The sequence below is a fragment of the Homalodisca vitripennis genome, chromosome 4 (genome assembly GCF_021130785.1).
Source record: "Homalodisca vitripennis isolate AUS2020 chromosome 4, UT_GWSS_2.1, whole genome shotgun sequence".
Classification (NCBI taxonomy): Eukaryota; Metazoa; Arthropoda; class Insecta; order Hemiptera; family Cicadellidae; genus Homalodisca; species Homalodisca vitripennis.
This window is the reverse complement of record NC_060210.1, coordinates 56,104,563-56,220,475: the sequence shown is the minus strand read 5'-3', so window position 1 is coordinate 56,220,475 and position 115,913 is coordinate 56,104,563. Positions and strand designations below refer to the sequence as shown.

Sequence of the window (115,913 nt, the reverse complement as noted above, 5' to 3'; positions counted from 1 at the left end):
AAAGTAATGTTAAAATTAACAGTATTAGCTCAACGTTTAGCAATTAATAAAAGCTTAATATGTATGTTCAATTACCTTGTGTGTGTTTTATTAAAATAATGTTACACCAAATATTGTGTATTTAAAAAAGTTACCTGTACATGTTCCTCTTCTATAGTGTCTAATGGAGACAAGCCGGATTCTTGAGAACGGATTGAAACATTTTTGTCTTTTAAAAACAATAACAGTTTGTAGCAAAACCATTTTTTTTTTTTTTTTTAGAATCAGAATCTCTTTATTCACATTATTATTAAGACATGTAATGGCGTCCAATAAAATTTTACAAAGAAATATATCTTCATGTCTCTTGCTTTACAAATTAGGTTTTGTAAGTTCATAATATTCTTTCACGGTGTACAAAGGTCGTTCCATCAACCAGTTCTGGAGACTTCTCTTGAGATTTTTCCCACTGAGCCTTTTCAAATGCTGCGGCAATGCATTGTACATCTTGCATCCTGTGTATGATGGCTTCTTGCTGTACTTGGTAGTGCGGTGCGGAGGGAGAATGAAGTCTGTGGCCCTCCTGGTGTTATGTGAGTGTAAGTTCTCACCTCTTTGATTTGCCATAGTCTGCATCTGTTATCACTGAGAGGACATATATACCTACAATGGTCAGTATTTTTAGAGACTTAAAAGCTCCTTTGCAGCTGTTTTGTGGATTTAGATCTGCTAGAATTCTGATGGCCTTTTTTTGTTGGATGAGAATTTTGTTCAGATTATTTACAGATGTTCCTCCCCACACCGCAACTCCATACCGCAAATGAGACTCAACAAGTGCAAAATAGGCTGTCCTTGCTGCCTCAGGCCCTGCAATCCACTTCATCCTTCTGATCACAAAGATTCCTGTGCTGAGCTTTTTACACAGATTATTTATGTGTGCTGTCCAAGTGAGTCCACAGTCGATAGTTAGACCAAGTAGCTTTGCTTGTTTCTCTTGGAGAGTATCTGTGCTTTCTAACACTGGATCATGCTTCCTACTAAAATTTATGTGCATTGTTTTTGAAGGGTTTATAGCCAAGTTGTTCTGAAGGCAGTACTGAATTGTTTTGTTTGTTGAGCATGATATCTGTGAGTACATTTCTTGTGCATTATCATTTGCCAGAACCAATGTCGTGTCATCAGCATACATAATAGTTTTTATGTTATTGTTGCCAAGGTATATAGGGAGGTCATTTGTAAACAGTACAAAGAGGAAGGGACCCAAAACTGAGCCCTGAGGCACCCCTCTGTTCATCAAATATGGCTTAGATCTGAAAGTTAATTTCTTGCCTTTCTCTGATGTTTGAACCTCGACAATTTGACTGGGCCCTTAGAGATAACTTGCTATCCACTTTTTTGATGTGTCTTGAAAGCCTAGTGTTGACAATTTGTTTACAATCAGGTCATGCCCCAGACAGTCAAAGGCTTTACTGTAGTCTAGTAACACAGCCGAGACATGCTTTTGTTCCTCTAGCCGATCTGTTATGTACTCTACTAGACTTGTAATGGCAGTGACAGTTGACCTTCCCTTTAGAAAACCATGTTGGCTGTCTGTGATCAAGTTTTGACTTTCCAGTTGTAATAACATTCTCTTTAGTGCAATTTTCTCAATTATTTTTGAGAAAGTGGATACAAGCGATATTGGTCGATAGTTTTCTGCCCTTGTTGCTGGGCCCTTTTTGTGCTTGGGGTATACCTTGGCCACCTTTAACAGTGAGGGAAATTGTCCACTGCTAAATGATTTATTTATTATGCTAACCATAGGTGGGGCTAACTGATTTGCACAGTGCTTTACCATCTTTGATGGAACTTCATCAATGCCACAGGAGAGCTTTGGCTTCGTGATCCAATAGTTTCTAACACCTCGTTCTCCTCAGTTAGTGTCAGGCTTAGTGTGTGGTTGCATTGTGAATGTATAATGCCTTCAAAGGTTGTTTCCACATTGTGAAACTGATTCCTGCTTTCCTCCAAAGTTAAATCTGCCACTGTCGAAAAGTAGTTGTTAAGATGCTCAGCGATCAGCATCGGGTTTTCTTCTGTTTTCCCATCTATTTCCAAGTGAAGTGCAGCATTGGAGGAGTGGCTTCCCTGCTTCTCTGCATTTATGATGCTCCACAGTGCTTTAGGTTTGTTATTTGATTTGATTAGGTGTTCATAGGCTGCATCACGTCTCAGATCTCGAAGTTTGAGGTCATAGGTTTTCTTTTTTTTCAGCCATTATTTCTTTATCTCTTGTGGTTCCTGTGAGTTCATACATGTGCAATGATTTAAGAAAATCTTCTCTTAACTTATTCACCTCATCATCATACCGGGTTTTCTGCTTCCCCTTTGGTTTTGTCCTAGCTATTTTGTTTGGGGAGGCCAGGTTTAGGGCATTGATCACAATCTTGTGAAAAGCATTATATGCCAGCTCAACATCATGAGCATTATACACTTCATCCCAGGTTTCTTTTGCAAGTTCATTTTTTAAGTAGTCAAGGTTTTGTTTGTTAAAACTTCTTTTATATGAGCTGCCTTGTTTATTGTAATTTGTTGTTGTAGTTAGGATTCTGCACAACTGCCCAGTATGATCCGACATTCCACCCTGAATAATGTCGAAGCACAATTTGTCCTCCAGTAGATTTGTACAAATGCAATCAATTGATGTTTTGGTTAAGCTTGTTATTCTGGTGGCTGGTAGTGGTAGTCTTCTAATTCCAAAGGTTGACAGTTCCTCTTCAAGTAGGCTGTTTCCAGGATTTGTAGAGTCTAATCTATCTATGTTGATGTCACCCATTAAGATTAGTGGTTTTACATCACTTCTTACAAGGTTAAGTATGTTTGATATGGCCTCTATTGCTTCCTTAGTTTTACTCGATGGTGGACGGTAAATGCCAAGAATTTGGAATGATTGCTTTTTTGAACTTACTTTAGCCAGTGCGGCTTCAAATACAAGTTCTTGACAGTAATCCTTTACGTCAATTTGTTCCACTTCCAAGTCTTGCGTATCCTCAACATAAATGGCAACTCCTCCCAGCTTATGGACATGTCTACTAAATTCAGTTATTAGACTATAGCCCTTTAGGTTTATAAGTTTCAGTTTGTCTGGATCAAGGCCATGTTCAGTTACAATCAGTATTGATGGATTTGCAGACTCGATGAAGTGGTTTAGTCTTTCTACTTTTCTTGATAGGCCTCTCACATTTTGGTGTAGAATGCTAAATTGCTGATTTACTGTGTTTGATATTTCATTCTTGAGTTTAGGAATACTCTGGGTTTGTATGCTTTCTTGTATCTGGTCTTTTTTTGGCCTTCTATTCCTAAGAAATAAGCATCCTGTACGTAGTCAGGGTTGGACGAACTGTAAATAGTTTTGTATTTATTTATGTTTTGCTCAAAAAAAGTGTTCATATGTTTCTCCTGGATTTAGAAGCTTAGCAGTTGAGGGTGGATTTGTGATCAGTTTCTGAGTGTGCACTGTCGCAGTTTTGTCATTTCCAGGAGTTTTTTTGTCAGCTAAGAGCTTAAAAATAGCAGTTTTCCCATTGCAGTTAGAGGGAAAAGATGATCGACCATTTACATCTTTGTATTTGGTTGTTTCCTGAGGAACAATATCAGGAGTTATATTTTTTCATTTTACCATTCCGGGACTTGTTCTTGGCCATTTGAAGTGACACGCTAAAATGGTTCCTTCTAGCAGATGTTTTATTCCTGCTTGAGTTGTGCAAGGAGAGACAGGATGGCTTCATTCTGGGTGATTTTAATTGGCTTTGTGGCTGAGGTATAGGTTGTGTACTGAGGACCTGGGTTTGAAATTGAATTTGCAATGCTTGCATAGACCGTTCAATTTGGTCTTGACGAATTTTTAGCTCAGCCAAACCTACCAGATGAGATGGAGAAGGACTTTGGGTTGTTTTTCCTGAGTCGCATGTTTGTGTTGTTGACTCTGTATATGCCTTGGAATCTGTTGGCAACTCAGACTTTTGGTCCAGTTTTAATTTGTTTACTATTCGTTGTAGGTGCTTAATTTCTTTTTCATAGTTTGAAATTATTGTTTCTTTTTCTCGATCATGTTCCTCAAACATTTGGATAAATTTGTCTTTCTGCAGCCTTTCGTTAGCCAGTTGCTGCTCAATCTCATTGAGAGTATCGACTAGAGTGGAGTTTCTTTGAATTAGAGCTTACATTCCAATTCCTCTATTTTTGCTTCATACTGCATTTCTTTATTGTTTTCTTGTTCAACAATCTGCCGAGTCAGTTGAGAATTTAACAGACATATTTTGCAAGCTATTTTTGATTTGGTTGTTTTCAGCCAATAGGGCATTTCCTACCTCTGCTGCTAAAACGAGAGATGACTCCAAATTATCCTCGTCTTGAAAATTTTTTACTTTTGTGTGTACATCCTCTATTTTTTGTGTTATGTTTAAACTAGATCTGTCATCATTATGGTTGTGTTCTAGTTTAAGTGTGGGGTCTTCTTCTTCAGAATTATTCTGCTTAGTAACTGGGAGCAGACAACATTTTTGGCATTTCTAGGCGGTATAGCTAACTTTACAGAGCTTTTTTAGGTCACCACCTGATATTCCAGCACATTTAGCGTGAAACCAATATTTACAAGGCCCTGTGCAAGCTATTGATGAGTGCTTAGCCCCTATACCATATGTGCCACAAGGGTATTTTGGCATTTTGTTTTAGGGTTGAATGTTAAAATTTTTGGTCAAGAATGATTAAGATGGATTGGGAGAAAGTTTTCCTGCCATCATATACTTATCTATTGTAATGTGCAAAGCAACTACAGTTTAAATTAATATTTAGCAATCTTGGTGCTTCAATATTTTATTTGGTTATAGCAACTTTAGATCAACAACAGCCCCTTCTTCAAAAATAAATAAATATTTCCTCTGTGAAATAATTATTTCATTACATACATTGTTTTCATTAAGAGGACAATATGAGTTGCAAAAAGACAGCTGTTTATTAATATACTTGACAGTACAGCATGTGTAATGCAGACAACAAACAGCTGATAACAAGTAGTTTGGTGAGTTTGAACAGCTGTTATGAGTGGTGGGGGCCAGCAGTTCTCATCAGGAAACTGCTCCAGTCAAATAAGTGATCAGTGCTACAAGAAATATCAGCTTTTAATGTTGGCTTTGTTTGTATATTAAATAGTGAAAACTGTTCAAATATGTACAAATAAATGGTTTTTCAACAAATAGAATATTGTTGCTGTGCCTCTTATAATAGGGATCTGGCTTCAAGGTTGTACTCCAAACCATGTGGTTTTAGCAGGCAAGATAATGAGTATTTAGAAAATTTAAATATTAATTTGTCTGCAGCAAATAGAGTAGTACCTATTTATTCAATGTATCTAGTATACTTCTATGATTAGTTAACATTAGAGTTCAACACCAAATCAAACCTTTGAACTGCTTTTTAAACTGTAAATTGTTGTACTTGAAAATGTAGCACTATCACTCACTTTTTCACTTTTCAATTTCCTACCAACTTCATCCGCACCAGCTCCAGACTTTGCCTTCTTCTCTCTATTGAATTGGAAAATTAAATTTTTAATTTTCTTTTCGACAGCCTCCTGACTGGTGTCGAGCGTGTTTGCTATCTCCAGCCAAGCGTCATGCTTCTGGTTTCTATTTTTATAGTGTTCGTACGAAGGATCCCACACTTCCCTTTTCCCTCTATACATATCAATCAGTAAAGTCACTTGCTCCCTGTTCCACTCCATAGCATTAGAATAATAATATTATAGAATAATATTATTGGACTACAGAATTCACAACAACACTGTACACCGTACTGGTCAGACTGCAAAACAAACTGACAACTTGTTCTACCAACAGAACGCATAAAAAATTATTGGTAGACCTGATGATTTATGTTTCTCAACAATGTTCCTATATCTAAACGTCTTGTGTTTCCGAAACATTCCACAGTGTTTATAAACACCCTTTGATCTTACCGCTTTCTACAGGAAACAAGAAACATGTGGAGAAACACCGAATTTCTGTTCCGAAACATTGTTCCAAGTAGTTATTCTTCGATTTGAGGAACATTGTTCCGAAACACTGTTTATAAACATGCTTTGTTTCCAGTGTAAACGCGGCTTTAGATCAATATACTTTCCTTTCACCAGGGAGTGATCCAAAATTCTAAATGGTGTCTTATTGAAGTTAGCAAAAATTGTAAAATTGAACTATATTGAAGATTCCATTTTTTCTTCTAAAAGCACTTAATTTTCTCTGATTCTTGGAATGTATATATTCTTATGATTGTTACCATTATTATTAAGTTCATCATATTATTATTTCATGTGAACCCAAAAATGCGATGATTTGTTGCATTTAGTACACCATTTTGTTCTCCTACCCTTGCCTTAGGATATTCAAAAGTGTCTACCACTTGTTTTTAAAACACTCTGTATAATGGAAGAGCCATATAGCAAAAGTGTGAATTCCTATCAAATTTAAACATTGATTACATTCGATCTATTAGTGACTTTTGTGGTGAATTTTTTTATTAACAAAAACCAAATAACAATGCCAGTTATGTTTTAACCTGTTTTTAATTAATCTGTACACGTGTTTGTATGTTGTTACTTCCTACCAGTTTGGACAAGCTTATCTTCACAAACTACTGAACTTTTTTGAACAAGTTTGGGAGAAATGATAATCATGTCCTATCACATTTGATTTCTTTCAGTTAATCAGTCAGTTTTGTGCCGTGTCTGTGAAGACATGTATTGTTGTCTGTCAAATATGCCAAATACTAATGATGAAGCTTTCTCGATGTTGATGGTGTTATGTAAATGTTTACAGAATTACACAGCTGCTGCTGCTCTGTATGCCCAAGTTACCTGGACCATACACATAACTCGCGAAAGGTTTTCTAAAGACTTGCTAGTCGTGTCCGACCGACATGTACAACTGGACAAAGGGAAACAGCTCACTAAGGAATGATAAGGTACCTGACATGGGCAGTTCAGCTCAATCCACATGACCAATCTAAAAAAGAGTGGCTGCCAATGCAGGAATTAGCCAATGATCAGTACTCAGGATCCTAAAGGACAATAAAAGGCACCCATACCATATTTCACAACATCAAGAACTGCATAGAAATTACTCCCTTCTAAGAATGAACTTTTGTTTGTAAATCCGTGATAAAATGCACAAAGATGAATATATTTTTTCGCATTTATGGTGTGATGAAGCAACCATCCGGAGCGATGGAGAAGTGAACCGTCACAATATGAGGTTCTGGGTTTTTGAGAATTCCTACGAGATGCAAGAGGTAGACAGCCAAAAGTACTGGACCCTCAATACTTCATGCAGTATTATTGGTAACCAAATTGTTGCCCATTTTTTTCCAAGGACACTCCTGGTATTGCAAGCCCAGCCTAACTTCAATAGTTATTTAGAAGTGATACTGTATCCGCAATAGACACTGTATATTGTGTCCATTCTAGTTAGATTAATAGAGTTTTTGCAACTTGTAGAGTCCTACATGAGTGAACAGTGGTGGGGGAAGGGGAGTGAGAGAGAGAGATGTGGAGAAGGATAAGCATGGACTGACTTCCTTCTCCACATTCCTTACCAACCACTCCTCAGTCGCCACTTTACCACTCTAGGGTATGTGTTACATAACAGCTGTTTTACATACCCAGTAATAATAACAGCTGTTAACAATAAAAATGTGTTAAAATACTTCTTAATTATACTAACATATTAAATAGATGCAATGGACTATTCTTAACATAAACAATAATAATAGTTACTCCATAACAACGAGAATAACAAAAAATAGCGTGATGCTCCAAAACACCAACGCATGGAAGCAAAGCAAGCACTCGGTTCCCACTTTTGTCTTGTAAGGAAAATAGATCGGCCAATGAAAGAGGGGGTGGTGGTAGGCGTGGTCGAGATCCTGCTCCCCACTCCCCCTATACGCAAGAAATCTTTGTGCAGGTCGCTTTAAAAGCGGCTCATCTATAATAAACTTTAATTAATGTGTGAGAAGAAATATTCATGGTTAGAGAGAGTTGTGAATTTAAGCTTTCTCCAAACAGTATCGAAAGATTTTTTTGTTAAATTTGGTGTATCGAAATGAAAATTAAATTTGCAATTGATTTTATTACTAGAATAGTTGCTGTGTCTTGACCGGAGACATAATTTCTATTAGAGTTTATAAATTTGAAAATATCATTGTTAGAATTTAGTATTGCAAGTTCTACTTCTTGAATCATGGATCAATTAACTGAACCTAATTTTCAAGCAGTTCCTTTTGTATTTATGGTGTATTAAATGGGATGGTGCTTCCAGATTTATAGATTAAGAGCCGGATGTAGTGATATGACTTTGGGTTTTTCCTCATAAGATCAATAATAAACCTCATGCACTAATAGGCCCCTATTCTTGATCGTAACGTCAAGGGCGTTGACTCACTTGGAATATCTAATACTCATCCAAACGCTTTCTATTTTTTCTTATTCTTTCTTCTCATATAAAGTTTATACATTTTTAATATTTAAAATATATACAAAAAACTGTGATTTTTCCAAAGTAACCAATACAAATATCCAAAAGACTAAAAGTGTTTGGATGCTAATTAACTATATCTTGAAAATAAGACATCTCTCATAATTCCACAACTAAAAGTTAGATCATGAAAATACATGAGGTTTAAAATTGTTCTTTTGTATTTTTTAACACTATTTGATAATTTAGGTATGAGAATTGTATTATTAATCTGCATTAATAATACAAATGCAGACTGCTCGGAGGCAACTTTTTGACCCACAACTCCTGATCTTAATATACATATAATTTTTAGTGATGCCCTTTACACGAACATAATAAATTATAAGACATCCCAAATGAGCTTAGGGTAGAACTAAGCACACCATGTGTCGTAACAGGCTTCGCTTAGGTTGCATGCAAAATTTTAAACCTGTAGCTAATTCCATTCTCAAGATGTTCTGCGGATAGATAAACAGAAAGACCATAAGAAAAGTTGACAAGAAAATGACGCCTCTTAGAACTTGTTCCTGTAGAAATTAACTTTCATGCATAATTTAAGTCAACTTATGAAATCTTACTCAACATATTTTACCACATCATACATTCACATTTTTATTCATTAAATTGGGTTTCATATTAGTGTTTAAATAATAAAAGTGTACACACCATAAAACTATTTATGTGTAGGGATTGTTAGCCTACATGTGTTAATAAGTCACATGTTTGAATCTGTTATGGGTGTACTTAGTTTGTTTGCAATTTTATTTATTCTGCTATTTTCTCGTTCCCATCTTGATGTACAAATTTTCGCTAGTGCTCAGTCAAATCCTGTGAAATGACATGCACCATCTTTGAACTCAATGTTTCTCAAATGAAGCTTCAAGCACAATTTCAAGTCTAGATCAGTTCTGACATGCATTAAAAAAAACCTTAATGATAGGAAAAGAACTGCTGTATTTGTAGTGTAGCCAGCACAAACGCTAGAGGGAAAAGAAGAAAATCAACATTTTTGTGCAGAAAATGCAAAAAGGTTTACATCTGAAGTGTAACTTTTCATCACTGCTAAGTTGTTTTTTTGTTTTAAATGTTATTCCACTTAGAAACACTAGACAACTTTCAAAATGTATAACTGACAGTTTAGTTTTACTTGTGTGTTTGTTAATTTTATCTGTTTTTCATTAACTTTATAGTTTGTGTAAAATCATTAACTGGTTTTAACACTTAGAAAATTGTGCCAGTTGTTAGATTTCTAAAAAATGCCACAATTTTTAATTTGCAAACATTTTACCATTAATTTTCAATAATGTGTTTGTGATTTAGTGGACATTTCAGTGAATTTATTGATTAGAGCCCAGCTATTTTTTCATCACCATAAGAAGGTTCCAATAAAAAAACCCAAAACCTTTTTCATATACGTTATTTTTTGAATAAAAATATTTTAATTTGAGACAGGCTATTTTTAGTACTTTATTTCAATAGATTGAATTTTGATCTATAATTAGGTAAAATCATTAAATTTGTTTAAAAAATAACATAGATACAAATTATTTACCAACACATTGCAAAAAGGAAGAAAATCTCTGGCACTGGCAGGTACACATTTATAATAAATGCTTGGCATTGGTAGAGTACAACTTGAAAAATACCTATGGCACTAAAAGGGTTAATATATACAGTGTTTGACAAAAGTTTATTCAGAAAAATGTATACAGGTTTCTTGATTTTTTATTTCTCATTAACTTAGTTTTCATCAAGCATTTTACATCTCAGCAACTTGCAAGGCTATCAGAAACTTGAGTAAAATGTTTCAAAAATAAAAATATGTACTTCAGGATGTAGCACAGGATTTTGACGAAGTCCTGGAACGCTGGTCTTCTATATACTGTTCAAAATTAGGCTTCCAAATTACTTGTGAAAGTTCATTTTCATTTACTTTCTGATTGATACAATATACCTGAATGAGCTGGTCTGTCTCGAGACTCAACATTGGTACATTCTAATTATATATTTTATACACAATTTATCAGTTTGTACTATTTATGCTCTCTCTTTACTTGGTGACAATACTGTACTGATCTCCAACATAGCGATATTGAAACTGTAAAAGGTGCTTCGTTGGCCACAAAGTTAAGTTATAAATTCTAAGTTAAATCAAGGCAAGCACAAATTTACTTTATTAACAAAATATCCGTTCTCAAAACCAAATGTGCTTTGCTAATTTATTAAGGTATTTTCTAGTTCTCTCCTCCAAATCTTCCAGAATTATTTTAAGAATCAGTACCGATTCCCCCTGGTATAATGAAAACCGTTAAATACAATATGAAATAAAAGTACCCACTATTTCAAACTTCTGGTTATAACTTTCATAGAAAACCTAAAACATTTATCAGGTGCAGTACACTTTAACATTGGTCAAAGATTACTTCAAAAGAGATTCATGCCATATCTTCCAAAACATTTTGTAAATAATGTTTGTTTATCAAATGTGTTTTTCCTTATATTGTAAGTTTTCATGCACAAATAATTCCATTGAGACGAGCCCAACAAGGTGAATTTCAACTGTTTCTTGTAAATACTTTTTTAACTTTCCGTGCTGTATGATGTAATTTGATCCAAAATTAAATAACAAATTTATAGAAATCAAGATGGTGGAGAGGAATGGCACTTCATTGCAAGCACAGCAAACAAAACAAAACTCGTTAAATATCATTCTTATGGTTTCGTAATAAATTTCTTTCTTAGAAAGAATTTATTGATTTCATGAAAAACTCAGTTGTTTTTATGCTATGTAAATCGGTTCCTGCCACCCAGAGTAAAAACTTAAATATAATAATAAAAATAATATTTCACTATTACTACAGACTTCCTTTGTCTAGGCAAGAGTATTAAAATAAAATTGGGAATATGAAAATGACAATTAAACTGCTTCCCAACTGTTGCACTATAACACTAGTATAGCTGGCTGGGAATATAGCAACAGGTCTAGTTGTTTTAAATGATGTCTTTTGTTTTTTTTTATATATATATTCTAGTCTTTTAACCTGAATAAAATGTTGTTTTTATACATGATTGTACAACTTTGATGCTATTCTTGTACATATTACAGAATAAAGTAGTTTGACTATTGACTAAATTGACACAATTATTTACTCAATATGCATAAACTAAGACTTGTACAGTTTATTTAATAGATTCATACATATTCTTATATATAAGAGGTTCAAACTAACATGATATTATAATAGGTTATGAACGATCAATACGAGGAATAAGTACAAAATAATACTTATTCGGATTTTCCGGCAACAATCTAGTTTGATAAGAAATCAGTACGCAATAATATCATTTAGGATCCAGAGGTTTGTGGAAAAGCTGTATACTTATATTATTTTAGATTAAAAATACTAATTACAACATCCAAGATTCCTGATGTGACCCTAATAGTCATCCAACGATCAACCTGAATAACCTGATACTCTTCCTGAAGTAAAAGAAATTTATTGACACACATACAATTACTGTAGGTCTCGTTAATGATGCAAAGCACTGTGCAGTCAGGCTTGAAATATGACACTCAGTAATAGTGGAAAAACAAACATGATACAACATTAATATTCAACATCCTCACAGGTAATGAATTCCTTTGTGGAATAAAATTCCTTTTTTTTAACCAGTCGTACAATTTTTGTTTGAACCTTTTTATTGGCAAAGCCTTTAAAGTACAGCAGAGCTTTTATATAGTTGAGCTACTGGTAGTTGTGACTCACAAAATTTCCCGTCTAATGTAAGTTGTGATTAGATTCTCATTATATCTAGTGTCATTTCCCTTACATAGACTACATTTTGAAAAAATAAACACAGGCAAGAGTCAAAATCTAGAAAGTAGCAAAAGTACGTCAACAAGATGACTGGGTAGATGTCCAGAAATTACTCTAATGACCTTTTTTGCGAAACAAAGACTCTCCAAAGATGAACTCCATAATTTAATGGTTATGGAACAAATCATAAAAGTTTATACAAGTTGACACAAAACTTGAGCTTTCTTAGCAGAAATATCACTCTTTTTAATTGTCAGTTTTTCACAAATATTGTCAGAATGAATACTACAATTTAGTTTAGTACCAAGAAAACATCTCATAATTTTAGAAATTTAAGCAAGCATTCATTTTCATTATTTATTTGACTTCTTAATGTTTACAGATTAATTTGTAAAAAATGAGAGGTAAAAATTACATTTATTAAGTTTCTACCTTGTTTTATGAAAAAGTAATATAGACAACTAAATCCATACACATAATATAACATATTTATTGATTATTTGGTAGTTGGTATAAATAGAGTACAAAAAAAAGATAGAGGGTAGTTAAATAAAATGTCAACATATTTAGGAAGTGTGAATACATTTATTTAGATAGAACCATACATTGTATAACAATAACATAAATAACATCAACAACAACAAAAAATACAACCAAGAAGGAGTATTGACCAATATTGTACAGTGAATTTGTTTTAAACTTGTTGGTGTTCTCGGAAATTGATTCCCAAATAGCACCACATTACAAGTTTTCAATCGTAATATATTAGTTATTTGGAATTTGACAATTAATTGTGTGAGCAAATATTAAACAAAATAATAATACAAAGATAATATAAAGGTAAACAATTTGTTTTTTAAGCATTTTAACTCTTATCTGATTATTTAAATTTTGTATTCTCAAAACACGTACTTTCATTAATTTCTTAGCTTCTTTTAAAATCCATCAGTTGATTAATTTGATTTATTACTATGCAAGATATTTTTAGATTGTACAATTTTTAAATATTTCTTTAATCTCTTTGGGTATAGAATGGTAATATATTACAACCACAAATCATAACTGGTGCCATGCATGGATTGCCAAATATTCATTTAAAATTCTCTACAGTTCTTAACTATCTACTTCAAGATAGCTGAGTGGTTTGAGGCACTAGCCTCCTGGACACGGAGCATGGAGACTGGTGGGCTAATGTATCAAGGACAAACGTGAAGGTGTGGTGCTAACTGTTAGAAGAATATATAAAAACTGAAGTCAGACCCGTCATCTTAGTTTCCAGTGTTAAAAAGTATGAAGTGTTCAGGAATCATTTTCCCTGATTTCTACATGATATTTTAATACACTACATGTTAGGTATATTCGCAAATTTAAAAACATTTTTAATTTTAAAAGGTCAGTATATTCTGTAACTTAGCGCAAATAGTTTCAAATAAGTGATAAAATTGTAAATTTTTATTTATTTTTGTTTCAATTTTTATTTATTGCTCAGAATAATGTTACTAATAAAAAAATTGTAGGTAAAGAATTAAATAAGCTTCCTTATTCTGGCTAATTGATACTTATCATGCTTAGTTTTGACAAAATCTTGTATTATGATGCCTTTATAATCAGGATGAGCATGCTATTTTATTACTCTGTGGTTCACTATTTTGATACGATCTTGAAGACGAATGGAATTTCAGAATCAAGTATATTACAATTTTTACAATCAGGTATTTTTTGTTTCAACTTCAAAGGCAAATCTTTTCAATAAATGAGACATGACCTTTATTTGTATTTTATAAATATAGGATACAAGATATGGAAGTCATACTATCACTAAGCTGAGCAAGTTTCAGAAGTGGCATCTGAAACTAAATACTCGGTTTTTAGTGTAAATATTATAAACATGTACAAGATGGTATCAACTGTATATGTTCTACAAATCCTAAATTGTCAACAAAATTATCACTTTCAATTAACAAATTTTAAATGTTTAGTAGAATGATGCAGTTTCTAAAATAAATAACGTAAACAATTGTTATATTTAGAGACCACTATTTATGCTTATGTTGACAAGTAGTTTATTTAATTTTTAAAACCACAATAGTGGATAAAGGTATATCAAGTTTTCAAATCTTGAAGATAAAAACAGAAGAACATTAACTATACAATTTTTTGGAATAAAACCAATTGTGTATAAACGTGAAAAAATTCTTGTACTGTTTCTTTAAATATGATGAATAAAAATGAATATGAATGCTAATACAGACTTTTTACAATCTACACTAACTGTTACAATTTGCAGATTTTAAATTAAAAAAGAAAAAAAAACTTCTTACAGTACTTGACTTGTCATTTAAAATAGAGGAAGATAAAACTTACTAGTGGGTCAGATTGTTGAACTTTTGTACTATTTTCTGGTTCCACTAAATAATTCTGTTTCTTTCTTGTACGGTTTTTCAATTGTGTCAGCTAATTTTTTTATAACACCTTGCAGGAGATTCATGCGAAGGGACATTTTCTAATCTATACAATATAAAGTTCTGGAATGTTTCAAACATTAAGTTTACAAAAGAGGGGCTTATCACAAATCCCGAGGTCACTGCACGGTAGCTGCAGCAATGTTAGGAAGAACAGGCTCGACACAGTGTAGGTACAGGTTGGCGCAGGGAGTGTGGAACGTGTGCGCGCCGAACGTGACGGGAGAAGGTCCGGTGTCGCTACGGCACACCCCACAGACAGCCCCCACCGTCTCTGGTAACTGGGAACACAATAAGGGTTCAAATCTCCAATACTAATTTACTATTAAGTATTGTACACAATATTTGAGTTATAAACAGTATTAACCCTTCAAGTGTCAAAGTCTGGGTACCAGATGTGTAAAAAGCATAAAATCCCAACAATCCCGGATGTTTCAAATGAAACTAAAAATATAAACTTTTATAACTTTACACGCATTTTATATCAATTCACATAAAAAATAAATGTTCTTTGTCAGTCCTGTTAAACAGTATATGTCACAACAGACCTGACCAATCGACAATTGGTCCACAAATTTGTTGTAAAAACAAACACTATATTAATTTTATTTTTAGGGATTTTTTCATAAAAATAAGTTGATATGTTGAAAATAACTTTTGTTATATTTATGTGAGCCTTGACCCTCAAAATTTCCAAACAAAATATTAAGATAAGATTTCATTTTATATATGTTTAATTTTTTTACGTTTTAACCCCCTTAACAGCTTTATTTGATCTAATTCATCACCGACTTATGATGGAAGAAGGGCTGCTGACGAGTTAATCTATTGTGCAACAATGACTCGGTTGGTGGTGATTTAACTAGCATAAAAATAGCAAAATAAATAGCTGTAGTTTACTGTTTTGCTGCTAGATGGTGTGGGCATGCTGGTTGGCTTATATTGAGACTGTTATGCAATATTACACACTACTATAGGTGAACTGGTAATAAAGAAACCTGCGCAGAAGCAAATATTTAAGCAGCACAGCGCAGTAGGGGCCCCCCTCGCGCCATATTGTTTATACTGCAGTTACTTACTTGGACCGTTCAATTCGAACGAGTCAGTCAGTTGAACGAGTGATCCGGATCGGAGTGTTTCAAAAGACCCATTCACTTTGAAAGTTTTGTTCAATTTGGCCTGGCAACTGAATAAATTTGATACTTTTTTCCAAATCAGGTGAAATGAAAATGGTTTATTTTCTTAAAAATAGTACAATAAAACACATATACACGTTTTGCAACAAATGTAAGCTAATATATACAATGTCTGAAATCATGTATCAGAGTGTAACAAAAAGGGTACTTATACGTAGTTAATTATTTCTTATTATAATAAACCTTTCATTAATTGTATTTAATTAAATTCAAAATTGAAATAAGAAGAGTAGTATAACCGGGATGAGCCTACATGGGCCTAGGACTTGTGCGTAGGCTCTGGTCGTGAATATTGGAACTCAAAACTAATAATAGAACAAATGATTTTATAAGTAAAAAATAGTAGTTTAGTAATTTTTGATATTAATGGTTTTAGAATTTATTTTTAATCCGGCTGGATGGCAATGGCAACAGTGACCACGCAGGCAATTGATGAGTCACGTTGATAATGATACGTAACCGAGTATAAATCTAGTTTTGCTGCACTGTCGTATGAAGTATTAGTTATGGTAATTATAGTGAAGGACAGACCGAATAACAATAAATAACGAGGAAGGGTTAGAAGTTCAGCTATAACAAGGGACTATAAGTCTATATACTTCTTCGCCATCTAACGATAGTAACCCATCCTTCACGTGTTTTTAAACCAGTAAAGATTAGGTAATTGCAACGCAAAAGCGAAGTTGTAACTCAAACACACGTTACGGTACAAAACTTGAGAAATATAATACAAATGTGTTACGCTGAATGATTTTTTTTTTTTTTTAATATAGAAACTGTAATGCCGACTTGATGCGAGTATCGTGTGTTATGAGTATAAGTTCTCAACGCTAAAAGAGTATGAAAATTAATGTATAAGTATCCTTTGACAAACCCTTTAGGATTATTTTACCCTCAAGGGATGACTGGTCAGAGGGGAAGAAACCTCTCCCACCAGCGGAGCTCGAATGGTACACAGACGGCTCCAAAACAAAAAGCGGCACAGGCGCTGGAATTCTGGGAGTGAGACCATGTAGGGAGCTGGTGGTTCCTATGGGTCCGTATCCGACAGTCTTTCAAGCGGAGGTCGCAGCCATTATGGAATGTGCTTGTGAGAATCTTCGTCTGCGATATAGGGGCAAGACGATTAACATTTTCACGGACAGTCAGGCAGCGCTGATGGCGCTGGATTCTTGTGCAATCAAATCCAAACTTGTTTGGGATTGCTATCAGACCGTTTCCTCCCTTGCTAGAATCAACAATGTAACCGTTTGTTGGGTTCCTGGTCATGAGGGGATTCTTGGGAATGAAAGAGCTGATGCCCTGGCCAACCAGGGCTCAGCAAAAATCGTGACGGGCCCTCAACCATTCTGCGGTGTTCCAAGGTGTGAATCCTCTAGGGTTGTCTCGAAATGGATTCGCGCGGAGCATGAGAGAAGGTGGAGGTTGCATCCGGGTTTGAGAGTGAGCAGAATGGTATTACAGTCACCTTCCTCCAAGGTGGCTTCGGACTTTCTCTCATTAAACAGACCAATGTCCTCTAAGGTCATGTAAATGGAAAGTGTAAATGTTTTGATTTATGATATTCAAGAATCTAACGACGCGAGATACACCATTTGGAAAATAGTGGCCACCAGCACCAGTAGAGCTTTTGTAAAAAAGTGTTGTATGTTATTTCTTCTTTCAGGAAACAGAAAAAAATGAACTATGAGAAAAACAGAATTTTTTAAAGTCTCTAAATGTACACTAATTGAACAGAGGCACAATTTTCTTCAGTGCATGTTTTGATCAAGATAAGAAATGTATGTTTCACACCCGCCGGACAGTCACACCCGCCAGACAATCACCGGACAGTCACACCCGCCGGACAGTCACACCGGACAGTCACACCCGCCGGACAGTCACACCCGCCAGACAGTCACCGGACAGTCACACCCGCCGGACAGTCACACCCGCCAGACAATCACCGGACAGTCACACCCGCCGGACAGTCACACCCGCCAGACAATCACCGGACAGTCACACCCGCCGGACAGTCACACCCGCCAGACAATCACCGGACAGTCACACCCGCCGGACAGTCACACCCGCCAGACAATCACCGCCAGTCACATCACCGGACAGTCACACCCGCCAGACAATCACCGGACAGTCACACCCGCCGGACAGTCACACCCGCCAGACAGTCACCAGACAGACACACCCACTGGACCTTGACTCAGTGACGTTCTCAATCTTGAACCTTTGGGCTCGAAAATATAAATTCAAACGTGTTGGTACTTCATCAGTTCAGCGCTAATGAAGTATAAACTTTACAAGAAATTAAAAGGTATTGAACAATTTAAAAGGTTTAAAGAATTAGACATATTTTCTAACGCTAGAATGAAATACTAGTGCGTAAAAGGGTTTGAGGATTAACGTTGTTCTTATAGAGCGAAGCTCAAGATCATTTTTACCTTAGGTAAAGATCAAATCTTTACCTTAGGTTAGTAAATTTAACAATGGAGTAATAAACTTTCCTGCTTTCCTCAATAATTTGAATTATCCTTATATTATGTGATTGTTCGAATAGTTACTTCATTTTCCGAGAAAACTTCACGTTGATTTGTTTTGGTAAGATACAAAATGCTTTACTATCAGCAATCTAGTAAAGATTTCTGAAGAGCCTCATTGAAGGTGACGGCATGAATGTGAAATGACGGATAGGGCCCAGAAGGTGCCTTACCATCCTGATATATAAGTTTGATAAGTTTTCCACTTAGAAATAATATAGTTCTATTAAATGTTGTTCTATTGTGACATATATTTTACTCGTATATTATATTTTATACCACGACTAGCTGACCCAGCGAACTTTGTTCCGCCTTAAAGGCAATATCACATGATCACAATTTGTACTTTTTAAATTAGGATAATTGTAAATAAAAAAATATAATTATTCAATGATTCTTTATTTTCCATTTATTGTAGCACCTTGTGATAAACCATTTTTTGTTTTTTTTTATTAGGCGCGAAAAAAATAACGCGGAAGGTCTTCCGACCTGTGAACATGCCACATATAATGGACCATGGGAAAAACATGGATGTTCGAGATTAAGACCACAAACTTTAAACGATTGGCCTTGTGACTTATTTACAGTCATGGCGAATGCAAGACGGATCAGAAATTGAAGTCGTTTAAATTGAAATGGCATGTCGGTTGGGATCATCGGGATACTCGGAATGACAACTTCCTCACCTTTGAATTTTCCTTTGAGTATTGTGGCGTAAATAAAATTGTTCATCAATTTACTTACCACCAAATGTGTTCCGTTGCACAGTTTTGGCTGGTTTAAGTTTTTAAGCATGATTACAACAACCAAACTTTAGTTGTAAATTGTGCTGTGGTAAGCCAGGTACATCCAAGGAGTTTAAAAATTCAATTGGATAGTTGGTGGCATCACCTTCATTTGCTACACAGTCAATAGATTTGATAGAATGCAGTGTACCAATGATCTCATTCTGAATTATGTAGTTTAAGTCATCTACATCTTTATTCTTAGCTACCAAAATTGCTCGCTCACTCAACCATTCATTATTTTTGAGGTTAGTAATGATGTTTGGGAATACTTTGTTAATGAGTTCGTCTTTCGATGAGACAAAGTTATAGAAATTCGGAGGAAATGAAATCAATCCGCTCGATTCGTCGACAGGTACTCGACGATTACCGATAGTCAGCAATTGCTCAGAGAAATCTTCAGCAGATGTATCGTTCAACAATGCAACTCTCATGTTTGTTGTCAGCTGAAGTTTCTTAACATAGATTCGATGATTTGAGGCAAGCGTTTATCTCGTCGGCAGCAGTCGATCTGGGAATTATTGGCAATGTTTGGCGGAAATCGCCAGGCAGTAAAATCATTGAGCCTCCAAAACATCTCGAGTCATTACGTAGATCTTGCAATGTTCGGTAGAGTGCTTCCAATGCACGTTTATGCGCGATTGTGCATTCGTCCCAGATGATGATCTTCGATTCTGATAAAACTTTGGCCATAGCGGAGTGCCATATTGCATGTTGGTTTTTCAATATATTCCAGATTTAACGGCAATTTTAATGCAGAATGTGTCGTACGACATCCTTTTAGTAATGTGGCTGCTATTCCAGAAGAAGCAACTGCAACCGCAGTGTTGGATCTTGCACGAACAGTGGCTAAAATTACTGACATGAGGAATGTCTTACCAGTTCCACCAGGGGCATCCAGGAAATAGAAACCACCATTTCCATCATCAGTTGCCTTCATTAATGTATCATAAACTTCCATTTGTTGGGGATTCATCAGGGGTACATTCGTTTGAACTTCTAAATCTAATTCCTGGTGATCATATTTACGTTTCCGTTCCAATTCTCGATTAAATGCGTCATTCATTTCACAATTTGGCACTGGCATTCCTAACCTGACTAATAAACTACCGCATATGAGATAGCACATGTCTTCAATCAAAAGCAAGGCCCTATTATGTATCTCCTAATTCATTTCAAGATTGGGATTTCTTGAATTGACACGAATTTGATGTAAAATATCTTCTGCCATATTATCCTTGTATTTGTGCCATAGGTTAGATGGGTTCGATGGAAAGCATGTCGAAATGATGATAGCAAATAATGTAATCTGACTTGGAGATGCAGAGATAATTGCTTTCAATTGTAAAAAATTAAAATTTGAATTGTATTATCTGGATAGTAAAGTCTATGTTTAACAGTGATTGCAGAAACAGTTGAAACAAAATTTGCTGTTTCTCTTAAGCTTACTCTATGCTTTCAAACTATAAGTGTAAAGAAATGTAAAATAGTAATTAAATGATATAAACATATGTTTCTTTTGTCGCATTATACATGTTTACAAAGAACAGCTGATTAAATTTGAAAAGGCTCTTTCACTTAATAACATATGTTTGCTGCAATGCATTTCTTACGGGTATTTCTGTAACTTTTAGAGACCAGTGGGGCGGAATCCTGAATCGGGAACGGGATAAAAAGTATCCTATGTTCTTATCCCAGTTCTTAGCTACCTCCCTACCAATTTTCAGCCAAATCGGATCAGGCGTTCTTGACTTATAAATAGTGTAACTAACACGACTTTCTTTTATATATATAGATAAAGGGCCTATACCTTTTTATTTGCATTTTTCCAAGATATCCATGTTTATAATTGGAGAATTGCTTGAGAACAGGAATAAGTTTAGTGACGTTGCATTTTTTTTAGGAACATTAAGACAAGAAAACCCCAAACGATTTCAAGAACTATCTTGGACTCTCTGAAAGTAATCTTTGTCGCTTTGTTAGTTTAGTGTAGTGCCTCAATTAAGAATCTATTCACTCGCTCAATGCAGCCGATAAGCGATGAAGAGGATCGTGTAGAACCTTTAATGTTTAACATCTTCACTGCGGCTCAATACTGAGTAACCTTGAGTAATCTGACTCTACTTACGGCGTCTGCCGCACACTCACCTCCTCCTTGCGGTCAAACTGTTAAAAACTCTTACGTAAAGGTGTACATACAAATTTAGTATATGATTTAACTTAGCCTTCTGTATTTATAAAACATATTATTGAGTCGCATTAATTATGATAATATTGAAAAAGTAAACTAATATTCTTTGTATAACAAGTAGCTGTATTTTAATATCGAATGCCCTCTGCAAAATAATATTTTATTTCATTGGGTAAATAATTATTTAATGTAATATTTATCTAATGCTGTTTAATTAATAACCTATTTTCATATTCTTTAATAATTTGGCAATTACACGAATTTCAGTTCACATTATACTAATGTGCGTAGTATAAGTAGGCCTATAATTTTAAAAAGTGCATTTTACACTCACGTGGAAATTTTGCTCTAAAGTAACGCTGACACTAAGAGTAACTATAACAATTTAATTAAAGTAACTAAATCTCGTATTATTTTTACTACTCCATACTTAGTATAACTGGAGTTATGCCCCTTATACTACGGGCCATACTAAAGGTAGAATTTGAAAAAAGAATAAACGGTATTCATTCTGATATGTCATTTCAAAATCAACAATTGGGCAATTTTGTAACCATAGAAATAGCTTAGTAAAAAATCATTAAAATTTAAAAAGTTGTTTAAGAAACATGTCTGGATAAATTTATGTTACAATCTTATAAAATTCCTGATGTGCCCCATGTTCTGATGTGAATAACAGAGAATGAGAAGAAATATAAATTCCAAAAGCCGTAGTACCGGCAGTTTCTTAAATTTGCTACTTCTGCAAACTGAAAATTAATATAAAGAGAAAAAAACGGAAATGCAAAATAGAATCAAAAACCCCAGGGAATGTACTAAAACAGCCAACAACAAATCTCTGCACTTACCACAATTCAACACAAGACCAAACTTAATGCTACATTCCTGCTTCACAATCTGAACTACTCATCAGTTTAGAAGTTAAACCAAGGATACTCACCAGCACGTGCCAAAATTACAATTGATCATTTAGTCTGGAATTTCATTGTGAACACTTAGCAGATACCTAAATTCCAGTTTGCAGCCGCTGCAACATTGTTCATCCAGTGTGAAGGTCCGATGTGGATACTTACCAGATACCTAAATTCCGGTTTGCAGCCGCTGCACCATTGCTCATCCAGTGTGAAGGTCCGATGTGGATACTTACCAGATACCTAAATTCCGGTTTGCAGCCGCTGCACCATTGCTCATCCAGTGTGAAGGTCCGATGTGGATTCTTACCAGGAACCTAAATTCCAGTTTGCAGCCGCTGCACCATTGTTCATCCAGTGTGAAGGTCCGATGTGGATACTTACCAGGAATCTAAATTCCAGTTTGCAGCCGTTGCACCATTGCTCATCCAGTGTGAAGGTCCGATGTGGATACTTACCAGGAACCTAAATTTCAATTTGCAGCCGCTGCACCATTGTTCATCCAGTGTGAAGGTCCGATGTGGATACTTACCAGGAACCTAAATTCCACTTTGCAGCCGCTGCACCATTGTTCATCCAGTGTGAAGGTCTGATGTGGAAACTTACCAGATACCTAAATTCCGGTTTGCAGCCGCTGCACCATTGCTCATTCAGTGTGAAGGTCCGATGTGGAAACTTACCAGATACCTAAATTCCAGTTTTCAGCCGCTGCACCATTGCTCTTTCAGTGTAAAGGTCCGATGTGGATACTTACCAGGAACCTAAATTCCAGTTTCAGCCGCTGCACCATGTTCATCCAGTGTGAAGGTCCGATGTGGATACTTACCAGGAACCTAAATTCCAGTTTGCAGCCGCTGCACCAGTGCTCATCCAGTGTGAAGGTCCGATGTGGATACTTACCAGGAACCTAAATTCCAGTTTGCAGCCGCTGCACCATTGTTCATCCAGTGTGAAGGTCCGATGTGGATACTTACCAGATACCTAAATTCCGGTTTGCAGCCGCTGCACCATTGCTCATCCAGTGTGAAGGTCCAATGTGGATACTTACCAGATACCTAAATTCCAGTTTGCAGCCGCTGCACCATTGCTCATCCTGTGTGAAGGTCCGATGTGGATACTTACCAGGTACCTAAATTCCAGTTTGCAGCCGCTGCACCATTGCTCTTTCAGTGTGAAGGTCCGATGTGGATACTTACCAGATACCAAAATTCTAGTTTGCAGCCGCTGCACTATTACTCTCCAGTCTGAAGTGCCATTGGCTGTCAATTTCAAATCTGATAATAAATACCATCTAATATGAAAATCCGCAAAGTCCAGTTCTAAGTTACATTGTGGATGCTCACCAGTTGCCAAAATTCTCATTGTAAGCTACAGCACTCTTGGCCGTCCGCTCAACAATTTTATATCGAACACTTTACAGTTGAACACAATTCACTGGGGTTGCTGATTAATGGTTTCAAGTTGACTGTATTCCGTCTCCAGCTCTTCATAATTGTAATGTTTACTATTGTCATATAATTTATAATGTAAAAATAAAAACTGTTCTTCTAAATCCCACTATTTACTTGTCTAGATTATAAAAAATATCTTAAAATTGATTAAGTATAACTATAATCCTCTCTCTTTATTATCAAATCACAGTGTAGTTTATTATATGAATATTATTACTTATTCGTTAAGTATTAATTAGGTTTAATTTATTTATTTAGTATGAACTTTTAGTGTGGACCACTATTAGGTACGGGTCCACGAAAGGACCTACAGCAGGGGTTCAGTGACGCACAAAAGAATTATATATATATATATATATATATATATATATATATATATATATGTATAATTATAATACAAATAATAATACATAATGAATAATAATAATACAAATAATACAACCAATAATTATATATATAAATATATATATATATATTATAATAATAATATAATATTATATATATATATATATATATATATATATATATATATATATATATATATATATACAGATATATTTATATGATTCTGCAGCATTTATTACTGACTGTCCTTACGTCTTGTACGTGTGGGTGCACATCTTGTAAAATCTTGGGTGCCCAATTCTAGAATTTCGGCCCGACCAGCCTCTGTGCCGTCAGCGTGCTAAACGAGCACCTATCTATCCTATATTTTAAAAACAAAATAAAAGATGAAATGTTGTTTGGACACAAATAAAACAGCTAGATGTTTAAATTAAACCTGTATTTTACAGGTACAATAATGGCACATTCAATTGAAGAAAATGCCGGACTGATCAGCTGGGCCAACTGAACTAAAGTCAACTCCGTATCCTGTTCAATGAGAAGGCTCTACATTTTTTAGGAAGCCTATGAATAAATGAAAAGATTTACTAAATACACGGATCCTTTCTTGAACCTTTCAAGAACGTAAATTTCTTATAAGTAACAGAGAGTAAAATATATTCCCTTTTAGGAATTATAATATTTCTAAACTGTAAAATTAGATATCTAGAGGTTTTATGGTATTATTTAGTTTTTTTAGTACTATCTACATCAATACTCATTAATAACAAAAGTCACTAATACACGACTAGCGCCGACAACGAAAGCGATAAGAACTATGTTAAGACTATTACAAATTAGCCGTTATAAATCCCATATATGCCCAAGTTTTTTTTAGGTTTAAAAATTAAATTTTACCCATTTATTTGTATTAGTATATCTTAAAAATGAACCAGAAAAATAATTATAAAATTCTTACATTCATGGATTTTCCATAATTGACCGCCCCAAAAATGGGGCGTTGGGCATGTAAGGGGTCATATCCTATCGTAAGCCTAATACTAATTATTTTTGTATTTTTGGAAACGCATACATAGAAACAAACATGCAATACACAAATATATTGTTTTATTCAAATATTACATGATTTAAAAATAATAATTGAAATAAATCTTATTTTTAAAACTAACATATATTTTTGAAAATACATAATTATGACAGATTTTTCAGAATGAATTTTTTTCTACTGGGAATGAAACTTAACAAAACAATTGGCGTGGCATCCTACTGAACATTTCTGACATATCTTGGTGGTATTCTTGTGGCATTCAGCGCAGCGTATTTGAGTGGTATTTGAGACAATCAAATGGCCGATGCCATCCAAGCGTAAGCCATCTGGAACACGGGTCCTCGACTTCTTAGATGGTCTTCCAACTGATGGACGGTCTACATTTCTTCTCAGATACACTTGAACTACTTCTCTGATAAACCCAAGAAAGTCGAAAGCATCTTTACTTTTGCCGGCTGGGCTTAGCTTATACAACTGAAAGGCGTTGTTCATGCTGCAACTAAGTGGGAATAAGATAAGTTGCCAATACCACTTCTTCATCCTTATGGTTGGTTTGTAGGCTAAGACATTTTGATCAAGCCTATCAACTCCCCCCATGTATAAATTGTACAATCCAACACACAGTGGTTGCTTGACACTAATTCTTCTTTTCTCCTGCTGTGACCAGCGGTTGCATGAACCCATGGGAGATACTTCAGCACGATTTGATGCAAGTGTGACAACACTATTATCATTGAATCTGACAAGAGTAGTTCCTGACTTTCTGTCACTTAATTGCTCAAAGCTTCCTCTCTTTAGTTTTTTAAATAATTTGTGGTCAGTTAACGGAGCCTTCTCGATTCTGTCAACTCTAATTGTGCCAGTACAATCATGCCCATTTTCCTTGAGTTCTTCTAAAAGAGGCAGTGATGTAAAGTAATTATCTACAAACAGGCTATATTTACTGTCAGAGGGAAGTCTTTTGACCAGGTCCATTACCACTGACCCTCCACAACCTAAATGTGGATTGGTGTTGCCTGTAGATGCACCCTGGTAAGGTTCACCTTGAATAATGTAGCCTAAACGTGTACACATCGACCAAACTTTAAAACCAAACCTTATTGGTTTATTATGTATGTGCTGTTTTGCACCATGCCTCCCAAAATACCTTACCATTGACTCATCAATGCTAACGTACGCGTCTCTAGGAAAATATTCTAACCACTTTTCGTTTAAGTATTTCCAAAGAGGTCGGATCTTGGTATATTTGTCTGTAACGTCAAGATGGTTATTGTCTGCAACATGAAAATAACGAAGGATTTCTTCAAATCTGGTCCGAGACATAGCTGCTGCTACACCTGGGTGATGCGTGTCTGCACCTGTGTCCCAGTAGAGACGATTTCTGGCAACAGAGCAGTATCCACTCAATAAAAGAATCCTAGTAAAAACACGTATTTCATGGGATGTTACATTAAATGTATGATGGCCTTTGAACATTGCGTACTTCTTTGATTCCTGAACTATCAAATCAATTAGTTGGTCATCATAAAATAATTCAAAAAACTCTGTTGGTGTTCGATCAACATTAATGAAATCTGGCATCTCCCATTCATGTTCAGGCTTTTGAACTATGTCTACTTGTTCCCATTTACGTGTAGGTAAAGATCCTTTCTTAGCTTTTTTATTCATTTGCTCAGAATGGGTCTTTTTCAAACATGGTTGTGTTTTAGAACTAACCTTCTTTGAGGAGTTTTTACGTTTCCTATCAATCAAACCGTTATTACTAATATTAACTTGATCATTAGCTTCATCAATGACACTTGTCTGAGAGGGACTAGTGTCTAAAAGATCACTGGAAGTGGAAGGTTTTTCTATTAGGTCTACTCTTATAGGATTATTTACAATGATATCTGGATCTCCAAAAGATATGTGATCAAGTCCATCAGAGGTAAGAGTTGTAGCTTGCAGTTGAGCCGACGCTCTCAGCTGGTTACCTGTTAATCGATTTATGTCGTCTTCCTCCTCATTAGCACTATCTTCATCACTTTGCAAAAAGTTTTCAGGTGGCTCAGTGTACACTGTAGCAGTAAGTAGAGTATCTGTATTTCCTTCCAGAATCTGCAGTATATCTTCAACGGTGTATCTGGAATAAATAAATGACATAAGTATTTCTCAAAGTAAATCCGACTTAACAAATTTGTTTTTACTAATAACAGTTGGAAATAGAATTGTATTACCTATTGTGTGTAATAGATAACTGAACTCAAATGTACTTTGGCTTGACTATGCTATGTACCCTGCTATGGCCACCGCCCCAATTTTGGGGCAGTAGGAAAAGTGAGGTTATGTTTACTCTGTGACTGAATAAGTAAGTTTATGATTATTTTTCACTAAAGTAATATACAAACAATAAATCCAACTGTAAAATAACTTCTACTTATGTGTCAGTTAGAATTACTTACGTGTTTTCCGAATCCATTTTCAATCTTCAAAATATTGACAGAAAAAATACAACAGCAAAACACATGAGGCTTCTGCAGAGGTGCAACACACACTGTTGCAATCACTACTAACAACTGAACATGTAAGAAACACAAAAAGTCCTTTTATAAACAAAATGTACCTGTCAGAATTTTTTTTTAGTGCCGCCCCAAAAATGGGGCGTTGGGCATATATGGGATAAGAGATGACAGGTAGGCGTTCATGGCCATTACTCGCTGTCTCTCTCACCGGAAGCGCGGGAACTGAGGAAACGATAGTGTCTGTATTATGTTTGTCAAACCCTTTGGGTCGCAAAACGGACTCGTCATTATGAAAATTACAACGCATGAGTCTTGTGTCAGCTGTTATAGTTAAATTTCAAAAGAAATTAAAACAAAACTGAACTAAGACAAATTGTTCAAATACAAGTATACTTTCAGTTTAACGCAAGTTAAAATATAATTTGAATATATGTATTAAAGGAGAGGGGCGGTTACAACACCCAAACCATCCTCCCCTGGATACGCCTATTTACATGATCACAAAGGACATTAACAACACAAAACTTCCCTAGGAATATTTATTTATTTTTTAAGCTAGCCAGTTGGTTATTATGAAACTGAAACGCTATGGATTTTAAGAAACATCATTTTAAACCATGTAGTGCTTAACGGCACCTATGTTTACACATTCAAAAGTGCTGGACTACACCCTAAGCTATTTCTTCCAACGCAAATATATATTACCAATAGTGTATGTATATCTAATTTTGGTTATAAGAGATAGTGTACTCCTGGAATTGTATTACTACCGATGTCTTTCGTAACAATCAATTGAGTATTTTGCATCAAAAATACAATTTTATTGATACTAATACACTTATTTGCCAGCAATATTATACCTACCGGCAATACTAATTAATTTTTACAAGACACATAATAAAGGTATACATGTACTGCCCGATTTATGTGGCGTTTATATATTGTTTATTAATAAATCACACAAATTTGTATTTTTTATTTTTTAAAGATGATCCCAGAGCGACATGCGGGCAGCTGGGCGGATGTGTAGTGTTGCCCATGTCTATTTATTCATTTTACGTGAAACAGCCCGTGGTCTAGTGCAAGTAGCCTAAGCCTCATATTATGATTTATTAAATTTTAATATTATTTTTCAGGATAGCATGAACTCTTGGGCGACCAGCTCTCATTTAGATTATTACAACATCATACAACATTTTATGTTTTAGCATTACAAAATAGTAGTTAATTATCAAATAGGTAATTATCACTCGTGACGATTAAACATTTTCATTTCTGTATATCTGTCTGTCTGTACACACGATATCTCGAAAACGAACTGACCTACAGATTTTAAATTTTGCGTTAGGCTTCTTTTTAAATTAGCAATAATAAGTTCAACAATGGTGTATGTCACTCCGTGGCATTTGGCTGAGCGTTAACACTTTTTATACATTGGTTTTATGTGTAACCTTTATAGAATGAGAAGATTGCAGAATAAATAAAACTGTAATTAAGCTGTATACTAACATATGGGATCTTATCATCCCAATAATATTATAAATGCGAAAGCTTGAATGTTTGGATATGTGGATGTTTGTATGTTTAGATGTTTGGAGGTTTGTCCTCGAATCACGCTGAAACTGCCATACGGATTGTGCAAAAATTTGGAATAGGTATAGCTTTTGGTCTGAATTAACACTTAGAGTGCTTTTTACCACCCATAACACATTCATTTCACCAAATAAAGTCGAATTCAAATTGAAAAATTAGTTTGTTTAGACATCAGGTCTTGAAGAAAGTGCATTATAAAAAATATGGATAAATTAAGTGTTTAAAAAGTTTTGACTATAGTCATAAGTTAATAAAGTATAAGATCTACAGCAACAGTGTTTTATTTAATCACTTATTTTAGTGGTTTTAGCTATTAAACAAGTTTTTGTGGTAATTATGGTGGTTTTATTAACCAGAAAGAGAAAACTTACCTACAATATAACAAAAGAAGTTCAAAAACTATGTTGATTAATGTTTATTGAACTAAAAAGTGTATCTAACCATTAATGTTTTGTTTTTTAATAGAGATTCAACCCACAATGGTCTCTGTTTGCAAATGATCAATAGACGATATCATAAAATTGCAATAAGGATCCAAGTCACAAATTTACAAAAAAAAAAAAAACTAATAAATAGATTATTTGGTCACTAAAGCTTATTAAATTAAGTTTAGAATATTATAATCTAATGTTAAAAGAAAGCCCTACAATTGTACTCTGAACATAAATTTTTTTGTGTAAAGGTAAAGTTAATTGTATTTTTCTCAAAACCAACATCGTGAGGGATGGATCCCTATTGCATAAGTATGCCCAATTTATCCTGATTTCTGGAAAAACAGGGTAATGGATACAAATATACCTCAACGACTCATTCTTTTCTATAATACAGTCTGAAAGAGAACACAAGTGTTATCTCGCAAAGTTTATTATAATCGATTATTTCAAAATTTGAAATGAACATAGTTGAAACAATTGTATGTTATATCCCTTATACCGGAAGAGGAACAAAAGCGATCAAAATAGTAATTTTAAGCTTTTGTATGCATATATTTTCTTGATCGGGGTAAAACAATCTAAATCAAATATATTACCAGAAATATTGTAAACCGGAAACAGACGCTGCTTTTCATGTCATGTAAGTTATTATTCGAAAACTACATGTGTAAATATTTTCTTGATCGGTGCAACAACGCAAACTCAACTATGAAACTGTAAATTAATTAGAAAAGAAGTGAATTTAAACGGCTGAAATAGATACATTTAACCATAGTAACTTTTCAACCTTACGAAAGTATATTTATTTTCTTCGACGTAATAAAAAGGAAAACCAAATTATGGCATTTGAAGTATCTTTGACCGGAAATAGATTACAAGGATCATTAGTAGACGTTTTGACAAAAGTACGGCTTGAAAACCAACATATGTATATATTTTCTTTATAATTGCAAGGCAAACTGAACTGTGGGAATAGGCGCTTTTAGACCGTATGTTGGTAAAAAGGCCGTAGACCGTCTATTAATTTCTTTGTATATATAGTTTCTTAAAGGGACAATAAGACTAAGTCAACTTAAATACTGGAGATTATCGTTCAACGGATGTACATTAAGAGGGCCGGAAGTATATGTATTTAACCAAAGCAGATTTCTGAGGCCTGATTGTATTTCCTTGATTGAAATATTAGGAAAGAGACTCAACTGTGGCGTCAGAAATGTAATTTAATTAAACATAAAATATATACTTCGACTCACGCAAAACCTGAAATAAGCCAGTAAAAATGTGATTTGACTTTTAAATCTCTTAACCACGGGCATTAAAATTATAATTACTAGATATATGCCTACATTTGAGTGAAAAATTGTCATAAAACCATCATATTACATCATAAAGGATTTCACTAAAAAGGACGCTCTTAGATCTTGAAAATTGCGTGCAAAGCCGCGGATAACTGCTTTTAACAAATATAATAATAGTTATTAAGTACTTCTAGATTATTTACATGCTGATTTAGAAACAGCAAAACATTTTGTTTACAGTTGATGTTGAGTGGTAGATAAGGGCGGCAAATTTAGGGCTTGCCCCCCTGGAAAAATATGTAGCTGCGGCTCTGGTTGTAAGTAATATGTAATTTGGCTTTACGAGGGATAAATCAACGGAATATGCTTTATTAAACGTAACAAATTTCATTAAAAATAATCTTATTAACAACAATAAAGTAAACGGTGTTTTATTAACTTGAAGAAAACTTAGATATGGTTGATCACAATATTCTGTTATCAAAACTGGAGGCGATTGGCATCAGGGCGTGACCTTGGACTGGTTCCGCTCTTGACTGCAGCTAGCAGGTGAGTGTCAGGCTGTCGTGAGTCAGCTCATGCTTGTCGCGCTAGGAGTGCCGCAGGAGGCCTTTTATTAATATCCATTAAACATCTTTTAAAGCAGAATATACATGGACAAATTAAACATTTTGCCTATGATGTTGCAATTTTTATTCTGACAAAAACATTCAGAGATTTTTAAAAGAAGTTAAAAGAAATCTTCTTTCTATTTGAAATTGGTGTAATATAAATAAAATGCAAGTTAAAGTAAGTAAAACCAAGTTTGTTAATTTTGATCTCAGAGGCTACACTTTTCAACATACTCTTAAAAAGCACAATTCAAATTGTAATTGTGTTAATTTTACAAACTGAAACTGTCAAATAATAGGACTTGTTCTAAGTTTAAATATGTAGGATTGACTTTTGGATAAAAATCTTTCTTGGGAATAACAAATGATATGTTGTATGTATGACTTGATATGTTGGGGAAGTACTTACGAATTTAGAATTATTTTTTGTTAGAAGTGGTAACTGGGGACAAGTGACCTACACTACAAAACTAGAAATAGGTCCAGCACAATAAATTTTTAATTCCCAAAGTAAGCAAATCTGTCTTTGACAATGTTTTGAATTCACCGGACCGAAATACTTTAGTACTACTTCAGTAAAATACTTCAGTTGTAAAATTAAATTCAATTGACTACGACTTTATCAAAATAATAGTATTTAATTTTTGAACTTAGTATCAATCTAAACTTATGGTTTATATTAAAAATTAAATATTCTTTTCAGTTAACTGTACTTATTATAGCCTAATATTGCAAACTAAAAGGTACTTGTGGTTTATTCATTTTGTGTGTGAAAAATCATTTGATTTCTGTTTACTTGTAAATTAATTTTTGACGCCACGGAATGCTGACGTTATTTACGTCTGGTATCTTTGCTTTTGTCTATAATATATACTTCACTTTAGTATATTTAAACGTTAATACTTGTAAATATTTTTTTCACTTCTTACTGTCCGTATACTGTATAATTGGACAGTATTTTTTCCTACAAGTACTATGTTGTAACCTTTACTTTAGAACGAAAATAAATCATTATTATCATATACATTTCTTTTGGTTACAGTTCAAGAAAAACTATTATTGAGATCTAAAAGAGGAAGCACATGAGGATGGCTGAAAGTGTTATAATTTGCGTGATTTATATTATTTAGCGGCTAATGACTGTTTCTCATATATTCACCCGTCAATAAAAATATTCCAGCAGTTTATTGTAAAAATGTAGGCCTATTTTCAAATTTAAAGGTGAGCGATTACACTGCACACAAAAACCATCATGTAACCAAGAAAATAAGTACTGACCAACATGCTTTTGCTGTAGAAACGTTTTAAGAACAGTGATTCTTATGTAAAAACTCACAGATGTTTTACAACTCACTTTAACATTGGTCGGCATGGCGCTGTTCATGATCTAAAAACAATTAAAATCTGGTTAAGTTCATTTACAAATACGGCCTCTACCCAAAAGAAAACTGAGGGAAGGAAGTCTACAAACTGTTCAAACACAGAACAATATGGAAAGAGTGAGAGTTGCAGTTAGTCGCAGTCCAGAGCAGGTGGCCTGATAGCAAGCGTTGGCTAGGGGTTTCAAAAACAGATCCCCGCTGAGGATTTTGCATCACGACATTCATTTTTATCTTTACAAAATTCAAATTATGCAAGAACTTAAAGATCTGGACTATGGAAAAAGAGTTGTGTTGTGTGATAAATAATTGAAATTAAAAATGAGGCCTAATGTTTCTAACCTGTTGATTATATCTGATGAAACACACTTTTACCCTTCTGATCACGTTAACAAACAAAAATGAGTTATTAGAGTGCTTATAACCTCAGAGAGATTTCAACCTAAGCTTTTACATAGCGTCAAAGTGCAGTATCGACCGACAGAGAGAATGTTTGGATTTTACTTATTTGAAGATAACGGGGGGAAAACGGTTATGCGGTATGTAGTAATGTTGAATAACTTTTTTATTCCAGTACTACAGGAGCTGGATATTGATATTGATGCTTTGTACTTTTAACAAGACGGGGTCACTGCACACATTACAGACCTACCCATGACCGCTCTCAGAATCGTTTAATCTCACGATTTGATGACATACACTGGACAGTTTTCAATTTCATCAAAAAATTGTGAAATACAGATTGTCTTGAAATTCTTCCTCTAGATAATCTCTTAGATTAATCGTTTAATCTCACGATGTTATGACTTACGAGTACACTGGACAGTTTTCAATTTCATTAAAAAATTGTGATATACAGATTGTTTTGAAATTCTTCCTCTAGATAATTTCTTAGATTAAAATATACTGGAAATATTACATTATCTATGACCCGACCTTCCTTAGTTTTCTCTCTTTGTATACTTGTCCTTGAAAATACATAGCTCAAAAATATTCGTTGTGATGTAATTTGGCAAGAATATTTTATCGTAACAAATTATTGCTTAGGCGATGTTATAAAATTGAGTTAGCATGTAACCATATGCTATGTAACATGTCATACATGTCTTTGTCTTCACTAATTAATCGTAAGGTACCCGATTAGAAACCGATTATAACAATTATACTAATAAACACTTTGGATACTGTTATTATGTTTTTAGTGTTTCTATTTTGAAAAACATAATTATCTGGTACATAGCCTATGGTATCTTTTCTTGTGTGTTCTTGTGCTTATCGATTTAGAATTCTTAGTTGTGGGATCTACACAATGAAATATATTTTGACCGTTTTCAAATACATAAATTAATATTATAAACGTAATAAAAGTATTTTCTATGAATCCGTAAATTAAGGAAGTGTGTGTGTGTGTGTGTGTGTGTGTGTGTGTGTGTGTGTGTGTGTGTGTGTGTGTGTGTGTGTGTGTGTGTGTGTGTGTGTGTGTGTGTGTGTGTGTGTGTGTGTGTGTGTGTGTGTGTGTGTGTGCAATGTTCGAGGCTACTACGCTTGAGAATAGACCGCTAGCAGGGTGAGATAAGAATTAATACATTTTGTTGTTTTTCTCTCGTTTTTTGTCTTTTCTTTTAGTTAAATAAACTTGTTTTATCTATCAATGACGTGATCTGAACATATGTTTCCCATGAATATAATATTTTTTGTTATTACTAAATACGTACAATATTACATGAGTATTTTTAATATTAGTATGTACTAATACAAGTTCAGGTCTAGTACACTAAATAGGTATCTGAACGTCCATTAAACAATAACTAACTGTATTCTCTTTCAAATACGCATGTCATTCATGAAGAATTTAAAACAATCCGATGATTTAAAAAAGGTATAGGTACATAATAAAATTTATTTTAACTAAAACCAAAAAGTATTCACATAGCCCACACGTAGTTCAAAATAGCATGTTAACAACAATTATGCATGTACGAGTGTGAGGACTAATTTTAAAGCGATTACAATTCAATATACAACATGCAAATTCACAATGACATAAAGCTGATGCGTACAGAAAATAAAAAACTACAATCAATTCGTGATAATTAATACCTGTTCTACTATTATTTCATTAACAATAACAACCTATTTTTAAACATTATAAAGACAGATATACACAGAAAGGTTAATTAATTAATACAAGCGTGATTACCACATAATAGGTTTTAAAATACCGGTTCAAACAATAGAAACAATGTTTCTTGGTTATCACGGGAATTATAACTTTGGAGTTTGGTACAGGGAAGGCGGGTTACCCCTCCAGCGGGTGTTTCCCCCACTCTCAAATCTGTGGCGCTATGAGCTGTGGCGCTGTGAGCACTCCGGCCAAATCTTTGGCGCTATGACCTGTGGCGCTATGAGCTGTGGCGCTGTGAGCATGGATCCGATTATTTATTCGGTTGTGTTGGCGCTGTGAGCACTCGACCAAATCTGTGGCGCTATGAGCTGTGGCGCTGTGAGCTGTGGCGCTGTGAGCATGGACCCGATTATTTATTCGGTTGTGTTGGCGCTGTGAGCACTCCGGCCAAATCTGTGGCGCTATGAGTTGTGGCGCTGTGAGCACATTCACGTTGTGGCGCTGTGAGCAAATTCACGTTGTGGCGCTGTGAGCTTAGGCACTATGAGCCACCACCGAACCGGGATAGCTCAGTCACTCCTTGCAAATAAACTTCTTATCAGTGTACTTTCTGATCTTCATTGGATCGTTCATCCATTGCATTCCTAATTGATTCAGAACACAAACGACCAATAAACCGCTTTCCACGCAGACAGCAACATTTTTGAACAAGTAAGTGTGAAGACTTTGTACCGTAGTTATAATCATTCTGCTGAATAGCGGTAGGAAGTAGGCTCTATGTTAACTAGACGCGGTACGTGGACATTATTTTGTTGGTTTGACCTCTCCAGCTGTTAGAGATGTCAACGGTGATAGGTTCCCGAGCCGGTTGGTTTTTTTTTGACAATTTTATTTACAATCTGTTCAGACATTCTTAGAACAATAAGTAAATTAGATAAAATAATAAATTAACACGAGTTAGACTCTATCCAGCGATAGAGCTAACACAAATAAACAAGAAAGTTTGAAATTAGAACCTAAGAGGTAAGTCCAGGATTGAATGTCTCTTCAGACGTGTAACTGACGCACTATTATCCAACAGGTTCATCGCAAGATAGTTCGGATGAGTTTGAAGAGGGAAGGGTAGACTTCAAGTCGAGTGCAGAGCGTCTACACGTGCAGTTCAGAAGCCATAGTACTTCCTCTATTCCTATACATTTGGGATATAGAGTTAATTTTTACCCGGTGTGTTTTAAGTAAAGTTTTAAGTTTCTTTTTTTCTTTAGTGTGTAATAGTTTTTCAGCCTCCATAGTCTTCAAAGTAGTAAGTCCCGTACCAGCGTTTGGTTTAACATCTTTTGTTTTATACTGTTGTGTTAAATTTTCTAAATTTTGCCATATAACAGAGTCTGATAATTGATTCAACTTTTGAAGTATTGTAAGTTATATTTTGATCCTAAAGTTTACATCAAGCAATGTGTAATTTTGATTGGAATATTTTGAGAAGAGAACTTTTTATTTTATTTTGTTAATTTAAACCTTTTTGGTGAAGTATACCTTTTTAGTTTCATTTTTAATTTTGATCAGACTCTAAATTAGATTTGACCAATTGAGAGAAAAAGCAAATCAAGATTTTGTAAAACTTTGTTAAATTTTGAGTGAAATTTACAATTCGGAATAAATTAAGTATTTCCAAAAAGTTGTTCTGATTTATAGATAGCTCCAGACTTTATAAATAATATGTACTATAATAACGGTACAACTTAATTAAAATGTTCATGATCTGTTATTTTGTGTGGGAAAGAGATAGCGATCTCTGGTTTTCACCATTCTTAAAGATTTCTATGCTTTTCAAAATGAGGGGGTTTCACTGGCATTTTCATTTAAAACTTTTGAGTTACCTCCAAATTCCTGCATTTTTGGGTAAAACAAAACATCTTAAAAATCACCAAATGAAATTTCATTTCCTCATTACATCACTACCTAAAGGATATCTCCTTGTATAAACTTTAGAAAAAAATAGTAGAAGATGTCCTGACTTTTTATTCGTCCTGTATAATTTAGTGTAGCAGACGAATAATAAGTCCAGTTCTGTCACCAGTAAGTCTGAGAAGATTCCATGTGCAAAACAGGTCTCTAGGTAAGTTCTAGGAGCGGGCAGGAATTTACTGGAATCTGTTGAGCTAGTATTTGCAACGATACTTTGAGGAGAGTCTACTCTGACTGTTCCATTCTGACGGGATTAAAACATTAGAAACAAAGTTAGCCTCTATTATTTGGTGAAGTCGTGCAGAGTTTTTGAACGCGTGAATCTATATCTCTCTTCCTACCATATACGTAATCCCTCTCTTACTACATTGCTCTCTCTGCTTCTCGTTTTCTCCACCGTCACTCTTACACACACTCTTTCTCATCCCCACCAGATTTAAATAACTTAATTTTCACTTATATAAAGCTATTTAATAATTATTTTCATAAGTTATATATTTTTTATTGAATTTTAAAGTAATTATTTTAATTAAGACAATATATTGGCAGAAGGTCTTGTTCAAACAATAGCTGTTAGTTATTCCGCTGTAATCGTTTTGTTGCTCAATTCCGAGTCGTAGATACATCCTACTCTGTTAGTAATCCACGGCATATAAACACAATTGCGTCGTAACCAACACATATAACTATCCAAATTTAAATACAGAAATAATTTAATTTATTAGTGTATTGTATTGATTCAGGTATAGAGAAAATAATAGCCACAAACAAAGAATAAAGAACGAAGTACAGTATAACAGATAGAGAGCAGTGGGAGAACATCAATCATAGCCTGATTTAGGCAAATAGAAAAGAGAATAAGTCAGTAAATCATCCAACATTATTTCTATCAAAACAACATGTCCACATAGTACATCTTGGGGCTTCATGGCATTGTCAAAGCCCTCTTTTTATGAGTAAACCGGGAAAAATCATGTTTGTAACTCTTGGTTAGACTGTTATAAAAATGTCTTCTTAACCTTTATACTTGTTAAGAGAATTATTTCTGTTTTAATCAGGTATACATACAATTTTGGCAACGTTCACTATCCATAATCAACAAAGGTTAAAAAAAATACAAAATATTGAAATAAAAGTTCTAGTTCTAAGTTACAATAATTGAAATTTAAACTTTGACTGAAGTAAGTAAACGATTTTACTAGGCATGTAGTAAAATATCAAATGTCATTCTATGACTGCCAGAGATCTGATGAGCATTATTAATTAGGAAAGATTCCATCAGCTAATCTAATCACGTTTTTAAATATAATTTTTAGCCCTAGTATATACAAAACTTGCTAGCCTATAAGATTGTATGGTTCAACTCAAAACTATAGTAGTTCTAAGGTGATTCCCCACGGGTAGGGTATGATAAGCGGACACGGATTTTATATCGAAGAATGTAATCATTGATACCTAATATTCGCATCTCAAATCCTAGACTATCAATCGATATAAAAGTATCTATAGTCCTCAATATCAATCATGTTTTAAATTAAAATATGAATTTAATATTTACAGTGATCAAACAAATTATAACCAAGATTAGGAAAACTGAAGACGACCATAATTGCTCCTCTCACAGTTACAGTGTTTTCTTTCCAGCAAATTTCACAAAATGGGTTTTTCGGTATGAGTCAACATGTCGAAGCCACGAATAACACGTCCTATCATCTTTCAAAGCAATGTCGTATAGTTTTCTAAAATTTACTGCCATTTTTAATAAACAAATGTTACTTATGTAAAATTGAAATATTACCTTACGAGTATTATTTGAGTGTTTACAGCTGTTGATACAGATTATTTAAGTTAATTGTTTAAAATAATTAAATAGTAGTGATTTATTATATCGATGGTTATGATTAATTAATATCATTCACCAATTTCGATATAAAAAACCGGATCCGCTTATCATACCCTACCCCCCCCTACTACCACCAACACATAAAAATGTACATTTTATCCCCCACCTCCATTTATTTTGAAGCGTAGGCACCATACCATTATTTTAAAACTTTAGTTGTTTAATTTTTATAAAGTTTTTGGAACATGTTTCAGTGTCCATTTTCTCTAAATCGCACCAAAGATGTTTCATTCCCCAACTTAATTTGAGGGGTCAGAAAATCCTAGGAAACAACTACTAGTTTCCTTAAAATTATAAACTATAAATAACTTACATTAATACAGAATAGGTCATTAATCCTTCTAATGCCGGCTACGCTTTTTTCGCACATCAATTACTTGTCTAAAAATGGGAGAATATCTTTGCAATGTGCAATCACGCAGGTTAGATTTTTTCTAGTTGGTGTTCAATGATGTGTTGAGTCTCTTTCAAAGTAATATCAACAACATATGGTAGAATGAAATTTTACTCAATCCATTATTTTCTGACCTAGGGTGGACATTTAATAAGCGGACCTCCGCTATTATTCCGTTATTCTTATCAAATGAACTATCCGATATTACAATTTATTGAACATAAATTAAGAATTAAACTTATTAATAAATCATAATAATGTTTAATATAAAAAAATAAACAATAAGAAGTAACTATTGTTTGGAGAATTTTTAAAGGCGATGAATGAGATATTCTCTGTGAGTGTTGATTCCTGATTTTTCTTTTATGTTTTGTTGTTTTTATTTTGTTAATATTGAAAATTAGTAAAAGAAGAAGGTAGAAAAAGGTTATTTGTTATTTAATTTTATTTATGTATCATTATTTGGTTCTTTGGTATTATCCAGAGACCACTATTTTTTTTAAAGTTTTTCTTACTCGGGACCTAAAAAAACTGCATTAATAGAAAGAACAGAGTCTATTTGATGTGATCTGACCTCGGAGAAGTTGGATGATCTAGGACGTGATCTGAGGTTGGAAAAAACTGATAACGTAATTGCCCCTGGCCATCAGTGTGGGCTTTGATGGCGCCTTTCGTGCCACTCTGTACTTCTGGTGAAAATAGAAAACTTCCCTCTAGATAGTACTCTTCATCTTTGGTACTGTTAATAAAATATTTATGATAATGTAATCTAAACCTACCTATTTTGCTTAATAATAAGATTTAGATAGGGACAGAGTAGCCAACTCGCTGACATCACTATCTTTTGGGAGGCAGAAAACAAGGACCGATTGTCATAATGTCATGTCATTTTCACAGTAAGTCAAATAAAGTCTGAATTTTTGTAATAATGCAGTGTTTTAGGTATCAGGTGAGAAAAACTGTTCCAAAAATAGTGGCCTCAGGTTAATACCAAAGTACCCATTATTTATTTCAAAGTACCCCTTATTCAGTACAAAGTAACTTAGTGTACACTATGTGTAGCACGTGATAATTTTAGCCCACACTCTAATTTTAAAAAGTCATTATAACTTCCGTATTAACTAATGTAAGTACTTGACATTTTGTGTGGTAACATACTGTATATTAATACAGTGATATATGTTATGTTATGTTTTAATACTCGTATGTAATAATAAAAAATAAAATATATGAATCAGTTACAATTTTGGATACATTATTGTGCTTCCAAATAATAAAAGTAAATACAATTTTAGTTTAAATACTTTTTTTTCTAATGTGTTTTTACTTGTAAAATGTAGATATAAATTTGTATAGTTAAAATTACTTTATCAGCAAAAATATACACAATTTTTTTTTCTGATGAAAAATAGGACATTTTTATACAAGAGGCTACACTTAACTAAATTAGGGCTGGCATTTTTAGCACGAAAAGTATAGTATAGCAACTATAGTATAGCATTTTTTGCAACATCACAAAAACCGGATCAGGTAAAAGGTGTGTCTTTTGAGAAGAAAAAGCATAAACATATTGGTTTAAGTGGAATTCTCAGTTCCGCAAGCTAGACTTCCTGCAGAATTTTCCTGATGATTGAAATGAATTATTTGACTGTGTGATGGTATCCTGAGCCAACCAGTTCCCAAATAACATCATTCATATACAGAAAGAAAAATTTTAAGTGCATAAAAAATGTGCAGTGTGTCTCAGCCCTGTGTTCTGTCCCTTGAATTTTCTTTTTAGATTTATACGTCTTTCAAGTATTTTCTCATACAGACTCTACCTGTAGGGTTCATCGGAACAACATTAGGAGTTGGAAGTGTTAGATTTGACGATGGTATAATTGTACCTTGCTGCTCTGGATCTGGTGGCCTTAGAACCTGTGGCATCAATAATGGGACTGCAGGTATGAGAGTCCCAATGTAATATATGTTTTTAGAGGTGGGGTTGCATAAAGAACCTTGTGGAGGGCCCCAAATCCTTAATGGGCCCCACCACTACACATAGTGTAGGTATGGTGGAAAGGGTTGACTTAATGTGAACGTTAAGTTTAACTCCAGTTCACCTCCCTCTTAGTGCAGCATCTGGAATCTGACTCACAGGCTTGACTCATGGAATCTAGAGCCATGTTCGTCTGCAGAGATCCAAAAAAAGTTGGCAAATAAAAAATTCAAAATCAACTATTTACATTGTTTTGACATCAGAGACATCCAAACTACCAAATATAGTATAATCTAAGAGGTACTCTCATTGTCTCATCAGGTGCATAATTGAATGTACTGTGGTGTTTTAAACCAGTGTGTCTACGCTGCCTATATAGGAGAAATGGAAATGTTGTTCTGACTTATAGTATAAAAGGTTTCAGTGGAATACGGCTACATTCTTTAATATAAGATGATTATGTAAAGTCTATTAAACAGATTAGATAGTGAGATTAAAATATATTCACATTAAAAATTCTGTATTAAATAAATTTTAATGTTATTACTTCTAACTATGCTTTATAGTTGCTTGCTATTTTCATTTCAACTCATGTATTTCCCTGCTCATATCAAATGACAGGAAAATGTATCTTCAAAAAGAAAAATAATTAAAAAATACAAAATCTAATAAATGACCTACAGTAAGTGTTTTTATGCTGTGTAATGAAAACATCTTTGGGTGGATGAGTTTAGAACTATAAAGTCCTTTCTTCCTCTTGACCTCAACAACATTGAGAGTTGTCTATAGTAAAACTATTTTTGATCTAAAGTACAGGGTGATTCAAAAAGAATACCACAACTTAAAAAATTTGTATTTAATGGAAGAAAAATAATAGAACCTTCTGTTATTCATCATTACAATGAGTATTAAAACAAGTTTTTTTTCACTCAAAAACAAGTTCATAGATGTTCCATATGACCCCCTCCAGACTCTCGAGCAATATAAACCTGATACCCAAACTCATTCCACACTCTCAGTAGCATATCGGACGTAACAGTTTGGATAGCTGTGTTATTTCTTGTTTAAAAACATCAATGGTGGCTGGAGGCCGAAACACCATACCCCCATAAGAAAAGATCGCAGGGGGTAAGGTCAGGGCTTCTTGGAGGCCAGTGATGTAGGGCTCTTTCGCGGGCTGCCTGGCAGCCGATCCATCGCCTCGGGTAGTTGACGTTCAGGTAGTCTCGGACAGATAAGTGCCAATGTGTTGGCGCTCCATCCTGTTGAAATATGGATTGTTGTGAGCCTTGTTTGATCTGAGGGAACAGCCAATTCTCCAACATCTCCAGATACTGTAGTCCAGTAGCAGCTTCGAAGAAAAAGGGACCAATAACTTTATTGGCTGAAATTGCACAGAAAACGTTCACCTTAAGCGAGTCACGTTCATGTTCAATTGTTTTCTACGGATTATCAGTGCCCCATATACGGAAATTGTGCAAGCTGACTTTCCCGTATGTGTTCATCACTAAACACAATCTTTAACACGAAAGATTCATCTGTTTCCATTTGAGCAAGGATAAACTCACAGAAATCGATTCTTTTAATCTTATCAGCTGCAGATGGCTTGAACCAATTTCAGACGATAAGGTTTCATTACTAACCTTTTTTTGTAGGACTCTCCATACAGTCTTTTGTGGAAGTTGCAGCACTCTGCTAGCTCTTCGAGTCGATTTACCTAAAATGCGAACAAATGCTTACTGTATGCGTGCTACATTTTCATCACTCTTGCGCGGCCGTCCAGAAATTTTCCCTTTGCACAAACACCCATTTACTATAAACAGTTTATACCAACGTTTGATACACCACCTATCAGGAAGTTTAACACATACTTCGTTCGAAATGAATGCTGAACAACTGTTATCGATTCACTTCTGCCGTACTCAATAACACAAAAAGCTTTCTGTTTAGCAGTTGCCATATTAGCAATAACTGATGCTGACGCCTTGTCAACAGCGTCTCAAGTGAACAAATGAGCAACTAAATGAAATTTTAGAGCTTCCTTAATTCTCCAACAGGTAGTGCTTAGCTCTCCTTTTATTCTCTGCAGAGTTATAAATTTCTAAAGTTGTGATATTCTTTTTGAATTACCCTGTACAAAAAATAGTACTTGTTTTGTTTTTGAGTTAAAAGTGTAAAGGCTAAATTAAATATAAACTTATTATTACATGTATGATTTATTCAGTCTAAGCAACTATATAATTTCATTTTAATACTGTACTGAGAAACATAATTATTACCTGCCTGTAATAGATTTTTGTATTTTATGATTACAGGCTTTCAAAAAATGACTTCATGTTATACAATGAAACCATTTTCTCAAGCACTCTAAAAATTGTGAGTAAAAGTGGTAACTGTGATGGAAGAATTAAATGTTGTCCTTTTGCCAACTTCAGCAGTAGCTATGGACGATTGTATTAGACAAATTTCACACACAGAGACTGAAGTAATACAAGAAATTACCTGCTCTGAAGAGGTCAGTTTGAAAACTAAACAGATAGAGAATAATACAACTGATACAGTGGGAAAGGCTATTGATGGTGTTCATATGAGTGGACAGGAGGTAAATTGTTCAGTGACTGAAGGTACATCAGTAAAAGAAAACATAAATAATGAGCCCCTTAATCTACAAAATGTAACATTATTAACTGGTGCATGGAATGAATTCATCCACAGTGAAAAACATGAAATTTTCTTAAAAGGTTGCAAGTGGTAAGTCTTAGTCAAAAGTTACTATCTTTTCTATTACAAATTCACTGCCATCATAATAGGTTTTTATTATAAAACGTTTAAGGAAACAGGTATGTCTATAAAACCTCAGGCTAAGTTATCTGCTGGTACCATTAAAATTAAATTATTGGATTTATGTTTTTAATTTTTTGTTGCCTTGTTATAAATAAATGTCTTTATTTACAAAAATAGGAAGTTTTAGAAAAGTTCAATTGTGGTTTCTTTTTATGTTATTTTCAAAATATTAAAATGAGTTGAATTATTTGTAATTTTTTGAATATGGCTGATTAACATTATTATTATTGGTGTAAAAATATACAAAAACAAGTAATTTGATTTGGTTTAGTTTTATTACATAAAAGTGTATCAAATGTCAAAATGTATTAAGAACTATTGAACATAAGATGCTTGATGTTTAAAACAAATTCTCATGTAAAGTACATAATTAATATTTCAAATAATTATATAAACTATGATTACATTGATTTCTATTGTGAAATTTGGGACAAACTGGGTCTTCATTGACTTCAGGATAGACAATAGAATTTAAGAAATTTGCAACTTTCAAATTGTATTTTAAAGTATTAAAAGTGTAGTGTGCTATATTGAAGTATCTTTAATTCTATTTGAAAGTATATTTGGAAGAAACAATTTTGTTTTGTTATATTCAAGCTGTCACCTAATACTAAATCTTTGGTTACAATGTTGACATTGTATAATACATGGTAGCCTAAATGAGAATGGATTTTTTCAATTTATGTTAGTCTAAAACCCTTAAACTATAAAACTTTATTTGAAATCTCAAAATGATTTTCATGTGTGTCTTCATTCAATACAATTTTTCTGTACCTCAGTGTTAAGACAAGATTATTTCAAAGTGTAAGCATAATATATAAAATATAATCACTTTACCTGTTTATATAATTATTCTTTTACATTATTAAGAAAATATTGTGTATTACAATTACTGATAGCATTAATAAATTGGGTCACAGTATTACTTCTGCTCGTGATTATTAGTAACATTCTAATCATACTTTTGAGTTGAAATAAAAGTTTGTGTTATCCTTGTTTTCTTTATTACATGGTCCTATACATTTTTGTAGATGATATTTTGTGACTAATCACGCTTACAATTATTGTGATCTTACAATTAATAGACATTGTTGGTTTGTCAGCACTCAAATCAATGAAAATTATTGATAAATTTAAATATGATGGCATTTTTCAACCCATCAAGATATTCATAGTCATAACACCAGGAAAAATCATATGTTTGATATATTCTCACTCAAACTAGAAAAGTGTAAAAGCAGCCTCATATTCATGAAAATTAAGCTTTTTGATAAGTTCCTGAGAAAGCTTGGTCTGTATATTTTTTACATAGGTTTAAAGTAGTAACAGAAAACTGGTTGAAACAAAAAGTATTTTATTCTCTACATGAATATTTGGCCTGTGATATTAGTGATATGTTTTTAATTACATTGTTTTTTACTCACTTTATTCATAATACATTTGTATTTATATTATTTTGTTATTTTAATGACGTGCATCTTTATATGTTAAATTATTTTAGGTTTTGTTGTTATTTTAATGACGTGCACCTTTATATGTTAAATTATTTTAGGTTTTGTTGTTATTTTAATTATTGTTACTATTATAGACTTGTTAGTATTGTTGACTATATTATCTTTATATATTAGAATCTTGATTGTTTTATTAGTATTATTATTGCTATTGTTATTTTGCTATATAGTTTTGGCTTTGTCCATTGCACATTGTGTTTAAAGACCACAAAATTCTTAATGCTTTAATTCAATTTCAATAGTTTGAGAACACTTCAGGCTCCAGATCCGTTACGTCCATTTTTGTACTCAGATCTAGAGGTTCTAATAAAGAACTTAATCAAAAGATACATCGGACCAAATAACATGCTTATTAAACTTTTAAAACTAGACCTTATTGAGCAAGAAACCTTTTGAGCTACAAAATTCTTGTCATTAGACAAAAGAAATTTCTCAAAGATGTGAAATAACAAAGGCAGATGTACATTTAGACAAGAATGCCACAAGATACTGGTCAAAACGATCATAAAAATCATTGAGAGAAAGAAGCCTTCTGAAATACAAGAGTGTTCAAGGTTAATCAGCTTTGGGTCAAAGTTTATTTAACTACCAGATCAAGGAGACCTTAGATTTAATATACTCTTAGATATGCATTCTATGCAAACAACAGAATGTCTGGTAGTATTGCATAAAATGTACAATAATATACATTGCTTTTAAAATTATATAACATGCTTGAAAATATCTTTTATTGAATTCTTCTTAGAAGAAAACTCAAACTCTTAAAATAATTACACAATTTTTATTCATCATTATTACTTGCATACAATTTTCTGAATTGTGACAAATTATCAACCTAAGCCTTAATTTTTGTATGGAAATGAAAGTATAGAAAACAAATTTCCTATAAAGACTGTATTGGAGATAATACTTGAAGAGTTGATACTAATAACCACTATTCCCCATCGTTACAACCTAGAATTGTGTGATCCTATTAATGATGAAATACATTTGGTAAACAGCTATATAAGAGAACTTGCAGTGAGGATGAGCAGAGTAGTTGTCATTGATCTTGAAGAGCTGAAAAGATTTCACTTTACTCGACATGGCTTAATAAAATTATCGAGGTAAAAAAAAGTTGGCTCACATGTTAATAGATTCACTTAGTAATGCTCATTTATGTGCTGATGGGGAATTATCAAATAATAAAACTGGTGATAAAGATGATCCTTTTAACTCAACGAAGTGGGGGAGAGGGGGTGCCAGATAGATGTAATTAAATCTGACATGAAAAATGTAATTAAAACAAAACTCAAACAAGGATCTCTGGGCTTTTGCTCACTGCATTTCTGGAGACCTTGATCATGAAAGAAATATGAGTGCCGGGGTGGCAATAGTTTTTAGAAATGTAGTTAGTAAACCATCATCTCTCCGTGCATCCGCTGCATCTATATCGTCGCTGATGGTGTGTTGTGTGGAGGGAGGTGAAAAAGTCTGCATGGGGCATAGTGAAGTGATTAGTAATGTTTTAGGTTCAGAAAAATCTATAATTGGCTGTTATAATCCTATTAAACAAAACGAACCCGAGTTTATTAAAAGATTAAATATTTCGGTTGAAACAATAAAATCAAAATACAAACATGTTGTTTTTATGGGAGACATAAACATTGATATTCTGGTCGTTGATAAAAGAAATAGAAATAGCTTACTACATATTATAACCGTCAACGAATTTTGTTCACTGGTTGAATTTTCCAACTTGTATCACAGATTCTTCAAAATCTGCTATAGATAATATTTTCACTAATTTGGATAAAAATGTGTATAAAATAACAGGTATTAACACTCAACTTTACGATCACCACAATGGTAAGATGCTTGAAATACTAACTATTACAACTGCAGTAAATAAATATTCTAACACTATTGGAGTATAAGAGGAAATTTACTGACTCTAATGAGGAACAGTTTATCAATCAAACTTTGCAAGCTGAATCATGGCTGGAGCTTTTATTAGTCACCAGTTGAAGTAAAATATGATACATTCCGTAACTTTTTATGCACAATTTCAATTCTTGTTTTTATAAAATGTTTTCAAGGCAACATAACAATCTAAAACGGATATCAAATGAGCTCAAATTGGAAAAAACACAATTAAATTTAGCAGTATAGCTAGAGAGCCTAACTGTAAAGCCAATGTCAAAGGAAGTTAGAAAAATAAACAAACAGTTAAAGAAAAACTGATCTCTTCAAAAAAAGCAATATTATCAAACAAAGATTAATAACTCAAATAATGTAAACAGAACTTCTTGGCAATTAATAAATTCGGAAGTAGGGACAAACCAGACAAGAATTCAAAATTTAACTCTAAAAGTTAATGGTACAGTGTGCTCAGATCCTTCACAGGTTTGTAAGATATTTAATGATTATTTTTATAATGTAATTAACAATACTGCGATACCAAACTTGGAAACATCTCGAGAGTAATGAGGGAAAGTTCAGAGGCTGGTACACTTCCTAGTACACCTAGCTTTAAATTTGGCTTTGTTGATGAGAAGGAGATTGAGAAAATCATAAGCAAGTTGAAAAATGTATGTAGTTCTGGATACAATGGTATTCCTGTGGTGCTCTTGAAAAAGCTAAACTAGAGCCAACTGAAACCAATCACTCATTTAATAAATGCTTCGTTAATGCCTGGAATTTTTCCACACAAACTTAAATTACAAAACTGAAACCTCTATACAAAAAAGGAGATAAACAGTCAAGATCAAAGTATAGACAGATTGCATTGTTACCTTCAATCTCAAAAATATAAAAAAAAGGTAGCTTATAATCAACTTGTATACTTCCTTGAAAAAAAAAAAACTTATTTGAAACTTTTCAACATGGATTTCAAAGTGGGAGGTCTGCTATAACAGCAGCCTCAGATTTTGATGAATCAATTGTTGACAGTCTAGGTAGAAAATGTAAAGTAGTTGGTTTGCTTATTGATCTGAGTAAGGCATTTGACTCGATATCTCATGAATTATTATTATTAAAATTTAGTAGTTTGGGAATACGAAAGAACACATTGAACTGGATAAGGTCATAACCTTGCAATAGAAAACAATTTGTGGAAATTCTTCAAGTTAAACACAATTACAAAATTTATTACTAATCCTCAGTGGATTGAAGTAAGTATGGAGTGCCTCAGGGATATATCTTGGGTCCTTTATTGTTCATTTGCTACGTAACAGATTTCCCTCAACTCAGTGAGGGTAGTAAATTATGTCTGTATGCTGGTGACACTAATTTGAAAATTACAGCCTCAACTACTAACAAACTAGAAACCAAAGCACATTCGGACATAAATTTATTAAATTACTTTTTTAATTCTAATAACCTACTCCTAAATGCAGACAAAACTAATTTAATTCATTTTCAAACTCGTCAAACTACAAACAAATTTCACCCTATAATCAAAATAAGGATGGTATTAAAATTATGGGTTTAGAAATAGACGAAGCTCTTAATTGGAATGTTCATGTAGAAAAACTACTTTCCAACATTCCGTCAGGTTTATATGCATTAATTAGACTGAGAAACCTGTGCGAAAAAGAAATATTAAAGGTTATTTGTTTTTCATATACTTTTGAATCATATCTCTTGGAATGTCACTTTACAGAGCTACTGCTGTAAATAATCTAAATTCTATTCTAAAAATGCAGAAAAAAGCCTTTAGAATAATTTTTAATCTTCATAATAGAACATCCGTTAAGGAATACTTTAAAGAAGAAAATATGACAATTTATAGGATGTATATTTTTGAAACTATATTGTCAATTAAAAGCAATTTCAGGAACTGGAATTGGTAGGAGATAATCACAACCATTTCACAAGAAATCGTAATAGTTTAGCAATAAGCCCCCATACCTTACAAAGTTTTAAAAAGAAACCAAAGTGTATTGGATCAAAACTTTATACAAATTTTCCTATTGAAATCAAGACAGACTACATTCATTAAATTTAAAAAGTTTCTCATCAACAAGGCTATATATTCCTTTAATGAATTCCTGTGACGATTCTGGAGGTTGAGTACTCCATAATTAATAGTTTTGTGCCAAAAGCTGTTTAAATTGTAGCTGTTTTAATTTCAATTGTAACCTTTTAACCACTTTAATAGTTGTATTTTAAACTCTCTCTATTTCCTGTGATATATCTAGTATTTTCTGTATATATTCTTGTTTTTTTTAACTAGTAAGAAAATGAATGAAATCTTGTCACTATTCTTGTATATATGTATATATGCTAAATGAATAAACCTGTTTTAAATTGAATTGAATTGAACCTTATTGCCCATAGGAGAGTGAATACTGCTCTCTTTTGGTGGCATTCAGAAGTCCCCATTTGCTTAACATTGTTGACTTACATTAGAGCTGCAAGGAATTATTTAAAAGAGACAAAGAAAATCCAAAAAGAGAAAGAAAGATAAAAGAAAAAAAAGAAAACATACTTTGGAAATACAGGAATTGGAAGATAAAAGGAAATCTTTAAAAAATGAAAGCACTCAAAAAGATGAGAAAATTAAGTCCGAAATAGAACTTCTGGAAACAAAGCTAATCTAATGGGCATTTCTGTTCTTTAATTGGTAATAATTACCATAACTTATATAACAAATCCTTGCCATGTAATTTGTTCTTACATTCTATGTAAAATATTGTTCACTGTGTCCAGCTATTTAAGTGTAATGTAGTTATGTTCTAAGTTTTAATTTAAAAAATTAGTCCTTATTAAATTGTTTAAGTTTGTTTTCTGTATTAAAGTGTTATTATTGTATTATTTCTATGAATAAAGTATGTTCTTTAGAAAAATTTTAATAAACAAGCAGAGTGCTTAACAGCTATGGGGATGGTTAAGGTCAATGTTAAAACAACTGATATTGTTTGTAAAATGTGTATATTACAGGCCAAGAGTCTGGGGAAATGTATACATATATATATATTGTGGTAGAAAGTCAAAGGAATTAAATGTAGTATTTCTGTCTGAACCTTATTGTAGAATTCTCTCCAAATCAGGTAACAGAGTGAACCGTTTATGTGTTTAATTCTCAAGTCATGAAAAGTTTCTCGATCATCATCTCAGTATCATAAGGAAGCATAGCTCGTCAGAGAAAATCAGGACAATTTACTGTTATCCTAGTTCTGTTTTCAAAATTGAAATTTATACGGTCACCATTACCATAGCCAAAACAACAGCATGACTTATGCCTTGCCATTTGATATTAGTTTATCAGGAAAGACCAAAGAATTAAAAGCTGTACCAAATATAATCTTTACTGGTTTCCTTAATAATATAGTACTAATATAAAATTAATTTAATTTTGTTCAATAGATAATATAACAAAGAAAGCAGTAAGGAAAAGGGTTCTTCAATGCCTCTGCTACTAGGTTGAACTGAAAACATTCTGAGGAACAGAATTAAATATGCTATCAGGACATCAGTAGTGGTCAAAGATGTCTAGATACTTTACATTAATTATACTATTTTAAATTTTATTCTTTGGGAATAAAAAAATGAATATTTGTTTCAGTATATAACACAATCTAGCGGTGAAATCATGAAATTTCTCTATAGATCCAAAAACTTCCAAGATATTAAAAACAGTCTCAACTTTACAATGTAAAGCTTTATCTAGCATAAAAGTAAAAAAATTATACTTTTTTGTTGTTCTAATCAGAACAACAGTGAAATTTTCTATAATATTTTTGGGGAATAAACTAAAAAAAAACAGACTATGAATGTGTTTATTTGCATTTATTGTAATTTGTATAATTAATTGCACTAAGTATCGAAATATAGTTGTCTAAAAATTAAGGGACTGTGGCTAATTAAATATTTGTGTTACAAACTATAGGTTAACTGCTATTAAAGAAACCTGCGCAGAAGCAAATTTCTGAGCAGTATTGCGCAGGAGGGGCCCCCCTCCCGGAGTTGGGGTGGGGAGTGGGACCAGCACCTTCTTGTATCTGTTTGTCAGCTGTGTGGATCGTGTCTCGCTCTCACAGTTTTGTTTACACTGCAGCTACTTTACCTGTTCTATAACTATATATTTTTTGTTTGTAGGTGTATTATAAGTGTCGCAGTCTAAGCCTAAATTATTAATTGAACAGATTAATGTAGCTATAAATGTATCCAGGAAGCTTGCATTTTGTTTTTAGGTTAGCCGTGCAGTGGCAGTGGCCATTACAAATGTGTTGTTCAATTCGAACGGGTCAGTCAAGTGAACAAGTGATCCAGATCAGAGTGTTTCAAAAAACCCGTTCACCTAGAACGTTTTGTCCACTTTTTCCTGCCAACTGAATAAGTTTGATAATTTTTTCAAACCAGATATGTTATTTTTAATTCAATTCAAAATTTCTTTATTCAGACATGTAACAGATTACAAGAATAGCATCACAATAAATCTCAATATAAATTTATCATATATATATTAAAACATAAAAATCAGTTTGACACTCACTGAAAAAGTAAGATTTGGCTATGTAGCCTTCTACAGAGTAAGTTAAAACAATTTTTAAATCAAGGCAGTTATTAGTTAAGATAACTATTAGGTAATTTAAGGGGATTTTATACATTTCTAAACATACCCAACAATGCTTAAAAGTTACTTACATATTGAAACAAAAAAAGTCTTCAAAAGAATACAAGGATAACGTTAATAAATAATCTAATACTATTATTACTACTATATAATATACTACTATTATTTTTAATATCTTGGAAGTCTTTGGATCTATTGAGAAATTTCATGTGGTGTGCCTAGTTTTACATAGTAATGTAAGTAAGCTAATTTTTCTAACTAAGGATTATATCAGTATGTTAATTTTACTTTTTAAATTGGATATTAATTACTGCTCCCTGTATCAGGTCACCGGACGGGACATGCCTTCTGACCAACAGCAATGATTCATTAATGAGACTGTTTGATTTGCCGATGAGCCTTTATAATTGTCATAAACTTACTATTTTTGATTTCCCTGAGTTGAAGCCATCGTTGAAGACCAAGGTGGGAGGTCTGGTGTATGACTACAGCTGGTATCCTCTTATGACTTCCACCAACCCTGATACGTGCTGGTAAGTTTTATGACATTTATATGTGTTCATACCAGATGTTCTTTGTACATTGTTAGTAAATAATGTCTGGGCCATAAATTGGACATAATTAACAATGAATATCAGCTTCAGAATGACCTTTCGTCTTATAACCCCATGTACCTCACATTTGATGGGATCTTCTATGGTGTTTACCTTGCTACCCTAGGCCCAATATGCCTTATGAAAGTGTTATCCTTCTCTCAAAGTAAACTCAGATACGTGGCCAATTTCACAGCAAACTTTAATTTAAAATATTTTTTACAACAAACATTTATTATTGGGGACTTGCAAAATAATTGTTTTTGTTCCCAAAGTGAGGCAAGAGCTCCTCCTTTGTATGCCATGATGGATATCAACAGGGCCCGATTAACCAGTAGGCTAAGTAGGCTGCAGCCTAGGGCGCGAGACCGGTGACGATTTTAGGGGGGCGCTTCGGAGTTCAAGATGAAGTGCTTTTTATATGTAGTAAATAAAATGGTATGGTCTAAAACTTCACTATACATTTTTGTACATTATTTACACATCCACCTAGACCTTAGATTTACTCCATTTACTTAAAAATAACTATTAAGTAGAAAAAGAAATTAATTAATAGCGATTAGTGACAACGCATAGTAATTATCGTAACGGTAGGGAAACTAAAAGGGAAATTTTGCTTCGCGCGAGGGGCGCCGCCGGCCGCCGCCCTTCGCCGTTTGCAACACTGACGCTCTCTGACAGATAGAGACAGAGTGTAGCTGCAGCTGCAGTCAGTCGTCTCCTCGTCTGCACTGTTTGTTTTAGGCCTATGGCCTATGAATTATTTGGACTTTCGTTGTGATTAATTGGTGTCATTGCTCGTTATTATAAACACTGACATTTATTCGTAAGTCGAGTAGAGTGTTTGATACTGAAATATTAGAAGAAGCAGTGGTTTGCTTGTTTTACATATGTAGGCTACATTATGAGTAAAAAACCAAGTGGTTCCGAATACCGTAAACGGGCCCGGGAGCGTAACGAACGGGAAAGTGCTCTTCTAAATAAAATTCATAGACTAGACGATTTTTTCAATAAACCCGAAACTCCCAGTTGTTCTGCTGAGACATTGCCGGTCGTCACGGGAACTGAACGAAACGTTGTGAGTGAGGACAGCGGTGTTATAGTGGAAGTGGAAGTGATTCAGCAGCCTGCCAGTGCCACTGCTACCGATGTCTCAGACACCACAACGGAAATTGCACCTGTACACGTCCCTTCACCACCATCAACCGAGCAAATAGCAGATTTGGGACATCAGTTGCAAGATTGTGTACCAGCAAATAAAGAGGTAACCGATTCAAAAAATCTTGATGATCCCGCTTTATGGCTGGTAAATGAGGCATTGCGTGAATACTTTGCAGTGCACAGCATCAATCAAAATGACAGTGGGGATTTTTCCCAATCAAAGCGGCAGTATTCTGACCAAAACCGTTATTTGAACAAAGCTTGTTTTTTCAAAAAACTTGTAAATGGAGAGATTGTAAAAAGAACTCATTTAGTTTATTCCAAATCAACTGGCTATGTATACTGTGCTCCTTGTAAGCTCTATGGGGGGACGACTGCCTTAGCTACATGCGGCTTTAATGATTGGAAAAATTCACACAAAATTCAAGAACATGATAATAGTCTAGAGCACAGAGAATGTGTGAACAAATATTTGACCCGGATGAATGCACCTCAGAGAATTGATGCAAAACTACTTGAGCAGCATCAAGTAGAAGTGAAGTATTGGAGAGATGTATTGTCAAGAGTTGTTGAAGTAGTTAAGTATTTAACTTCTCGAGGGCTTCCGTTTTATGGTGAAAATGAAATTTTGGGGTCAACCAGTAATGGTAATTTCCTTGGCTGTATCGAGCTTTTGTGCAAGTTTGATCCTTTCATGGCTGACCATGTTGCTCGTTTCGGAAATAAAGGTAAAGGAGTGCCCTCATACTTATCTTCCACGATCGTTAACGAGTTTATTACTCTGTTAGCTGACAATGTTAAATCCAAAATCGCGTCAGATATCAAGAATTCTAAGTATTTTTCGATTATTGTCGACTCTACTCCAGATGTTTCCAATGTGGATCAATTGACTTTTGTCATTCGTTTTGTAGCACCTGACGGGTCACCTAATGAGCGGTTCATAACGTTCATCCCAAATTGTGGCCATAAAGGGGAAGATATGGAGAAGGCTGTGATAAATACTCTTGAAAGTTTGAACTTAAATATCAGTGACTGTAGAGGTCAGAGTTACGACAATGCAAGTAACATGTCTGGGTGTTACAAGGGGCTTCAAAATCGAATCAAAGAGCAAAATCCTCTTGCTCACTACGTTCCTTGCGCAGCTCATTCGTTACAGCTAGTAGGTTCGACCGCTGCAGAAAGTAGTAGTAGTTCTGTTGAATATTTTGCCCTGGCACAGCAAATGTACAACTTTTTCCATTCATCTACACACAGATGGGAAATTCTCTTGTCGCAATATGACAAAGAATGTTTGACAGTCAAGACCCTTTCGAAAACTCGCTGGAGTGCAAGAGCAGATGCCAGTAAAGCCATGCACAAGTCATATAAACAAATAATCGCAGCGTTACAAGACATCACTTCAAACGAAGAAAATAAAAAAGACGTACGACTTGAAGCCAAACAACTGATAGAGAAGCTCCAGTCTTTGGAAATGACCATGATGATTTGTTTTTGGAATAAAGTACTCATGAAGTTTCATGACATCAGTGTACGACTTCAATCTGAAGATGGAGACTTAGATCAGACAGCACTTTCGTACGAGCTCCTAGAGTCTTTTCTAAGTTCATTAAGAAATGAGGAACAATTTTCTAACTTTGAAAGTGAGGCAAAGCTTATGTGCAATTCTCAAGAGTACAAACAAGACAATACAAGGAAAAAGAAACCAAAAATCCCTTTTGGAGAAAGCAAAGAGGGGCACACTGAGTTTGATGGGCGGAAATCATTCCTGATAAATTGTTACTACAAAGCAATTGATACACTCCTAGGGCAACTAACAAGGAGAAAATCAATTTATGTCACACTACGAGACTCCTTCAACTTTTTATGGAATTTGAGAATAAAATTGAGAGTTCAATCTTGAAGGAAAAGGCAACAAAGCTAATGAATGAATATTCAACAGACCTAGATGATTCATTTCCAGATGAGTGTTTGTATCTTCAAAAATTTTTAAAAGATGATAATACATTCTATGAAGAGGAAAATGTACTGTCAGACAGAATGGAGGAAAAGAAGAAAGTCAAACCGACCGGGACTAAAGCCTACAGGCTATTGAAACATGTAAAAACCCTAAAACTTGAATCTCTTTTTCCGAACGTGGAAGTGGCATTGCGGATCTTCTTGAGCATGGCGGTGTCTAATTGCAGCGGAGAAAGATCCTTTTCTGCTCTTACTCGAGTCAAGAATTATTTGAGGTCGACTCTACGGCAAGAAAAACTCCAGGCACTCGCTCTCTTATTTATAGAAAGTGACTATGTACAGCTCGTTCCGTTTGATGACTTGATCGATGCGTTTGCCTCATCAAAAGCACGGAAGAAAGACTTTGTTTAATCAGGGAATATATCGTCATGAGAAAATAAAAAGTTCTTTTGTTAACAGTAGGCCTAATAATTTTATAGTTCTAGCTCATTGTTTGTTATTGTGATTAAATGTTCAAGTCACCAAGTTGTATACCAAAGTCTAATGTCATTTCTATGTAACATAATGTACTTGAATAAACCAGAGAAAGTTGATGACCAATTTGACCATGTTCATTGATTTATTATAAATCCTTTTCAGTGATTTACAGTTAAAACGCTAATTAAACAGGCTATACGTAGCTACTAAGCTTTCTTATTAAAATGGACAACAATAAAATCTCCATTATTATGGCAGCATTTATACTGAAGTAAGAGATAAAATTCACATAATTTTAACAGCCTTAAAATTACAGTATGCATTTTAATTTATTTTGAAAAAAATAAGCCTACAGATTTTTTGAAAGTAACATTACAAAGTGCTGAACTTTGAATTTTGTGACTATTTAATGATAGTAATCTACAAAAAATGTATAAGAATTAAAAACTCATGTAAGGTTTGGCTGTAGCTAGGACACATTTTTGTATGTCCTACAAAACCAGTGGTAAATAAGAACCCTTGATTCTCTTTAAAGAATGTTACCTACAAGTCTACAACAATAGACCATATTCCATTTTAAAGATACAAATAAATGCTCAGCAGTAAGCATCCTTTCCCTTTGCAAGTTTGCACTTTCTATAATTTTGCTGTTTTTGTTCGTTTGTTTGTGTGTTTTTAGGAAATGACAGCAAACAGCATAGTTCTTTTAACCGTTGAATTTGAAGATATTACATAGCAGTTTATACATACATGTATCATTAGACCTTTGAACAATAATTAAAGTTTATAGTTAGTTGCTGAATGTTGTTCTTTTCCTAAAGTTTAATACTCTAAATGGTCTCTCTCTGTAATGGTCTTTAAATTTAAGTAAGTTGAAATTTTATTACAAAAATATAATATGGCCGCTATACAGCAGAACACTTTTTATTATTGAAAATTGACAGAGGGAAGCCGGCCGGAAACCGTTGGGGGGGGGCGCGAAGTACAAGATAGCCTACGGGCGCCAAAAACCTTAATCGGGCCCTGGATATCAATGTAAGAGGAACCCTCTGTTCAATGTATGTGATATCTTTGTCTTTAAGATTAGTTGTATCATCACTCAGCATCTTCTACGTTTATTTGCCTTGTATAATACCTAGATAACTACAACCAATATTGTCCGCTAGGCAGTGGCATTAACACATTCAATACGTCTCTGAACACTGCAAAGTGTGAAATAGAATCAAAGTGTTGTGAGGAATATACCTGCTTGCACCCCATCCTTGGTCACTTGGGCCGTATCGATCATGCCACAGTCTGTATGTTGATCATGTAGTCTGTAGGGAACCTCAGTCATGAGTATCAAGTTGACTTATCTTTCATCAGTGGTGTGACATAATATCAATAATGTACAAAAATAGCCAAGAGAAGGATAATTATTGATTCACAGTAAGAGCCTACTTTTATTCTAGCAACAAAACTATTTGAGTCTGCCTTTTTGCCACTTGTGTGAGTGAATAGAGTTGGTAGAAAACTATTTATATAATTTTAATGACTGTGACACTCTAACATGGCAAAGAATTACAACAGTTGATGTATTAAAAGTTGTTGCCAATCTAAACCTATCATTTAGTGAAGACTATTATGGTATTTCTAATATGCTTGTAAAGAAAATTATAAATGAAATAGCTGATTCATTGTCATTATTATAATATGATGATAGAGCAAGGTGTATTCCCTCATGCCCTTAAGGTTACTAAAGTAACTCCTGTGTACAAAAAAGGAGACAAATTTAGCCCATCTAGCTACAGGCCGATTTCGTTAGTACCAATTTTTAGTAAAATATTTGAGACATGTATAAAATGGCAACTAAATTCATTTTTTGTTAATAATAATCTATTTTGTAAAGAACAGTTTGGGTTCATACAAAACCGAAGTACAATAAAAGCAGTTGAAAATATTGTAGATACAATTTTAGTGAATTTTGAAAGAGGGGTGTTATCATCTGCAACATTAATCGACTTGACCAAAGCATTTGACTGCATAGATCATGAGTTATTACTATCCAAACTTTATAGATATGGTATTAGAGACAAAGAACTGCAATTAATAATGTCCTATCTAAAAAATAGAAAGCAGATAGTTGTGCAAAATAAAGATAGATCCGAACTAAAAGCTATTGAAATTGGAGTCCCACAAGGTTCTGTCCTGGGCCCTTTTTTGTTTGTTGTTGCTGTTAATGATTTCTCGTTTAATGTACCATGCTCCTCAGTATTATATGCAGATGACACCATACTCTTGAATTTCAGTGAAAATTATGAGAATCTTATTATGGAAGAAAACTATGCGGTAAAATTGGCTATGGAATGGTTTGAGACAAACTACTTAGTAGTAAATGATCAAAAGACTGAGAAAATACTGTTTACTTTAAATAGGAATTATGAAGTTAGTAAACCTGTAAAACTATTAGGGGTATACCTTGACAGCAAATTAAGTTGGGAACATCACATAGATCAACTGTGTAAAAAATTATCTAGAGTGGTCTATCTCTTGAGTAAATTGAAACATTGTATAACTATGGATATGCTCCTAGCCTCCTATTATGCATTTTTCCATTCACACTTAAGTTATGGTATAACTCTATGGGGGAACAGTAGTAGTGCAGTAAGAGTATTGAAATAGCAAAAACATGCATTACGTGGTATGAAAAATGTTTCAAAAAGAGAGACTTGTGTTCCAATTTTTAAGGAATTAAAAATAATGACTATTCCTAATATGTATATATTGTACTGTCTTATAAGTGTAAAGGAACAACTTGAAACATTTACAACTAAAGCTGCACACAATGCAATAGTAGTATTCAACGAATGGTCATGCTTTGTTAATATGATATCAGTGCTGTGTGCCATGGCTGACACTTATACAAATTAAAATGAACTTTATACATTTCTTTGTCTTGGTGTCTGTAACAAGTGTTGAAGATTTTTTGAGGTTACGTTATAGTCAGATTTTACTTGGAATGACAGACATTCAAAAAAAGTTAAGTGTCTAATAACAAAGAATTTGAAGTTTGTTATTTACAAACCAAAGAAGACTACAAATTTAATTAGGTTGGTTCTTAAGCTAGGGCCTAGTTAGTTTTCTAAAGATAAACTGATGTTAAAAATAACTTGTTTTATAAAAAAATTAAAAAATCACTATACTATTTGATTTTATTTTATATTGAAAGAAGACCTTTAATTTTGCATGTCTATTTTTGCAATAAATTTCAAATTTGATGTTGTAACTAAACTGTTTATAATCAAAACTCTTCACAAATATATCATCTTTTGATTATCGAGGTTCTAAATATTTTAACAACAGTATTTTTATTCAACTAAATATTGGTACTGGAGACTAAAGTATTAGAGAACTGCAGACGGTTTTCCAATAAGTATTATTGTATCATGTTTGCTAAGAATTATCATCCCAGCTTAAACCCTGAGTACAATGACTCATAGGATAGACAACAAGACATAAAATATTAGTGATCAGCTGCTTGTACTTCTATTCTAGGAGTTTGAACAGCAGGATGAGTGACTGTAGCAGAAACACTAATTCTTGATATGCTATGTAAGATTTAACGATAACACATGTATTAAAGTATCTAATCCTGTAAACAAATCAAGGGATCTGCTGCAGGCCAAGATCGGTTTAATATTTTATTTAACTGTGGGTCTGTATTGACGACCAAAAATGTATTGGAATATGTATTGTTGGTGGTAGTTCAATGGCAGATAAAAAAAAGGGCTCACACAAAAGAGACCAGTGCGATTTGGAACCCTTACCTATAGCATTGGCTGCTGAACATCTCAGAAAGGAACTGTACAATATACTTGGTCATTACAATCAACTACATTAAAAACACTCCTAAAAAGACAAGATCTCTTGAACAAATATGTAAGGGCATGACCCAATTATGTTTTATTGTACAGAAGTTCTCGTGGGTTGTCTCCTGGAAACTCCCTTTCTAGGATGTTTGAGCTGACGTACTAAATATATATGGGTACCTGAAAGATGAAAACCATGCCAGTACTAACAAATTTATTATGGACTTTCTATTTAACTTACTGATTGGTTTGAAAAGCTGAACATAATAACATAAATACACAAGTGTCTTAAACTTGTCAAATAAAGGGTAAGGTTTTAAAAAGAAACTCAATCTGAGGAAGGCTATCATGGCTAAAGGTATTTACACAAGATTTTCCGCCTTGAAACAGTTTATTGAAGAAAATCATTTGACTGTGGCAGACAAGCCCAATGACGTATTTTTAAAGTTTCTTTCCAAACTGAAATTGTATTTTGATGAGTTAAAGACTGGATTCAAAATGGACTCTTTGCTAGAGCTGTAGTTTAATGTCAAAAAATAACCTGCAAATTTCCAGAAATTCTGTTTACTACTTCCTACTTTTGTGATGTAGGCTTCTCTGCTGTAGCAGCCATCAAATCAAAATATAGACCAAAATTAAAAATTTAAAAAGTGTGTGTTGCAATTTTAAATATAAGTCCAGATTTGTATGTATTACTTAAAGGAAAATAAGCTCATTCTTTGTGCTAGACTTTAGCAAATGTATTCGATTGGCCTGTGTAAAACTAAACAAATGTTATGAACTGTAATGTATTTAAGTAAATATTACTAACTAGCTAAACTATAATTTATATAAATCAATAATTGAATTATTAAAACAATATTTTAAATTTAAAACGTTTTTGAAGTTTATTTACTTACCTATAGTTATTTACTTGTTGCTATTCCAAGTCTAACAATAAAATAGTAATGACATTCTTCTTAAAACATCAGGAACAGTGCATAGTATATAGTTTTATTTAATTTAACTTGAGATTTATATCATAGACGTTTTAAAATAATATGCATACAGGGAAATATGTTACCAATGTGAATGAATTATTATGTGAATTATTGTCACAGTACTTGTTTTTCTTCAGCAACTATATTAAGGTGACTGACGGGTGGGGGTGGGTGGTTAAGAAAGAGAGGGTTAAGGACACGTAGGGCGTGGGGAAAAGTAGTACAAACCTAAAGGGAACCATGTTGTAAATATTTATTTTAATCTTAAATAAATTTTAGTATATTGATTATACGTAAATTTAAAAAAATTGTCAATCACTAAGAATTTACTAAAGAAATGCTGAAACAAATTCAAACTTGTTACAAAAATTTATGTTTGAAATATCAACTAAGTTTATTAGCCAGTTTTGTATGCCATTTTGTTCCAATATCGCACAGTAAAATATTTTATTTTAATTCACAACTTAGATATTTGTGGACTTTTTGGTGATATTGTAGTTGGAATATTATATTTATAAAATAAACCATAATAATATTTCAGCTGTCACAAAATCTACCTGCTTCTTCCGACTGTGCCAAAGGAATATTCACAGTCATGAAGAGTCATCAAGTAATATGTAGATGTTTAATATCATGCAGATGATGTACAGAATATCATGATGGTGTGGAAATCTTGATATTGAATGTAAGGGATAAAATGCAATAAAAACTTTAATTCTAATTCTAACATTAATTTAATTTTTGTTTGCTTTGTTGCAGTTTTGTGACTACAAGTTTCTGTTCGCCAATTCACTTGTGGGATGCATTTTCAGGCAAACTACGCTGTTCCTATAAAGGCTATAATGCGTAAGTGTATATACTATGAATAGAAAATCTCACCAAAAGTAATAATAATAATAGTTCAGTTGCAAAAAAATGATAAAACTATAATTTAGGTTAACTCCATGTGTGGTTGTTAAAAAATTTTTGAATGGTGAGCAAATTACACCCTTTCTGCAGCAATTCTTTTAAAACTCCAGTACAAAAGTATTCTTGTTTTAAAATGAGGCTGTATAGTTTAATTTAAATTTAGGAATATATTTCTATATCTTAACACTAAGAGTGCTAGAGATGATAAACCTGGATGATACAAGTAGCTCTCATCATGGCACATAATGGTGTTACAACGAGGCTAAGAAGGTTAGCATCGCAATATATGTAAAGCAAGTAAAGTATAATGTAATCTTATGAGTGCTGGAGTTAATGAGAGGATCGTGCAAGCTAACATCCTTACATTACATAATTGCGTAAGATTCAGAAGTTATACATTATTTTAAATGCATAAAGTATAAAGCGCCTCTGTAAACCATTCAGTTGATCAATATGGTTGAGTTGGTAAGGTGACCAAATTACTGATCAATACTCAAGAAGAGGGTGGACCGGAGACTTGCATAAAATTACAAGAAAGTATGATCATGTAATTATTACCATACTTTTCACCAAAGTTTGACTGTCTACACTTATTTTGACCATGATAGTGTAGATTTTCCTATAAGATAATCTATACAGAATATAAATTTATAAACTATTAGTACTAACGTAATCTGTATTTTTAGAAATTTATTAGCATTGAGACACTAATATCTAAGGTTATACAGTGAAACATTTATGGATTTGAAACAAATTCCTCTATATAACACAGTTTTAAACTTTAGCCTCATGTTGAAAGCAGAGCAACAATTAAAAATTGCCATTGTCATGGACTTTGGATAGATCTAAGTACTGGCAATCCACCTGACAGGAAAGGCCCCAAAGGCTGAAACTCAATCAAGTAAGTTTGAGACTGTTGAGCAATAGTTTAGGGAACCATATTGTATTAGATTCGTATACATTTATGTAGATGAAATTGTAAGTGATCCATGATTATACTTACAAATGCTTTCAGACTGGATTATGATAGGTCTATAATACCTCAAATTACTGTGGTCACCAAACCTAAAGTCAGGGTCTACAAAACTATGTACTAGAGGTATACATTTATGTAGATGAAATTGTAAGTGATCCAAGATTATACTTACAAATGCTTTCAGACTGGATTATGATAGGTCTATAATACCTCAAATTACTGTGGTCACCAAACCTAAAGTCAAGGTCTACAAAACTATGTACTAGAGGTATACATTTATGTAGATGAAATTGTAAGTGATCCAAGATTATACTTACAAATGCTTTCAGACTGGATTATGATAGGTCTATAATACCTCAAATTACTGTGGTCACCAAACCTAAAGTCAGGGTCTACAAAACTATGTACTAGAGGTATACATTTATGTAGATGAAATTGTAAGTGATCCATGATTATACTTACAAATGCTTTCAGACTGGATTATGATAGGTCTATAATACCTCAAATTACTGTGGTCACCAAACCTAAAGTCAGGGTCTACAAAACTATGTACTAGAGGTATACATTTATGTAGATGAAATTGTAAGTGATCCATGATTATACTTACAAATGCTTTCAGACTGGATTATGATAGGTCTATAATACCTCAAATTACTGTGGTCACCAAACCTAAAGTCAGGGTCTACAAAACTATGTTTGATCACTGAGAATAGAATACCAGAATTAAGAAAGGAATAGAAAAAAATAGTAAGGTGAGCATCCAAATAGGAGTACAGAATAATATTATTGGTGGTATCCCTTCTGGACCAGCACTCTTACTGATATCAAGCTCTGTATATATTCTTTCAATATCAGTTGGTGAAATAATACACTGGTGTTACTACAGGGAACTGGACCAATTAATTGTATCACTGAAAACAGAGGAAATACAGTCGCAAGAAGTTTACACTTCTCCATAGGGGTTTTAGTTGTCCTATAGCCAAAATTTAGATGCTTGGAGTAGTAGAATCACTCTTCATGTCATCAATGTGAGTCGAGGAGGACTTTATATTTGTAGATATGTTATATTCAACTTTGTTCGTGTATTCAATAAGACTGATTTATGGTCCAATCACTGCATTGTCCCCTCAAACTATAAAAGGTCTCTTGATGCTAAAGACTTCCAGAGATCTTGTAGACCTTGTATCCATAACTAATCTGATTGTCCAAATCTGAAGATGGATTAAAAAAAAATGTCATCTAAGTTAAATCAGTAGAAATTATATACATATTCTGTATTGGTTCTCAGTAGAGAGGGGTTTTGCAAGGAAAAGGAGAAGGAGAGCACAGGTTAGTGAATATGATTTTTGAATATAATATATAAAAAATTGTTACACCGAAAATAATGAAGTTTTCTAAGTTTTATGTAGCAAATCCGTCAGACCTAGTAAATATTTTCTATAACACTAGTTTCTTTCTCTCTACACCTTGATGTACAAGGTTTGTTTTTTAATAATGTACCATAATCTGGATTGGTATTACTTTACGGAATTGTATCTCTTTTAGGATGGGAAAAAAGTAAAAGAAAGAATAGTTTTATTTTATATAAATATTATCCATTATTTAGTGTACTTAATAACTTTCAGGTTGGATGAGATGCATGCTGCACTGAGTGTAGTATTTAACCCTTCTGGAGAACTCCTGTTGTGTGGCTACAAGAACATCATCAATATATTCCATACTGATGTGCCTGGGAGGGATTTTACTGTTATATCTACTAAAGGTAAAGATGTTCACTAATCCATACAAAAAAACAAAACCTGTAAAGGTGTGTGATTTGTCTATCTTTTCTTGAGAACAAAAACGTTTTGTGTTAAATCTGTGTAATAGTAGCTTTTAATATTTAAATAGAAAATTAACTTACTCTTACAATTTAAATACCAACTTATGATCTTACTTAACCCTACAACTGGCAATGGTGCACTGTACTGGTGGCTCTATTCAACAGCCACACATATGGTTTTGTTATAATATATCTCATTTCATAACTGTTAGCCAAATTGTAAATGATTATCTGACAATTTATTCATATTCAGTATTTGGAAAATATTATAATAACAATAACCTGTTGTTAGTTTCCATGTAAATATATTTTTAGTATAATTTATTTTTGTAAATATTCTGTTGTGTAACTGCTTCGCAATAAGTTAATCAAAACTGAAAATGTCTTAACTTATTTTAAATTTTGTGCCAATTCCAAAAATATATGGTTATCCCAATTTTTACCTCAAAATGTATTTGTTGTATGGCTTTGTATGAAAAAGCAAGCCAATTACTGTTTTTTTTAAATAGGTGATATCTAAATAAATAATATGTTTTATAGGTAAACATAATCTTATGACTGCATTTGCGGCTTTCTTTTGAAATTGGTCTGGCATAGTGTTTGAGCAGATAGCAGGACTTAGTAGACTTAGCAGTACATTAGTTTAAATGCACAGTTCAGCGAATTTTAATCTACCTTAGTTCATGCTGACTGCTTTAAAGACAGTCTTCATAGTAAAATTCTGATCATCTTATGTTTTAGGACATTTTATAAGGTAGATTTCTAAGGTAGAATACTTACCTAATTGCTGAAATCTAAAAAAAGCATGAAGTCTAATGGTTACTTCTTACTGTATAGAATTCACCCCTTTAACTGCCGTGTTCTTGGATTTGCGGGGACACCCGAGCACCAGGTTTAGTTACGTACTAAGACTCCCAACGCGAGTATCTTTTCCCATTTCAGGAGTTTTTTTACATAACATGTTTAACACGTTATTTAAAGTTTAATAAATCAAGTAAACAATCAACAATGTTTATATACTTCTCAAATAATGTAAATTTCTTAAATAATTACAATATATTACCACTATCACACAACCATCTACGAATAAACATAGGAAAACATCTTGTAAATTATCAACGTAACCATTCCCAAACTCGTGTACGGTACAAAGCACATGGTCTCCAAGTAGTTTGAGTAATCTCCACTAGATGGCACCACAAACTGGACAGCTATCTTATAGACATTTCTAATATAAAAGAACACAAAGTAACATAAAATAACAGCTGATAGCTGATACAACAAAAATTGAAGAGCTGATAATATGAAAACGAGTATACTTGGGTGTGGTGGTTAAAAGGTTAAATACTATAAATGTAAACAAATTGGAAATAGTGGTTAAATGAATTAACCATATTTTTTTGCTGTCGTAAACCAATGTTTACACAGAACAGACATTTGACAGGCTCTTTCAATTAATATTTCATAACTTAGAGACCAAGATGGGATTTTTTTGCTGTATTAAAGACCAGTGGAGCGTAGCTTGGAGAGATTTTCAAAATAATATGCCTATATTCATTCCAAATACTTTAAAAATTTCTATGTAAAATTTCAGTTCTATGGTTGAATGATTGATGCATGAAAGCAAAACAAACAAACAAATGTTCTTTCATATTTATAATATTATTAGGATGTTATATACGAGTAGTTACTCACTGCAGTTTGTTTTATGTCACTAAAATTGTAAATTTTATGCTTACACCTAAGGTGTAGAACAAAACATTATTAGTTTTTAATGTTATATACAAACGTCGTGCAAGAAATTGTATTTATAATTTCAACACTGTAAATTGACAAAGCAGTAAGTAAATGTTAAAAATATTTTGTTTTCATAAAATAATGCTATCACAATATTATTACTATTATAAGTAATTGTTTTATTGTTCTCTTCTCTATACCTAGTATTGGTATAGTTGGAATTCCTGTCACAAAACATAGGGTTATATTTTACAGCATTGACTTACTTATTGCCAAATTTTCCATGTGACACGTTTCATATATTCTAAATACATTTTTAAGTCCACGTACAGATATTACAATACTTGTTATGTTCCACATAATGTTAAAATGTATTGCTGTTTGTACACAATGTTCTACTTCACTTGGAGAAAATTATTTTTACACATATTTGTTCCATTTTAATTTGGAACTTGAGCAAAGTTTAGATTTGAAATTTAACAACATTGAAGTACTACATATTTTGTCAACATTGAAGGTTGTTTCACAATGTTGGGACATTAATGTTTACTGTATGGTAATGGCCATAATATACATAAATTTTAAGTATAAAATCTATATATCAGTAGGTGTACTGCATATTTTGTCAACATTGAAGGTTGTTTCACAATGTTGGGACATTAATGTTTACTGTGTGGTAATGGCCATAATACAGTATATATAAATTTTAAGTATAAAATCTATATATCAGTAGGTGTACTACATATTTTGTCAACATTGAAGGTTGTTTCACAATGTTGGGACATTAATGTTTACTGTATGGTAATGGCCATAATATACATAAATTTTAAGTATAAAATCTATATATCAGTAGGTGTACTACATATTTTGTCAACATTGAAGGTTGTTTCACAATGTTGGGACATTAATGTTTACTGTATGGTAATGGCCATAATATACATAAATTTTAAGTATAAAATCTATATATCAGTAGGTGTACTACATATTTTGTCAACATTGAAGGTTGTTTCACAATGTTGGGACATTAATGTTTACTGTATGGTAATGGCCATAATATACATAAATTTTAAGTATAAAATCTATATATCAGTAGGTGTACTACATATTTTGTCAACATTGAAGGTTGTTTCACAATGTTGGGACATTAATGTTTACTGTATGGTAATGGCCATAATATACATAAATTTTAAGTATAAAATCTATATATCAGTAGGTGTACTACATATTTTGTCAACATTGAAGGTTGTTTCACAATGTTGGGACATTAATGTTTACTGTATGGTAATGGCCATAATATACATAAATTTTAAGTATAAAATCTATATATCAGTAGGTGTACTACATATTTTGTCAACATTGAAGGTTGTTTCACAATGTTGGGACATTAATGTTTACTGTATGGTAATGGCCATAATATACATAAATTTTAAGTATAAAATCTATATATCAGTAGGTGTACTACATATTTTGTCAACATTGAAGGTTGTTTCACAATGTTGGGACATTAATGTTTACTGTATGGTAATGGCCATAATATACATAAATTTTAAGTATAAAATCTATATATCAGTAGGTGTACTACATATTTTGTCAACATTGAAGGTTGTTTCACAATGTTGGGACATTAATGTTTACTGTATGGTAATGGCCATAATACAGTATACATAAATTTTAAGTATAAAATCTATATATCAGTAGGTGTACTACATATTTTGTCAACATTGAAGGTTGTTTCACAATGTTGGGACATTAATGTTTACTGTATGGTAATGGCCATAATATACATAAATTTTAAGTATAAAATCTATATATCAGTAGGTGTACTGCATATTTTGTCAACATTTAAGGTTGTTTCACAATGTTGGGACATTAATGTTTACTGTGTGGTAATGGCCATAATATACATAAATACTTTTTTTATAATATTATATATCAACAATTTTTCATTACTACAATAGTTTTATGTTCTTCTAGCATTCCAGTAAAAACTATTCTGAAAAAAATGCTTTTTACTTTAAGAATACTTATTTGTAAGAATGTTATTTACTGAGATATTATATTTTCAGACCTGTGTGATCAGAAAGGAATAGTGTCATGTATTGCTGTAAACCCCGGAATGCCCAACATATTTGCTGCTGGTACTTACTCTAAATCTGTTGGTAAGTTTGGTAAAATATAATTTTTTATTCATAAAACATTATCAGTAATTTATTTTAAATATATTTGATCTATTGAAATTAAAAATTCCTTTTTCACTATTATTAATTTCTTGAAGACTGGTGTTTTTTTAATCTATACAAAGATAGCTTCTTTACATTTATACTTTATTTATTAAAACTTTGTCCACGCTTAACATATCAATGTTAATCTAAAATCTTTACTCAGAGACAGAGGACATACACCGCAAAATTTGTGGGTATGTATAGTCATAGTCATAGTCAAATAATTTTATTCTATAATATGTGCAAGGTACAAAGAATAGTGTTGCTATAATAAGACTAAAGGTACATCTGTTCATATTCAAGGTGAAAAGTTAAGATAGTTTCTTCTAAATATGTATTACTGTTAATTCCCTCTTAGAGCTAGAGAAAGGATAGAAAGCTTGTAATTGAAGGATAATGGAAACTTGCAAACCTGTTGTTTAGTGGCTACTGTATGGTAAAGGCCAATGCCTCACTCTGTGTATGGACAGCTGATTCTATCTTCTTTATTGCTTTTTCTGAAAATTAGTGTTTATGTTGACTTTGACTTTTGAACCGGCAAATGCTATATGGCAGTAAACCTGATCCTGTACTGGCACCAAAGCACATATGAGAATGAATAGATATTAAAGAAGTGATTTTTTTTATATTTCCCTTAACACAGGACACAGGATTATTTCCCTTGCAAACAAATATTATTCAACCAAAGTCATGTTACAAAAAAATTTTAGTCCATTTTCTTTAGAATATTTGATCTTTTCACCTATTTTAAGAGATATGATAAACATATTGTATTGACCTGTTCATTAGTTTTTGTTGAATATCTTATGTTAAATGGAATATGTAAAAATAAAGTTAAGTTATGTAACCCTCCAGCTGGCATGAAACGAATTTTTGTTGCCAAAGGCCCGTATGATTTGGCAACGATGAATATTCATTGCCAAAGTAGACATGTACAGTTATTTAAATTTTAGGAATTTAAGGTCATATAAATGATTTTTATTTCATATATTCTGGCAGAACATTAATTGTAGTACTGATTTACTGTTCTTACTTTGATTATTGTCTTGCTTACCTTAAAATATCATTCTCTGTGGACAGTTGACATGAACATAATAAGCGTCAGCAATGTTGTTTTGAAACTAAACAAGTACCGGGTACTAAACTTATTAATTCACTGAATTGATTCTATGCTACATGTCAATTGAACTCCAAACCCACGGTAAAACATCCTGGCCATGACACTTAGAACAAAGTAAGACCATAAATTGATTAGGTAAATAAAAAATTTAATGCACATTTTACACCTACACAGAACATATGTTGGAGACGAGTCTATTAGGATGAAAAATAGGACTTTGTCTATCCAGTACTTACCCAACTAAAGACATTGCCATTTTGGCTTAAAAAAATTTGAAGTTTGTGACAATGAATCTAGTTGTGTGTTATACTAAAAAATTGATTCTGGTTCACAATTTCTCTCTGATGGTAATGACCCCTTGGCCCAAAAGCCGTTCTTCACCTTTTGTCTTAGCCCTTTGGACGCAAACGCCCTAGGCTGCCGCCCTACCCATCACGCTAGCGCCCGAACCAACTGTACTAGCCAAAACCGCCAGCCCTGTTTTGACGTTTTTGTAACCTATTACGCTTTGCTCTGTATTATCCTTAGTTTTTATGTTAATTGAATGTTTATTTTATTATTTGTAGGAAATTATATGCGCTATCGAATAGTGTTATTATAAATAGCATTTAGAATGGAACTACATTGTTTATGATGTGGTAATGCCTAACCAAAACATTTGTTTACATAAAAATTTCACTTCAGGCCAAAATATCGGTACGAAAAAAAAAGATTTTTACCTATCGGTGATATTTTTATTCGTTACAGATATTATATCTAAGACTGCTCACAAAAATTCAGAACTGAAAGTTGAAAAATAGTTTCACAAAAAATACTTTAATTAGTGTTGATATTAGAAAAAATGTACTATAACTAGAATTAATTTTACAGTAGGAAATACGTTTGTACATACTTACATAGTATTAAAATGAGAGCATCTTCTCACTACTATAAGTCTATATCATAGATTTTCTTCAAAAAAGTAAGAAAAATCTTTGTCAACAAAATAATTATTTACAAATATATATATACATTTGTCCCCATCACTTCTAACATGTGTGTTTAGGGAAACACAATGGGTGGACACTAAACTGAACAAAATTGATTACAGATAGTCTTATTTACTTCTAAAATAGTCCTAAACAGTTTAAACAGACTTTTCAAGTTAAAAAATAACTTTTAAAAGATGTTTTTCTCGAACGGCTGATCAATCGAACGTTGGCGTTTTTCGACTAGACTTCGACGGTCCGATCAACCGGACATTGGCGTCCAAAGGGTTAGACAAACTTGTTAGACATAGGATACCACTTGTTTAAACATAACTGGTACATAAAACTCCCTTTAGCCAAAAAACTTCTGGAGAGAAACATTTTTCTGACTGGTACTATTAGGAATAATTCCAAAGGCCTATCCCAAAGTCTAATGTCTAAAAACTAAATCCAAAAGAAATTGTATATTTTCGCGAAAATGGACCTCTTATCATATTAATGTTCTACAGATACTAGAAAATATTGGATAAAAATAATCACAAACTACCTTGACATGTTATTACACAATGCATACATTTTGTATAAAAACAACATTGACAGACTTTGTTGCAGACATGATTTCTTAGTAAGCGTTCTCTCACAATTGTGTGTCGGACAGAGGTGTTCTTCCACCTGGTGATGTCTTTAGCCCATTAGCCCTGCTCATGAACTCGTGAAACTTCCTAGCACGAACTCAGTTGTGTGCCGTATGTGAATGTAAGAACTTGAAAAGAACACCTATTTCTTTTGCTCTGTATGTAATTGTGAGTTCACCGTAAGTGCTACCACCTGCTTTAACACTATGCCAGACCAGTTCGACTGGGAGGCCGCAAACGCAGGGTAGAATCCATTGACTGTGAGTGAAAGATGAAACTTTGTATCTATTGTACACATGTAAATAAGGTAGGATTTAAATTTATTATTTTATTTTATTTTTGAATTTTTCTGTCGTACTTATATAGGTATCAATGCAGTCATGAGATTATATTTACCTATGAAAAATATTATTTATTTAGAGATCAATCTGTTTTCAAAAATAAGTAACTATGCACACTTTTCTTTCAAATCCATGCAACAAATAAGTTTTGAGGTAAAAATTAGGATAGCTATATATTTTTGGAATCAGCACAGAATTGATAAGAAGTTGTACATTTACAGTTTTGAATTAAAGATTATTGCTAAGCAGTTATACAACGGAGTATTTACAAAAATAATTTCAAAAACATATTTTCTTAAAATTTTGTAAGAACAAAAAAATATGTTAGCATGGAAACTATAAGTTATTGTTATTATAATGTTCTCCATATAGTTGTGAATAAATTGACATATAATACTTTATATTTGGACAAACAGATATGAAATGGGATACATTATAAAAAACATCTGCTTGGCTGTTAAAATAGAGCTGCCAGTATAGAGTGACACCATTGCCAGTTCTAGAGTTAAAATGATTTATTCTGTCACCTGAACTATTTCTTTGAATAATACCTAATCTCATTCCTACATGTTTATGTTTTGTATGGTGCACTATGTATAATTTTTAACTTAAAACATTGATTTTTTACACTAATAAAATTAAAAGTCAGATATAAGCTTTTCAAACTTTACATATAAATATGGAACAATTAAAGATGATTAAAAAAAGACAAAAATTATAGCTCTACCTTTTTATAAGTTTATTTATGATCGTTTTAACAGTTGTCAGCAAATTAGCGAATTTCACCTGAGTTTTTCAGTCATAGGACAAGTTGTTGGGATGGCGACGTTCATACAGTCAGTTTTCAGCACTTGGCGGTCATCCCATGCCAAGTTGCATACATCTGTAGCGGTTAAAGGGTTAAAAATTGTAAATATTTTTACAAGTCAACAACCGGTATAATAATTATAATTTAATTAATATAATTTATATTATATTTATTACAAAACTCACATAATTATAATTAATATTAAAAAAAAAACAGAATTCAGCCTTGGGTATTTGTTAACTAAAACTGTACTTATAAGAATCAAGAATCTTTATTAGTCATCATAAGATCATTAAAATACATTGACATCGTCACCAAAGCTTCAATAGAATATTAGATCACAATATATTACATTAAATGTTAATTCAAGTTGAAACCTGACTGGCCGAGATGAAATAATAGTACCCTATGTTTACTAAGCATGGACAATCAACAATAAATACATGTGTTGATAGATTCTAGAGAAAATAAATGAACAAAATTGGAATAAATTGGTAAAGGTTCAATAATAAATAAATAAATAGTACAACAACAGACATTAAAACGGTTAAACATGTATGTAGCTACAATACAGATAGGTTTGAAATTAAAAAGAAACATCTATCACATACAGTGTAAGGTAATCATCTATACTATAAAAAGGTCTACTTAACAGCCATCTATACATCACTGATTTAAATTTATTAGGACTAATGTTATGACTGGTAAGAGGTAGTTTATTAAACAAACAGATACCGATAAAAGAATACATAGATTGTGATTTACTTAATCTGCGGTAGGCCTGATCTAAATAAAAGCTGCCTCTAGTAGGATAATGATGAATGTCAGTTCATTCTGTTTTACTTTAAGTAAAAATTCTGTTTTATTTTAATCAGACATGAATAAATATAAAGGTTGATAACTGTAAGAATACCTTCCTCCGCAAAAATAGGTTTACATGTAATTAAGGAGGAGACACCTGCCAAAATTCTAACAGCCTTTTTCTGTAATAGTAATACTTTTTGAATATCATGATTGTTACCCCATAGGGTGATTCCATACATTTGCATTAAATTTACAGGACACTAAAAATTACAGACGTACTATGGTTTATTTAAAATTATTATAATTTTTACAAGGTGGAATTCAAAACATGTAACAGAGGTGAAGAAGGCAGCAGTTGGTGAACACTTTTTTCCTGTATTTACACACACATATGTGGATTTATTTCTGTAAAAGAATTACATTCACAAAAAATCTCAAATTAAGTAGCAAGTAGTACTTACAGTTTGCACCAGTAAGCTAAAATATTAATTATGCAGGGCTGTATAGCTTGGATGGACATGCCATCTGCCTGATGACTGGGCAGGCTGGAGGTCTGACTCAGTTGTTGTTCTCACAAGACGGGACTCAGCTGTTCACAGCCGGTCGCAAGGACTCTGAGATCATGAGTTGGGACCTGCGCAACCTAGGTCAGATCCTTCGTGTCATGAAGCGACCTCATACCACAAACCAGAGGATATACATGGATCTATCAACTGATGGGCGTTATTTATTCTCAGGTTAGTATTGCCTGTAAGAAATAAGTAGTGTTTGCATGTGTGTGCCTACTTCAAGCCCATAGCTTAATTCATTCTCAGTATATCTCTATCACTGCTAAAGCTCAGCCAAATCTCATGAAGGGACATGCACCATCATAAAACTGTTTTACCTACGTAAAAATTAAATATCATCCAAATTTAAAGCATATAAATCATATTAGAAATTTTAGCCTCAAAAAGGGTTTAATATAACTAACAAGAATACACAACTGTTAGTTGGTCATATAGATCAATTAGATATCCAGATATTTCCTTCAATAGGCTTTACTAATGCTCAACCAAATTCCATATTCGATCAAGTATGCAACGTCACTGAACTCAATGTTGCCTATGTTAAAGTGAATGTTCATTCATAATTTCAAGCCTATTGGCTCAATTCATTCTCAAATATCCTGAGACAATTCCCATAGAGGAACATGCATTATCATCTAGCCAGAGTACATGGTTCTGGACATCAATATTAATGGAACACACATCTTCGTTGCAGTATCTTATAGAGCTTCTAATTTAGGTTTTCTTACTGAACTCGAACATGTTCTTTTTGGCCATATGGCTCGTTACAGTCAGGTTATTGTTGTGGGGAATTTGAACACAGACTTGCTCGGTCCTGCAACTTATGACCAAACTTACTTAACTTTTGTAATATGACTGTTACCACTCCAAGCCACCCACCACACTACTGCTGCTGACACTTTATTTGACATTATTAGGCTGTTATTGTCCCAGCCTATGTTGTCTACCATGGACAACTTCGTAGCCCACACCTTTTAAAGTACAATATGTTTCTTTTTCTTATAAACTCTAAACACCCAAAGCGAAAACTAAATTCATCAACTATAGAAAGTGTTGGGATATAGATCTTACTGCCCTTCTTGCTGATGCTGCTGTACTCCCTGGGCATGAAGTTACCTCAGCCACCAGTATAAATGATATTGTTTTAAAATTTAACTTTTTTCTTAACAGTTCATTCGATTATCATGGACCGGTTGTCACTAAATGAGTTACTAAAGCTCTTGCACTCTGGATAACTGAATTGATTCCAACAAGAAAAAACACCTTCAGAAACAAAGAGTTTATGTTTTTTTGGTGTCTCAGTGATCTAAGTCTGTTCTGAATTGGGTTGTCTACAAATGGCTTAGAAATCAAACTCAGCAGCAAATTAGAAATTCCAAGGTTAGATTTTATTATTTAACTCTGTCAAAGCATCAATCTACCAAGTCATTGTGGAATAGGGTCAATGACTTCAGAATTGGAAAATCTAAAGATTACTCTCCATTACCCTTCGACGTAACAGAATGTTTGCCAGAATTCCCAATTTAAAACGTTTTGCTGTATACCTGCAACTCAAAGTCAAAGTTATTATAAGTTATATATTATTAAGACTTATGTATCCACACTTCAACTATTATGACATAGTTGTAAACAAAATTACTGTTGAGCTGTCGGACAGGCTTCAGGAGCCCAAAGCTTTGTATAAGATCTATTTTCAATCTTGGACGTGCCAAACACATTTCCTTTCATTTCCAACAACTCTCTCCTAAAACTTTAATAGCTACATAATTATTATACTCTTAACTAGTCCACTAGTTTCCTGTCTAACAATTTTAGCTTCATATCTGATAACAGTGGACGACCCGCATTTAGCGACCCTCATTTAGCATATAGGGGAGATTCTCTACTTTGTATTCCTGCCCACCGTTCATCAGTTTTTAATAGGTTGTTTACGGTTCATGCACGCCATCCATAGAATTTGTAAGGTGGGAGTCGGTGATGCTTGTGATCAGATAGAGTGAATGGTTGTATGATTGTTTCTACATTATTATAAGTATAATATTTTTTGTAGTGTATCAGTAATTAGATAGATCAACTGAATATATTTCAAGTTTTTAATTTATTTGTTTTATATTAATGTAGTTTTACTCATAGTTTATATTGATTTCCTATTTGTTTAGTATACTGTTTAGATTATCAGTTAGTAACTGAATTTGTTAAGTTATTAATGTATTTCTTTTATATTAGTTATATGTCATAATAGGTGTATAGCTCAGTTGAACTTTTCCATTTTTTTATGTTCTTTGGTTCTAAGTAAATGTTAATGAATAAATACTCAGTAACTTTATTTTTGTGTTGTCCTGAAATACAGGTTCTCAAACAAGAGAATAGACTATCTGTGTTAACATGATTTATATTGTGTACAGGATCTAGTGTAGGTGAGGTGTATGTTTGGGACTTGCATACTGTACCTTCTAGTTCAACTGATTCTGAGGCATCTGTCCTCGAACATCTGACCCACTGGCATGCCCATAACGATTGTGTTAATGGGCTGAGGTATGTTTTACACTTTTAATTTCCTCGGTTAATTAAAAACCGTAGTATTTAGGCCTATATTATCTGGATCAGTATTGAATGAATGAATGAATGTTTATTGTCATATTACATCTTACAAAGATCCAGCTATGCTGGTAAGACAGATGACATAGTCAGAAATTTCCCTTTTTTCGGTCTCCCATCGTTAGTACTAATAGATTTAACAAGATTCTAGCTAAAATGATTTGCTAACAAATAAATAAGCTCTATTATAAATAACAGTATTAACATTTTCAGCTATGAATAAATTAACTATAAACTAATTAACAGTATTAAAACCTATGTCAAACATTTATTTTGTAAAGCATTCCTGAGTCAGATAACATTAAAATTGTAGTACACCATAATGTAATAACAATCATTCATTAAACTAATTAACAAATAAAACAATAAAATTAGTTAAATAATTAACGAATAAAACAATAAATTACTAAAACAATTAACAAGTAAAACAATAAAATTAATAAAACCATTAACAAATCAAACAATAAAATTGGTAACAGTATAACAATATTCAAAAAACAAAATGGAGATCAATTATTGAATTTTGTATTATATTAATTTAAGTTTTTTAGGAGAAAACACTTAATCTTCATAACTAGATTATTATGTTTTTGTCATTTAGAAATTCGGAAATCTTGTAATAAGCCTTTTTGACAAACATACTTTTTATTCTATCTAAGAATTCAACTTGTGGCATTTGTTTGAAATTGTTAGGCAATTTGTTGTAAAGTTTAATACCCATATAATACAAACTTTTTTCAAATATGGCTGTGGTGTGTACAGGATATATCAACAAATTGGTATTTCTAGTATTGTGTTGATGAATAGTTTTTTCTTTAGAAAACCAGTTCAAGTTTTCATGAACTTGACTCAGTACTTCATACATGTACACACAAGGGACAGTAAGAATCTTCAGTTTCTTAAATTTTTCTTTACAAGAACTTCTTCTGGATGAGAATGTCATTATTCTTATAATCTTTTTTTGGATTTTTAACACTTTTTCTGTTATCTCTACTGAGCCCCACAATGTAATTCCAAACTTCATAATTGAGTAAAAATAGCCATAGTATAGGGTCATCTTTGTTTTTAAACTTGTAATGTGTGTAACACAGCTCATATTAAAACAAATAGAATTGAGTTTTTTACATAAGTTTTGTATTTGTCCTGTCCATGTCATATGCTCATCAAAACAAACTCCCAATAGTTTTACATTTTTGCAGCTATTTATTTGTTCTTTATCTATTGTGACTGTAAACATTTCTTCTCTTTGCTGTCTGTTTTTGAAGTGAATAATATTTGTTTTTGTAGTATTCAGAATCATTCCATTAACTTTAAACCATTCTTCTAATTTAACTATAGTTTGTTCTACTAATAATTTCATTACATGTAAGTTTTTCTCCTTGATTATAGCTGTGGTGTCATCAGCATATAAGACTAATTTCGTGTCTATGTCTTGTGGTAGATCATTTGTATACAATGTAAATAGTAATGGTCCTAAGATCGATCCTTGCGGAACTCCTGACACTACATTTTCATACTCTGAATGATACTTTTTATAGTCTGATACTAAAGTTGTTTTTTGTTTTCTCCCTGTAATATATGACTTAAACCAATTTAAAGATGTGCCCTCCACTCCATATAATTCTAATTTCTTCATTAAGATATCATGATCTACACAATCAAATGCCTTTGATAAATCACAGCACACTGCCACTGTAGACTGTGATCCATCCAAAGCACTGTAAACTTCCTCTGCAAGGTTGGTAAGTGCCGTGTCGGTTGAGTAATTTTTTCTAAAGCCATGTTGACATCCAGTAATCAGACTATTTTTTTCTAGGTATTTGTATAATTGATGGTTTACTACTTTCTCATATAGCTTGGAAAACACTGGTAACAATGAAACCGGACGATAGTTTTTGACTTGAGTTTTCTCACCTTTTTTGTAAATGGGTTTCACTACTGAATATTTAAGCTTGTCTGGAAAAACACCTGTTCCTAATGATTGATTAACCAAATTTGTTATTGGCTTCACAAGATATTCCTTACAGTCTTTAACAATTATTGAGGGAATTTCGTCCCAGCCAGTAGACCACTTGTTAGGCAACGTTGATATTAATTTATAAATTTCTTTCGCTTGAACAGGTTTAAAACGAAAAGACGTACTGTTAACTTTTTGTAATTTTCCCACTGCTTTTACCGGAGAGCTTTTTATATTCAATTGTTCTACAGTCTTTAAATAAGATTCATTAAAATGATTAACCATCTCACTATGTTCTCTAATTACTTTCCCATTAACCACTATTTCTCTTACTCCATCGTGATTTTTTGTGTTTATACCAATTTCCTGTTTTATAACTTGCCAGGCTGCTTTACCCTTGAATTTAGATTGTTCTATATATAAATCATTAGCTCTACGCTTAGCTTCTCTAACAACCTTTTTAAAAATTGTATTATATATTTTATAATGGGTTTTAATTTCTTCATCATTTGAAACTTGTGCGTGTTTGTGGAGTTTTCTCTTATTTCTACTTGAAATTTGTAACCCTTTTATTATCCACTTTGCTCTAATCTTCCCTCTAATTTTGACGGATTTAAGTGGAAAAGAATAATTAAACATGAATAGGAATTCTCTTAAGAAACTATCAAAGTTTTCATTCACTTTTTTGGCATTGCTGAATTCCCATTCAGTATTTTTAACATTGATCATAAAGTCATGTCTAGCTTCTTTAGTGTATCTTCTCTGAATAACATATTTATCCCTACTTCTATTTTCAAATATGGGCAAAGATGTTATAATAGCATTGTGGTCAGAGAGGCCAACATTCGTAACTAAAAAATTATCAATCTTAAACCTATTGTTTGTTATTATGTTATCTAGACATGTTCCACTTGCTGGTCTTGTTACCTCAACAATATTTATTTTAAAGCCATTATAATTAAGTATTTCATATAATGTTTGTGGTTCCTTTTTATTGAATACATTGATGTTGCAATCTGTAGCTATTAAAATATTGACATTTTTTTTATTTCTGAATTTATTCAATAAACCACCAAGTTTTTCAAGAAAAATATTAAGGGTGCAGTTATCCGGAGTTCTGTATAAAGATATTATAATTATTGGGGTTTTTAAATCCAAAAGTTCTATTATGGAGCATTCAAAGTAATAGTTGTCATTGTACATTTTTAAATCATTTCGGACCTTAAAGTTTATTCCAGAGTTTTCTCTGACCAAGATTGCCGAACCTCCTCTAGTACAGTTTTCTCTAACATAAAAATCAGCTAATTTGAAAAATTCAATATTATTCAATAAATTTACATTTTCTTTTGAAAGCCAGTGTTCATTCAAGCATATTATACAGATTTTTTCTCCCAAATCTGCAAGCAATAAGTTAAGTTCATCCAGTTTGCTTTTAATTCCCTGAATATTTAAGTGTATTAACAAACAACTAGAGTTACCAATTAAATTGCTATCACTAAAACTAAAACTAAAATCTTTCCTGGCAGTGCAGGTGTCGTCCTCTATGGGCTGGTTCCTGGTGGGGGTGGTTGACCGTTTCCCTCCTGGGTCGTCAGGTCTCTCAATCTCGGACTGAGTTGTCTGCCTCCCGCTAATGCTATGGGTTGCTCCAGGTTGAACTCTTGTATCGCTGTAATGATCTGCTCAGCCAACCATTGTTTTCCTTTGGTGTTGAAATGCATGCCCTGCCGGGTATGCATCTCCCTCTCAGCTCTGCTCGCTTCAACAATTTTGAGATTTTTATGTGTTGACATGAGATCCTTTAAGGCACTGTTGGTCCTTCTTGTTTCTTCATTGACACATGACCAGTTTGCAAGATCATATCTATTAGGCAAATCTACCAGAACTACATTTTTCTCCTTGCATTGCTGTAGAGTGTCTGAAATGCAGTTTAAGGCTTCTTGTGATTCATTTCGCGCTACATCGTTTGTCCCACATATCATTACTAAAATGTCTTTAGGTCCCTGAATCTCAGACTCAATATTTTCCATATTTAGTACTTGCTTGGAACGACCACCAGGGCGTACAAAACCAATAGCGCTAGAAGAATGATGCAATTTGTTTAAATGCCAGGCTACATCCTTACCATGACTATCAGCGCACAAAAGTATTTTGTTTATTTTTTTATTACAAACCTGTTTTGAATTTTGACTATTTGTGTCATTTTCTTCATTATTTGTTGCAAGAGGTTGAAATCTGTTAGCTGACACCAAGCTAAAGTCCATTTCAGTGGTGGAAGCTGTAAGTTTAATTTCCCTTTTATTTGCTTTAGGTTGAATAAAATCTCCCATCGTTAATGGTAAACTTGCTCTTCGCTCTACATAATTTGTTTTTTTACAATTTTTCTTGGTAATTGATGATATTGTAGCTAACATATCATTTAAGGAGCCATAAAGGGTACTGACATATGCTTAACAGGTAAAATACGATCATGTGGACCTTACATCAAGATTTTGTGACATTTTAAGCCATCTGATGTGTTCTTAACCAATTGCAGATCACTGATGAAATATCTCACCATGAAATAGCTGAGTGACGAGCTCAATTAGCAAAAACAAATGCTTTCAATTTTACTTACCAATAGTTCTTATAGTGTCTTGCATGCTGTGTGAGCACTATTACTAGTCTATAGAATATTTTTAACAACGGCTCTTCTTTAGTTTTCTCAAACACATTTGTAAATATTCTCTAGATTGCAGTTGTATGTAGAAGTTGTAGTTCAGCTGAATTTACTCTCCCCTATGTGGCACTACTGATTTATGTATTGTTTTACTCAGCTGTTTTTACAACAGCAACTAGTTTCTTATTGTTCCGTATATAGGTTGCATGCATTAAGTTCTGTTGAAAATATCGTCTGAATTGGATTGTTGCAGAGCAACATTACTGTTCTGCTGCCAACACATAAATTAATTTGGACTCCATGGAACATGAGCAGCCAAACAAATCGATCTGTAATGGGTTACATTTTGTACAGTTATTAAGTATTAATTTTAATTCAATACTTAATTGATTAACAAAAATTTTAGAATAACATTTGTCTAGTTATATTCCAAGTGCCCATTGTCTCTAAGGGCGCCAAAAATCAATGCTCACTAAACAATTATCATATATAGAACGAACATGTCAATTTTGGTTAAAGTTTATCTAACCAAGAGGTGTTTAGTGTAATAATATATTTGGTCATAGGGGTCTATTGTCTACTTGTCTCTAAAGCAGAGTTTAAGCTGAAATAAAAATTCTTGTAGCAAAAATGCTACAAGCTCTTCAGACCTTTTAGCAAAAATGTTTGTCTTGTAGTACTTATTAGTACTATTGGTATGGCACAGAGATTACAATAATACCTATTGAAAAGCAGTCTACTGTTCTATAATACTTTAGTGTCCAGAACCAATATTTACATTAATAAGTATACTGTTGTTAAAATATTTAAAACCTCAATAATTAACAGATTTTTTAAGAGGTTTTACTAAAAACAGTATAATAATTAAAAAACAACATTTTTAATTTATTGTAAAAACATACAAAAGACAAAGTCTTTTCTCAGTTTAAAGTACAAAATGTAATTTTAGTGGTATGGTTATTTTTTATAAAACAATTCCCTTATAACAAGTTTATCTTTAAAACTTGTTAAAGCAATTTTTTAATGCTGCCTTCTACAGACAGCATTAAAAAATTGCTTCTAATATTATATACATATACATATATATATATATATATATATATATATATATATATATATATATATATATATATATATATGAAATTAAGTGTGATAAAAAAAATATGATCTTAGTATCGTTGAAAAATAAAATATTTGTATCGCTGTAAACTGATTAAAAAAATTCATTATACTTTTCGTGGTTAGTTGTTCTTTCTCGCTTTTATTGCAGTTTTGTGAGAGCTTTTTTCAACGGTGTCGCATTTTCTCGGCTTATTCACTAAATACGAAAAATGCGATCACAGCTTAACTTTTCCTCAAAAGGTGCTGAAAACTCATTCTTGGTTGACCTTTACTATACACAACATTTGAGCATAATATTATTAAAATACATCCTATCACAAGGTGTCTATAGTACTTGTACATAATACTTTTTTTGCCAGTGGACTTTGCTTCCTTGGCTTCAAAGGCAGTTTTACAAGCTATCCTTGGTTATTTCTTGTTCTATAAAACATTCATGTAAATTTTGGCTGAAATCCATCCAAGGAAAAGTTGTCTAGCTTAATCTTATAAATAAAAATGAATCATTAAATATGTTACTACGCACTAATATCAGGAACGGTTGGACCAACCCAGCTCATTCTTTATTTAAAATATTTGTTGAAATCTTAGAGAAGTTTTTGTGAAGAGAAAAACTGGAAAAGTTTTCTGGAATACTTTGTTATTTGGAAAAAGAATGCTAATATTTACAAAACGTAATCCAAATTTAACAGACAGTATACAGCTGTTGACACTTTCAGCTGAAGTTCACCAAAGAGGCAGAAACATTTCATAAACATATTAACACTTACAAGTTTAGAAAGTATAAAATATACACACTTGTGTAATGCAGATTTGCAAAGGAAAATTACTGTATAATTTTTACTATAGATTGCACAAGTGACAAATTTAAACCATCCAATGCATTTCAAATACTATTTCTACTCTATTATAAAAACCACCTTATTGAATGAATCTGTGAATGAGAAACTGGTTGGCTCCCTTGAGATTGTGTATGGCAATTTTAATACTTTAAAAAAGAGCAGGGGGATGGACACAAACATGCCTCAGTGAGCCATTCTTTCTCACACTACAGAATACAGAAAAACAGCAAAATTTCTTCCACACAAAACTTATTATATAGTGTTAAATGAACTTAGTTTCAACGATTTTCAATTTATACCGGAAGCAGAACACAAAGCGATGAAGCAGATGCTTTTAATCTAAACTAGTCTTTTTAAGTTTTATATACATATATTTTCTTGATCGGGATAAACAATCAAAATAAATTATAAAATCAGAAGTATTGTTGACCAAAAATATACGCTATTTAATCAAAATTGGTTTTCCTGACCTTTATATATATATATATATATATATATATATATATATATATATATATATATATTTTTATTGAGGCATGGGACAGGCAAACTTAACTGTGGCATTAAAAATTTAATTGATCGAATGAATGAATGTTTATTCCAGCAACTGTATATAAAATACGCTTTAACATTACAATAGTAATGAACTAAATAGAATTATTATGAAAGAAATAATTTTACTAGTTAATTAGCTAAGATATAAATTATATAATTTAAAGGAATAAAGCCTGCATGGGTATTCAGCGTGTGCACAAGGTTTAGTTGATTGTCCGTCACAATAACTTAAAATAAAGGAACTTGACATCTTGAATAGCATTAAAAAAATGTGTTGGAATTTATAAATAAAGATTGTAATTGAAAACTAAGAAAAGGAAAACACGGTTTAATAACAAGGACTGGCTTTGTTACAATTAGAATTAATTAATAATACACAGTTTAGTGTTAGTTTATCTCTAATGATACAACAATATCACATCACTGTGCTTGGCTCATGGGAGATCAAGTCAGCATGTTTCTATGTAATAATAGTATAGTAGTGTTTGAAAGAAAGGAGTGATTGAATGTAAGCGTAGTAAGCTAATTTAATTTCTTTTTCCATCAAAATTTCCCTAATTTGTCTGAAAGCAAAGACGTATTTTAAAATATTTTGTACTAACATGTGTTGGGTCCATGTCATCCAAATATTGAATTATTCAAACCAGAAATGTATGCTCTCTTACACTCACAAAACAAAAGTAAACCAGTAAAAATTATATTTAACCTTTGCATTTCTGCAGGACAGAAATAATAAGTACCAAATATATGCTTGCTTCTGTTTTAAAACAATCATATGACTCCATCATAGATGCTTTTACTAAGAAGGCTACGCCCTTCTATTCTGAAAATGATGTGCAAAGACACAGCCAAGAGCTAATAGTTTATAAAATGGATTTAACCCTAGAGCTCCTATCCCTTGTTTCAGAAACATTCAAATTCCATTTAAGATAAACATTTATCATGTAGAACATACATTCCAATTATGATAAAATCCATCCAACCACAATGCGTGTGTAGCAGTTGTGTAGAATAAAGTTTTGACTGTGGGGCTCAGCCCCTCTTGGTCTGATCGGCCCCAACAATGATCCATTGCCATTTCATCCAACCTAACTCGTAGAACGTTCATACCAAGTTTCAACAAGCTTTAACATTTCTCGAATAGATCCTTAAATTTTAAATCAATAAAGGCGGCCATGTTTATGTGACTGCAGCTCAACCTAAACTGACTACTTGAACTCGACGGTGACAAATGTAGCAGGGAAGATGCGAGACCTGTCACATGTCTGGCCGTCATGGCGTGAGATTAGAGGTTGAATAATGGCCCTCGTAATTAACATTTAAATTTAAACACTTATTGTATCTAACTAAAAACATTTCAACATCTATTGTATAAAATGCTGCTGTCTATACACATAATATATTGCGGCAATTTTCATAGTGATGAAGCTAAACCCACTCCATTGATTGTCTTTTTTGCTCGGCATTGACATATCAAACTCATGTTTCATCATCAGTGACTGTGTGCTTAATAAATTTGTCACCTTCTTTGTGGTACAGAATAAGAAACTTTTAACTAGTCCCATTCTCTTTGTTTAAAATTCATCAGTCAAGAGTTGGGTACACATCAGGCAGTCACAGAATTTATGATATCCAAGTTTCTTGGTCACAGTTTCATACAACTAGACCTCTTGATATCTGTGGAAAGTACTTTGAAATATCTGTGATTTTCAACCTTTGGAAACCACAGGCAGTCAGCCACTTCACTTTCTATCATGAACATTGGTTTGTTCTTCACAAAACAATCGATACCATTTTTAACAGCAGAATACCTCATGACGTCCTCTCCATACACAGAACACAATTCATGATTAATTTTTTTTAATTAATTTATCAGTTTGTAAACCTAGACACCAACAATGTAACAATATATTGAAAAACTAAGATTGCTGTAAAATTTAAAGGGTAATTTTTTGTTTTGTAAATAAAATTATAATTTTGCTATCCTTTGTGTGAAGCTTGTTATTGACGATGGAAGGTTTGAAAGGATAATAGGATTTCATACATTTCATCGTTATGTTTGTAATGTCCAAATCGTCAAACTTGCAGTACGGTAAGAGCGAGTACTAACAAATAATACGGACAGGTTTCATTTGAACACTAACACTTGTAAATATTGTAGAATATTTTTTTCTTCACTTTTAGCTATCAACATCGGGAAAGTTATATCCACGCGGTGGCACGCACCGATTTGGTCAAGGCCCATGCAGTGGTAGCACAGACTTGTATATAAAACCTGTCTGTGTGGCTCATTGCATAATTACAAGATAACATATTTTAACATTTCCTGCCTAAGATATCAGTTAGAAATGTGATTTCTGATTAAACACGGGTTTTTTTCGCCTGGGAGAGTAAAGTTGCCCTAATAAACCCATCCTTGTTCTCATGTCCACAAACTATCTCAGAAAATTCTGTCACAGTTTAACATATCTCTCCATGGCTTGAATTTGGCATGGCAATTTCAAACCTGTGTCATAAGGCTTTTCTGGACTAAAAGTGGCAATATCGCATGTTTGTTCTTTACTATAGCAGGTGGAGAGCTACAACAGTGTTATTTCAGCTTCAATTACGTTAGAAAAGTCATAAAATACATTTTTTTAAATACATCTTCAAATGCCAAAATTTTGTAAGCTTTAGGCACGATGCACAACCTGAAAACGTTACATATGATTGTACAAAAACACAAGTTTTAACCTTTTATTACGTTTTAAGTTCAAAAATTTTGTTTTTTCGTTCCACCTTACTGTACAATGTAACCTTTTAACACTTAACAATATGTACGTTGGACGTCATTTGACATTGTGGTTTTGCCATGCAACTTGTATGCCAAAACTATGTCTGACATGATAATGTCATCCATTATTATAGTGTAGTTCCAGATAGTTTGCTATGTTTCTGAAAGATACAGTGATTACACAGCACTCTTGATAACTAGTAATTGACAGTTGTATGAAAATCTTGTCATCTGAAGTTATATTTTGTTAGTCTGTTTTGAAAAATTACTGTGAATTTAGAGAATGATTTATATAATGATGAATTTAGCAGTGAGGAAAGTACTGGGTGGCGCAAAAAGGATGGTCGGATTTGAACTGCGTAGTACCAGTGGAAGGTGAGGAGGGGGGACCACTGCCGGCCGTCTGCAAGTCGACCATTACACCCAGTTTGTCACGACATGGTGCAGTGGACGGTCGAGCATCGTGTTTTTGCTGTGGAACAGTTTTTCAGAAATAATGAATCTTTTATTACTGTGCAACGATTGTTTCGACAACGTTTTGGTGTAGCGCGTGATTAACCCATTCCAGATCGCAGATCCATATCACGTTGGGTGACTGCATTCCGGACAACAGGGTCTGTCATGAGTGGTAAATCTACTGGGCGTCCACGTACGGCAGTTACTCCACAGAACATTGAGAATGTTAGAGTGTCAGTGCCTCACAGTCCGCGTCGTTCCACCAGGCGTCGTGCTCAAACTGTAGGCCTCAGCCGTCTTTCGTTGCAGCGCATTTTAAGCCGTGAGTTACAGTTTCACCGATACAAAATTATGATCACGCAAAAGCTCTATGATCGTGATTTTGAGCACCGAAGACGATTTTGTGAAACAATGTTGGACATTTTGTACTCTAATAATGATATTGTGCTTTTAATGTCAGATGAAGCCCATTTTCATTTAGACGGCTATGTCAACAAACAAAACTGTAGGTATTGGGCAGCAACTAATCCCAGAGAATTGCACCAAAAGCCTCTTCATAGTGCTAAAGTAACAGTCTGGTGTGGAATGTCAAAATTGGGGATTGTTGGTCCTTATTTTTTTGAGGAGAACAACGCTACAGTCACTGTGAACTCGGAACGTTACGTTAACATGCTACGTAGCTTTTTGGGGCCGAAACTGCGAGAGTTACGTGTAAATCGAGATTGAATTTGGTTTCAACAGGACGGGGCCACGGCCCACACAGCCAATGACTCCATGTGTGTCTTAAGGCGGATGTTCCCCCACCACATCATCTTGCGTTTTGGAGATGTCCACTGGCCCGCTAGATCACCTGACCTCTCAGCCTGTGATGTTTTTCTTTGGGGATACCCAAAGTCAAAAGTCTACGTAAACAAGCCCCGAAACTTAATTGATCTGAAGGAGGCAATCAGTGCGGAAATTATGGTAATTCAAGAAGAAACTGTAGTGAAAGTGATGGAAAATTTAAAGGAGAGACTTGTGGAATGCATCACCGAGGAAGGACACCATCTTCCGGAAGTTATTTTCCGTACATGAATTTTGGAGGTTATTTCTTGTAATTGGGTGCCTGGGAGCATTTAGTTACGTAATTGAATAAAATTCATTTGTAAAACTGATGGAGTTATAGTTGTTTAAAATCCGACCATCCTTTTTGCGCCACCCAGTATATTGAGTGAAATTGAAGTTTGCCCTTCGACATTAGAAATTTGGACAGTAAAAGTGATGCAGATATAAGTATAAAAAAAAATGGTAATTGTGAAGGAACCAGGATTTTCCAGGACATTGTTAGCGTTCAGTGATAAAAGGAACCAGTAACTATGTTTCGTGATGTACAACCTGATCTTTTCCTGATAACCTTTTAGGTATCCACAATGTTACTAATTTCTTGTAACAATGGACACTGGTAAATATAAAAAAAATTCTGTTTCCTTCACAATCCTTCCATCATCAAATTCAAACTTTAAACGAAGAAATGAGATTCTTTTTCTGAAAAATGCTTTGAGATACTGTATGATGTCAAAATACGTCTTAAAAAGTTTTTTGCGGACTTAAGAATTTGCTGTGTGAAATCATAACAAGAAAGTTAGTCTACCATATAATTGCAATCATCAGGTGCCAAATATTCTTATTGAAATGAGAGCTTATTTAATTTTTCATTATTTCTGCACCTCTTCTGGCTTAAAATCATCTTTAGGCTTTTCACCCAAACTGAACTAACTTGTGTTGTCTCCTTGCACTTAAATTTGGGTAAGCAGATCCTTCACTCTACCACTATGATGTAATGTAATGTGATATTTTTATTGCTGTAGTGTACACAGACACATTCCGGTAGTAGCAACTGCGTCAGGGCAGCGCTACATCCCTGAAATTGTTGAAGATGATGAGGAAGATGTATTTGAATCCAAACGCCCTCAAGACAGATGTGAAGATAGTGTTAAACTGTGGTGGATTGGCCAAATCGATGTAAGTTACACATTAAATAGATAATTTAAAATTGAAAAATACCGTGTGACCATAAGTCACAGACGATGATGGTGATTTAGCCGTGGTTGATATGAGTGCATGTGTTTAGTAAATTAATGTTTAACTCAGTGTTGGATTTCAGGGGGGGAGAGAGGGGGAGGTCACAAGGGTATTGCCTTTTCCCAAGTATTTTCGAAATATTGATCTTTTGGTTTTAGTTTCGTATAAAAGTGACTTAGGTTCCAAAATCCATAAAAGTGTTTCAAAATGTGTATTTTTTAGGTTTCCAGGGAAGGGCTCTTGTACTCCCCATTCTGCAGGAGTCATTCCACATCCCCCATTTGTTACCCCTCTCCAGGCCCATGCTAAATCGACCTTGGTTTTACTATGCTTTATTTATAGGTTATGACTATTTTATTTCTTCAAGAATAAAACATGTAATCATTATTTGATAGAAATTGAATTTAGATACCTACTGAACTAATACAATTTCAGCTGTACTATCTATACTAAACTAATATACTACTATCAAAACTAGTCAGACTTCTATATTATCCCACGTATATTATTGTGTTTATAGAAATGATAAAATTTGGTTTATTAACTAAATTTTAAAATGATAAACTCTGATAATAAATGTCAACCTTTAATCAAATGGTGTTTGAACTCAACAAACAGACACACCACTTACATAGACAGATACCACTTACATGGGGTGTTGTCCCAGTCAATATAAGTAGACCCTCTATGCCCACACATCTGTATTTCAAATTTCACCTGTTTACACTAATTTTCATGAAAGATGTTGCACAATAAAATTATATATGAATATGTAATATAAATTGTATATGAAATTTTGAAAGTGTAAGAACAGCTTTAAAATAAGTTAACATCTAAAAAAGAAATATTGAAATTAACATTTAATGTTTTAGGGAATTTAAAATTTCTTTAAATTGCAACACTGGAGTCCACAATAGAAAAAGTGGTCCCACTGTATTTATTTTAACTCCAGCGCCCGATATATATCAGACAGTGAATGTTAAATAGAATGTTTCTATATTTTAGTGTAGCTGGATTAAGAGATTTCCAAATGGTGCCAATGAATGAATAAACCATTTACATGGAAAAACCACATACTTTGTATTATATTTTGTTGTATATGACAGCAGTTAGAGTTGTTGATGTAAAGGTGTGGGATGACTCATTGTTGATTGTTCATCAATTGTTGAGTTTTTATGATCGCAATATCTTGTTTATGTGTTATTTACTGTTTTTATTAGTTAAGTATAAGTAACTGTACAGTGAGGGAAAATAAGAGTGCTAGAGTTTATAATGTCTCAATTTATACACCATACTCTTTATATAAACGTACTTAATATAGAATGTAAATATTTTAAATATATTATTTTTCTGTCTTTTTTACTGTTTTGAGGGATATCAAAAATATTTGTGTTAATTTATATAATATACTAGCGGGCCCGGCGCGCTTTGCTGCGCATTTCAATAATTTTTTGCAAAAGTTGCCCGCGGCTTCGCACGCAATTTCCCGTTGAAAACAGTACACTATATTCACTTATTCTTTTTCTATCACATTCTAAACATTGCTGAGATAATTGATAGTCGTTCCATCGTGAGCCTCTTGGGCGTATTATGAAGGTATGTACCATATTCCTGCCTCTATCTAGCTGTTACCCACGGCTTCGCACGCAAATCTTAAGAACCGAAGTCCTTATATTACTTAGTAAATTTTTTTTTTTACTATAATAAATTTTAGATTAAATTAGTTATATCTCCGATGCCACGATTGAGCTTGCTTTGTTGTCTCGATCGAGAGAATATGTACACACGGAGTTTTGAGAACCATACTTCTGTCAAAAAAAACAACTAAGGTTGATTTTATAACATTCTTTATATTTGTAGCCAACGTAAGATAGTAATTATGATATCTGCATTACTCTTCTGATCAAGCATGAGCATGGTTTATATTAAATAAATATTGCAGTTAAAGGTGAATTTTTACGTCAAATTTGAATTGTATTATCTGGATAGTAAAGTCTATGTTTAACAGTGATTGCAAAAACAGTTTAAACAAAATTTGTCGTTTCTCTTAAGCTTACTCTATGCTTTAAAACTATAAGTGTAATATATGTTTACAAAGAACAGCTGATTAAAAATTTGAAAAGACGTTAACATATGTTTGCTGCAATGCATTTCTTATGGGTATTTCTGTAACCAGTGGGGCGGAATCCTGAATCGGGAAAGGGATGGGCATAGCTTATAAACCTTCTCCGTGGAAAAATACATATACGTACAAATTTTCATCATGATCGGTCCAATAGTTCACGATTCCATAAAGGACAAACATACAAACATTCATTTTTATATATATAGATTTTATAAATTCAAAATGTATGTAGACTATTGTGTCACTGATGTGATTAGAGAAAGTGTGTTAAGAAGTGCTTACACAGCAGTGTACTGAATTGCTTGTACAGTACATTCTTGTTTATTCAGATCTCATTTGTCCAGATTTTTGAGTTATTTAGATCAGTTTTACAGAGTAGAGATAGTTAAATTTTTTAAAGAATAAACAGTTTTTGTTAAATTTACAGTACAATTTGTTTTTCTTTTAACATATATTTGGCATTCAAAATAATGTGTATAATACAAAGATAGTAACAAATTAACAGTGTACGGTAGGCCTGCAACAACAATACAAAAGAACGAGAAATATAAAGCAGACTAAATCTTGCTAACATATATCCATGATACACCTGTAACAGAATGTGGTCAAAATCCGTCATAACGCAAAACAAAAATAAAACTATACAAAACAATAATATGCTTTTGATTTATGAATTTGAAACTTGGAAAGTAAACAAGAAAGAGAAAGAAAATTAACAGTCTGAGAGTAAAGTACAGCAAAAGGTTTATGGACCTACATATAAAGAAAGTTATTGGAGAAGAAAGCACAAGAGTGTATTGACATATTGAGTAAGATAAAGTGCAGAAAAATCAGATGGGATGGAGAGGAAAGGAATGTCAGCAAAACTATCTTATAAAAAGAAACCCTAAAGGAAGGCCAATACATAGGTAATGGAGCCAAATAAATCTGATTTGGATCTAATTATAATTAAAGAGGAAGGTGCATTTTTAAAAGTTTGTTTAGGGCAAAAGACTCTTAGGTTATCATTGCCTGAGAGGAAGATGCACAAGATCAGTCTAGATTAAAGAGATATGTGGGTGCATCTAAATATCACTCAGTTATAGGTGCCTCTTTGAGTAAAAATAGAAAGCCTAAAAGAGGTTGATAATTTTAATTTTGGAAGATGTAAATGATTTGCTTCATACTGACAGTAGCATCAGTGCGATTAGTGATGTAAAAATTGTTCAGCAGTTTGTTTTTCAATGGTAACAGAGGACAGTGAAAACAATTCTGATAAGCTAGAACCTAAAGATATCATGACTCATTCTGATGTCACGGCACAGCTAGACCACATGGTGGTTTATTTTGAGTGACATTCTAATACAAAATAATGGCCTTGAAATATCTCAGTGATTTCTGAAAGCAGTGAACTAAGTTGAATAGAAGATACAGAGTATTTTACAAAATGCTAAACATTTCTTTTTATTTGTTTTCACCTTAATTAATCTCTGTAAAACAAAATAATGAATTAGTTCTCTTTTAATTTAATATTAAATATTGAAAGCCGCTCATCGGGCCAGAATGCTGTTTGCTGTGGGGTGAGTACAAAGTCTCCCATGCTGACCCAAAGTTTGGAATTTTTAAAACCTGATTTTATGTAATCAGTAGAATGTGTGGCTTTTCCATCGGGTACTTGGAAATACCTGAAGAATTCTTAACCATAATTATTGAATAATAATAATAATGATCACAGGATATAATATATTATCAAAGAAAACACAAATTTTAGATTCATACTTTCTATTATACATAAAGAAAAATGTCACATTTCCAAATCCTCAGAAGTTGGTATCAAAGTTAGGAATTTGGCTCTATGAGGGAAGGATTTCGATAAAAGAATGTTGATAATGAGTGGCGTGTAGTATTGTATCTTTTTTCCAAGAAGAGGTTGTGGGTGGAGTATGGCAGTAAGTGAGCACAGGCTGCCACATCCAGAGTAACAAAGACAGCATGTATAGACTTGTGCATACAGCTGTCAGTCCAGTCCTGGCTCGCTCCTGAATCTGTGAACAACTTCAGGCCTTGCAGAACAATGTAACAAATGCAAGGAGAGGGGATTTGACAACATTTAACCGTTTTTAATGTTTCGACAAAGTTATAAGTGCTATATGGATTCAAAATTGCCATGATGAGCCTGTATGAGCAGAATTCGATCATATTTGAAGTGGAAAGTGATAAGTCTTGCACTTATCGTGTGTTTGTCGCATGAGGCAGTGTGGTCCATTGTAAGTGAATGTTATTTTTAGAGAATTTTCCCAAGATTTTGGCTCTTACATTGAGAGCCAGCAGTTGTATCTTTAGCTTTACTGTTCAGGCTACTCTGCTGTGCAGAAGCTAAATGCAGCACAGATATCAGTCAGACTAAGTGCAGTGTTTTATCTCGCATCTCAGCCACTTAAGTAAAGAAGGAGAAGTGAATTAGTTCTAATATTCACCTCCAGAGAAGATGCATTTATTCCCAAAATGTCCGCTACCAAAGAGGATGGGTGGAGACATTTACTTGAAAAAGATTTTACTTGATACACATTTTTGGGGGCTTAGGGTGTTTTTAGTTTATAAAGTTATTAAACTTTGTATTGCCAATTTACATGACTCCAATTTATTAAAACTGGAAGGTCATGATGCATTTGGAACTGTCAACGGCTGGTTGCAGTGGCGTAGCAAAGGTGGGGTGGCGGGGGTGGGCCGCACCAGGTGTCACCTTTTTTGGGGGGACATCCACCCTTGTCTCTCAACTTTAAGAAGAATGTACAAACAAAAAATAAATAAATCGCTAGCACAAAGATTTCTTTTTGGGGATTCCTCCACTAGCACTAGCACAGCTCTATGTATAATTCGGGGATTCCCACAAAAGAGCCTGACGCTGTCATGGGGAATTCCCCGTCCCATACTCGCACTTTTTACTTCCGATGGGGTGACACCACCAACTTGCGCACCGGGTGCCACCCAAGGTAGCTACGCCACTGGCTGGTTGTAACAGTTATTGCTATTCTCTTAAATTGAATCAACTGCATAATTGATTTTGTTGTTATTATGCTAGGATTATACTATTATATTGTACTGAATTATTTGTAACTAAATTAATTATAAAACTTATTAATTTTTGTAAAAACTAAACTTACATTGAAAATAAATAAAAACATATACAAAGACCAAATTAAATACAGACAAATATGGCTAATATTACAATACATATAAAATTACTTGTCTCTAGTGACACTGGAATATAAAGTGATTCTAGAGTTAAAGTGCTTATAAATCTAGATAATAATTGTTCACCTAAGTATTAAACTATAATACCGATATGTGAGAATACACTAATAAAGGAGATATAAGTACACTAATAAGTATTCAGCTCTGGAGGAAATCAGCAAATGTATTTTTTAGATGTTGCTGCATACCAGAATTCACAGTTGTTAAACTGTTAAAATCAGTCAATGTTGTAGTACAAACATCTATCCTATCATTCCTTTCTTTTCCTATTTTTATTCCTACTCATATTTTTATCTGTTTATGTTTCTGGCATTGTATAAAACCAATCAAAATCAAATCTGGATCCATATATTATGTGCAGGTGTGTGGATGGACAGAAAAAACACAAACAATGTGTTTTACTTATTGGTTATAAGTAAATGTCAGTAAATTTAATATACACTAAATATACTTACTTTGATGAGCCATTGTGAACTTTCACATATATAATAAAATAATCTAAAGAACTGAGAAAAACTAATTCAGAAGTTAATACCTTAATAACAACATCATAAATTTCAAAGTTTGATTGAAATTCTACATATATAGTTGTTAAGCAACCAATTTCATTAAATGTATACTAATCAAACAAATGGTGTCATTTTATAAATGCATAGAAAAAAAATGCATGTACAATTTTAAAGTACTCATCTATATAACAATGGTTTTTTATTTTTAGTAAAAGAATTATATAAAAAAAATCTGTTAAAACCACCAAAACTTTGGATATCTGTGAAGGAAACAGGATTTTTCTGGACATTTGCCATCGTTTACGGCAGAAAGAAACAAGATGGCGGAAATAAAAAGGAAGGGTGACAAGAATGGGCCTTTTATTATTATTATTGGTTCATGCTAGATGAACTTCTTAAAACCATATTATGATCCCGCATTGGTTTATTACAAATACCAGATCCATTTGATACTTTTGGTTTTCTTTTTAGTTCATTTTTTTAGAATTGGCAATCAAAGCGGCCTAATCTCGACTGATGGTTGACTGATTGGTTGGTTTGCTAATTTAATGTAGGTTGCCTCTATTAATTTCCTTTTGAAAAAAATGTGGTTCCCGATATGATGGTCTTCAGACCAACAATGGTGTGCAATTTTTGACTTTTCTGTGAGACCCTTTCTCGTGCTCTTTTTTGTGCTCTTTTATCCTTACTTTTAATGGTCTTTTTGTCTCGCCTACAAAAAAAAACACGAGAAAGGGTCTCACCTGACAGGCGTGCTACAACGCTTTGGTATGATTTGTTAATTTAACCTAGTTTGTAGTTATGTATTAGGTTAGTTATTTACCTGAAGAAGAGATCAGATTGCAGATCTCGAAACATAGTGTTACTGATTTTTTGTTTCACTGAACGATGGCAAATGTCCGGAAAAATCCTGTTTCCTTTACAATCTTTCCATCGTCAAAATAAACATCAAAGTTTGGATATCTTGTTGTAACTTGGCATGTTATTGCAGAATGGCTTAAACTGTACTACTGGCACACTAATTCAGACTTCTAGGTAATTGTTTCCTTCGTGAATTTTGAAAAAAATACAATTTTAACTCCAATTGTAACTGAAATCAAGTATAATGCATTCCTGTACAAAGTCATGATTTAACGTATAAAAGAGATTTAATTCTTAAAATAAGTCATATCATAACTTAGTTAGATAAAGATATAAATACATTATTAATTAAATTAGTTTTAGAAACCGTTATAAAATATTTTACTTTATAACTAAATACAAATTGTAAAACTGAGTGATTATACTAATATTTTCTTCTGTTTCAGGAAACACACTAAAACATTGTTAACACCCAGTGGCAATCATACTCGTCACTGATCTCAATGCAGGTGATTGTTTAGTTAATTTATTTATACAAATAATGTTTTTGCCTCTATTTGAAGGAGAATAGGAGGAAGGAATATGTTACAAGTGTACCGTTATTATAGCACATATATTTTAAATTTATATGGAGCAAATACTTTATAAATTAAACAACTTTTTGGAAATACTTGCTTTATTCCGAAATTTAAGTTCACCCAAAAGTTTACAAAGTTTACAAACTTTTGATTCAATTTTCTTCAAATGTCACTCAATCGAACAAATCTAATTAAGAGTCTGATTAAAAGGTATTAAAATTAAAATTAAACTAAAAAGGTATACTTCTCCAAAAATGGTTTAAATTAACAAAACAAAATAAAAAGTTCTCTTCTCAAAATACTCAAAATTAATATAACACAAAACTTGATATTTACTTTATGACCAAAATTTAATTCACAATACTTCAAAAATTGAATTAAATTTTCAGACTCTGAAAGATGGGAAACTTTAGAAATTTTAATTACAGTATTATAAAATAAAAGATATTAACTATACGCTGGTACGGGACTTACTACTTTGAAGATTACGGAGGCAGATCGGAAAATAAAACATAGAAGGGTGAGGAGATTCTCCAGCCCTTGTTGAAGCAGGGCCGGAAAGATTCCATCCCCTCCTCCAGATGTGAAAGGGGCAAATTTAGAAATTGCCCATTTGGCTTTAGAGAGAGTGACAATCCTTCTGGCAATGGCCCAGCTACCACGATAAGCTCTTGGCCATGAGCCTCCATCATGGTTACCAGACGTTCCAGTGTCATCATTCTCAAAGATGCAATCAGGGAAGTGAGTCTCAAGGAGAAGTTTGAGGCTGTCACTAGACCCGGAAGTGTATTGACCTCCCTGGGACCTTAAAGATCCCAAGTGACCGGTTGGACCTGAGGCTAGTAAACGTTGCAGTCTAGCTGCCGCGCTTAATTCATTTACCTTCTGTGTAAACTGCCTCCAGGAACTTTGTTTTGCCTTTTTGATTGCTAGGCTGTATTCTGTTAGAGCTCTATGATAGGACTCCCAGATACGGCTCCTTTTGCATTGATTGTGCAGGCTGTATTCTGTTAGAGCTCTATGATAGGACTCCCAGATACGGCTCCTTTTGCATTGATTGTGCAGCTTCCTAACATTAGCCCTTTTGCGAGCGAGGTCCGCAGTCCACCACTTAGTATTGGTTTGACTCTTCCCCCGTCGCAATGGACAATTGTCGTGGAAGCTATTGATTATAGCATTCTGCAGGTCAGAAGCTATCTGATCTATGTCTGTGAAGCATCGCACCCTTCCGCCTACCGATCCCAACTGTGACTGAAGGTCAGACTTATATCCCAACCAGTCAGTCCTCCTGGGATTGCGATAGAGGACCTCTGCAGCTTCATCTTGCAAGTTGAAGGGGATATACCTATGATCTGATAATGAGGCCTCTTCGCTTATGTGCCAATTATCAACCATTCCAAGTATACCTTGTGTGCAGATTGTTATATCAATAACTTCCTGTCTAATTCGTGTTACGAACGTAGGGCGGTTACCATTATTACATATAAATAGATCCCTACTTAGAAGAAATTGTAAAAGTGCCTCACCTCTGGGGTTAGTGTTGGTGCTGCCCCATCCAGCAGAGTGATGGGCGTTGGCGTCACAACCTAAAAGTAGTTGTTGATATCTGGCTTGTGCTTCTTCCACCAGGAGCTCTAGGTCTCTTGATGGAGGGAGTTCCCTGGCATCATATGGCAAGTATACGGAGCCTACAATTGTGCTCTGTACTATGCCTCCATTCTTCCAGGTCAGTGTGCCCACAGTGAGATCTCTGGAGCAGAATTCGTTGAGGATTAGAAAATCCAAGCCTCTCCTCAACAGGATGCAGGTCCTGACATTCCATAGAGAGGTACAGTAAATTAACTTACCTTTGGTTTCATTTAGGCCCGCCACTCTCCCTTGGTGAAGCCATGGTTCTTGAATTAATGCCAGATCAAATCCCTCCTGGAGGAAGAACTGGCAGAAGGCTGCCGAAGCAGCCCTACTGTGCTGTAGGTTGATTTGTAGGACTCGTGGCATTGTCCTTGACTGTCGAGGAGACAATTGAGACCTGCCAGAGTCCTAGGTTGGTTCTACAGTTGGAAGCCTTCACAGCCTTGTAGCAGACCTCGTCCAGGAAACAGACGAATCCGTAACCTTTCGGATCTGGCTTGGATGGAAGGATTTTCCACTCGTTTACGTTTAGGTTGGGATTCTGCTTTTTGAACATTTCAAGTACCTTATCAGGTGTCTTCTTCAGAAGCTTCGGGTGAGCTCTGAAAAACACCCTAGTGGACCTCAAGATGTCCTTACGCAGATCCACTCTCAGAGAGTTTTGGTCGTCTCCCAGAGGTTTTGTTCTTTGAATTACTTCTTCCAGCCAACGTTTGGTGTGCTCGTTGATGCAGGGAGCAATTAAAACACCTTTCTCTAGGTAGGTGCCCGCAAACGATGGAACGGAACCATCCTCCAGGGGTTGGATTTCTTCCATAATTGCGTCCTCGATGGCTTCTCCTTGCTCTGCACTAAGCTTCGCCTCTGGGTAGCCTTCGAGGGCTATGGCCATTTTGATCGCCCGACCTCTCTGTAGGTAGCCTTGGATGTGCTACCAGAGGCCTCGGGATCGTGGGCTTCCAGCTTTTGGGTTTCCCTCCTAGCCTTCTTTGCGGGCCCCTCAGCGGAGGGTGGGGTGGCCAAGGTGCCTCTGGGGCGTTTGGCCGACCCCTCCCCCGCAGTTGGGCCCGGAGTTGAGACCTCCTGCCGTTCTAGGTTCTTTTTCTTCTTTTTCCCCCTCCTCCTCTTGGAAGGGTCAAAAGCTTCACCCTTTTCAAGAAGTTTAGCCTTTAGTGCTTCTCTCCTGTGAGCAGTGGTGAGATTAGGCCTCTTCATTCTGAGGTTGCCGAGTTGCTCTGTGGCATCATCTAGCTTACCTGTAGACATGGGAGTGCCTGGGCTGTTGAGGAGCTGATCTTCTATATCTTGAAAGGCTTTTGCTTCCTCAGCGCTTGTACTACCTTCCTCAGATAAAGCCTTGCCATGTATGGGAGCTTCAGTGTGCATTGGAACCTCCTGTGTTCCTGAGGCACTTTGTTGAGGAGAAGGTAGGGATGTTGGCATAACAACCTCTTGAGTTGTGTTACCAGGTGATGGTGTATGCGAGGTAGCTTCAGGAGCTACCTCAGCAGGAAGAGGTAGGTTAGAAACAGCTTCAGGAACTGTTTCAAGGGTTGGTTGGTTTTGGTTTTTGTTTTTGTTTTTCTTCATGATGTTCCCATGAAAAAAACATTAGTGTTGCATTAAAGCCTAAAAGAGTTTTTTTAGTAGATTTTGAAATTTGGATCAAGTCAAAACGAAATCCATATATTAGTATGAGAGCAATTAGAAATAATATCAATGCACCAAAATCTACAATATGGAATGTATTGTACTAAAACCTACATTCTTTAAAATTACAGAAAGTGCGAGCTTTAAAACAGGATTATCCTAAAAGAGTGGAATGTGCTCATTGGTTTTTACGGCAAGAAATAGATTTACCTAATTTTCTAAAATGTGTTATTCACAGACAAAGCTAGCTTTACTTGTGAGGGGACATTTGATGTAAGGAATAATTATGTATGAATGGATCCTAATTTTATTGTACAACGTGGGCATCAAGTCAGATTTTCAATTAATGTGTTGGTTGGAATTCTAAATGATACACTTATTGGATCTCACATTCTACGTAACGGGCGTACTCAGCAAACAGCATACTGCTCATATCACATATATTTAGCTCATCATTTATTGTATTTTTAACTGACCTTCTTCAAAATGTACCTTTTCAACAGAGACTAGATCTATGGTTTCAGCATGATGGAGCACCAGCACACTTTGCTGTTGAAGTTTGCGAGCATTTAAATTTTGTGTCCCGTGTCCTCCATAATCTCCAAATCTTACTCCAGTTGAATTTTCTTTTTGGGGATGAATGAAGTAGGTAGTGTATTAACTCCTATTGTAGAGAGAGTGGACCTTGTTTGCTCGAATTGTTGAGGCAGGAGCTCAGATGCAGGAAATAAATACTTTCTAAGAAATTCGATGATTAAGTTTGCAATGCTTCAGACTCTGCAAAGAGAAAGGAAGTCAGCATTTTGAACATTTGCTGTGAAACATTGTTTTGAAGTATTCAAGAAACATTAAAAGCAGTATTGTAATTTTTGTAACTTTCATGCAGGTTGTACTAACACTTTTTTGTAAAAAAAGACCATTTGTAGGTTAAAATAAATGAATTTTTTGTTAAACATATTGAAATTGGCATTAATAGATGCATATATCTGGTAAAAAGTAGTAATAACACTGATTCCATTTGTAAAATAGTCAAGATTAACTTCATTACTTTGTAGAATGTAAATAAAGGAGTATGCTTAGGAGAACTTAAAGTTCTTTGTTATTATTTATTGTAGCACAACAAACTTGGTCTTAAAATGTTAAAATCCTTTGCCATGTTTTATTATTCCTGTTTATTTACTATAAAATCTAAGGGGTTTGAGTTATTAAGCTCAGGAGACTTATTATCGCTGCCATTTTAAAACCTAAAGTGATAATTATTTTGAACTCTTTTTAAACATTGGTCTTTGTTATACTAACAGATGTGTAAAGTTTGAAGTTTATATCTTTATCGACTTCAAAGATAAAAATTTTAAAGTTAAAAACACAAACAGGCAGACAGACAGGACTATGATTAATTAGAAATTTCTTATATATTTTGACTTGAAAAATCATCTGGTGAAGTTTGATCCAATCATTACTGAATACTCTGTATACCTGATTTTAAATGTGTAAAGAATTGAGTACAATTTTGTATTTAAAATTATATGGTGATTTTTAGAAATATACAATGTAAACTTATGATTTATGTAATGTGTATAAGTTTTGTATAAATGTAATGTGTATAAATTCAAAGTCCAATAATAATTCATCGAAATCAATCCCAAAAATCACTTCTATTAAATAAAAAAGCAATGATTGTGCAGTAAAAACTACAATGGCGTCTGGACAATCTGTTGTCCTGCCAACAAGAACAATATTTGCTTGTGGGTACAAGAACAATAGAGGAATCTAAAATAAGAAGTTTATATCTCCTCTTTGCAACTATATGGGTTTTGGGTTATCTGAGGTACTTGCCACTTCTAGATATTTAATGTACTTGGTGCACTAATTCTTTTCTTGAAGTTAGAGATTTTTACTTTTTTCCAATTTTTTTTTTATATTTAATGTATTTTTCAGAAGCTGAATGCAGTAATAGTCGGGATCAAGATAGTCTCTTCTGAAATGACCTTCAGACCACGTTTTAGGACATGTTAAAACTTTAGTGGTATTTAAATAGTATTTAGATATTCACAATTTTTAACTAACCATCTTTCCGTAATGTCAGAAACCATCCCTATCAATTATGGTACTGCAGTTTTCATTGTAATCTGGCTGTGTAATCAAGATTTAGTTTGAAACCAATTTTGTCCTGTTGTGTTAACAACAGTATATAGTCATTTGTTTACTTTTTATTGTAAACATACTACATTGCAAACTTATCAAAGGACACCAATTTATCGAATGCTTCCTATTCAATGCTTTTTGTACATCTAAGCATGCTCACACAGTAAATTCCATCCTGTTTTGGCATTCTAAAGTCATGCCCAATACTTAACAAATATTGATGTTCAAAATAGTAATAATAATAAATGATGTCAATTAACTGTGACTACAGACCAAAATTGTCCATGCATTCAATTTCTTAATTTCACATTGCCAGTAGAGAGCTGAATCCATTAATCAAGCTGTCTTAGCTCAGGAAATCTTTGACTATTGCATGAATTGTCATTCATTTATCACATCATATTGTATTTATGTATTCGATACTATCAAAATATTTTAAATATCCTAAATATGATATGAAAAATTTTTTATTTGTTACATGGCCATATTAATAAATCGCTCAATTTGTATAACAATTTCACCATAGTAGCACTGAGCAGTTCCTGACAAATCTTGTAGATTGTTGCTTCTTACAATAAATTGCTTTTATCAGTATAAGGAATTATCTTTGTTGACAATTCTATTTGAAACCTACATTTTCAAACAACCAACAGACTGGAAAATTGGACATACATTTCTCCATAGTTTTAAATTTGTGTTAGATTCAGATTCAGATTCAGATTCAGATAATTCTTTATTCATAGGTATTACAGTCAATACATTGAATAGTGTCATTAACTTAAAAGTATTCAACATTTCTTAAAATTAGGCTAATTTTACTTTATTGCATTTATAATTCCTTAAAAGAGTATAATACTTTGATTGTTAGGTAATCCTTAAGTATTTTTTTAAACTTATTGAATGATGGTTCAGCCTTAATATGTTCTGGAATTTTGTTAAAAAATTTAATTCCTGCATACTGAGGTTTCTTGCAAAAAAATGCCGAATGATGAGTGGGAATGGCAAAATCTTTACTTTGTCTGGTGTTATACATGTGAAAATCACTATTAAATATTTGATCATGATATCTTTGTTTTAAAGATACAATTACTTCGTAAACATAAAGGCCATAAACTGTAAGAATGTTTAATTTTGAAAAGTGTTCTTTAACTGAGGTTTTTGGTTTCAGGTTCTGAATAATTCTAATAGACTTTTTTTGCATTTTTAGAATAGAATCAAGATTTTTTTGGCTAGTTGCACCATATAAGGAGATTCCAAAACTGATAATTGAATGAATGTAAGAAAAATATATGATTTTCAGTGTATTATGATCACATAGGTGTCTTAATTTGCTCAATGCATAAACACCAGATGATATTTTTGACATAACCTTCTGGACATGTGCGTCCCAGCTGAGGCTATGGTCCAGTTTCAAACCTAGAAAGTTTGTTTCATTTACTTGATTAATTTGAAAATCACCTGTACAGATTTTTGGATCAGATTTATTTTTAATGTTTCTTTTTTGAAAGGAGATGAGATTAGTCTTTTCAAGACTAAGCAATAAGTTATTTTTGGTAAAGTACTGTGAAAGGTCTGTTAATATTTTATGCAATTTAATTTCTATATCATTCCAGGAAGGTTCATTTATATTAATACTTGTGTCATCTGCATATAAGCAAATGCCACTTGAACAACAGAGTTCTGGAAAATCTGTTAAATAGCAAACAAATAGTATTGGTCCTAAAATTGATCCCTGAGGGACGCCATGTTTTATGAGTTTTGCATTAGATTTGTAATGATTTACGATATTTTTACCATCAAGATAGGTTAATTCAACAAACTGTTTACGGTTTTCAAGGTAGGATTTAATCCAGTCATAAGATTTGCCTTTAATACCTATTTTGTATAATTTTTCTAGTAAATTGGAGTGAGAAATAGAATCAAAAGCTTTGCTAAGATCTATCAAAAGTCCAACAGTTTTTTTATTACAATCCAAAGCATCTATTACTGATTCAATAAAGGAAGTGGCTGCTGTCGTCACTGATCTCCCTTTACGGAAACCATGTTGACAATTATGAATTAAATTATTTGTTTCCAAATAATCTACAAGTTGATTACACATAGCTCTCTCAAATATTTTGGAAATGGAAGGTAAGAGTGATACTGGCCTGTAATTTTCAACATTCCTTCTGTCTCCTTTTTTGTAAAAAGGTATAACTTTAGACATTTTTAATTTTGATGGAAATTTACCTAAAATAAAAGATGAATTGATAAGATGAGTAATTGGTTTAATTAATGGTTTTTTTGCCTTCTTAATTAGACTCATCGATATTTCATCGAAACCACTGCTTTTTTTGTTTTTTAGATTGTTAATTATTTTTTCTACTTCCTCCTCATCAATCGGCTTACATCAAAAACATTTTTCTGTACTAATAACATGGCTATTTTCAGTAAAACAGGGCTTGTCAGATGTATCAAAATTTAATTTTGGGAGAATTCTGTTTTCTACAATGTTGCTGAAATAGTTATTAAAATTTTCGCAAACTTTCAAAGGATTGTCAATGGTTTCACCATTTACTTTTATCTTAATATTGTTAATTTTTGGTTCTTTATTACTGACTTCATTGTTAATAATTTCCCAAATAGTCTTACTTACATTAGTAGAGACTTTAAGCCTTTCATTAAAATGATTCTTTTTATGTTCATAAACCTTTTTTCTATAAGACTTATTTATCTTCCTTAATTCTGAAGACATACATTTATTTTTTGAATTTCTGATTAACTGGCTAAATTCTATTATTTTTTGTTTTTCTAATTTCAGATCATAAGTTATCCATGGTTTATTTTTCCCTTGTTTTCTACACAACTTCCTAGGAAAATGAGAGTTAAAGTAAAACATTAATAAATCATAGAAAATATCATATTTACAGTCAGGTTCCGACATATACATCCCTATCCACGATTCACATTCTAATGATTGTATGAAGCTATGAGTATTTATTTCAGAAAACAATCTTAAGTATTCTAGTTTTCCTATTGGTGGTTTAGAGATATTACTACCTGAACTTATAAATAATAGCTGACCATCATGATCTGAGAGTTGGGTATTCAACCCTGAAACACAAACATATTTCTTTTCAATATTCGTAAACACATTGTCTATCGTACTTTCTGATCTATCTGTGATTCTAGTGGGAAAATCCACCAAATACCTCATCCCATTAGCCGTTAACATATTATCGAATGAACTAAAACATAGAATGAATTAAAAAGAGCCAGTGTTTTATTCGAATGTAAATTTAATTTTGCTGGTTCTGTCTGTGCTGATGTAGGTGAGTGTAAAAACTTTGTAGTTTAAAGCATTAACTTCTACACTGGTATAACTTCACCACAGAGCTGTATTTTCTGCAAAAATATTGTTCCAAATTCTTAGAGTAAATTCTTTTAACATTTTAAATAATATTAGGCATTGAAATAAACATAAAACATTTAACAGTGTTTCTTGTTCATTTAGAACTCAAAATGAATTTATATATATATATATATATATATATATATATATATATATATATATATATATATATATATATATATATATATATATAAATTCATTTTATATATATATAATAATAATAAATTCGTTTATTTGTCGTAAAACATGTTACATGCATTGACAAAGTCTAATTCAGCTACAGACTAAGTAGCATTGTCTCTAAATAATATTTAATAAGTATAATACATAAATATTATATATATAACAATATAAGACATTAATTGTCTAGTTGATAATTATACTAGTTATATTATGAGTTTATCTTAAAACAATCATTAAAAGTCTATTTTGTTAATAGAAAAAAACTCATCAATATTATATAAAGGGTTTTTTAATAGCCATTCATAAAGTTTATTTTTATAAATTTTAAGAGGGTATTTTTCTATCAAATGTTTCAATTTGTTATACACCTTCAAGCCAATTATAACATGACTATTCAAAGATTTGCTCAGTCGACAATATTCAATTAAAATGTTATTTTTGTTTCGTGTGTTATAATTATGTGTTTGTGTATGGTTTATTAAGTCCTTATTATTTAAAATGTAAACAGATAAGTCAAACAAATATAAATTAACTATTGTAAGTATTCCTTGGTTAATGAAAACAGGTTTACAATGATCAAGATATTCAGCTTTACCAACAATTCTAACAGCTTTCTTTTGAAGCACCAGTATTTCCTGAACTCTAGCACTATTTCCCCACAGTATTAATCCGTATCTCAAAATTGACTGAAAGTATCCAAAATATGCAGTCCGAACATAATTTTCACTTATGCAGCAAGATAGACGTCTCAATAAAAAAATAATTCTAGATAATTTAGTAGACAGAAAATCAATGTGAGGTCCCCATGAAAGATTATTATCAATATGAATTCCTAAAATTTTGATTACACTACTTGATTCAAAATTAAAACTATTTTCAGGAATTGATTTTAAAGTAAACAAAATGTTTTGAGTTTTAGTTTCATTCATTAAAAAACCGTTTTCTTTAAACCATATTGATGCCTTGTTTATTGTGGTGTCGGTTAATTTCTTTAGTTCATTCAGGTTATTACTACTATTGAAAAAAGTTGTGTCATCAGCTTAGAGAAGCGTATTAGCATCAACAGCCAATGTTATATCATTTATATATACGATAAAAAGTAAGGGTCCAAGTACAGATCCCTGAGGGACACCGTACTCTATTTTGACTTCCTGTGACCAACTTCCTTTGATGTATACTTTTTGTGTTCTATTGATGAGGTATGATTTTATAAAATCAAGGGCACTTCCATGAATTCCATAATGCTTTAATTTGGCTAAAAGAGTACTGTGTTCTACACAATCAAAGGCCTTACTCAGGTCACATAAAGTGGCCTGAGCAAAGGCCTTATTTTCAAAAGTTGACAGTATATTTCGTATATATATATATATATATATATATATATATTATGTATACATAAAAAACTAGTGAAAATAACTGAAAATTCCATGTATAAAAGTTAATTAAATAATGATAAAATGGTTAATATTTATATAATAAATAAAGAATAATAGCTCAAACCAAAGGCTCGTGACTAACTTAAGAACACAATGAATTAGTAGGCAGTCATAATGTTTTTCCTTATACAGTAAATGTGAAGGTGGAATTACGCCTTATCCCTTGTAATCTGTATTTTATATCTTAATTTATGGTTCTGTGAACATAGAATTTGCATACAAGGTGTTAGAAAAGGTTTCTAAACTGTAAATTTGCTTCTATGCATGTCCTTGCCCTTGCACTATTTTATCCATGACATCTATCCACTTCCTGCGCTCGCTAAGAGTTAAGGATATCATTCATCAAACTCATTATCATATAACTATTCGAATTTGTGACAGTATTTTTAGAATAATAATAATTTTACTGTCCTATAAACATTTTTCTATTTTTATGTACAAATAAATGTATATTTTTGTAAAAAATACTATTAATTCAAATTCACAGTTGTTATCCTGATTTTGTTGAGCCATTATTAGTTCATTTCCAATGTGATAAAATCTGTACCGTATGTTCAGCATATTCTGTGTGTTTTGGGCTGGCTTGTGTTTTTTTTCATGAGACTCAAGTTATGTTTTAGTACAATTCAAATAGATAGTTTTTGTTTCCTATCTTTGATATACAATTCTAATGTTAATATGTTTTGAACTGTGTACAATTTTATACTTTACTATTGTATTATAATTGCTGTTGTTTTATTTTGTATGAATGAAATAAAGTTTTATGATGTGATTTAAGACTTTTCTTGTCCTAACTATAACATTATTGGTATTTTTATATATTTACAAACGGATCATACAATTAATTCAAATTCATGAATATTTAAATATTGTGCAATACAACATAATGAATTTTATAATGTTCCAGATTACAATTGTTTTAGTATAATGGTCATTGATTACAAATTATTTATAGTAGAGAAGATAAATTATTCAAACATTTTAAATTCAATATTGTAAATAATTCAAAATGTTTATGTACATTCTATATTATTTTAAAACTTTAATTAGTATGTATTAGTAGTATATACAAGATGAACTCTCTGTCCCACATTATTTGTTATGCGTGTTTGATTCCCCCAAAGTTTGCGATGTGAGAGATCTAGATGTATCCATCTCTACATTGCTGTACTGACTGAATCACATGGTGTTTATAAGTTGGTCCCCGCATTTTCTTTCACTATTCAAATAATAACACTTTTAATAACACTGATTAACTGATCAATGTAAATAGTAGCATATTCCTTATTCTGTAATAATTCTGAAAGAATTGTTCACTGTGCAAAACTATCATGCTTAACTCTTAGATCTCTCAGGAACCGAGATTATGAAAACTGCCTGAAAAGGCCATCATATACAGCTCATTGTGTAACATTTCTTATTTTTTCCCATTTGAGTCTTGTCAAAATAGTTATTATATAATTATAGCAGATTACCCTCACCTTACTAATGAAATAACTCAGAAGGAACTTGCTAGCCGTGTAGTTCCTGTATCAGTATCCACAAAGTCATGTTATGTTTTTAATTGTTTATAGCTACTTTATTATTATTCGCAGGTCTGCGAAGCAGATGTAAATTAAAACAACTTCATATAAAGTTTTGTTTTCATTAGTTGAGTTACCCATCGTTGTCATGTAGTAATGTGTGGCTAACCTTTTTAGAAAACAGTCATCATGGCAACTTTGCAAATAAAAGATCAATGCATTTTGAGGCTAGCTAAGTTTAATTCTATGATTTCAGTGCGACATGAGTATTGTTAAATGTTGAATGAAAATTCCTCAGGCAAATACAGCATTTACCAATGGAAAAAGAATTTTGAGGAAACATGCTTATTGGTTTTATTAATTACCGCCTATTAGACAAAATGCGGACAAGTACGTTTAAAACAGGAGATGAAACCATCGAGAACATTCAAGACAGTTTTTAAGAAGTTCAAAAAAATCCGTGGAGAAACAGATGTAAGTAAGTCTGCAATTTTCAAAGTTTGAAGAAAAGACTTAAATGTAATTGTTATAAATTCAATTACTGCATGATTTGAAGCCTGATGATAAATTAAACAGATATGACTTTGGTGTTGTTATTCCGTATTTAGATGGAACTGATTAAAATGTTATAAACCACATTGTTTTTAGTGATGAGACTACCTTTCACTTATCTGAAAATGTGCAACATTCATATTGAACAGTGTATGTGACGAATCAGAGCTGCGATTGAATTAGTTACCCCAGAAGTTCTGGTCAAATCATGGGAGGAGATCATAGTTTGCTAGGATATCTGCAGGGTGATGCATGCGCCTCATGATGAGCTCAGATAAACTGACATAAAACTGTTTAAATTACTATTTAATCCTATGTTGACCTTATTCTTGTGCTGTATATACTTTTGTAAATAAATCGATTTAAAAGTGTCAAATGGTTTGGTGGACACACTGTAGAATCTTCTCAATTAATTTATTTATTGTTACAGAAAAACTAACAAAAAAGGAGGAGTGGCGGCTTATGTAAAACTACACCTCCAAGAATCTGTAAGACTCCTACGCACAAGTGATGACACCTCTGAACTTGTCTGTGAAGCAGTTCTAACTGAAATAAAAATTAAAACGGAAGTCTTGCTGCTTCTGGGGGTTTACAGACCACCTCATGCCAATCTGGACATTGCAATTGACATCCTTGCAGATATTATCGACCAACCTCACCAAACAAATAAACACATACTACTAATGGGTGATATAAATGTTAATAACCTCCAAACAAACAACGAGAATAACAAACTGCTAGAGTTCCTCTCATTCTTCAATATAACAAGGCAACAACTTCCACCAACCCGAGTAACGCACCTAACATCAACATCAATAGATTGGATATGTACGAACATGGAAAAAAACAGGCTACATACATCAGTCGTGACAACTGGGCTCTCGGAGGACCATACCGCACAGCTGGCAGAAATTAACTTAAATAAAAGCTCATTAAAAAGACCAAAAGAAACAAAGAGAATATTCAATTCAACTACCACTGAACTCTTCAAATCATTGTTAGCCAGTCAAGACTGGGAAAAAGTTCTCCTGGCCAAAGACACCAATTCAACCTACAACCTTTTTCAAAATGCAATCCAAACCCACCTCAACACAGCCTGTCCTCTCACCAAATCAGTACAGAAACGCCGCTCAACAAGACCATACTGGGATGGTGAATGTAACAGATTGAAAGGAGAGTATATAAAAGCACTGGAACATGAACTCTGCACAGGGAAAGAGGAAGATAAAAGATCCACAGCCGCAAAGAAAAAGGAATATGACCTCAAGCTAAAGACATTACGGAAGCTACAAAATTCTAACCACATAGGCAAGTCCCACAACAAATCAAAAGCCTTGTGGCAAGTAATAAATGCAGCAAAGAAAGCCTCAGCTGAAACAAAAAATCACATTGAACTACAAGTCAACGGAAATATCATAAAGGACACAGTGGACGTGGCAAACTGTTTTAACAACTACTTCACAACCATAGCAGAGAAGACACTCGAAAACAACATCAACCCAAATAGTACTACCAACTACAAAACCCCAATAACGAACAATAGTTTCAAATTTCAACAAATAACAGAAACACAGGTGCAGAAAACTATAGATACCCTTAAGCCAAAAACCTCCGCCGGCATTGATGATATATCTGCCAAGCTGACCAAAGACTGCAAAAACGAACTAACCATGCCGCTAACCAACATTATAAATAAATCCCTACAGCAAGGCATTTTTCCAGACAAATTAAAAATCTCCAAGATGTATCCCAAGTACAAAAAAGGACCAAGAACAGAAACTAATAGCTACCGCCCTATCTCTCTCATACCAACTTTTTCTAAAGTCATAGAAAAAGTTGTACTGGAACAACTTTTACACTATCTGAACCAAAATAAACTACTCACAAACCAGCAGCATGGCTTCCTAAAGGGCAAATCAACAGCCACGGCCATAATACAACTCGTCGAGCACATTATAGACATGTTAGAGGAAGGCCATATGGTCACCAGTCTTTTTCTAGATTTCAGCAAGGCGTTCGACTGCATAAGTCATACCTGCCTGATAGAAAAATTAAAAGCACTGGGAATAAATGGACAATCAGCAAAATGGTTTCTTAGCTATTTGAGTGATAGAAAACAACTCGTAGAGCTGCGACATACTGTTAATAACTCATCAGAAAAGGTCCAATCTGATCTGCTGGAAGTAAAACGAGGAGTACCACAAGGATCTGTCCTGGGGCCAATACTATTCATCCTATTGACAAACGACCTACCAACGTACCTACAAGGGCCCTGTCACACTGTAATGTACGCAGATGACACAGTTATCACACTCGCAGAAAACGACAGTGAGTCACTCACCACAAATACAGAAAGAGCTCTTAACCGGACCAAAGAGTACTGCGCTCCAAACAACCTAGTCCTTAATGTTGATAAAACTGTACAAATAATTTTTAACACTAGATTAAAAAACACAGAAACATCAGTAGGCAGATTACATGAGTATAAAACCAACACAAAGTACCTGGGCGTCACAATCGACTCCGACCTCTCATGGAAGACACACATAGATCTACTATGTAGGAAGATCAGCTCAGGAGCTTTTCTGATCCGTAGACTCCGTCAAATAAGCACGCCAGAGGCAGCAAAGACCGCCTACTATGCCTTCCTTGAAACCCATTTAAGGTTCGGCATAGCAACCTGGGGAGGAACGTCTGCAACAAACCTGGATAGAGTCCTCATTCAACAAAAGAAAGCTATAAGATCTCTGACAGGGCTCGAGCAAAGAGAGAGCTGCCGAGCGGCATTTGTCGAGCAAAACATTCTCACAGTGGTATCACTATACATACAAGAGGTCATCCTGCACACAGTCTCCACAGAACAACAAAGACACAGAGATATCCACCATCACTACACCAGGCATGCCGCAAACTTTGCCCTACCTCCTCACCACCGCACTCTATACAGCAAGAAACCATCATACATTGGTGCAAAACTTTTTAATCTTCTACCAGAGAACCTGAAGAATGTACCACCCCAGAAGCTAAAGAAACAATTAACAAACTGGCTACTGAAGAATCCTTTCTACTCACTAGAAGAATATCTGAATAAAACAGGTCGATCTCAAAACTGATAACTTTCAGAAAAATCTGTAACATTTTTTAATGATTTGTAACTTGACGCTAATGCTAATCTCCAAGATTATGTAAATAAAGTCTATTGTCTATTGTCTATTGTCTACAGTATGGAGGCACCAATGTTCCTGACTTCCACTTGAACTGCATTATTTATTAGCATTATGCAACATTCAATTTTCCCATAGGTCAAAAATATAAATTAAAAACAGGATTGCTCTGCTGGAATCTTAATAAAACCGGATTGTAAATAGATAGGCGTTCTTCCATTTATTTATGAAACAGTAACAATATGATACTAACAGGTCAAAAGGGCAGGATAATAATCCCCGTCAACACAACTCTGAGGCTCTGTTGAGATAACCCAGGTCATTTTGAGGCTCTTGATAAACCTCAACGTCCCTAGGTGCTTAAAATCCTACGTCATCAGGCTTCAGGATTGTCCTGTACAGGTATCTAACTGGTCAGAGCAATCGCTTCACATTTACAAATGAAGTGTATGTGTGTGTGTGTCCTTGGACTCCCTGCAGTAGCATCATATCTCCGACTCATCTTAAACAGGTGATAATAAATTCAAGGAACTTAGAAGAAAACAAACTTTTATCTGAGAAAACAAAAGTTATTTTAAGCTAATAAGATACCACAACATTTTTGACACCAGTATTAAATTTTCAGAAAAGTCTTAAGTAGAAAATGAATCCTACAGTTATTTGTACATACAGATATTTTCCCTTTATTTGATTTAGCGCTGTTTTTATAAATTATTTAGTATTGGCTTTGAATAACTTTGTTTTCCCAGATTAAAAAAAATATTTTTAACTTTTTTGATTTTATTAATAACAAAGCAGGATTAGAAGTCTGTAAAAAATGTCATGATTTTTTTTATTTATTTTAGTTCCTAATGTTTGTACTCTGTATTGTAGTTATAAATCCAGATAATGTTCATGGAATAGACCTGATGTTTAGTGAAACCAATTTGTAAATATGTTATTTTGTTTATTATACCATTGTTCAATGCCATGTTAAATAGGCTCTATAATTGACCAGTACTTCAAATGCAGTGAAAGTAAAAAATTTCCCTTACCTTGACTAATGTTTGTCATGGCTATTTAGAGAAATCGTAATCTCTGTCCTCTATTCTGTCTCATTGCTTGATAAATTTAATATCTTGTCCACTTGTACACCAACTGAGGTGCCATTCTGCAAAATTAGGAAAGTAGAATTTGTCCTAACATTACTGTGTTCTATGTTGTAGTCCACGAAAGAAAACTTCTCCTAAACATACTAATTTTTCTGAGTTTTTCACAACTAAGTTCTTTCCAAAGGACGTGTAATCTGAAACAGTGACAAGTACTGCAGAACATCCACTAGCAATATTCAAAGCTTCAATTTTAATTTTTTAAATCAAAATCTCTGCACTCTATCATCTCTGCTGCTCTAGGATGGATCTCATATTGCCTCAAGCAGGTACATCACTTTGAGTCTTAGCATGAACAGCGAAATGTGTTGTGATAAAGTGAGCTGAGTGATAATCATTGGGAGAAAAAAAAAACATTGCAGCAATCTATTCACTCTATTTGAACTTTCCCATGTTATCTCTAAAGAAAGGTATGTTTATTATTCCAATCTCTATATTCTATTCTGCCTCACTATATTAAAATTTATTCAATATTGCCTATGGTGGATATGTCACTTGAATCACTAATACAGATAAGAAAATGTTCCCTAATATTTATGAAATTACATGTAAAGAAAGCACTAGTGCAACTCATTCCGTCTTGCTGTTCGATGTTATATTTTAAAGGTCTCCTAGAGGACTGTCATCTGTAACCTGGATGTAAACTGAGAAGATTCCTCCCACTTCTAGTGGAAAAATATTCTATTATTTTAAAATGTTCTTTGTGTCTCACTGCTCCAGGACAGAATCCACCTTGCTCCCAACAGAGACATTGCCTAGAAAATTAACATGAACAATGGAATATTCCTTAGCATCTGTGAGGTAAGTGATGATTAGTGGAAGAAAACTTCATCTCTGCATCTTATTGTATTTGCTTCTTCATATTATATCTCAAAGAACTCTTTAGAAAACCATCATCTGGAAGCCATGCAAAAATTGTGAATTTTCACTTCGTACTTCTGAGTTAACTTAGGATACAGTACTTGAAACATTCCAATGTCTGCATTCTATTCTGTCCTATTGCTCCAAGTCCGATACTATAATGTCCTCCAAAGGGATGTCATTCCAAAGTCAAACATGTGAAAATGATATTTCATAGCATTACTAAAATAAGTTTTAATTATTTTAAGAAAACTGGATCTCTGAAATGTACTTTGTGTAGCTTTTATATAAGACTAGCTGTCGCTCCATCCGGCAGTTGTCCAGTGTTCATGGAATATTCGCTAGGTAGCAGCGTTACTGACTGCGCTATCTATTCGTAAAGAAGAGTAGAACATTGACTGAGGCATACAATACACTCTCTGCTACTCTGATGTGCCACCACAATTCGAGGTCATCAGCATCAAATTTTATTGTACACGTTTGTTTAAAATCTTTAGATGTTTATTTTCCCTTACAACAAATACTATGTTTGTCGCACATTTTACTACGTACATTTGGTCTCCTGTAAAATACCACTGGTAAGTTAATTTTTCCTAATTTCAAACATAAAACCTTGAATATTTAATACACCATCATCAAAATCTTTAAAACTATTTATTAATACCTAAATTAGAATTGTTTATATGAAATACAACAATTTTTTGTCGCATTATATATGTTTACAAAGAACAGCTGATTAAAAATTTGAAAAGACTCTTTCACTTAATAACATATGTTTGCTGCAATGCATTTCTTACGGGTATTTCTGTAACCAGTGGGGCGGAATCCTGAATCGGGAAAGGGATAAAAAGTATCCTATAACCTTCTACAGATCAAGACGAACAAATTTAAAAAAAAATTAGGCGAATCCGTCCAGCCGTTTGTGAGTGATGCTGTTACACACGAACAGTTTCATTTTTATATATATAGATTTTCTAAGTGTGACTTTGAAAATGATTTCCTGGTATTTTTATGGACCAATCCTTAAAAATTAGATTGCAAATACCAATATAGCTTATAATTACAATACTCTTCTTTAAATGGGGCAACTCTTTTCCATCAAAATAATAAAAAACACATAAATATTGATTTGGTAGTTTTGAAAACATCAGTGGATAAACATAAAAATGAAACAAAGACATATATTGAATTATATTACTACTTCCTTGGTTTTGAAGACTGTTAAAACAGGGAAGATTCCATACTTATATATATTTTAAATTTTAGATTTCATATATATTACACTTGTGTTTAATTCTTCCAATCATATATCAGGTGATCTTAGATTTTGTAAAGAGAAGAATGATTTCTCTCAAGATTTTGATCATGTTACTGTTACATATATCCAATATTACAGTTTTTGCTTCTTGAAATTCAGATAGTATATTTGACCATAGCTGTTACGTCATAGGAAGAACAGCTGATGGTTAGCAGTGATTTGACAACACCACCTTTAATATCAACAGACTATTGTCATATGGATTAAACTTACAAGAATATTGTTTAAGGCATACATAAGATACATTCATTATTATCTCAGGTGGTAGCAGAATAGAATAAAGTGTGTATGTG

The 115,913-nt window shown here is 33.2% G+C and overlaps 2 protein-coding genes across 3 annotated transcripts; one reads left to right on the top strand and one right to left on the bottom strand.

Annotated features, from left to right (window-relative positions):
* Nucleotides 1-14,927: 14,927 nt before the first annotated feature.
* Nucleotides 14,928-42,775, bottom strand: LOC124361031 (piggyBac transposable element-derived protein 3-like). The gene is made up of 4 exons (XM_046815068.1): nt 42,555-42,775; nt 40,047-40,211; nt 25,486-27,388; nt 14,928-15,089 (listed from the first exon to the last, which is right to left on the bottom strand). The coding sequence occupies exons 1-4, from the start codon at nt 42,773-42,775 to the stop codon at nt 14,928-14,930; spliced, it is 2,451 nt and encodes an 816-aa protein (XP_046671024.1).
* On the top strand, nt 38,157-102,645 carry LOC124359330 (telomerase Cajal body protein 1-like). 2 transcript variants are annotated; one of them, XM_046811989.1, is made up of 11 exons: nt 38,158-38,356; nt 43,766-44,201; nt 52,691-52,897; nt 62,139-62,225; nt 64,890-65,026; nt 68,890-68,982; nt 74,219-74,458; nt 76,696-76,825; nt 89,097-89,250; nt 96,486-96,548; nt 101,838-102,645. In XM_046811989.1, the coding sequence occupies exons 2-10, from the start codon at nt 43,849-43,851 to the stop codon at nt 96,495-96,497; spliced, it is 1,413 nt and encodes a 470-aa protein (XP_046667945.1). In that variant the 5' UTR covers nt 38,158-38,356; nt 43,766-43,848; the 3' UTR covers nt 96,498-96,548; nt 101,838-102,645. The 2 variants fall into 2 exon arrangements, with proteins under 2 accessions (XP_046667946.1, XP_046667945.1); XM_046811990.1 differs by lacking the exons at nt 76,696-76,825; nt 96,486-96,548; nt 101,838-102,645 and having other exon boundaries at nt 38,157-38,356; nt 89,097-89,248.
* The last annotated feature ends 13,268 nt before the right edge of the window (nt 102,646-115,913 follow it).

What these genes read in the sequence shown, in the direction of transcription:
- LOC124361031 (XM_046815068.1), bottom strand. Translation starts at nt 42,775, where the DNA reads ATGTTGGAGAATTGGCTGTTCCCTCAGATCAAACAAGGCTCACAACAA. An exon ending in TGCGATCTTTTCTTATGGGG is followed by an intron (nt 40,212 to 42,554) that starts GTATGGTGTTTC and finishes TTTTATTAACAG; the next exon opens with TACCAAAGATGAAGAGTACT. An exon ending in GATCATCCAACTTCTCCGAG is followed by an intron (nt 27,389 to 40,046) that starts GTCAGATCACAT and finishes TATTTATTCCAG; the next exon opens with ATACACCGTTGAAGATATAC.
- LOC124359330 (XM_046811989.1), top strand. Translation starts at nt 43,849, where the DNA reads ATGGAAGAATTAAATGTTGTCCTTTTGCCAACTTCAGCAGTAGCTATG. An exon ending in TTCTTAAAAGGTTGCAAGTG is followed by an intron (nt 44,202 to 52,690) that starts GTAAGTCTTAGT and finishes TCCCTGTATCAG; the next exon opens with GTCACCGGACGGGACATGCC. An exon ending in ACCAACCCTGATACGTGCTG is followed by an intron (nt 52,898 to 62,138) that starts GTAAGTTTTATG and finishes GCTTTGTTGCAG; the next exon opens with TTTTGTGACTACAAGTTTCT.